Source organism: Lissotriton vulgaris, chromosome 5 (assembly GCF_964263255.1).
Source record: "Lissotriton vulgaris chromosome 5, aLisVul1.2, whole genome shotgun sequence".
Taxonomy (NCBI): Eukaryota; Metazoa; Chordata; class Amphibia; order Caudata; family Salamandridae; genus Lissotriton; species Lissotriton vulgaris.
The window spans coordinates 1,204,570,538-1,204,714,716 of NC_141693.1; the positions used below are offsets into that span (position 1 = coordinate 1,204,570,538).

General features: G+C 47.1%; 1 protein-coding gene across 3 annotated transcripts; it reads right to left on the bottom strand.

The window, feature by feature from the left end:
- Positions 1-36,385: 36,385 nt before the first annotated feature.
- Positions 36,386-117,776, bottom strand: OAT (ornithine aminotransferase). Of its 3 annotated transcripts, none has more exons than XM_086922997.1 (10): positions 117,733-117,776; positions 93,246-93,457; positions 92,415-92,639; positions 90,553-90,648; positions 86,570-86,697; positions 81,955-82,077; positions 79,372-79,500; positions 51,992-52,105; positions 47,905-48,049; positions 36,386-37,131 (listed from the first exon to the last, which is right to left on the bottom strand). In XM_086922997.1, exons 2-10 carry the CDS (start codon positions 93,442-93,444, stop codon positions 36,971-36,973), a joined length of 1,320 nt encoding a protein of 439 aa, XP_086779123.1. In that variant the 5' UTR covers positions 93,445-93,457; positions 117,733-117,776; the 3' UTR covers positions 36,386-36,970. The 3 variants fall into 3 exon arrangements, with proteins under 3 accessions (XP_086779123.1, XP_086779125.1, XP_086779124.1); XM_086922999.1 differs by lacking the exon at positions 117,733-117,776 and adding an exon at positions 115,135-115,351; XM_086922998.1 differs by lacking the exon at positions 117,733-117,776 and adding an exon at positions 106,238-106,375.
- Between the last annotated feature and the right edge of the window lie 26,403 nt (positions 117,777-144,179).

Consider the following 144,179-nt stretch of genomic DNA (forward strand, 5'->3'; position numbering starts at 1 on the left):
ATTTTAGAAGTGTTGTTGTTGTCCTCGTGTGCCCGCCCCGCCTCCCAGCTGAGACGCCCTCCCACGGCACTGAAATAGCGCTTCTCCCCCTCAGCGCGCTTTGACTCACTCCTCTCTTCGAGCCGAGTGGTCGCTCCCAGCGCCCCCCTGCTGGCTGTGGTATCGTAGCGCTGCTCTGTCTGTGCCTCTGCCGTATTGATTTGCCTGCTGCCTGCCGCTTTGCATAATATCACTGCTTGTACTATTGGAATAATTGTTTTTGTGATTTCACTGTGTTCAGCGCGTCTAAAGTGTAGCGCTCCGCCCTGCTCCCCCCTCCGCCTCCATTTTAGAAGTGTTGTTGTTGTCCTCGTGTGCCCGCCCCGCCTCCCAGCTGAGACGCCCTCCCACGGCACTGAAATAGCGCTTCTCCCCCTCAGCGCGCTGTGACTCACTCCTCTCTTCGAGCCGAGTGGTCGCTCCCAGCGCCCCCCTGCTGGCTGTGGTATCGTAGCGCTGCTCTGTCTGTGCCTCTGCCGTATTGATTTGCCTGCTGCCTGCCGCTTTGCATAATATCACTGCTTGTACTATTGGAATAATTGTTTTTGTGATTTCACTGTGTTCAGCGCGTCTAAAGTGTAGCGCTCCGCCCTGCTCCCCCCCTCCGCCTCCATTTTAGAAGTGTTGTTGTTGTCCTCGTGTGCCCGCCCCGCCTCCCAGCTGAGACGCCCTCCCACGGCACTGAAATAGCGCTTCTCCCCCTTAGCGCGCTGTGACTCACTCCTCTCTTCGAGCCGAGTGGTCGCTCCCAGCGCCCCCCTGCTGGCTGTGGTATCGTAGCGCTGCTCTGTCTGTGCCTCTGCCGTATTGATTTGCCTGCTGCCTGCCGCTTTGCATAATATCACTGCTTGTACTATTGGAATAATTGTTTTTGTGATTTCACTGTGTTCAGCGCGTCTAAAGTGTAGCGCTCCGCCCTGCTCCCCCCCTCCGCCTCCATTTTAGAAGTGTTGTTGTTGTCCTCGTGTGCCCGCCCCGCCTCCCAGCTGAGACGCCCTCCCACGGCACTGAAATAGCGCTTCTCCCCCTCAGCGCGCTGTGACTCACTCCTCTCTTCGAGCCGAGTGGTCGCTCCCAGCGCCCCCCTGCTGGCTGTGGTATCGTAGCGCTGCTCTGTCTGTGCCTCTGCCATATTGATTTGCCTGCTGCCTGCCGCTTTGCATAATATCACTGCTTGTACTATTGGAATAATTGTTTTTGTGATTTCACTGTGTTCAGCGCGTCTAAAGTGTAGCGCTCCGCCCTGCTCCCCCCTCCGCCTCCATTTTAGAAGTGTTGTTGTTGTCCTCGTGTGCCCGCCCCGCCTCCCAGCTGAGACGCCCTCGCCCCTCCCCTCCCACCATCCATATATGACAGGAGTTCCCGCGCGCAGCGTTTACGCGCAGCGACCGCGCCCAATCCGCGCCGAAGGTGCGCCAAAGGTAAGCCCGTCTACGCCCGTCCGCGCCTGGACCGCGCCCAGCGCCATACCCCCTGCCCCTCGCACTGCCCAGCCCCCCCGCATTTCCTACGATGCCGCCGCCCTCCTAGCCCTTAACCCCGGTCGCGTCCCCAACTGCGTCCAAGCCGCTCCTGGACACACTCATGGACCTTTCTCCTGCTACTCCTGCAAATTCAGCTGCACCGACAACATCTCCGCTACGACCACAACACAGATTCCCGACCCCAACCACCTACAATGCATCCTTCTCAACACCCGTTCAGTCCACAGACACGCCATCGACCTATGGAATCTACTAGACACCATCTCTCCAGACGTCGCCTTCCTAACGGAAACTTGGATGAACGCTTCCTCCGCCCCTGACATCGCCATCGCTATCCCTGATGACTATAAGATCACACGCAAGGACCGCACAGACCATACAGGAGGAGGAATCGCTATCGTCCATAAGAAATCAATCCGCATCACAACTAGCTCTGACGCCAACCTCACCAACTCCGAACACCTTCACTTCCAGATCCACATCGACCCCAAGACCACACTCAGAGGCACCCTCCTCTACAGACCACCAGGACCCCGCGCTAAATTCAGTGAAGACATCACGGACTTCATCACCCCACACGCGCTCCCCTCCAAAGACTACATCCTTCTAGGAGACCTCAACTTCCACATTGAAAAGATCAACGACCGCAACACCGCCACCCTCGTGGATAACCTCGCCAACCTCGGACTTCACCAACTGGTCACTTCCCCCACCCACATCGCAGGTCACACACTCGACCCCATCTTCACCTCCAGCAACCATGTCTCCTTCAGCCACACTACGGATCTCCTCTGGACTGACCACAGCTGCGTTCACTTCACCTACAACAAGCCGAAACCCATCATCCACCTCCAACCAACCCTACAAAGAAACTGGAACAAAATCACCTCGGATCAGATCTCCACATCGCTCCTTCGAACCTCCCCGGCCCTCTCTTCTAACGCCAACGAAGCCGCCTCCAACCTCACCGTTTGGTTATCCAACACCGCCGACACCTTAGCACCACTGAAAAAACGTCAACACAAACTTGGCAACAAGAAGGCCTCTTGGTTCAACGATGACCTCAAGAAGTCCAAGAAACTGTGCCGCTCCCTTGAAAAGGCCTGGAAAAAAGACCCATCCACCAACAACAAGGACACCTTCAAAAGCGCCACCCGCATCCACCACCAACTAATCCGAAAGGCCAAGAAAACAGCATTCAAGGATCGACTTGACAACAACGCCCACAACAGCAAGGAACTTTTCAACATCGTCAAGGAATTTTCCAACCCCTCGGCCAACTCCAACGACATCACCCCCTCTCAATCCCTCTGCGACTCCCTAGCCTCATTCTTCCACAACAAGATTGCTGACATCCACAACAGCTTTGACAACCAACCCGGAAGCCAACCCACCCTACCATCTGCTGACCATCTTCCCCCCGTTAACACCCTTAACGACTGGAAACCAATCTCCACTGAAGACACCATCCGCCTGATGAATTCCATCCACTCCGGATCCCCCACAGACCCATGCCCTCACCACATCTTCAACAAAGCAGACTCCGTCATAGCTCCGCACCTCCGAGACGTCATCAACTGCTCCTTCAACTCCGCTACCTTTCCAGAAGACTGGAAACACGCTGAACTCACCGCCCTTCTGAAAAAACCTACAGCGGACCCCACCGAACTCAAAAACTACCGCCCCATCTCGCTTCTTCCATTCCCGGCCAAAGTCATCGAGAAAGCCGTCAACAACCAACTCGCCGCCTTCCTCGAAGCCAACAAATCACTGGACCCCTCACAATCTGGCTTCCGAGCTAAACACAGCACTGAGACCGCCCTCATCGCAGCAACAGACGACATTCGAACTCTACTGGACAATGGAGACACAGTTGCCCTCATCCTCCTCGACCTCTCCGCAGCCTTCGATACGGTCTGCCACAGCACCCTTTTACAACGCCTCAGAGACATCGGAATCCAAGGAAAAGCACTGGAATGGATCACCTCGTTCCTCACCGGAAGAACCCAGAGAGTCCGCCTCCCACCATACAAGTCCGAGGCCTTCGAAATCATCTGCGGCGTACCACAAGGATCCTCTCTTAGTCCCACCCTCTTCAACGTATATATGAGCCCCCTTGCGGCCATCGCCCGCCAACACAACCTCAACATCATCTCTTACGCGGACGACACTCAACTGATCCTCTCTCTCACCAAGGACCCCAGCACCGCCAAAACTAACCTACACGAAGGAATGAAAGAAGTCGCCGAATGGATGAAACAAAGCCGTCTGAAACTGAACTCAGACAAAACAGAAGTCCTCATCTTAGGCACATCCCCCTCTGCATGGGACGACTCCTGGTGGCCAGAAGCCCTTGGAAAAGCACCCATCCCGACAAACCACGCACGGAACCTTGGCGTCATCCTGGACTCTTCACTCTCAATGAACAGACAAGTCAACGCCGTATCCTCCTCCTGCTTTAACATTCTTCGCATGCTCAGAAAAACATTTCGCTGGATCCCCTCCGAAACAAGGAAAACGGCCACCCACGCCCTGGTCACGAGCCGACTGGACTACGGAAACACTCTCTACGCAGGCACCACCGCTAAACTCCAGAGGAAACTACAACGAATCCAAAACGCCTCAGCCAGGCTCATATTAGACATCCCACGCAACGAACACATCTCTGGTCACCTTAAAGACCTCCACTGGCTACCCGTCAATAAGAGGATCACGTTCCGACTGCTTACCCACGCACACAAATCACTCTACGATATCGGACCAGATTGCCTCAACTCTCGACTGTCCTTCTACACCCCCTCCCGCCAACTTCGCTCTTCCAGCCAAGCCTTCGCCACTGTACCTCGCATCAACAAGACCACCATGGGAGGCAGATCCTTTTCATACCTGGCGGCCAAAACATGGAACTCACTCCCCGCCTACCTTCGCCTCACCCAGAATCACCTAGCGTTCAGAAAACAGCTTAAAACGTGGATATTTGACAAATAATCCCCCTCCCCTTCCTAAGCGCCTTGAAACCCTCTGGGTATGTAGTGCGCTATACAAATTTTATGACTTGACTTGACTTGACTATGATTTGCCTCGGATCTAGGCGCTGATGACAGGTGTTAATTACTACCCAACTCACTGATACTTAAGCTATGACCTCGGAAAAATGAACGGCTGAGTTGGCCGCCTTTGAACGAACAGGATCATTTCAGGCGCATTAGTCCACTGGGCTATGTTACATGCTTTACACCTGTTGTAATGGGGACTGCATTCAGGAAAGAGTGGGGTGGATTGCTGGTGACGGTTGGGGGTGGGTGAGCAGTCCTGGAGTGGCAATAACTAGAACAATACTTAAGGAGCGTAGCTTCTTTTTCTTGGATCCTATCACTAGACACAAGATAGAATGTTGCGTTGCCACTGTCCCACTCAGGTGTAGGATTGTTCACCCAAGTAAATCGGTGAAAATCACTGCAACCTTGTTGTGCTGTAGTTATCATGGGACAGCGAACGTGATCATTTGTAGCTCGTCCATGTATTTTAGGTAGTGTGAAGTCCGAGCTCCTGTGTTCTACTGGGTGCCACCAACTCGAAGAGTGCCACTGTGTTTTCAAGGTGAAACATTATAATAGAGGCGAAAGTAGAGCTTTACGGCGACAAGTGAAATGCATGTAAAGAATGCCAACATCTATTGCTGACATTTCTGCTTACCGGCATTAGGATATCAATTTGAACTGAAGTTCCATGGGTCTCTTAAACACAAGTGCATTCACATTTTAGCCTCTTGCACTCTTACATGTAGGCACATTTTCAGAACAAAGAAAGGGGCGTGGCAGTTATTTAATGAGGAGAAATGATAATGGGCCAGAAGGTGTGTGGGGGGGCTCAGTGTGGGTGGGTGTGTGTGGAGGGCTCTGTGTGGGTGTGTGTGGGGGGCTTTGTGTGGCTGTGTGTGTGGGGGGCTCTGTGTGGCTGTGTGTGGGGGGGCTCTGTGTGTGTTTGGGGGGGCTCTCTGTGGGTGTTTGTGTGTGTCATTTCTAGAGATAAAACTAGTGGCATTGTAAATGACAATGCCATTTATTTATGTTAAAAAACCCATAAATAAAAATAATGTCAAGAACAATGCCAATAGCTCTAACTTTAACAAAGGCAAAACCATTGCATTGTAAATGCTTGTTTTATGTGTATCAACTAAGTATTAGATTTTGGTGTAGAACGTGGCGGACATCTTTTAGTATGTTCTGATGTATGGACTTTATGGTTGCGTTATGGGTGTATGCTCTTATGCCGACTGATGGAACAGTTTCTGCTCATCTATATTTATAATCTTGATACTTCAGACAGCTCGTTGAGCCCAGTCAATGCGCTGTTGAATTTCAAGATTAAATACGCTTCTTTCTTTAACAATGTTTTTTCTATATCAGCAGGACTTTGTTGTTGATTGATACTAAACAGTATTGACCATCTAAAGTAATTTTCTCCATGTTGTTTTCCAATAAAATGTTCAACCATCGGTGCAGTTAAGACTTTATTCTTAATGCGTGATCGATGCTGGGTTATTCGTGTATTGACTTGCTGATTGGTTTTACCAATATACATTTTTGGACACGGGCACATAACTGTGCGCACGACATTGCGAAATTCGGCAATTTGAAAAGCCTGTTTTTATAAAATTTGGAATCACTCTAGATCGAAAAAGTCTCTGACAAATTTCTTGAAATTGCTTTTGTCCCCGAGTAACAGATACTATTTCTTTATTATGTTTCCTTTTCCTGGCAGTCAGAGCAGGACTTGTCGTCGTGGTCGGGGCCCAGACAGTGAAGGCACCGGCCATGAGGTCGGTAACCGGCATCAGTCGGTTGCAGTCGACGCAGGGTTTGAAACCGAGCATCCCTACCGGCAACGTTGAGTCGATAAACTTCGAGAAAAATGATCAAAAAGGATCGAAAAAGTTAGTCAAATATTTACTAGGGTACTACTTTTTCCGGATCGGCGCTTGCTGGCGTGGAAAAAAAGAACTGACGTCAGCACGCGAGGGCGGCGTCTAAGTACTCCGACGACATCATCACGGCGCCAACGACAGATGCGGAGCCGCAGACGATGCCTGCCGACGCGCAAGGGTACTGCTGCGCAAAAGTTTCCAGATCCAGTCTGACGCCTGGGGATATTCTAAGGTAAGGAATCTAATACTAATCTGTTTCTTTCAGATCCGCAGGTAGCGTCGGTGGGCCGGCAAGACGGGGATGTGAAAATAAGCATCCAGCAAGTGGAATGCCACCATCCAGTCTCCATGGTCGATAGCAGTCAGGACCCGAGTCAGAGTTAGCATTTTGAACTTCTCCTACTGGAGGAAGCGATTGACGTCCCGGAGGTCCAAGATGAGGTGAAGGCCCCCCTTGTCCTTCTTGGGGACCAGAAAGTAGGGGGAATAACCACTCCCTACTTCCTGCCCGGGAACGCGCTCGATGGCCCTATTGGCCAGTCGGGCCGTGAATTCCTGTCGGAGAAGGACCAAATGATCCCCGACATGCGGTGGCACCGAGGTGACATGGCTGGAGGGGAGAACTGAAAGGGAAGGGAGTAACTTGGTAGATTATCTGCAGCACCCACTTGTCCGATGTAATTTCGCACCAGTGGGGGAGGTGGTGGCGAATCCTGCCACCCACCAGTTTGGGGTACTCCCCGAAGCTCAGATTAGGAAGGTTTGGAGGTCGAAGCAGCAGGGGTGGAGGTGGACGGACCCGCATGCTGGTTCCCGGACCCGCCCCTGCAGAAACCATGACCACGGCCACACTGAGGCTGGTTCTGGACAGACTTGGTGGATGGGCGTGCCTGGGTGCCTCCACCTTGGCCACGAATGGAACGAAAACCAGGAGTGGACGAGTTCTTAGTAGAAAGACCCAAGGACTTGGCTGAAGCCCACGAGTCCTTAAAGTGCTCCAGGGCACTGTCAACCTGGTCGCCAAACAGGCGGGTGCCATCAAAAGGCATGTTCATGAGTGAGCTCTGGACATCGGTCGAGAACCCAGTCGAACGCAACCAGGCGTGGCGCCGTAATGCCACAGTCGTAGAAAGCACCCTGCCCAGTGAGTCAGCGGTGTCCAACCCACATCGAATGGCGAACTTAGCCACATCCTTGTCCTCAGCAATCGCCTGAGAAAGGATAGCCTGCACCTCCTCAGGACACGGAAGAAACACCTGAGCAACGGCATCCCAAACCGCGTGGGAGTAGCGGCCCAACAAGTAGGCAGTGTTCACCGACGGCAGGCCCAAGCTGGCCGAAGAGAACAACCGCTTCCCAAACTGGTCCAGTCTTTTAGAGTCCTTATCCAGCGGGCCGTAGAAAGGGGCACTCTGCGACGTCGAGGCCTGAATGACCAGGCTCTCAGGCGTAGGGTGAGTGCTCAGGAAGGCGGGGTCACCGGTCGGTGGCACCGTTTTTATCCACCGGGACCCCCGTGGCCGGCCTTGACCAAGTGCCCAAGAGGACCTCTGTAAGGGCATCATTGAATTGAAGCAACGGCTCCGACGAAGTAGACGCTGTCTGGAGCACCTCAGTGAGGAAGTTGGTTTTGAGGCCACTGTGAGAAGGTCATGGTTGAGGGCCTCAGCAGCCCGACAGAGTAACATCGTGCAGGAGGCATCCTCCTCCATCGTAGGTGGGAGAGATGCAAACCCCGGGTCAGAAGAGACATAGACGTCGCCTGCATCCTCCGAAGTAGTCCACTCAATCTTGCTCAGAGTTACATTGATGGGCAAGAGGGTCCTCGGACTCTTCCCAGTCTTTGTCCGCCTCTGGTGTAGAGGGGGCCAGTCCCGGCAGCAGAGCCAGAGCAGGGACGAACGGTGTAGGGAACGTTCTCGGTGCCGGTCAGGGCCAGACTGGCGCCACCTCCCAATACGGATCCCAGGTCAGAACAAAATGGTCCTATAACCAGGGCAAGGGAGGAATGAACTGCACCCAGTGCGGCGCCCGGGCCGGAGCAGGCAACGCTGCACCTCGATGCGCCGGGGCCAGATCCAACGGCGCAGGATCCAGTGGCGCCGGGCCAACAGGATGTGGACACGGGACCACGGGCCCGAAGGCGCGCTGGCGGGAGCCCGAGGACTAAAAAGGCGGTCCATGGCAGCAAGGAACTCTTGCACCTGTTCGGTAGTCGCTGATGGACCCCGGTATGGCGGGTAGGCCGCGGGACTCCTCGGATCCATAGGAGCTGCGAGGGCAATGCCCCTGACCCCCTCGTCCACCTCCAAGGAGCGACAGGGGGACGTCAGAGAGCAAACACGCTTCTTCAACTTCTTTTTATGGCGTCACTTTCCAGAATCCGAAAACGAAGACTTGGAGCCCGAAGAGCGGCGGCGGGGGGGGGGGGACGGGGGGGTCGAGACAAAAGTCTCAAAATAGCAGTCAAAAAGTGACTAAGGTACTGGCTCAATCCGGATCTGTGCTTACTGGTGCGGAAAAGGAAAGAACTGACGTCAGCGCGCATGGATGGCTCCTAAGTACTCTCCATGATGTCATCTCGGCACGGAGGACGCCAGTGACGGACGCGGAGCCACAGGACGAACAATAGTTACCTACCTGTAAACTGTGGTTCTCCAGTATTGGTGTCTTTCGTTTGAAATCTAAAGAATGTAGAGTGCGCTCAGCTGAAGACTGAGGGTTTGGAAAGAAAGTTTCTTAGGATGACTGGTTCATAAAGGTGAAAGTCAGATAGAACCTTTGGTATAAATAGTGGATTAGTGCCCAGCACCAGAGAGTCAATTGGAAGTTAAAGGTAAATAGGTTTGATGGTAAAAGCATGAATAGGACTCACACTACGAGAGGACGTGAGAGCGAGTAGGAGGGAAAGTTCCAAGTTAGAAATTTTGAATCCGTGAAATGGATTGGTTCAAAAGAAGCATTGAGAAGCTGGGCCAATACGACGTTGAGGCGCCAAGTAGGCGGGGAACGCCCGATGGGCGGGCACATCCAGTAGAAGCCCTAAAAGAACTTGCAAATGATCTGGGAGGAATAGAGAGACGTGAATCCGTCATGGCGAAAACGAGGAGTGCAGCCAGTACTTTTCAAGACGAAATGAGAAAAAGGGCTGACTTTGCCAGAAGGAGAAAGACAGGTAGGATTTGCTCTGGTGTAGCGAGCACGGAATTGATACTGACAGACTCGCAACAGATATCAAAGCGTTTACAGGTCTTAGTAGTGGAGGGGCTCTTGCGTTCGCGAGAAACCTCCCTTCAGTCTGAGGCAATGCACAAGTGAGCAAATTTAGAGTGCTCAGGTTGAAGCTGCAAGCTTGAGGTCTGAGGAATGCGGATTGTGAATGCGGCCGTACTTCACTGTCAGAAGGTGCAGCAGAGGGCGAAGCATGATAGGTTTGCAGCAAGGTAGTAGAAGCAGACCCGTGAACCACGGTCGGCGAGGCCATCTGAGCACATTAAGTGGGATGTGACATGGTTGTAACCTCATTTTCTGCAGGAGACGAGGCACAAACTGAATCTGCGGAAAAGCGAATGCAAATACTGTTGACTAGTTAATCGAATGCAGTTCCGCACGATCTTTTGTGTGGAAGGCAGATTGCATAGTATGGGCATTTGCGGTTGAGAGGCGTCACAAACAGATCCAGGTCAGGTTGGCCCCCCAGGCATAAGATGTGGTCCAGGGTCTGTTGGTGAAGATCCCACCCGTGGTAGGAGGAACCGCTGAGGAAGTCCGGCATGACGCTCGAGACTCTTGGAACATGTATTGCAGAAATATTAACGCGATGGTGAATGGCCTCTTAGCAAGTGTGTTGGGCTTGTTTGGGCGACAGTGATCGCGTACCTCCTTGCTTGTTGAGAAAGTGTATACTGATAGTATTGTCTGTACATGCTAACACAGATTCCTCTCACACTAGGCAGCGGAAGGCTTTCAGAGCCAGGAAACTGGATAACAGCTCCAAGAGGTTAGTGTGACTGTGCGTTGGAGAGGCGACCATCTACCTTTGATGGAAAAACCCTGAAGGTGCGCTCTCTAACCTTCCAGAGAGGCATTGGTGGTAAGGGTGAGCGTTGGAGCATCAGAGGAGGGAGAGGCCTGCTGCAACACTGGGAGCATGGGCCCACCAGCCCAGCAGTGTCCTCAATTGAAAGGTAAATAAGATGTGGTCGTTGAATGAACCAGATAGCTGTCTCCACTGCTTGTCTAGCTCCTCTAGCATTTTTCTCATGTGTAATCTGCAGTTGGGAACAAACGGGATGCAGGTGGAGGCCGTGGCCAGGAATGACTTTGAGGATCTACTGAAACTGACCTTTTTGTACGTAGAACCACCACCAAGTGGGAGATGCAGGCCTGTCGTTCGTGTGAGACAAACACCTTTGCTTGGTTTGTATTGATTGATGCTCCGAGAAAAGTTCATATCGGAGCTAGGACTAGTTGGGACTTGTAATGATTTATTGAAAACCAGGTAGTGATTGACCAGTATGGGTGTGCTGGACTGCTTGTTGATTAGAGCGAACCCTTATTATACACTTGTCTAAGTAATGATAAATTTGTATGCCTTGCAGACGTAGACAGGCTGCCACTCATGCCAGGATCTAGATAAAGACACGTGGAGCGGACCGAAGTCCAAAAAGGTTGGACCTTGAATTGAAAATGTTTTGTACCTATTGTAAAGCGTAGCCACTTCCTGTGCTTTGGAAGGATTGGCACATGAAAATAGACATCCTGGAGGTCGAGTGTAGTTATAAAGTCATTCTGGCATAAGAAACTTTAAGACCTTCTTGAGGTACAACATTTGAAAAGTTTGCGCAAAGAGTAAACCCTAACTCTGTTGTTGGATATTCGAAACCACTTCGACGGTCCCGGTTTGTATTAATATAGACACTTGTGCAAACGACTCGCGTAGATGTGGAGGTAGAGGTCCCCTTTGGTGGTGTAGCAAGCGGGAATGTGCCAAATTTTAGAGCGTGCCCTTTCGACACAACTATTAAAACCCCCAACAGACAAATGGCATCTTTGAGCAAATGGAATAAAAGAGAGAAATTCCACTTTAAGCCTTTTTGGGATGGATTAAGGGTGGGTTGTAAGGCAAGTCGTTGTTTCCTAGAAGAATCACCACTTGTATATGATTTGGAGTCTAATAATTCGGTTGGTTCTGATTGTAGGAGTGATACTGGGTGGAACCCCTTGGAAAAGAGGATGTGGAGCTGCATCCTCAGGCACGACGAAAGAACTGCTTTATATACTGGAGAGAACCGAAGGCGCGGTAGTGTCTGCTCAACATGTTGGCCAAAGAGGGATTACCCATAAAAGGTACGTCCATTTTAATCTGAACCTCTGGGCAAAAAACAGAGCGTTCTGCCAACCAGGTCTTTGCAATACTGCCGCTGCTGCAAGCTGTCTAAAAATATGTAGACGCAATGTGCACTGCACGGTCTATTGTTTCTGATGCACTTCTCCCTTTCTTCTGCAGGATCTTTGAAGCGTCAGCAGAGGAGAATTCATGAACAGGGGATACCTGCGCCAACATGGCACACTACCTCTGGCAGTGGTACCTGCCCAAAATGGCTAAAGAGTTGTCTGCTAAAACTGTGGTTGCAGCCATTGTGGAGAACTGTCTCCCCCAATAAAACGAGGCATCGACCTTCCCGGTCAGGAGAAAACATCAAAGGAGAAGCAGGATTGAGAGGACGTCGCTGGGCCGCCTGAGCAAAAAAATGAGTCGGGTTGTAGTTGAGAGAGCAGACAAGCAGGTGAATTGCCTGGAATTTTAAATTTGTGTTCGAGGCGTGAAAGAACCGCCAGCGCAGATCTTGGGCTCAGGAAGAGTCAAAGACCTCTTGTCAAATAAAAGGTATCATAGGAACTGAACAAACTTGTGTCCGTAGTTAATTGTAAAATCAAAGAGAAAAACTGTCTGCTTCTTTCCTCGTGACGAGGGGAAGAAGGAAGCGAGTCGCCGTTCTCTCCATGAGGAGGTATGATCCTCCAATATCCACCGGAGGGTAATGTAATGGAGATTCAGGTGTAAGAGAGGGTAGAATTTTACCATGGAACGGTCATGGCAGCCTCGTCGTCAGAAAAACATAATTCTGATCTTAAGGAACCAGAGGCAGAGAGTCTGGCTAAATTTTTAGCCAGCCCAAGAAATTATGGCGTGAGCAAGGAGCTATCACGCCATCACATTGATGTAGCAGAAAAGCAGTTTACGACTAACAAATAGGCTACAAGAGCACTGTGCATATAGCCAACTGTCAAACTGGGTTAACCGTTGACGAATCCAACCGTTGACTGGGACAACCGTCGACGAGGTCATCTGCGCCAACATAGCTAACTGTCGACAATGCCAAACCTCGACGAAGCCAACCGTCGACGAAGCTTTCCGTCACCGACAAAGTCCATTGTTGGATAAAGTTGATAGTCAACGAAATTATTGTTGAAGTTGAACGTCTACGGAGCTGACCGTCGACGAGGCCACAGTTGATGAGTCCACCATCGACGCAGCTCTCCGTCGTCAACGCGGCCAATCGTTGACGAAGCCAATGATCGACAAAGTTTAGTCGACAAGGATGACTGTCGACGAAGTACACCGTCGATTAAGTTTACCGTCGACGAGCCCACTGTCGACGAAGCTTACTGTCGTTGATGGGGCCGACCGTCGATGGGGCCAACCGTCGACGAGCCTACCGTTGATGAAGCTTACCATCGATGAAGCTTACCGTCGTCGAGCCAGCAGTCGACGAGAGGGCACTGTCCTCACTACCGTCGACAAGGCCACCATCGTCGACCGGCGACGGCAACTTAAAAGTTGAAGAAGGCCTTTAGTCTTCAACTTCGTCGACACACTCAACGTCGTCGCCGATGAAGTGACGACAACGGAGTCTTTCATCGTCGACGGGCGTGTCGAAGAGCTCGTCGACGGACTGGCACCTTTTTATAGTGTAATGGCAGCAGTAAGAGTCTGAAACGCCAGAGACCAGGGCCCGTGGGCGTGGAGGCCAGCAGACTCCGTGGGGGAACAATATCCAGAGGATCCTACTTCATCCTTTGAGGCCAAGGAGAAGGAATCTCAGTCCCACACCCACGCTTCGAGAGAACTTAACATGTCCAGAACAAACACTCCATGTCAGAGACAGGGGTGTCTGAAGTCTACAACCTCTGTAGCCACAGGAGGAGACAGGCCTCTCCGTTCTCAAAGGTGCTTTGCAAAAAAGGTTCCACAGAACCTGTGACCACTCACCTCAAGTTCTGGAAAAAAAACAGCACTATCGTGAGGGTCCCTAGAAAAAAGGCAAAGCTTTCCACAGGCAGAGCAGGGTTGAAAATAAAGACTTATTTGAAGAAATGTAAAAATACTTGCAGAATGTAGAAATTTTGAAGAAAAAACTGAGCAGAGCTCAGGGAGACTCCCTTCACACGACATGCGGTAGAAAATCTGAGGGCCTGAGCTTCTGAGGAGAAGGTTCTAGAGGGTGCGACAGCCTGATTGGCTGGAATTTGGACTATCATAATGACATGGATATGTCAGTAAAGTGATTCTCCCTCAATGCTTCCTTATGCGTTAATAATGTTCTATGGTACTTTCAAGCATTCTATTATTAAATTCTATTTTATTATTATTATTACTATGATATATATTTATGTGATATTTTACTACTATTTTATGTACCGGGACTCCCACTTCGATGACAGGTGATATTCAAGCATGTGAATCTATGAAAGACACCCCAATACTGGAGAAGCCACCTCCTGACACGCAGGGGTACTGCTAAGCAAAACGTTCCGGAACCAGTCTGACGCCTGGGGATATTCTAAGGTAAGGACTATCACTAATGTGTCTCTTTCAGATAACAATTTACACAGAACACATGCAGTTTAGCACTGATCAGCAGTGGTAAAGTGCCCAGAGTCTTTAAACCAACACCAGATCAGGAGAAGATAGGAGGCAGAAGCAAAAAGGACCAGTCCAACAGCATGGGTTTCATATCTTTGTGGAGCTCATACTTTTGTTGAAAAGAAACATTATTCACAATCAATTGCTAGTAATGTATGGCGTTCTTTGGATAATTATATGGATTTGTCTTCTTATGAGTTGGTAGCTCAATATCCTTTTAATAAGTTTGATTTTTTTTTCTTTTTTAAAAGGTGTATCAGATGTTCTTCCCACCATTCCACCCCCTTCCTTCCTTCCAGTACCCTTTCCTACTTCTCTTTCCTTCTATCTTCCCATTTTCGCTTATTTCCCCTCGCTGATGTATCTCATTTACCAAGCAATACAAACTCCCAAATGAATTTGCTGGGATTTATGTAGCTGTTCCATCTGTCCCATCTTCCTGGAGTTTATACTTAGTATTTGATGAATTTGTAATACCTGTTATCTGTCATGATAGTTATCTGATCATTTTTACATGATAACTTTTAGATCTGTTTATTCCAGTCCTGATGTTATTGGTTATATATTTCTTTAACTCTTCATTATTATATGTTTGACTTTTATGCATTGCTACGACCTTGCAAATTAATTTTTTTCTCTTAAGCAATAAAATATTTGAACACAAAATAAACATTTACTGACAAAAGCAGATTGGCTGTTGTGCCCATACCTGTGTAAGGAATCTGAGACCCTAACTTGCATTGCACACAAAATACACTTCAGCTATACAATCTGCCACATACATTTTCACTTTGTAACAGTTTCTTTATGGAGCTGTGTAGGATCTATGCTTGGGTGCTTGAATGAAATGATCTAGGAATAGATTGTGTGTGAGCAAAATCAAGCCTTCTTAAAGATTTATGGCGTGAGTGCATGTCTCAAAAATATGGAACCGTATGAAGAGGTGTTCAGGACAGGGCAAAACGAAAATAAATTAGAAGTTTATTTGCATGCGCTGTACATTTTTTTTCACATGACAATTTCTAGGAGTGTGTGCTCTTGAGTGAATGAGTCAATACATCTGCCTGGGTGATTATAGTTTGTGTAGCAATTTGTGGAAGTGTGTATATGCAAGTTGTATTCTTTTGTTTTGAGAATTACATTATGATGTGAGGATATCAAGGTGTGGGTGATGTGTAGAAAAAAGGTCACTTGGGTCAGTCTGAGTGTACACACCCGTCTCTTTAACCCCTTTGATGCTGATGACGGAGCGGTTCCGTCATCAGCATCAGTTGGGCTGTGCTGATGACGGAACCGCTCATTCATTGGCACAGCCCTGGGGAAAAGGGGGGAGCACTGGAGCTCCCCCCTTGGGTCATCGATCGTGTGCATTTCAGCAGGGGTGGCAGCGGAAGAGTTTCCGCTGCCACCCCCGGGCCCCCCACGCTTCCTGGTGACGTCAGGGTGCTAACTAAGCGTGCGCCGTCATCAGGAAGAGCTGGACGCGCTGGAAGCCATTTCTTTCCAGTGCTTCCAGGGGATAGGGGTGAGTTTGTGCCTCCGGTGGGGCGGGGGCCGTTTCTCTGTGCCTTGAGGCATCGGGGGGGTGGAGGAAGCACTGTTTCCTCTCCCTGATGTCCCAATGCAGGGCACCAGGAATGCCCCCAATAGACACCAGGGATTTTTTTTGCGCAAAAAGGAAGCGACCCCTTGGGCTTTTTTTCGCCGAATCTGTACCGGGGGGGGGGCAGAAAAGCCCACTAGACACCAGGGATTGTTCATGAAAAGGAAGAGGCCCCTTGGGCAAGGGTCGCTTCCTGGGGGCAAAAATATTATTTTAGACTTCTCTATCAGCCGTTTTTTTGGTTGAATATGGACCCGGGAGAGGGGGGTAGAAAAGCCCACTAGACACCAGGGTTTTTTTTTTTTTTGCAAACGAAGCAACCCGATGCGCAAGGGTCGCTTCCAGGGGGCGAAATAATTATTTTAGAATTTTCTTTTCCCCCCTGGGGGCACATCAGGCGTTTTCTTGCCGAATGTGGACCCATGGGGGCGGAAAAGCCCACTAGACACCAGGGATTATTTATTTTTTGAAAAGGAAGCGACCCCTTGGTCAAGGCGAAATAATTATTTTAGACTTTTCTGCCCCCCCTGGGGGCAGATCGGCTGTTTTTCTTTCGATTCTGGACCCAGGGGGGTAGAAAAGCCCACTAGACACTAGGGATTTTGTTGCTCTGCAAAATGGAAGTGACCCCTTGGCCAAGGGTCTCTTCCTTGGGCCCATAGTTTTTATTTAATATATTCTGCCCCTTAATTTGGCCTTTCTGCCCTCAGGAGGGAGCAAAAAACCCTACTAGACACCAGGGAAATCTTTTTTTTTTTTTTTTTTAAATGGAAGCGACCCCTTGGGCAAGGGTTGCTTCCAGGTGGCCCACATTTAAAAAGATTTATATTCTGTCCCCCATTGGGACAGACACCCCATTTGTGACATAACCTGTGATATAGCTTGTTGTAATGTGTATTTTTGTTTCGTAAAGTGTAATGTTTTATTTTCTCTTTAGACTGTTGCAGTGTGCGGTTTCGTTACTGGTGGTTCTGCTGTTTGTGTATTTGCATGCGTTTGGTAAGACATTTTTTGTAAAATTTAATGTAAATGTTTTTTTTGCAAAGTGTGTAGTAATACGAGTATGTTTAGTTTCTTTTTTTTGTTTTTGTGAAACATGTTTTGCATGTGTGCTTGATGTGTATTTTGCTTTCTGTAGATTTAAGCTTTTTTTTCTTCTTTCTAGTGGGATATTGTTGACTATTTGCTGTGTCTTTGCAGAGTAGTTGCTGGTGAGTGTGGCTGTATTTTGTAAGAGAATTGTATAGTTTTTCAGTTTATAGATCTTTGTGAACCCCCTGGCCCCCACCGCACCCAACTGAGATACAACTCCAACACCCTCAATGCCGGACGAACACCCGCCTGCTACAGAGCCACCCCGAAGCGAACCCACGGACCCTTCACCTGCCAAACCTGCAAATACACCTGCCGAACCTGCGTACCTCCCACCAGACCTCGCAACAACAACCACCTCAAGTGCATCCTCCTCAACACTCGCTCCATCCACTAGCACGCCGTCGAACTGTGGGACCTCCTCGACACAACAGCACCGGACGTCGCCTTCCTCACGGAAACTTGGATGAACGCCTCCTCGGACCCCGACATCGCCATAGCCATCCCGGACGGCTACAAGATCACCCGGAAGGACCGCGTCAACCAATCAGGAGGAGGAATCGCCATCATCTACAGGAACACCATCAACATAACAACCAACACCGAAGACACACTCTCCGCCGCCGAACACCTGCACTTCCAGATTCACACCAACCCCAAGACCACCCTCAGAGGAACACTCATCTACAGACCCCGGGGCCCACGCACACAATTCAGCGAAACCACTGCCGACTTAATCAGCCCGCACGGCCTAGCCTCACCAGAATACATCCTCCTTGGAGACCTGAACTTCCACCTGGAAAAAAACAGCGACAACTCCACCACCACACTGCTCGACAACCTTGGACTCAAACAACTGGTGAACAGCCCAACCCACATCGCTGGCCACATGCTCTACCCAATCTTCTCTGCCAGCAAACACGTATCCTTCAGCCGCTCCGCCAGACTACACTGGACCGACCACAGATGCACCCACTTCACCTTCAAAAAGAATACAGCCCACCACCGCACGCAACCAACCAACTCCCCGCAGATACTGGAGCAACATCACCACAGACCAGCTCCACTCATCCCTCAGCCAGAACCCGCCAGTCGACACCGCAGACACCAGCGACGCAGCCCGCAATCTCGAACAGTGGATCACCAACTGCGCCGACGACCTCGCACCACTGAAGAACCCCCCTAGCATGACCAGCAACAGGAAAACCTCATGGTTCACAGACGCCCTCAAAGAATCAAAGAAATCTCGCCGATCCCTCGAAAAAACCTGGCGCCACGAACGAACTACAGAAAACATGAAAGCACTCAAGATCGCCACCCGCGAACACCACCAGCTGATCCGCACCACCAAAAGGACATCTTTCAAAGAGCGACTGGACAACAACACTCACAACAGCAAGTAACTCTACAACATCGTCAAAGAGCTCTCCAACCCCAGCAACAACGATATCACACCATCACAAGAACACTGCAACTCCCTCGCCACATTCTTCCACCGAAAGATCGCATATATACACGACATTTTTGGACCCCAGACTCCGCCTCCAGTCACCTAACCAGCGACTCCTACCGCCACCCTCAGCACCTGGACCCCCACCAGCGCTGAAGACACCACCAACGTCAAACTCCATCCACTCCGGCTCCCCCTTGGACCCATGCCCCCATCATATCTTCAACAAAGCCGACACCATCATCGCACCCCATCTCCGGAACATCATAAACAGCTCGTTCGCGTCAGCTACCTTCCCAGAGAGCTGGAGGCACACAGAAATCAACGCCCTGCTGAAGAAACCCACAGCGGACCCCAAAGACCTCAAGAACTTCCGCCCCATCTCGCTTCTTCCCTTCCCGGCCAAAGTCATCGTGAAGACAGTCAATAAACAGCTGACTGCCTTCCTCGAGGCAAACAACTCACTCGGCCCATCCCAATCTGGATTTTGAGCCAACCACAGCACCAAGACGGCCCTCATCGCGGCCACCGACTACATCAGGACCCTGATGGACAACGGAGAAACCACCACCCTCATCCTCCTGGACCTCTCGGCAGCCTTCGATACCTTATGCCATCGCACCCTAACAACCCGCCTCTTCAACACTGGGATCCAAGGAAAGGCCCTGGACTGGATCACCTCGTTCCTCTCTGACAGAACCCAGAGAGTCCGCCTCCCTCCCTTCCGCTCAGAAGCCACCAAGATAATCTGCGGCATACCCCAAGGCTCCTCACTCAGCTCAACCCTCTTCAACATCTACATGAGCCCCCTTGCTGCCATCGCACGCAAACACAACATCAACATCATCTCCTACGCCGACGACACCCAACTGATACTTTCCTTCATCAAAGACCCAGCCACCGCCAAAACCAACCTACAGGAAGGAATGAAAGACGTCGCAGACTGGATGAAGCTCAACCGCCTGAAGCTGAACACAGACAAAATGGAGGTTCTCATCCTCTGACAATCCCCGTCCGCCTGGGATGACTCCTGGTGGCCCTCCGGTCTCGGATCCGCGCCAACACCCTCGGACCACGCATGCAACCTGGGATTCATCCTTGACTCCTCCCTTACGATGACCAAGCAAGTCAACCCCGTCTCGGCATCATGCTTCAACACCCTGCGCATGCTCCGATAGATCTTCCGATGGATCCCCACCGAAACCAGAAAGACTGTCACCCAGGCACTCGTCACCAGTGGACTGGACTACAGAATCACCCTATACGCAGGAACCACCGCCAAACTTCAGAAACGACTACAACTCATACAGAAGGCCTCCGCACGACGCATCCTCGATATCCCTCGCCACAGCCACATATCCGCCCACCTGAGAAACCTGCACTGGCTGCCAGTCAACAAGAGGATCACATTCAGGCTCCTCACCCATGCACACAAAGCGCCCCACGACATGGGCCCCGAATACCTCAACAACCGCCTCTCGTTCTACACTCCCACCCGCCAGCTCCGCTCCGCCAGCCTCGCCCTCGCCACCGTTCCACGAATCCACAGAACCACCACCGGAGGAAGATCGTTCGCCTACATGGCAGCCAAAACATGGAATGCCCTCCCCGCACACCAACGAATGACCCAGGACCATCTCACCTTCAAGAAAAACCTCAAGACCTGGCTTTTCGAGCAGTAGCAGCACCCCTCCCCCTTCAGCGCCTTGAGACCCTCACGGGTGAGTAGCGCGCTCTACAAATGTTCTGATTGATTAAGTCTTACATTTTTTTACCTACTTTGCACAGTGTTGGTGGAGTTGTTTGTGCAGTCTCCTTTCTTAGTGAGGATAATGGCTAGCCGCCGGATTACTGCTCAGAAAGTTGTTGGAATGCTTTTTGATTCTTACTCTGACCATGGTGCGGAGACGGACTGATTCTGAGGCAGAGGTGGGAGGTGAAGATTCTGGTAGTGAGCTCTCTCCACATGGCATCCTCTGATGAAGATACTCTGAGTGCTGATGAAGCTACTTTTGGTGTGGATGAAGTGCCTGTGTTAAAGGAGGACATTGCTGTGCAGATAGTGCGGCAAGAGGCATCTGGGGTGCAGCATGGGGCTGCTAGACTTCACGTTGGTATAGTGAGACGAGAGGCAGCTGGGCGGCAGCAAGACTTCCTGTTGGTACAGTGAGGCAAGAGGCAGCTGGGCAGCAGCAGAGGGTTGCAAGTCTTTCAGTTGAAAGTTCTGACCTCTGGGTTGCCCCTGGCATGGTGCAGCCAGCATTGCCAGACTTCACTGGTGTTCCAGGGTGTAGGGTGAATATTGGAAACTTTTTGCCGATTAATTTTTTTCAGTTGTTTATGGGTAATGTTTTTTTGGCAGAGATTGTTGAGCAGACTAATTTGTATGCAGAACAGTTTTTGAGGGAGAACAGTGCAAGCCTTAAGCCCCACGCTAGAGCTACCCGGTGGACTCCCACAAATTTGGAGGAGATGAAAAAGTTTTTGGGTTTAACTTTTTTGATGGGCTTGCTTAGAAAACCATCAATGGCTTCATATTGGTCTACTAGTCACTTGATGGCAACAGCTATATTTCCGGCAGTCAGGAGTCCTGATATTTGCTTCTGCTTCGGATCATGCATTTTGTTGATAATGGTTTAGCTTTGCCACAAGATCACCCTGATTGTGACCGTCTTTTCAAGATTCAGCCTGTCATTGATCACTTTGTTGATCGATTTCCTGAGATCTTTGCTCCTGGGAAAGAAATTGCAGTGGATGAGCCTTTGGTGTTGTTCAAGTGCCGCTTGGTATTTAGGTAATACATTCCTAGTAAGAGGGCACGCTAAGGAATTAAACTTTATATGCTGTGTGACAGTCGGACTGGATTTGTCTCTAATTTCAGGGTGTACACCAGTAAGGAATCCAGGATTAACTCCCCTGGTTGTCAGTCCACTTGGAGTGACGGAGAAAATTGTGTGGGAAGTTGATAGAGGATTTTTTAACAAAGGCCATCATTAATATGTAGATAACTTCTACACTGGTGTGCGGTTGTTCGGGGAAATGGCCAAAGTGGACACGGTTGCTTGTGGCACAATCCGCTATAACCGTAAAGGTTTCCCAAAATAACTGGTTTGTCGAAAGTTTTCTCAGGGACAGTGCAGTGCCTTGCGTTGTGAGGAGCTTCTAGCTGTGAAGTTTTCAGACAGGAGAGAAGTCTACATGTTGACTTCCATACATGATGAAAGCACTGAACCGGTGACTTTGGGGTCAGGTTGCAGAAGCGCGCAAACCTGTGTGCATTTTAGACTATAATAGGCACATGGGTGGTGTTGACAGTAGATCAGAGGTTGGAACCGTATGCTGCTCTTCGTAAGGCTTACATTTGGTACAAGAAGTTGGCTAACCATCTTTTCCACTTGGCAACCTTTAATGCTTTTGTTGTGTTCCAGCAATCTGGTCCTCAGTCAAAGATGACTTTTGTAAAGTTTCAGGAGTCTATAATAGGCAGCCTTGTTTTAGCGGAACAGGCAAGTGCTTCTAGAGTTGGAGTGGTGGAGGATGTTGCCAGATTGAAAGATCGCCACTTTCCTGATCAAATTCCTTCTACATCCTCAAAAGACTTTCCCAGTCGGAGATGTAGATTTTGTTGGCGAAGGGGTTTGCGGAAGGAGGTTTGTATGTACTGCCCCGACTGTCCTTCTAACCCTGGGCTGTGCGTACCTGCTTGTTTTAGAATGTACCACACACAAAATAATTTTTGGGAGCATCCACGAGTGGTAAAGTGAACTGCCTGGTCTCTATTCTTTAAAACTTTTTGTTCAGTTTCAAAGTTTGCATTTGTGTACTGTATTTTGTTTTAGTTGTTGTGTTAGTAGATTTGTATCTATTTGCAATTTGTTTTTGTTCTTTATTTATATTGAAAAAAAACTAAAGTATGATGTTGGTTTGCGTGTAGGGTCGATTGTCTGCCGGTGTGCATGGCCTGGCGCTTGACTGGCGGTGTCTGTCGACTGGTGCTTGGCTGGCGGTGTGCGTGGACTGGTGCTTGGCTGGCGGTGTGTGGACTGGTGCTTGGCTGGCGGTGTGCGTGGACTGGTGCTTGGCTGGCGGTGTGCGTGGACTGGTGCTTGGCTGGCGGTGTGCGTGGACTGGTGCTTGGCTGGCGGTGTGCGTGGACTGGTGCTTGGCTGGCGGTGTGCGGGGTCTGGTGCTTGGCTGGTGGTGTGCGGGGTCTGGTGCTTGGCTGGCGGTGTGCGTGGTCTGGTGCTTGGCTGGCAGTGTGCGTGGTCTTGCGTTTGCGTGGTGGTGGGTTGGGATTGGTGTTTGGCTGGTGGTGTGCCTAAGCTGGTGCTTGGCTGGCGGTGTGTGTGGAGTGGCGCTTGCCTGGTGGTGTGTGTGGACTGGTGCTTGGCTGGTGGTGTGCGTTGTCTGGTGTTTGGTTGGCGGGGTGCATGGTCTTGGGCTTGCCTGGTGGTGTGTTAGGATTGGTGCTTGGCTGGTGGTGTGTTTGGATTGGTGCTTGGCTGGCTGTGTGTGTGTGGACTGGTGCTTGGCTGGCGGTGTGCGTGGTCTGGTGCTTGGCTGGCGGTGTGCGTGGTCTGGTGTTTGGTTGGCGGTGTGCGTGGTCTGGTGTTTGGTTGGCGGTGTGCGTGGTCTGGTGTTTGGTTGGCGGTGTGCGTGGTCTTGCGCTTGCCTGGTGGTGTGCGTGGTCTTGCGCTTGCCTGGTGGTGTTTGGATTGCTGCTTGGCTGGTGGTGTGCCTTGACTGGTGCTTGGCTGGCGGTGTGTTTGGAGTGGTGCTTGCCTGGCAGTGTGTGTGGACTGGTGCTTGGCTGGCGGTGTGCGTGGTCTGGTGCATGACTGGCGGTGTGCCTGTTCTGGTCCATGGCTGGTGGTGTGCGTGGACTGGTGTTCAGCTGGCGGTCTGTGGGAAGTGACTTAATGCTGGTTACTACACACAGTGCTAGATGAGCGCCACTCCATGAGTTTGTGTAGTTGCTGTATCAGGAATGTGGACGTGTGAAAGTGATGGGGCTTTGATTGGCGTAGTCTGCTGGTGGAAGTGTAGTAATGTGATGGATCCGCGGCTGGCGGTGTGAATGTTTTGTATGGGTCACATGTATGAAAGGTGTATGAATGGCCTGTAAAGAAGTTGGTGCCTTGTCGTGGCTTTACAGCTCACGAGCTGAGAGTCAATGGTTCAGTTTCTCGTCCTTTCCATTATTAACAGTGTATTTAATTTTTTGTGAAATCACTTGCTAATACAATGGTATATACTGAACCATCACTCACCCTCGTGCCAAATCCAACCAGTATGTGTGTGTGTGTGTTTAAGGACTTTGTCGGAGTAGTATTTATTATTTTTATTTTTTAGGCAGGGCGCACCTGGTCACTTTTCTGTAAATGTTGTGATGTGTTGCTGGTGTGACTGGTTGTGTGAATGGTCTTCTGTGTGTCAGGTATGAAAGGTGTGTGAATGGCCTGTAAAGCGGTTGGTGCCTTGGAGTGGCTTTACAGCCCACGAGCTGAGAGTCATTGGTTCAGTTTTTTTGTCCATGTCATTGACAGTGCATTTCATTTTTGTGAAATCTTTGGTTAATAAAATTATATATACTGAACTATCACTCGCCCTCATGCCAAAACCAACCAGTATGTGTGTGTGTGTGTTTGAGGAATAGATGGCTGTGCAGGGATCTTGTTTTTTTTAGTCTCTCTGCCAAGGTGTACATTCCACCTACGAATAACCTACCAATTGTAGATATTGTTGAAAACCCATGGGAGTACATGGTGATGACTCTCTGGTGAAATCTAACAATTAATTTTTGTCCACAATATCCTGCAAAACTCACAATGACCGACATTTTCCTTGCCATATTGCGCACAAATTTTCACGCTGCACAAGTAAACAACTAATTTTGTCAAAACGAATTGGTTTACCTAGGGGGGGGGGGGGGGGGGGGGGGGGGTCACATGGGTTTTTCACTCCTTCCTCGGTCACCATCTAGGGAAACCTAGCAAACCCACACTATTCTGGAAAGTAGACACCCGGGGGCTTTCAAGGGGGTATGGCTTGCATGGATCCTCCAACGTTCCTTTTCCCAGAATCTCTAGCAAACCTTAAATGTAGCTGAAAAAATTAGTTTTTTCACACATTTGTGTGTAAAAGTGTGGCATCACTGGGCTCACACAAATTTCCTCCCACTCAGCGTTCCGCTAGGTCTCCCGATAAAAATGGTACCTCACTTGCGTGAGTAGGCATAGTGTCTGCAACAGGAAAAGGCCCAAATCGTACAGTGGAGACCTAAATATTACCTATAGCAAAACTACCTTATCTTGGGTGGGGAAGGGGGGGGGGGGGGGTAGTAAGCAAACCTCAGCTAGGCCTACTTAGTGCAAGGGTTCGCCCTTCTCTGCACAGAGTCCTCGGACCTTAGGAAGAAGTTGGCAATGAAACTGGAAATTTAAAAACAAAGTTTATTGAACCTTCAAAGGTGGTACTACAGTCCACACAACACTTCAGTATTGTATTGAGTAGTACAAAGAACTGAAGCACATGGCCCCTTTTATAAACAATGAGGGGGCTCAAGAAAAGGCGGTACAAGAGACAAGAGCAGATTTATGACCTTACAAGGACATTTTAGAAGGCACAATCAATAGATGGGCTGGGTTAACAGTCTCCGATCACAATCCTGTCTGGAACCAATTCAGTAACGGTCACTGATTCTACTGCGCATGTCTGGACATGTTAGAAGCGGAGACTGCTAAAAATAGCCTAGTGCCGGGCAGACTCCAGGCGCAATGAACAAGGAGGAAGGACCAAACGCATGGTGAGCACATGGCAATGTGTGTTACACAAAAATGACAGCTACAAATTCAAGATGAGTCGGCACATTTGTCACGCAAATGGTCAAACGAAACATGTCTTCTGCTAATGCTTAACCTAATCGCCGTTGATTTACAACAGACAACCCTTTCAGCATTAGCTGAAGACATCTGATTTCCTAGGAAAGGCCAGATATTCATCTCTTATATCAAATGGCCATCATACTAGCTATTTCCTTTTTCAGATCATTCCGCATTTTGACTTCCGTAATATTACTTTCCGTTGGTATACTAGCATTGACACACAGAGCAAATCATTGGGCTACATTGAATACAGACACAACAAGAAAAAAATTATCACAATAATCATACAGGTTAATACTTTCCAGCACCAAGCAGAGATCAAAGTCCAAAGCCATCCTGTAAAGGTCCATGTACCATTTTCTGTGTGAATGTCTGCAGCGATTTTATGAAGTTTATTAATCGCTTTATACACTGATAGGGTGTGGTCAGGAATAAACATGCAGCAACTACTACCAATAACACGGCATGCACCACCTCTATCTGCTAACATTACATCTAGAACCATTCGGTTCTGCAAAGCTACAATTCTAGCAATTTGTAGCTCCTCAGTAATGTTTCCTAAGGCGGCAGCGGTTTGAACAGTAACAGCCTGCAGCACTCTAGTCAATCGTCGTATTTTCCTGCTATTTAATGCAGCACCTACGAAAAAGCACAATCCTAATTGAAATCTACATACTGCTGTAGGCTAGTGTCAGTTTGATCAACGTCATCTGTAGTCAATGTCCTTTTATATCTGTTTACAGTAATATTATTGAATAATTTAAGATATCGGTGGTACATTGGAGGAGCCAAGAACACAGGGGCAACAGAAAAGAGACATAGCAAATTCCAGTCCAACCGGCCGGCAGTCGATAATATCCTCGATTCCCGCACACAAAGTATGTATTATGCGAAGCTAGAAAAGAACTATTATTCAAGCCATCAATATTTAATACATTCGCTGATCCCCACAGGGATATGTCCAATGCTCTGTACACAAAGTTCTGCTTGCGTTTGGGTAACAGAAATTACAAAACGTTCAGCCTCAAATGAGTCTCTTATATTAGCGAAGATATACGGTGTTGAAACATTGTCCGGTCGATATTCTTCCCACTCCTATAGTTCCATTCGCTTGAGGATACCCATCTTTGTCCTGATGGCACTCTTTGTTCAACCGGAAAAGCAGTCTGCCCACTGTAGGCTTCCTAGTCGCAAAAAGCAAAGTGTACCAGGCTCGACAAGAGCCATTATGCGAAAAAGGTAGAGGTATCAACGGTGTACCACCTTTTTTTTGGTGTGCAGGCATCATCCCACAAATCAAACAGTTTGTCGCATTAGTAGCAATGTGGGTGTGATGCAACATTTGAACAAATGTATTATTCAAATAAGATTGTCGATGTTTCAATTCCGGATATGGGAGCGTTAAGAAATAATGCTCCTCTGGTGCAGGTGTAGTAACAAACAACTCACAAGCAGGAGTTGTTTCTTCAACAGACCAGGTTATTGCTGCCACAATCATCAAGGCAAAAACAAACCCTATAACACAAAAAATCTTCTTCTCCATTCTCAGTCTCGATGCAAAACAAATCTTCCTAAAACTAAAGTAGTTGTCAGAGCTCTTACCCCTTGGGAAGCCGTTGATTTCTTCACCACAGGCCAAGACGGGTGTCACTACTCTAATGCAGGGCTGATCCCCCCCCCCCCCCCCCCCCCACCCCTCCTTGCCAAATCGGCTCTCCGTTTGACTGACCCAGGGAATGCTCTGACAACTTTCACAATGCTGCAGATCTCTTTCTCTCTCTCTCTCTCTCAGCCTCAGATTATAACTTGTTGCTCCAGGGACTGTCTGGCCCGGGAAGAACTACTTAGATCCGTCAGGCATCACAGCACGACCTCTTTCCGCTGTCAGAACCTCTTGGTGGTCAGTCAACACAGCAGGCTCCACCAAAGCCGGAAGGACTCGGCGACAGTGGGTCCCATGTATCCAGTTCTTCCGATTGGTGACCCGAACAGCAGTTCTTGTGGCAAGTAACACCTGCTACGGTCCATGCCACCTCGGTTCCAAAGTGCTCGACCTCTCAAAGGATTTTAGAAGGACGAAATCCCCAGGTCGGAGGTTGTGGCCTTCTCCTGTGGATCTGTCAGGAAGTGCTTCTCGAACCTGTTGATGAATAGAAACTAAGTTATCGGTTAATTGTGCCAAATAGTCATTCATTAAGACACAAGGTACATCATACACAGAACTTGGGTTAGGAATTCCCCAGATATTCATAGGACGGCCAAAATGAATCTCATAAGGTGTAAGGCCCGTCCGAGAATGAGGTACGGACCTAATTGACAAAAATGCCAGTGGTAACACATCTGGCCAAGTCAGATAAGTAGAAGCCTGTATTTTAGCTAATTTCAGTGTTGCATTGTATCTTTCCACCAGACCTGTTGATTGTGGGTGGAATACTGCATGAAACTTGTTTAATCCCCAATCCTTTCAGTACATACTTTATAACGCCCCCTACAAAATGAGGTCCGCTATCACTCCACAAAAATCTTCAAACTCCATACCGAGGAAAAAATTCCTTCAAAAGCACCTTTGCTGTAGTAATTGCAGTGTTGTCTTTTGTGGGGTAAGCCTCAATCCATTTACTGAAGGCACATACCACCACCAAGACAAACTTCAAATTATTGCAGCGTTCAAGCTGAATATAATCCATCTGCAAAACTTCAAACGGTGCAGTTGGTGTAACAAACCCTCCTGCTGGAGTTAGTGTCCCTTTTCCAGGATTAAATCGTAAACAAATTATACAGGACTGTACTACTCTCTTAGCTGTGCTACCAATCTCTGGATGCTCCCAAACTTGCGTAAGCAATTTCACTATTGCTGAAGCTCCAACATGTGCTAGCCCATGTGCCATCTGAACCATAGGTTGCACAAAAGCTATAGGCAACTTCAATCTGTCCATCTGCTTGTTTCTCCAACAACCTTCATCATCCAACTCTCCATCTATGGACCATTGCTCTCGTTCTTTGTCAGAAGCAGTCGTCTGTATCTCTAATACTTCTTTCCTAGCATCATGCCACCCCTCAGCTTGTGACTTCACTACATACATGGAAGTGGTGTCAGGCTGCATCACAGTTTCACATGCCACTCGATCTACAAAAGCATTTCCTTGTCCCACCTGGTCAGTCACTTTCTTATGCGCACTACACTTCACTATAGCCATCTTCTTTGGGTAGGTCAATGCGGTCAAAAGATTATGCACTAGTTCACCGTGCATTATCTGCATCCCGTGTGATGTCAGAAAGCCCCTTTCCTTCCAGAGCAGGCCAAAATCATGCGCCACTCCAAAAGCATAGTGGCTATCTGTGTAAATGTTCACACATTCCTTTACTAAGCTCACACGCTCGCGTCAAAGCTATCAATTCTGCTGCTTGAGCCGACTACTGTGGTATGCGAGCAGTCTCCAGTATCGTGTGAAGCGTAGGGATTGCATATGCAGCTGAAGTTGTACCATCTGGTAACTTCAGACAAGATCCATCCACCCACAATTCCCCATCCACATATGGAAGGGGTGTATCCTGCAAATCAATACGACCCTTTGTCTGTTCCTCAGTCAGAAAATTACAATCATGTGTTTCTTGTGCCTCAGGCGGAGTAGTTGGAAATGGCAACAACGTGGCTGGGTTTAGTGTTGCACATCTCTTCAGTGTAATGTGAGGAGCTAGCAATGTCAATTCATATCCTGTCAGATGCGCGCTAGTTAAATGCTGCGTCTTTGTTGGATTTAAAAGGGCATCAACAGCATGAGGTACCAACATTAACAGTTTATGTGACAAAACTATTCCCTCACTCTGCCGTATTGACACAGCTGTTGCTGCAACTGAGCGGAAACACCCAGGCAACGCTCGAGCAACAGGATCAAGTACTGCTGAAAAGTATGTGCAAGGACGTTGCTTATCGCCATGTAACTGGACTAAAACCGACAATGCACACCCATCTTTCTCATGTACATACAATGTAAAGAGCTTCGTGTAGTCTGGTGTGCCTAACACTGGTGCTGAACAAAGGGCTTGTCGTAACTGTCGGAAAGCATTCTCACATTCATCTGTCATGGGGAGGGGTACTGGAGTATCTTTTGTTAATAATGCTAAGAAAGGTTTAACGATGTGTGAAAATCCTAATATCCATTGCCTACAAAATGAATAAAGACCCAAAAATGCTCGAACCCCTTTCTGTGTAGTAGGTACTGGTGTGTCTTATATTGCTTGAATGCGATCTGATGTGAGTGCACGCCCCTCCTTAGACAAAAGGTGACCCAAGTAGGTTACCTTTGGTCTACAATGTTGCAATTTCTTTCTGGAGACTGTGTGGTGGTGCTAAGCAAGACAAGAAAGCAAAGACAGCGTACATGTCTCACATTGTTCGGGGGTATCAGCTGCTAACAGAATATCATCATCGTACTGAATGAGCGCCACACCCTCAGGTAAAACAAAAGAATAAAGTTGTCTTTTCAAAGCTTGACTGTAAATACTGGGACTCTCAGTATAGCCTTGAGGAACTCTACAAAAGCAATACGATCGATTATTCAAAGTGAAACCAAATATATATTGGCTATCAGGATGAATAGGGATCGAAAAGAAAGCGTTCTTCAAGTCTATAACAGAACGTAGTTGCAGTAGGAGGAACTAAAGTAAGAAGTGTTGTGATATCAGAAACCACGGGATATTGTGGTACCACTATCTTATTTACCTCCCGTAAATCAATAATGAATCGATAGATCCTGGTATCAGTGCCTTTCTTTAAAATTGGGACAATCTGACTGTTGCAAATGTTAAATGGCACTTCCTCAACAACCCCAACTTGAATAAGATCTTGTACAATTCGTGTAAGTGCTTCCTCGCCCTCCTGTGAAATTCGATATGCAGGCAGACGTGGCAACACAGCTCCCTCCTTTACACTAATATGCACTGGTGGGATAACCATCTGACCCACATCTGTATCTGAAGTGGCCCACAGGGTATTAGGTAGGGAAGCAAATGCAATATCTTCTTGAACAATGCAAACTCTATCCGTTATTGGGAGATTGTCATTCAAAATCACACGCACTCCTTCAGGAGAACATCTTATTGTGGCTCTAAAATACTTGAGCATATCAAGACCCACAATATTATCTGGTGTGTTCGGGGAAAGAAAAACGGGCATGGGGCAGCAAACTTATCAACATGAAACGAAAGTGGTTGTGATAATGGGCTAAGGGAAGGAGTTCCATCTAACCCTATCGATGTAATGGTTAAGCCAGACAGGGGAGCCCTTGGAACCAATTGTTTAGACAAAGCGCTACGAGTAGCTCCTGTATCAACCAGAAACTGATCAGTAGAACCCAAAACATGTGCTGTAACATAAGGACTCCTCTGATCTACCAGAACTTCAACTGATTCCTTACCCCATCCTACGCAATCCTATGCAAAAGTAGAATCATGTGACTAAGGCTGCGCATAATCAGACATCTGGTATTGATTACGCCTATCGAAAGCATTAGACCCATTTTGTACCCGCACATTAGAATCAAACCTAGCGCGATCATTCATAGCGCCGCGAAAACCTGAATTCCCCGAGCGGTTCCTCATGGATCCTCTGCCACGGACATAGCGCTGTGAGCGCAACAATGGGCACTCCTCTGCCCAGTCACCAAATTTCTTACAAAACGCGCATTGATCAATAGCCAAAGAGTAACGAGTAGAGGGGGAGTTAAAAGATCCTCGTCCACCTCTATTATTACCTCGAAAAGGTGGACCATAGGCCTGAGAGAACATGACTTGTTTTTAATTCTTTCGATTTCTTTTCCTCATTAGCCTTCGCTTCAAGTTCATAATATTGAGCCATTGTCAGGACGGATGCCAGAGAAGAGGTGGTCTAAGAGCTTTCGCTAGCTTTCAAGCTATTAGCCAGTCCTGGTAATAAGTTCGTAACATACTGGTCTACAAATAAGTGACGGCCCGTATCGTCCGTTAGCGACTGACCACTAAAATCATGAAAAGCCTCCTTAAAACGTGTGAAGAAATACGAAACCGATTTATCTGTCTTTTGTTTGCAAGATGCTAAAATAGTCCAATCAATTTTTTTAGGGGGAATAATTGTTTTTAATTTAGCTAATATTGCACCGGGGAGATTTAAAACCAATTGACATGGCTTTTGCGCTGGTTCCCCATCTGCATCTTCCACCTCCATCTCTTCCCATACCGCCCAATATGCTGCGCAGTCATCGACTTTACACACGGAGCGCCACATATCGGGCGGCAATAGGAGCCCGAAAAATAAATCGATATCAGCCAGCGTCATGGTACAAGAATTTAAGGCTCCCTCAACTTCTTCATAAAAGGCAGCAGGGTTTTTACACGGGTCAGGCAATGCAGCTTTAAGTGCCATTACATCTGCTCTATTCCAGGGAGTATACACCCAATTATAAATGAAATAGCCATTAGCATCTACAGAATATTTATCACCACTAGTACCCGCTCCTTTAGGAGGAACGTATAAAGGCGCGGCCTCTCGCATAGGCGTTGCATGCACTATCGCATTCTTATCTGTTTCAAAAATAGATTGTTTCACGTCAACCAATCCTGTCCGGTCATCTGGTTTAGCTTTCCGTTGCTCCTCTCGTAGCCGAAGCGCATCGTTTTGAAGTTTAACAAGTCGTCTGATGATATCAGTCACCTGGGAAGCAGGGAAAGAACCTTTACGTAATTGCTTACAATCAGTTGCCACATCATCAGGTTCAAGAACATCAGACACTTTGAAACAATCCAACAACTTCTTCTGCAAAATACTTAGTAAAATACAACTGCTCTTTATCATGCCACCCCTTAAGAGCTTCTATAATCTCTGAAACCATAACCGTATCCTTAAGTGACTTCCGAGCCATGTTCCTAAGTTCAGCCGCCCATTCGACCGAAATCATGGAGCGGGTACTCCGTTTCGTTTGATCCGCATCAGAATCCTCATCGTCGCCGGATGGGTCGGACGGGAAAATATACGGAGGCGGAGGGCGATCTAACAAAGAAAAATCATCTTGCAGTTTATTAAGGACAGGATAAAGAGGTTGTCGAACAGCATATTGGCCAGATATCTAATCTACGCTCCTTTTCCTGTCTTTCTTCCAAGTCTTTCACTTCTTTCTTTCTTAATTCTTGCGCTTTCATACACATTCTTCCGTTCTTTTTAAAATCAGCGCTTGCTCACGCTCATGTACTTCTTTCACCCACATTCGCACACTCTCAAACATATAGTCTAGATTTCCGCTTAAACATACACTGTTCCACATACTCAATCTTTCGCATATCAAACGACCCATACTTTGGCCAACATAACTCAGGATCCTTTTGTGTGTATTTCCTCCACAATGTGCTGTACATTATAGAAGAAAGACCGTATTTCAAGTACATATCTCTATGGGGCGTCCCCTCTGGGGGAGCAGGCTGAGATTCCTCAAGTCTTAACTGGTTATCTCCACAAAAGCAGCACAACCTACGAAGTGCGCTAAGAGCAGGCATGTCAAAACTAGTACAGAATATGCAGTATTATAATCAGAATAGCACGTAAGGTATCTGTATTACGTTGTGCCATTCAAATCCAAATCGCATTGCAGAGATAAAATCTCATTACCTGCCTATATATTGCAATATATATTACACATACACATAGACTAGTCATTCCAAAATTGCCACAGCAAGCGTATCCTTAAACTGCCTTGCCACTCACAGGCTGCACGGCAAGCCAACAGAAGAGATCTCAGTCTAGGACCTGCACCACCTGGATGGTCAGATAGGAAAGAAAGGAAAAGACGCCTTGGATGCCAAGACTCAGGACTCCTCTGGCATGCGTACGCTTCCGCAGCGAGATTCCAATCCTTCGTCACGACCGCTCCTTCGGGCATCCGAGTCGCCGATGAGCCCCACGTATCGGGCACCAATTTGTAGTAAGCAAACCTCAGCTAGGCCTACTTCATGCAAGGGTTCTCGGACCTTAGGAAGAAGTTTGCAATGAAACTGGAAATACAAAAACAACGTTAATTAAGCCTTTAAAGGTGGTACTACAGTCCACACAACACTCTTCAGTATTGTATCGAGTAGTACAAAGAACTGAAGCACATGGCCCGTTTATACACAATGAGGGGGCTCAAGAAAAGGAGGTACAAGAGACAAGAGCAGATTTATGACCTTGCAAGGACATTTTAGAAGGCACAATCAATAGATGGGCGGAGTTAATCCGATCACATTCCTGTCTGGAACCAATTAAGTAACGGTCACTGATTCTACTGCGCATGTCTGGACATGTTAGAAGCGGAGACTGCTAAAATAGCCTGTTGCCGGGCAGACTCCAGGCGCAATGAACAAGGAGGTAGGACCAAACACATGGAGAGCACATGGCAATGTATGGCACACAAAATGGCCGATACAAATTCAAGATGGAGTCGGCACATTTGTCACGATAATGGTCAAACGAAACATGTCTTCTGCCAATGCTTAACCTAATCACTGTTGATTTACAACAGGGGGCGGGGGGGCACCTAGTTTTTTGCCCCGTGCTCGGCGGCCATCTTTGGAAACTACCAAACCCAAACAGTTCTGAAAACTAGACACCCGGGGGAGTCCAGCCAGGTATGGCATACGTGGGTCTCCCAACGTTTTCCTACCCAGAATTCCCTGCAAACCTTAAAACCAAACAATTGTCCTACCACCCAGGGTCCCCTTTGTTCTCCAGAGTAAAATTATACATCACTTGTGTGAGTGGGCCAAAGCAGAACAGGCCAAAAAATGTATTTTTAAACAATTGTAGCGTTTGGTATTTACAAGAAATCACCGAGAATTCTACGGTTTTGGGCTCATCCTAGTCACAGGCCTTGGCCCACCCACACATGTGAGGTATCACTTTACTCGGGAGAACAAGGGGAATGCTGGGTGGTAGGACAATTGTGCCGGCACAGAGATCCCACGCAAGAATGTATGAAAAAGTGTTTAACCTAATTTTATGGTTTGCAGGGAATTTTGGGTAGGAAAACGTTGGGCGACCCACGCATGCCATACTTCGCTGGACTCCCCCGGGTGTCTAGTTTTCAGAACTGTTTGGGTTTGGTAGTTTACCAAGATGGCCGCCAAACCCCGGGCCAAAAACTCAGGTGACCCCCCCCCCCTCCCAAAAAAAGGTAGTTTTGCTATAGGTAATTTTTAAGTCTCCACCGTACGATTTGGGCCTTTTCCTGTTGCAGCCACTATGCCTACCCACGCAAGTGAGGTACCATTTTTATCGGGAGACCTGGGGGAACGCTGGGTGGGAGGAAATTTGAGGACCCACGCAGATTCCAGAACTTTCCACCACAGAAATGGGATGAAAATGCATTGTTTTTTTACACTTTTTTAGCTTTACAAAGGATTATGGGTAACAGAACCTGGTGGGAGGCAGTCGAGTCACCCCATCTTGAATTCCCCTGGGTGTCTAGTTTTCAAAAATGTATAGGTTTGCTAGGTTTCCCTAGGTGCCGGCAGAGCTAGGGTTCAAAAGCAACAGGTAGGCACTTTGCCAAAAAAGGCCCATTTTTCACTGCGAAATTGAGGTGCGACCACGTTGCATTTTGCCCAGTTTCCTGTCGCAGGTACAAGGCGACCCACACAAGTGAGGTACAGTTTTTATCGGGAGACTTAGGGTAATTGAGAATTGTAACTCAACTGTTATTACCTATTGAGTTTGCATGCATTTCTTCCTTCAAAATGAAAGACATTGTGTAAAAAAAAAAAAACATTTTTAAAAATGACCAATAATTCTCATGCTAGTATGAGTATTCCCAATTTTGAAAATGTGGAATTATATACTGTTTCTAAACTCTATAATTTGTACCCAATTCAGAAATACATAGGGGTCTTTCATACCGATGTTTCCATGTATACATTTTCCCAGAATAATTGCTCTATACCCGGTACATAATAAAAAACCATTGCAAGTTGCTGCTCAGTTTTTGGCTCTGGGTTCGTCGGGTTCTTGGCGAAACTACAAGTCCTGTATATCCCGACAATCAGGAAGGTCTAACAGATGTAACTGTATATTGCTTTTAAAGAGCTGACAAAATTGCAAGAAGTTACAGGTGAAAACGTGGAGACAAAAGTCTGTTTTTTCAAACTAATTCACATTTTTCCAATATTTAACTGTTCGTTTCTATAAAGAAACCTTCATGGATTTAGACAAATGACCCCTTTCTGAATTCAGAATTTTGTCTACTTTTCTAAACTTTATAGCTTTCCAGGATCCATTATTGCTTTCGAACTCATTTCTACCATTAACTGGAAGGAGGTTGAAATCACTAAAAAATAGGCTATGTCCCAGAAAAATGCCAAAACTGTTGGTTCTCTGACAAAAGACTGTCATTTCCTAAAAGCTGACAAAATGCTGATTTCAGCCCAAGAAACCCTTTTTTGATAAGATTTGCTGGGAAAAACCCAGAGACTTTAATTTGCAACCCGTTTTCCCCACGCTGGGTATCTTTAGAATCCCCATGATGTTGGAAGAAAAGGACGCAAATTTGGCGTGGATACCTTGTGGTCAAAAAGTTACAGGGGCCTAAGCGCGCACGGACCCAAATCCCCAAAAAATGGCTTAGCACAGGTGGGGAAAAGGCCTAGCAGTGAATGGGTTAAGGGTGGACATGAATGTCTGTACATGGCAACTATTAAGGCATACACGTGCGTTAGTGCCAACACAGCATGGAAATATCGATGTATTGCAAAGTACATGTTAGTGATACATTCATGAAGCGCTAGTGCATGGGTTTCAGGTGTTATTTGGTTACTTTATGTGGTACAGATCGTATGAGCACATAAATGAATGTACGTTCAGAGCTCAGATGTCCAGATAAGTACTCTCTGGACATTATATATTTTTTTACATAGGCGCTTATTCAAACTCCGTGTTGCTGAAGCCTATTGAGACCATCTGTTCAATCATTAAACAAATGTTGATTTCTGAACTGTATTTATTTCACAGAACTTAACTTAACAAATTCATCATATTAACAGAAAACAGTTTCTACAACTCATAAGTTTTATCTTCCATGGAACAGTTGCTTTGAAATTGAACCGCAAAATCAACGCAGCAATTCAAAGGGCAAATGGCGTTTAGGCACCATGTTGTAGGCACACACCTAGACCTATTCAATGAGTCAACTAGTAGGGTTCACTTTCAAACATTCATCAGTGAGGTGGGATATAAAGCTTGAGTATTGAGGCATTCTCCAGTGCAAATTTAATTGTGCCACCCAGGGCCCATAGTCCAGAACATCCTTGCTATCAGCTGAGAGCAGAAAAACCATGAAAATCCTGAATGGTGGGTGGTTGTTCAGACTGAGTCAACATCAAACTTTGAAACCGCTTGACCTACACCCTACAACCTAAAAACCATCTGCCCCAATTCTAAATGGAGTGAGCAGGAACAAGAATGGAGCAACAGTGCTCTGTATGAAGGTTCGATTTTAAGTCCTGTATGAACAGGAGAAACATGCCAGGAGTTAAATTGCGATGAGTTGGCAGCTGAACCGAGGAATTCAGAATGAAAGTAGAGTTTTATGGATAATGTCCGCACATTCCCGAACTTCATCTTCATTGATTACGAGGGGTGGTGCCAGGCGGATGATGTCCCCATGTGTAGGCTTGGCCAGAAGTCCGTTGTCACGCAGCCGCAGACAAACTTTCCATGCATCGTAATCTATAAATGAAAGCATACATGTTAGGTTATAAACTACCTTCAGACATCACGTGGAAATTAAGTCAGAGGGAAACTGTATTCATAAAGATGTGAGGAGACATAATGAAATGAACATCGAGGCACAAGTGTACAAATTTATTTAGAATACATTGAATTTCTAGTCGGAGGTTGATGGAGAATTACTGTTAAGGGGGTGTGTGGCCAGAGCCATATGTTAGACAGGTTTAACCAGGACCTCTGGGTATTTTGTAAACTCGCTGCCTCGTGTGACAGCACTTTGCTTGTTATTTGCACTACCTGCACCTTCAGGGAAGGTTGTAAGACCCAAACCACAAAATGAGAATTAGAAGTGACTTCCTTCTACAACAAAGGTTGGTTACATATTTTTCTATACATGGAGGTACAAAGTAGCTTCACACAGGAAAAAGTAGTGATACAACAAGAGGGGCCCTCTAGTGCATCAGAGCAGTCTGCAAGGAACTACTGCTTGCAAACAGATGCTTGTCAAAATATGTACATGGAACACCGTGTAGTTCCTTTTCAGCTTTTTAACAATAGCATACAGAGTAGCAGTTGGTGCCCTCGCTGAGGGCACATGCTTACTGGTTTCCAGGATGTGTTGGCCATATGCCAGCAATATGGAGACTCATGAAAATGAACAGATGATGTTGCCAAAGCATGACAAGACTGCAGCAAAGGAATGGGCTGACCTAATGGAAAATTGAAAATGACAAGAAAAAACACAAATACTCTGAATTACTACTTTCTGGTACACACTTGTGCTGCTTAGTCTATGACATGTGCTCATTTAGCACTAACTTTGCATAGTAAAGGAAAACTACACTGCAGGAATGCAAAGCATGGAATCAAAAGATGGAGTTAAAAGCATAGAAAATACAACATTTGGATTCCAAGAAGCAAGTCGTATGACACAACATTCCTTTCAATGCTGCATAAAAAGTATGGATAACTAAGTATACCCGGTTTACATAAAATAAGCCCTACTAGCCTCCAAGCGATAAATGGGCAAAACCTTTGCTAGGGAACACTACCTGCATTATCTAGTTGTCAAGGGCTCAACATCCCTTTTGAGTGCCCTGTAGATTGAGCTCCCTAGGACAGTGATCTAGACACGGATTAACTACTCAAGACAATGCTTGCTGCAGCTTTTTTGTTTTTTTTAAAGCCAAGATGCAGGATGAAGAGATCTCACACACCACTGCTCACGTCTCGCTTCCTTCTTGCCAACTTTACAATTAGGGAAGCCATGCCCACATCTTGACAATACGCCAAATCAAGTCAAACGAAAGAAATATTGAGGTAGCATGTGATTAGTTACTAGTAAAGGACCTCGTTCTCCTAAAAGAGACTATCACCGAGACACAGCAAAAATCTAATTTTTAAGGAAATATCAGGAGTATTTCTGGTCACGAATGTCAATTCACTAAAATAGCAAACCATGCTCCCTTCAACCATGAGGACATCACAAGGTAAGCCCTCAGCAGCGTCTTATTTTTTGCTAAGTGGCTGGGGTAAGGAAAAGGCATAAACTGCAAAAAGTACACCGGGCTCCCAGAGCTAGCATATTCTGTTCTTCTACTGCCGTCTTGGCCCTTGAAATCGGTGGTTGCAAGTGGTACCAGGAGAACCAAACTGGAGGCCAGGGATAGTACCTGCTAGCCCTTATTGAAATCCTGGTTTCTATCATTAAGATCACTGACTCCTCTTGAAAGTACTGGGTCCTACCATCCAAAATGCTTGTTCACCATAGGCAAGGATATTAGCTGAACCTAGACTTTTTTTTATGCATGCCAACGATATACAAAATTTACTATAGCATGTCACTTTAAGACTGCTCTTCCATGACTAAAGGACTAAACACTGGCTATTTTCCTCAATGGCTCTACATCAGACCTACGACAACTACAACCAGTTAGCAAAAGGGGGTGACAGTACACCTCTTTATTTTGACCAACAACAAATACATCAATTTAGTAGCAGTGGAGTTTCACCCAAAGTACTGAACTGCTGAAGATTTGATGTCTCTACATAAGTCAATCATATAATTGCAAAACCACACAACTTTGAATACACGGAATTTAGCTTCCGTGATGAGCTGTGTATTTGCCCAGGTCTAGAAAGCCATCCTTGTGCATCATTCTTCATTTAGTCTTATTAAAAGGACCGTTGCTAAATTGGAGTCAGTGAGGGTGCAATGGCACTTATTTCCAGAGTCAGATATTTACAGAGCACACGAGAGGTAGAAACACAGATCGGAAACACTTCTAACAATAACAAAGAAAGCAGGAACCTGCAAGAGAAAAAATGGACAGGGAGTGTCTGAAAGTGGATTAAAGACTACCAGCCTTGAATTTGCAGAGTCAACATTTAATTGCACCAGCTGACAGCCCCCGAGCAAGGAATGGTGGCGTCAGATGCCCATTAACCTAGCAGTTCCTTCCTGGAATAGTCTCCCTTACATTTGTCACCTGCCTGCAGGAAAATACAAATAAAAAATGTCAACTTCCTTCCGAGTACAATTGTTCAACTACACAGATTGTTAATGGCCCAGCTTTTGGTGGACTGAAGTTGCGTCCATGGATATCTTTGTTACAGAGGAGATCAAACCCGACATCAGAAAACAAATGGCAGCCAGTACTCAAGGTCGAACTATTTCGCTCCATTAACCAGGTTCCCAGTTCAGTTGACTTGCATCACTAGTCACTATTCTTGTTTCGTAAGACAAGATTGCACAAAAAAAATACCAAAAAAAAAAAGCACAGCAGAATTAATACATCCATCACCTACTTATGAAGTGATTATGTTCAGAGATCCAGACTTTCGTCAGGAAGGGTTCAATACCTGCTGTGGAAGTTATAAATTCTACTAACCAGTACTGGAGTTTCCTATTCTGTCCGCTAGAGAGCAGCAGAGAGCTACGGCAGCAGTAGAGAGAGTAACAGAGCAACCGTGGTGAAAACGCCGAGAACAGCCGCATCACCGTACTACGTTTGGAGACGCCGACAGCAGGGAGTGTAGAGCCTGCCTGAGGGGGCCTACCTGAGGGACCGGGGACCTGCCTGGCTGGGTGGCAGATAGCTACAGCGCGCTGTTGGGCTGTGCAAGCAGCAGGAGGAGCAGAGAAGCAGGCAGTGAGCAGGGTGCGGTGAGCGGAGCAGCAGAGGGAAACCTGAGCCTGCACAGGAGCCCCGAATTTGAGCCTGAGCGAGGGAGCACCCGATCAAGAGCACCTGAGCGAGGTGAGGCGCAGCAAGTGGTAAGGGCAAAGGGGCGGAGGCGGACAGCAATAGCAGCGAGGAGCCCAAGGCTTTTAGCCAGTCTGTGGCTTACCTGCTACAAAACTCTACCGTCATTGCTGCGGCCCCTACCTTGCTCCCTCTCGTGTGTGCAGGGCCAGTGACAGCTTTGCTCTCAGCTTTTGTCTCCCATGCTGTTTGGTAGCTACATGCCCTGGCTGCCTACGCTGTTAACACGGTCTGCTGCCTCTTGCCAGTGCCTGGCCAACAACATTAATATCCACCATCATTACTACTGCATACCTGCTTGACCACTGACCGGCTGTTTGCTGTACCAAAAAAATATATATATACTAAAGGAAAGTACGGCAAGTGCAGTTGCCCTTTAGTTTGTGGTGTGGGAGCAGCAAGTGGGTGGACTGACAGCGCTGCAACCCAGTTAGACTTGGTACAACCTGGTACAGCCAGCGATTCCCCTCGATCAGGCCAAGCGGCTTCTAACTGGGCTTTTGGGCCGTACGACTGGGAGATCTGGAGCGTTACTGCAGTTATTAAATTCCAGTAAATAAAGCCTGTTGGGATCAAATCAAACACCCCCAAAAAAAAATTACTTAGGTGCTATAAAACAACAAAATACCATGAGGTCAGGGTGGGTACGCAGGGCAGTAAAAAACGCCAAAAGCACAAGTAAAAGCTCAAGCTCGCAAGTACCACAAGCAAGCAGAAAAGGAAGTTTAAAATATCCGCTGAGCTGGAGGGGGAACCTCATGCAAAAACACGACCTGCATTACAGGACGAAGGCACTTATTTGTAATAACTCTTGAACCAAGTAATACAACACAAGGGAGCACAAAGGAAAAGTATAGTCTTTTTCAGCCCAAAATCGATATAAAAAAAAAAAAACGTTCACCCCGGGTGACACCCTGCTCTCATGTCCTACCCCAGTTGCAGGGCTTCAGTCTCCACTCCACTACACGACAAGAGGTCAGCAGCAAGGGAGAGAGGTCTGAGGTGATGGAGGGCAAAAGAGGCAGGGGGGGGTTTTGCCTGGATCTGATAGCATCAAATCAGCCACATACGGCCAAGACGCCCCTAAAACTCGAATTCTAAAGGCCCTGGAGACCCCTGAGAAAAGTCTTGAGGAACGATATACAGGGGCAGTTCAAGAGGCAACACAGGTAAGAGAAAAAAAACCTGAGACAAAAAGGGACCATGGGAACACTTCACAAAAATATCAAGTGAAAAGGGCAAGCCGGAGATTAATCCGTGGGCCTTCAATGTCACAATGCCTAAACTCACTGGCCAATACAAACACAATCTGGGAAACTGTCAACAGACCCATTAGATATACATAAGCTTGAAAAGCCAACAGGAGACGCACTGATGAGAACCAAATTTAACCTAACAATGGCCGGCTCAGAGGAATGGAAGACCACAGGTGGAGCGCTGGAAGGAAGTTCGGTCCGATCCATCTCAAAACAAAAAAATAACTAATTAAAGATTGGCAGAAGAAATGGATGTGTCAGAGCAAGACTCATCTCAAAAAGGACGAATGGGAGGCCCTCCTGGCAACCTATCAGGAGGAGCCGCGCAGGTGGGAATTCCCTAGAAATTCTCATTTAAAAACAGAGGGAAGCATGGAAAATGAGATGCACAACCCAGTTGAGGGGTTGCTTGCACCACTAACTAGCATTTCTGAATGCACAAGGGGTTCACAAAAAAATCCAATGTGACATAGAAAAGCTATTGTATAGCAGTGACTTTGGCAAAGATGCGGACCAAAAGTCATACCACGGGGACGCCTGTGCAAGTCTGCTTAAAACGGTGCAGCTTCTATTAGAGGCGCTGCAATATCAGACCGACAAAATGGACTTACAACTAACCCTACTGAATACCCTGGCAGTTTTTGTGGTAGCAATTGATGGCAAATTGAGCACGCTAAACACCACACTGCAAAGTTTCAAGGAGCATGTGTCTGCGGTTGCGGCCCAATTGTGGACAAACTAGCAACCCTACCATCAATGCGGACAGATTTATGTACAGAACTGAAAAAAGGATCAAATCAAGCACAACTACAGCCCAGCGGAGGGCACAGCCCGAAGGGGTCTAGGAACGATACAGCGATTCATCGGAAAGTGTCTGCACAAATGGGTCATTCAATGGCAACGAACCAGAATCTAACTATTGCTAAAAATTAAGTCAGCAAGCAAACAATCCCTGAAATGTAACCAAAATCATATCCCGGAGCTTGACAACGCAAATAGAGGGGAAATGAAATTAAATGCAAAGCAAAGACGGGCACTAAAATGGAAGGGTAGGAATCAAAAACAAAGCCTCAATTTGGACGGATTTCAACGACTGTTTGGGGTAACTGCGGTACAAAAAGGGCCAATGTACCAAAATATTCTAACTTTAGAAACATCAAACGCAGTGTGTGTTATCAACAGGCCAAGCACGTCGCAAAATCCTCCAAGTGGGAAACAAGAAAGCATTGCGCTTAAGCCGGTGTGTGAGACAAAGAAAGTCAATTCACCCCAGCTTCACCCAAATGGATTAACCCCCGGAAATTCCGCTGAAGGTGATTTCAGAAACAGAATCGTGACAAAAACAACAAAATGCTCCCAATTGAATGAGACAAAGCAAGACTCCATGCCCTATGAAAATCCTCAGAATTTAAATACCCTTGAACATATCCCTGAAGGCAGGAACATCACTTCGGCGATTTCGATCAACCCCGAAAGTAGACATACCATCAACAAGGAAGAAGAGAAAGCATGGAATAGGCAACTCTTGAATAAAGGCACAACCAGCGAGTCATCCAAAGTGCTCAACCATATTGGGCCAGGCATGAAACTTCAAGGAAGTATGGAACATGGGACAGATATCGTTCCTCATGCGCAAGCCACCCACATGAACTGGGAGCGAGAGGGAAAAGAATGTCCCCAAATAGAGGCTGGACCACCTTCCACAGGAGGTCAATACAATGAACTCAAAGGGGTAGGAGGGACTGAAACAAATGCCATCTGGCTCATCCCTGAATACAGCTCTAACGGAAGGCACAAAGTCTTGAACCGAGGCAATATTTTGCGGCTCCTACCCAACATACCATCTCTGTCAGATCAACAGCTTACAAGGGGACTGGTAATAAACAAGTCATCTCGGTACTAAAAGGAGCAATAGGGCGTTGCAACATGGACATAGCACAACAGTAGGAGGGACTGAATTTGCTGTAATCCCCTTACATTTCAGGAACGGGAAATTGATAAAAGCTGGATCTCGAGAACCATAAATAATAATAAAAAGGATTAACGAGATCTCTGCTCCTATCAGAGGGCCAACGTAAATGGGTTAGTGTGGCTTTGCTCCTGGAATGTAAATGGGCTCCTTAATAAAATAGCAGATCTGGAATTTGTTACCTATGTCAGGGCCTTCGATACAATAGCTCTGCAAGAAACCTGGGCATTGGAGCCGCCACATCTCCAAGGTTTTCTACGGTTCTACAAAGGAGCAACGAAGAAGGCAAAATTTGGTCGCCTGCAGGGAGGTTTAGTCATACATATCGCAAATACAATCACTCATACTGCTGGCACTTGTGGTCCTAAAACTCAATCATTAGCTGTAACTGTATCCTTTTCATCAAAAATAAACACAAGGAACAGCAATATCACGATAATAAACATGTACATCCAACCAAAAAATAAAACTAAACTAACTAAGGAAATGTGCAGTTTCGTGGAAAGGCCATAATGCGGACCTCATCCTCACTGGGTACTTAAACCATAATTTAATGGGTTCCTCCATGGACGAAGAAATACTCCAGCAAAATACAATTTGGAACATCCCGCCGCAAGGAGAAGTGTACCTAGGCAAACAAACAAAGCCTGGGCAATCAACTTTGGAGGAGCCCTAAATGGTAGAACAGCTGAAGATAACCCTCCAGTTACTTCGTTTAGCTGTAGAAGAAAATGCTCAATACTGGACTTTACCTTTGTTTCCCCATGTTAGTTTCAACAAATAGTATCATTTCGGTTAGGCAATAAAGGTGACAGCGATCATCGGCCGCAGGAAGTAGAGCAAAGAAAGATTACGCCAGCATTTGAATGTTGCCGAGCGCCACTGGGGGAAGATACCACTATTGACTTAAAAAGAATAAAATTCAAGTTAGCTGCTGGAAAATGCGAAACAGCCCTTTAATGCCAGAACTGGAAACAGCACTTTAATGCTAGAACTGGAAAAAGGGGAAGTTCAGAAATGGCTAAACTTCCTAACAATGATGGAAGTACACACATCTAAGATCAAACCATTTAACCAGCAAAGGTTCAGCAGCACGAAACCTATAACGATTTCTTCAAAGCAAGAAATCAAGACTGCAAAAAAAAAAAAAAGATACCTATCGATCTTTGAGACCCCTCCGGCAAAGGCCCAATGATAAAAATCAATTGGAATTACTACGGAGACAAAGGGCAGATCTGAAAAAACTGAAAAGGAATGTCAGAGCTATGGAGGACGAATTCTGGGCAAAAATATTTGCCGACGTTAAACATAATAGCGCCAGACTCTGGTGCACTATAAATCAATTAATCAACCATAATCATGACGGCATCTGCTCTAACATCGCAGAGGAAGATTGGGTCAAATATCTAAGTTCCCACTTCCAACAAAACTGAGCTCAGTGAACAGGACCAAATTAGTAAAAAAGGAACTAGACCGCCACATAACCAACAAGGACGGGGCACAAAGCAACACAATTGACTTTGGGGACAGAAGGGGAAGCTTATCACCTGAGGAATTGCAAAAATCTAACGCAACAGCAATTAAACAGCAGATAGGCAAGGGTAGAAGGGAAGGTGCGCCTGGCCCAAATGGAATACCACCAGCTTTATACAAACAGGAGGCAACCTTCTGGGCAGAAGCACTGGAACCACTGTTTAGTGAAATTAGGACACTAAACACCCTGCCTAATTCTTGGAAAAGGTCAATAATTTCCCCAATTTTCAAATCTGGTGAAAAGTCGGCCCCACAAAATTATCGACTAGTGGCTTTATTAGACAAGGAAGCAAAATATTTTGCTGGGACGTTATTAGAGGATCTCCAGGCATGGGCCACAGACAAATCCGCAATCCCTTTACAACCAACTGGATTTGTAAAATCAGTCTGGACCAAAACCAACATTCTAAGCATGGCAATGCTCATGGACAAGGCTGAAAACACACGGACACCTCTCTATGTATGTTTTATTGATTATAAGGCTGCATTTGACCATGTCAATTGCACTAAATTGTAATCCAAGCTGCACAGTTGGGGGCTGCCACAGCCATTATTAAATTTGGTAATAAACTTGCACACTTGTGGAGAAGTATGGCTCACTGGTTAGAGGAGGCATACACTGAAGCAGAGGTCAGACCCGGGACCAGGGTTCAATTCCCGACGCGGCAGGGTCTGAGCCCAAGTGTCCACGGACTCGATAATTCTCACTTCCGTGCCTACTCTAATCATGGGTTCACACTCTGCAGCTCTGGGCAATAGCTTGCTTAATCTCCACTACGGCCCCCACCGCGGCGGGATGCCTGGCTTTCACCTTGGGGATGCCCAGTACGGGTTCTCACAGGGAAAAAGCCAGGACAGGTTCCCAATGCAAGTGCCGAGATGCCCAAGGGTAAGTCGAGCGCTATATAAGAACACACATACATACATACATAAATACATACACACCGACACATGGCTGCAGGTGAAGTTGGGTGAAGGGAACTTTGTCGAGAAGCATCTCAACGGTTAAAGGGTTGAAACAAGGCTGCGTCTTAGCACCGACTCTCTTCAACTTATATAGCTGACTTAGTACCACTCCTGATCAGCTATAACTCACATGCCACAAAACTAGGAGATATTTTGATACCCTGCCTCTTGTATGCGGACGACAGTCCTGATTAGTAAAACAAAATTAGGGATACAACGTCTTATAAATGCAACTCGGAACTTCTCCAAAGCAAATGACCTAACAATCAACATGGCTAAAACAAGAACCATGATAATCAGGAAAAAAAGGAGACAAACTGGAGCCTGGTTTTGGAGGGAAACTAAAATTGAGGATACAGCGGAATATAAAGATCTGGCCGTGAAGTTGGACAGTGGGGATCGTTTCGCATCACAGAAAAACAGCATTAGGCGCAAAGACCCAACACTGGCTTCCACTTTAAAAACACTAAATTCAAGGTTGATGGGGCCATCGATCCTCCCGTTGATTGAGGTGGTTCGGGCAAAACTGCTGCCAACAATCACCTATGGCGGGGAAGCTCAGAAAGACCGAGACGCTAAAATACTTGATCCTGTATACAGTTGTTACTACGGCGTCATCTTTGTGCTGCCCAAACATACCTCACGGGCACAAATTAGGCTGGAATTCGGTGTTCAAAAACAAACAGTTGCAAGGCAAGGAGCATTCATCATTTCATGGGACAAAATACGAACAGCTCCACATGGTACACTAAACGAACAGCTATGGAAGGAGATAGAACAACATTCCAAATCACCTACTGCGGAATATCTTTATAGCAGTTTAAATGGGTTGGGCCTTTGTCAGCTTTGGGAAACAACAACTACCACCATTTTCAAAAAACTAGTGTGGAAAACAGTGAAACATTTTTCCTAGTTGGAAAGGCCACATTGACAAAAAGGGCCCATGGCTGGATGACATTAAAGCCATATACGGACTCGCCCTCCCAAGCCTATTTCAATCTGCTGTATGAGAAGAACATAAAAATTGCTTTCATGAAGTACAGACTGGGGCTGTTACCCTGCAGTCAACATCTTCCTCCCTGGTTGAGAGAAAGCAGGCACTGTGTGCCGCTTATGCGGTTTAGCATCGGAAGATCTTCTGCATTTACTGTGCTCCTGTAAAAAACTGCTTAAAGAACGTAAACAACTGTTGAGGCGACACTTTAATCAGCTGGGGATTCACACCAGGAGGCAAGCTCTACTGACATGCTTTGCACCGAACGATCCACAACTGAATTGCAGCCTGGTGAAGTATCTGAAATTGTGCGATAGTAAAATGCCTGAAATAGAGACCTAAGGAATTTTTGTAGGGGAAGACACGGGCAAATGTTCTGAGGCGTACTCAAGAAAATTCCACTCAAAGAAATCAACATCTACATCTGCAGTACGCGGAGATCGGACAGTACAGTACCGGAGGGCATGGTATAAGGAAAAGAAAGATTAGTTCGCCAAGGTCAGAAGGGCTTGTTAATGGTCGGTAAAAGTTTTGCTGGATAGTGTGGACTGCGGTGGCAGCAACTGGACTGAAATTATACATTTTGCAGTTAAAGCTGCTTCATATTGGAAATTTCAGTTTTATTTTTAAGAAGCTTTTAAAATTAATAATTATGAAGGAATGGGTTGTAAATGTATATAAATTGTGTATTTTTGCAACGGTTTTAATTAACTAAGCAAATAAACTTATAACTACCTATACCATACCTACTAACCAGCACTGAAATGATAGTATGTGGCAGTTCCATACCTTTGGTTTCTTTGATGACTATTGCATTCAGCAGCCCTTTTCCTCTCACACATGTCACAATATCAGATGGGGTTTTCATGAGCTCTGCTCTCAGCACATCTCCCATTCTTTCTGCATTCTCAGACAGTTTCTCCTCTTCTAGAACCTAATGAAGAAAAGAAAATGTTAAATGAAGGGACAAGCTTGTGCCACAAACCCTTGCCCCACCATCGTAAAGTAAATACAGTAGTCTAAAGTGCCTGACAATTTTTCCCTTATTACTATCCCATCTCATTTATAAAAGAGCACTGGACCCAGATCAATAATGATTTGCACTACTACATCTACTGTAAAAGCACAGGAAATCCAAATTCCAATCCTGTACAGCAGCACTCCACTGCCTTTTGGCTAGGTTCCCATTAAACAGAGATAGCATACACATAAAATTTAACTAATCTGTCAATAACTTATCTTCACAAATGTGTACATATTAACAGGTGGCAGAATGCTCCCAGTATGTACAATGACCTGCAGCAATCTATATTTCTGGTAGAAAGCAACCTGCCAGCGTAAGTGAATACCCTAAACCCGATTCTTTTGCAAACAGACCTACTTTTTTTGACATCAGTTTCATACTCTGGACACTTCACCTTTTCTTTCAAAGGTAAGGATACACTTATAAGGTTCAAAGCTGCGTGCAATGGTAGGTGACCGCTCACAAACACAATTTTTGGGGTTTTACAAACGTCTATCCACTTGCCAACGATCTTGGGGGGCGGGGGGGAGCTAGTGTAGTATCAGCTCTTCTCTTAGCGTAAAAAACGGTGACTTATTTCGAAAGGTTCTATGGTGAGCAGGAGTACCGAGCAGGGGCGTTGGGACAGGGGAATCTGTGGAACCTGCAGCTCTCAACTACAAATGGAACTGGACACATGTTTGCATAACGCATCCACCCTTCGATTTACATTATGTAGGGAACCTATAAATGTCGATATGTAAGCCTCCCAGTTTTTTACGTACATAAATAAGACAAGATAAGTAAGGGTAAGTTACTTATCTGTAATCCTAGTTCTCTTCCAGTGATATCCTCAAAGTCATAAGCACTGAATATTCCCGCCCAAGTGCGGGGACCCCATTATTTTACCATATCTGCTTAATTTAGCCAAGGCAGGCCTTTGCTTCCATTAAGGTGCAGCTAGCTGCCATTACGGCATACAGGCGTTCTTCTCAACCGTCTTTTCATCTACAGGTAGTGAAGGATTTTTTTACAAGGTCTAAAGAAGGTCTACCCTCCTGTTCGGCCTCCTTCTCTTCCCTGGGAATTGAACTTGGTTCTATCTAAATTGATGGGTGCCCCTTTTCACTCCCAAGGCTCAATCCACTAGAGCAGTGTTTCCCAAACTGGGGTCCGCGGACCCCCAGGGGTCCGTGACACATTCCCAGGGGGTCCGCAGGAAGCAGTTTTAAAAACACAGAAAAATTTCTTGAATAATTAGCAGCTTTCGAGCAACAATAAAAGTGTCAAGATTATGCCAGTGATTTATGTAACTGCTGGAAAGAGAGGAGAGTTTTCAGTGGCAGCTCTGACTTAACTGATGTAGCACAGAGGGTTAATGTGCCTACTGCAAAGAAAGTGTAACCTGCATTTTAAAAAGCAGTATTTTATGTGCATAAGTCTGTGGTTACTGCTTTTGTCACAGAGATTATGTTGTTACTGTGCACTTCACAAGTGACAATCGAAATCTAGCAGAGGGACCTATATACTATCAAAGAGCTGCTTGCAAACTGCATGGTACCAGTTAGTAGCTTATGTTTTTCCGCCCAGTCATTCATTATCCTGATGTTGCTAAAAAGGTTTATTTGGGTGGAAATACATTGTTAATGCTAAAGTCAGTGCTAGCCACTATGTTATGTTCTGAATCCTGAGTTTGTGCTTTTCCAGACCAAGCACTACTTAAAAATGACTACCAGTGTGAAGGACATGTAAATACTACACCTTGTAGTCCCCTTTACCTTTTGTAACATTTTCTATACACTGATTTACATGTATGATTCATTGTCTCTATATGTGTGTGATGTAAAGTGCTCTGACATCCTACAATGGTATGAGAGATGCTATAAAACAAATGAAATACATGTGACAAAGGGGCTATTCCTTCAATATAAAATACTAAGGGCCAGATGTACGACCCGTTTTTATATGCGCAAACGGATTCGCAAACCCGCTTAAGCATGCAAAAACCTATTGGGCCATGTACATAGCCTATTTCGCGAGTCGCACTTTTTTTGAGACTCGCTAAATAGGTTTTGCAACTTGCTATTTGGAAGGGGCATTCCCTTCCAAATAGCGAGTCTCAAAACCATGTACACATTTTTTGCAACTGCAATTGCGGACGCAAAACACTCGCAATTACCACCTACTTCAAGTAGATGGTAATACATTCGCAAATGGGAAGGGGTCCCCAGGGACCCCCTTCCCAAATGCATGTAAAATTATTTTTTAAGGGCAGGCATTGGTCCCAGGGACCACTGCCTGCTCTTAAAAAATGAAACGAAAAAGTTTCATTTTCTTTTAAATGCATGGAAAACGAGCTGCATTTTTAATAAGAAAACTGCTTTATTTAAAAGCAGTCCCAGCCATGGTGGTCTGCTGAGCCTAGCAGGCCACAATCCCTGGGAGGGATGGCATTCCCAATGGGCTCGCAAATTGCGAGAGGCTCATTAATATTCATGAGCCTCGCAATTTGCGACCCCATTGGGAATCCCAAACAGTGCTTAACACACTGTTGTACATTTCATTTAGCGACTCAATTAGCCACTCGCAATGTGTCACCAATTGCGAGTTGCTAAATTAAATGGTCGTACAACTGGCCCCAACATCCTTAGTAGTTTGAATATTTGTTTTTGTGTGCTCACATGTTTTTTTAAATTACTGTTTTAATATTTGAAATTTAACTCTTACAAATTGCTTGGGGGTACCAGACTTCCAGTGGTGACTCAATGGGGTCCTCAGGAGTCAAAAGTTTGGGAACCACTGCGCTAGAGGAAAAGCAGCTACATCGGCTTTCCTTAATAATGTACCCATTTCTGAGATCTGTAAAGCAGCTACTTGGAGATCTATACATACATTTACAAGACACTATTGTCTTGATTCAGATACAAGAGCAGAAACCCAAGTAGGCCAAGCCTCCTTGAGGAATATGTTCAAACACTGATAATTATGGTTGTCTGTTGGGTCATTCCGTCTCATTTACCAACAGGTGGAAGATGGGCTTGCTATTCTATTCAGTTCTTAGGACTATTGATGAGGATCCCCTGGAAGAGAAGGATAAGTTACTTACCTGTAATCCTAATGCTCTTCCAGGGGTATCCCCATCAAAGCCATCAGCAACCCACCCTTCCCCCCCAGGCAAATGAGACAGTTTGCTCTTGTTTGGTTAAGCTCCATCTTTGTGTCCTAAACTTTGGGCTCCGCAAAGAACAACTGACGTGACTGTCACGCCTGAGGCATGATGGGAAGCTAGGGGTCATGGCTGCCTAAAAATGCACTGCGCCAGTTTTTGTACAATTTCTTGCATTTGCTATGCTATTGGCTTACAATGCAGACTGTAAGCTAATGCCTGCTCTTTTGCAGTTCATGAGTTGTACTCCAATTAATCCAACTGCAAACCGTGTATGGACGCTCGCCCAAAAAGCAGGACTTCCTACTTTCAAAGTGCCATGTGTGGGTGCCAGCAAAAGAACTAGCTCAGAGGATATAGCACAATTCAAGCCTACTGTATGGGCCACCAGTAAAGAGAAAGAAAATGGAGGGAGGACAATGAGGAAATTGAAAAGAAAGTCTTTCTAATGGAATGGTATGCCAGAGCTGATCACGCTGGAAGGATAGGGCTATTAACTGATACGGACAAGACAATGTCCTCATCTTAACTATTCAGCAGTTGACTCCTGAATTTTCCCACATAGGTGGTCCTCCACCCGAATTCATACGGATTTGCCACAAACCTTTTCACCAAAGAGGGCGCTGTAACAGCACAGCATTATTCCCAGAAATACTATGGTCAATTAACTTGAGTAAACTCTAAAAGACCCATATGCCTACACTTACCTCCAGAGCAGCTAGAGCCACACGGCAGGCTAGTGGATTTCCTCCATATGTGGATCCGTGCTCCCCGGGTTTGATGGTTAGCATGATTTCATCATTACATAGTACTCCTGAAACCTAGGTTTAGAAGAAGAAAGCTTTTACAAAACAATTAAAGAAAAACACTGAGACAGTACCAAACATATTGCAGGAAGACACTCTGAATCATGGCAGTGGAAGACACTTGGGAAATACAAGTTAAATAACAATACAGTGGGAAGCAGGTAAATCTATGGCACATCCAATACCAGTAACAAGTGGAGGAAAGAGGTAAAAGTGAAACCACCCTTTAACAGGGCCTCCTTGGCAACTTGCCTTCGAATGACCTGGGCAGACACGCACTTCCCATGATCAGCGATAAACCTGTTAGTAACTTTAAAATCCAATCATGGCAAGTCAATGCCTAGGAGATCAAATTAAAAGAGGGGTGGTATTGCAATATCTGAAACGCCAAGGGCCTGACAGTGTTGTTACAGGAAACACATACAGTGAGAATCCTACTGTGCGCTCAGTAGATGGGGCTATAAGTTAGTGGCCCACTCGGGCTACACCAGGGGCTCAAGGTGAGTGGGTATCCTACTTCGCCAATCATTCCCATTTACAATACAAACAAGCATTTGCAATGCAATAGGTCTCGCATTTGCAAAAATTTGAGCTATTGGCATTTCCATGCCTGTATGAATGAAATGAAAAACTGGTTGAGAGACAACTCACTACAATTCAACAATGATAAAACGGAGATCTTGCATTGTGGAGTGGGTAGAGTGCCGCCAGCTCTTCCTACCAATTTCTGGCCTATTCCACGGAAACTCCTTTGGTACCCGTGGGAACGGTGTGAAACCTGGGGGTCCTTCAGTGTTGATCCTAGAGTCTCATGTTAACAAGCTGGTGGGGCGCTGCTACATTCTCATTAGAGAACTAAGGAAGATACAGCCAGTACTGCAGACTCAGGCCAGAGCTTTAGTAGTAAGGAGTATCATCATGAGCCGCCTGATCTATTGTAACGCCTTGCTACTGGAGTCCCCTAAATATCTGCTTGAGAGACTCCAGAGAATTCAGACGGCAGTAGCAAAACTTGCACTTATGAGACTACGGCAGTCATCTTCAACGCAGGCTCTGGCAGAGCTGCACTGACACATTTAGTTGGTATGTTCCTACACGTAACCTCCGCTCCTCATCAGCCAATCTTGCGATCATTACAAAAACAAAGAGTAACTTTGGGGGGTAGAGCGTTTGGCACAGCAGCTGCGCACCTTTCGAACAACCTCCCCCTTGATTTAAGACAGACACAGGATCTATTGCTGTTCCGCAAAAAAAACAAGACTTGGCTATTTCCCAGGTTACAATCTCCACCCTGATGACGGCAACATCCCTAGTCACAAACTTTAGATGTCACAGCACCAGGATGCCCGTAGGGTTACAGTGCACTGTACAAATGTTCATACATACATAGTGAATGACAAACCTTATCGATGTGTTGTTTTGAAAACAGATAAATAAATGGCATTGTCAATTGCAATGCCAATAGCTTAAACTCGCATTGTAAATTACAATACTTTTTTTAAATGTTTTTCATAATAAAAATATATAAAACCCAGTCATTGATCATACCAATAGCTGAAGCACGTGTACATGCGAGACCTATTGCAAGAGAGGAGAGAGCAAGGACCTGGGCAGAGCAGGGGAGTGGGTACTGGGAGTAGGGAATGAACAGTAGGCAAGAGAGAGCATAGAAAAGAAGGTGGGTGGGGGGAGCTGCAGGAAGCGGTTTTTGCTGCCAGTGTTAGGACAAACACAAATCAGTAACAAGCATTAGAAATGCAATCGGGCTCAGATTTATTTGAGTTTGAGCTAATGGCATTGTAAATGGCAATGTATTGTTGCTATGTGTTATGGAGTGTGTTCATGTGGTGTGTACTGCCAGTGATTTCATTGTGAGTGTGAGAATATTGCACCGTTACTGCCTGTGTTGTCCTTCTTGTGAGTGGGAGAAGCTGGCACCTCTACTGCCTGTGGTCTCCTTGTGAGTGTAAGAAGCTTGCACTGCTGCTGCCTGTGGTCTCCTTGTGAGTGTAAGAAGCTTGCACTGCTGCTGCCTGTGGTCTCCTTGTGAGTGTAACAAGCTTGCACTGCTGCTGCCTGTGATGTCGTTCTTGTGAGTGTGAGAAGCTTGTTGCATTGCGCATCTCTGTGCTGTGCCTGTTCTTTATAAGGGACTCTTGCTCTGTTGCTGCTACTGCCTTGGCACAGTACCTGCTGTGAGTGTGTGAGGGAATTTTGCACCGCTGCTGCTTGTGATGTCCTTCTTGTGAGTGGGAGAAGCTTGCACCTCAGCTGCCTGTGGTATCCTTGTGAGTGTAACAAGCTTGCACAGCACTCAACAGCAATCTGCCCTCAACAGCACACAGCACTCTGCCCTCAACAGCACACAGCACTCTGCCCTCAACAGCACTCTGCCCTCAACAGCACACAGCACTCTGCCCTCAACAGCACACAGCACTCTGCCCTCAACAGCACACAGCACTCTGCCCTCAACAGCACACAGCACTCTGCCCTCAACAGCACACAGCACTCTGCCCTCAACAGCACTCTGCACTCTGCCCACAACAGCATTCTGCACTCTGCACACAACAGCATTCTGCACTCTGCACACAACAGCATTCTGCACTCTGCACACAACAGCATTCTGCACTCTGCACACAACAGCATTCTGCACTCTGCACACAACAGCATTCTGCACTCTGCACACAACAGCATTCTGCACTCTGCACACAACAGCATTCTGCACTCTGCACACAACAGCACTCTGCCCTCAACAGCACACAGCACTCTGCCCTCAACAGCACACAGCACTCTGCCCTCAACAGCACTCTGCCCACAACAGCATTCTGCACTCTGCACACAACAGCATTCTGCACTCTGCACACAACAGCATTCTGCACTCTGCACACAACAGCATTCTGCACTCTGCACACAACAGCATTCTGCACTCTGCACACAACAGCATTCTGCACTCAACAGCACTCTGCACTCAACAGCACTCTGCACTCAACAGCACTCTGCACTCAACAGCACTCTGCACTCAACAGCACTCTGCACTCAACAGCACTCTGCACTCAACAGCACTCTGCACTCAACAGCACTCTGCACTCAACAGCACTCTGCACTCAACAGCACTCTGCACTCAACAGCACTCTGCACTCAACAGCACTCTGCACTCAACAGCACTCTGCACTCAACAGCACTCTGCACTCAACAGCACTCTGCACTCAACAGCACTCTGCACTCAACAGCACTCTGCACTCAACAGCATTCTGCACTCAACAGCATTCTGCACTCAACAGCATTCTGCACTCAACAGCATTCAGCACTCAACAGCATTCAGCACTCAACAGCATTCAGCACTCTGCAATCAACAGCTGTTGGACAGGCCACGTGAAGGGCCGCTCCCCCTCTGCCCGACCAGGCCCGAGCCCGGTCCCTCAAGTGTCACACACCACCACTTCACGCTTTCCGTCCCCTCCGGGACCCTTGCCTCTGAACATATCGACCTCGTGGGCCCGATCCCTCACTGGCCCGCGCGCCCAGCCTGGGCGCCATCTTGGACACTCCGCCACGAGGCCGCGTGGCCCCCGAACGACCCCAACCCTGGGCCTGGCCAGGACTCAGACATCCCGGCACCATCATCCACCCAGGAGGTGAGCGGACTACTTGGCAGGTCAATGGGAGAAAGAGGTGTCGATGGTTCTCCCTCGCCAGGTGCCGCTCGCCCACCATCTCCCCGGGCGCTGGCTCCACCCTCCTGCTGGGTGTCTGGACCCTTCATCCCGGACCCCCCCAACCTCCAAGGGCGAGGGTCCGGACATCAAAGAGGATCAGCCCTATAACTGGGGCAGCTCCAGAACAGGAAGGCAGTTGTATCCTGGAGTCGAGAGACGCAGAGAAGAACTCATCCTTGACGGACTACTGGCGCTGCCGTAGCCCTGCCTTGCGAACCATCGTCCTGCCTGTTGGCGCTGCCGAAACCTTCGTAATCATCATCGTCGTCGGGACCTGCTGGCGTGGCCGCGGACCGCTTGTAACCACCATCTTCATCGGGACCAGCTGGCTCCGCCGCGGACCGTCGCTTCCTTCATCCGTCTCGGGACCTGCTGGCTCCGCCGCGGCCCGATCATCTAGAACGCCGAGCTCGAGGATTGAGAGCTATTTTCATCTATTGGTAACAAGACTGTCCCGCTACCCTTTTCCCAACCCAGAGACCAGAATCGAGGGGACCCCTGAGTCCAGACCTCCTTGTATAATTTTACCGTAACTAAAGAATTGCTGATAAAGTATCGTTGAACCTTATCCTGGTGTGGTGTCCGTCTGTGGGGGGGAAGTTACTTGTCTGTACGATCGCTGGAGACGGCTCTCCCCGGAGACCTCTCCCCTTGTCCTCGGCCGACCCTCCCGGTCCTTCTAACATTGGTGGCCAGCGGCGCGATCCGAATCACTGCATAATCGTACAGAGAGTAGCTCACCCCACGACGAAATCACGATGACAACTAAAGAAAGCGGATCCACCGAGAAATTTCAAATGGAGAAATTGAACGAGTACAGCCATCGTGAACTAAAACAATTCTGCATCGAGCTAGGTATCGCTACCACCGGTCTAAGTACCAAAGACGATTTTAAGCAGGCCTTAGAGTCCTGGGCAGAAACCGGGGCCGTGGAAACCACCGACCAAAATATCGAAGCAGTAAAAAAAAACACCACGGCACCGAGGAGCAAAGAACGGGTCTCTCGCAAGACGAGATCCAGGAACGAGAGAAAACACGACTACACGAACTAGAAATGGCCCGGCTTAAAATGGAGGTTGAACTTAAACTGGCCGAACAAAAAATAAGCTTAGAGCACCTGCGTCTCCGAGAAGAAAGAGAGGAAAAACAGAGACAAAGGGAGCTCGAGGAAAAGAGGCTGGCGTATGAACATGAGCGCAAACTAGCGGAGATAGACTTACGCAAGCAGAACAGAGAATTAGGGGTGCCCGAGCAACCCCGCGACCCAGGGGCAACAGAGAAAAAGGTACACATCCCCAAGGATGTCGTCCGAGAATACTTCCGAGAGGACGACATCCAGCAATGGTTCAAGGCCTACGAAATCGCTATGACCGCCCACCGGATCGATCGAAGCGATTGGGGAGCCGGTCTCTGGGGGAGATTCCTCAATGAGGGCCGCGATGCCCTGCTACAGCTCCCGGACCATCAGATGACCTCCTATGACCACATGAAAGCTGCCCTCCTCACCCGCTATGGGCTCACACCCGAGATGTACCGTCAGAGGTTCCGAGACTGCACCCGCATCCCGGGTACAACTTGGGTGGACTACGTGAACTATTTTAGCCGAGCCTTCGAGGGCTGGATCAAAGGAAGCAATGTCACAACGTACGAACAACTCTTCAACCTCATGGTGTGGGAGCATCTATCAAACAATTGCTTCATTGAGCTCCGGCAGCACCTCCTCGACAGCAAATTGACTGATCCACGGCAGCTCGCAGCCGAGGCTGACCGGTGGGAAATCACCAGAGTGGGCCGAAATGGATCCTATGAACAGAACCGGAACAACAACGGTCAGCACCGTCCCCGAGGAGGAGGAGGGGGCCAAGGGCGAGGAAGAGACAACGCTCCGGTCGCCCCCGCTACCAGCTCCACCCCCCCGGCCAACCGGGGCAGCACCCCGGCGCGACCGGGATACAGAGCCAATGTCACGTGTCACCGGTGCCAACGAGTCGGCCACTATGCAAACGACCCAAATTGCCCGCAGTACCAGAGCCCAAGACCCCGCCAAGTGGCCGCTGCTGCCCTAGGGGAAGAACAGATCTCCGAGGAGCAGGAAGAATACGAACAAGAGCATCAAGAATGGGAGCCAGCCGCCATGACTTTAGCATGCTTAGGGGGGGAAAGACATGGTCCCGCGGGTCCCCCTACCCGCTAATACCCGGAAGTACAGCCAATGGGTGAGCATCAATGGACGCCGGGCCGAAGCCCTCCGTGACACCGGTGCCAGTGTAACAGCCGTCCGCTGTCACCTGGTGACCCCAGAACAGTTCATACCAAACATTCTCTGCCCTGTCCGTTCAGCCGATAACTCAGAAAGTCTGTGTCGGATGGCCTGCGTCCCTTTCGAATGGGGAGGGGTCTCCGGCATGTTGAAAGTAACGGTCCGAGATGATGCTCCCGTAGACTGTCTCCTGGGAAATGACCTTGAAAGCTCGCCCTGGGCAGCCGTAGAACGAAGAGAACACCTGGGGATGTTGGGCGTCCCGGACTGGGCGTGCGTCACCACTCGGTCCATGGCCGCCCGTGCCAATCCCCGACAAGAGGAACCCGAATGGCCGGCACCTCCTCCCCCGGTCGCCCCAGTCGAAGACACCGACCGTGCCGTCCCCCCAGAACCAGCTCAACCTCCGGACGTCGACCAGTGGCATCAAGAGGGGGGACCCACACAGGAACAGTTTCGCCAAGAGCAAAAGACCTGTCCCTCCCTCGAGGGACTCCGCCAACAAGCCCTCGCCCAGAGCACAGGGGATACCTCCGGAACACATTGGGTCTACTGGGACAATGATCTGCTATACAGTGAACAAAGGATCGCGGAGTTGGGGGCCAGCCGAGTGCTAGTGGTACCCCTCCGTTTTAGAGACTTCTTGCTAAACCTAGCCCACGATGTCCCCCTGGCGGGACACCTGGGTCAGGATAAAACCTACAGCCGCCTAGTAACCCACTTCTTCTGGCCCAAAATGAGGAATGATGTTCTCCAGCATTGCCGATCTTGCCCCATGTGCCAAGCCAGTGGAAAGAGCGGCCGCAAACTAAAAGCCCCCCTGCAACCATTTCCCGTGGTCACCACCCCGTTCGAGAGGGTCGGGATAGACATTGTGGGGCCCCTGGACCCCCGTACAAAACAAGGACATCGGTTCATCCTGGTACTAGTGGACCACGCCACCCGCTACCCCGAGGCTATTCCCCTGCGAACTGTGACAGCCCCGGTGGTCGGTCGGGCCCTGATGGGGATCTTCTCCCGTGTGGGCTTCCCCAGAGAAGTCGTCAGCGACAGGGGCACAAACTTTATTTCCAAATATATGAAGTCCCTCTGGCAACAGTGTGGGGTCACCTACCGATTCACGACCCCCTATCACCCTCAAGGAAACGGACTCGTTGAGCGGTTCAACCGCACGCTCAAAGGAATGATTGGGGGGTTGGAAGAGCCCCTCCGTCGCCAGTGGGATGTGCTGCTGCCGTGCCTCCTCTTCGCATATCGAGAGGTCCCCCAGAAGTCCCTCGGCTTCAGCCCGTTTGAGTTGTTGTATGGACACCCCGTACGGGGGCCTCTCAGTCTAGTCAAGGAAGGCTGGGAAATGCCCCCTCTAAAGAACCCCCCGGATGTCTTCAAATACCTCCTGACCCTCCGCAACCAGACCCGACGGTTCAGAGAACTGGCAAAAGCAAACCTGGAGGCCAGTCAAGAGGACATGAAAAAGTGGTATGACCAAAATGCCTCCTCCATCGAATTTGAACCCGGACAACAGGTATGGGTGATGTCCCCCACCGAGCCCTGCGCCCTGCAAGACAAGTGGACGGGGCCCTTCAAAGTAGTCGAACGTAAGGGTCCTGTCACCTATCTCATCGACATGGAATCTTCACGGAACCCCCTCCGAGTCCTCCACGCTAATAGGCTGAAACCCCACTTTGTGCGTTCAGAACTCAGCCTCCTGATGGCCACAGACAATGGAGCCGAAGAAGACTCCGAACCCCTTCCTGACCTCCTACGGACTCGGGAGAAAGATGGCTCCGTGGATGGGGTCCGACTCTCGGGAGCCCTCACCCTGGACCAACGCCAGGAATGTCGGGACCTTCTGTTGCAGTTCACCGACCTGTTTTCCCTCACCCCAGGTGTCACTTCCTGGTGTGTGCACGATGTGGACACGGGGGACAGCCCCCCTATCCGCCACCGGGCCTACCGCGTACCAGATCGGGTACGGGCTTGCATCCAGGAAGAAATGACCAAAATGCTCACCCTCGGGGTCATTGAGCCCTCAGACAGCCCCTGGGCCAGCCCAGTAGTACTGGTCCCCAAAGCAGCCGCTCCCGGCACCACACCGGAACTCCGGTTCTGCGTCGACTACCGGGGCTTGAATGCGGTCACCAGGACGGACGCACACCCCATCCCCCGGGCAGATGAACTAATCGACCGCATGGGAGCTGCCCGCTACCTCAGCATTTTCGACCTGACGGCGGGCTACTGGCAGATCGGCCTCACACCCCGGGCCCAAGAACGATCTGCATTTTCCACTCCTGATGGCCATTATCATTTCAAGGTCATGCCCTTCGGCATGAAGAATGCCCCCGCAACATTTCAGCGGCTAGTCAACCAGGTCTTGGCCGGGCTCGAAGGATTCAGCGCCGCCTACCTAGACGACATCGCTGTGTACAGCCACCACTGGTCCGACCACCTCCACCACCTCCGAGCGGTGCTACAGGCCCTTCAGCAAGCTGGCCTCACGATCAAGGCCAGCAAATGCCAAATTGGTCAGGGGTCCGTAACCTACCTCGGACACCAGGTGGGAAGCGGCCTGGTGGCCCCCCTGCAGCTTAAGATTGCCGCCATCCAGTCCTGGCAGCCCCCCATCACCCAGACCGAGGTCCGCGCCTTTTTGGGACTCACTGGCTATTACAGACGGTTCGTGAAAGACTATGGTACCATAGTGGGGCCCCTCACGGAGCTCACGTCCAAAAATCAACCCAAGAAGGTCAACTGGACCCCAGATTGTCAAACAGCCTTCGAACAACTGAAGGCCGCCATGTGCTCCGCCCCTGTGCTCCAGGCCCCCGACTACAGCCGGGAATTCGTCGTACAGACGGATGCCTCCGACCACGGCATTGGGGCGGTCCTGTCTCAATTGAACACCGAAGGCCTTGATCAGCCAGTGGCCTTCATCAGCAGGCGACTCCTACCTCGAGAGCAACGATGGAGCACCATCGAGAGGGAGGCCTTCGCCGTGGTATGGGCCCTCAAAAAGCTCCGGCCCTACCTCTTTGGCACACACTTCCGGGTGCAAACCGACCATCGACCCCTGCAGTGGCTGATGCAGATGCGGGGGGAAAACCCAAAGCTACTACGTTGGTCCATCTCCCTACAAGGGATGGACTTCACTGTTGAACACCGGCCTGGGCCAGACCACGCCAACGCAGATGGCCTGTCCCGGTTTTTCCGCCTCGACGAGGAGAGTCCCCAAGAGGATGGGTGACTCTCCCCGCCTTCAGCTGGGGGGGGACGCATGTTGGACAGGCCACGTGAAGGGCCGCTCCCCCTCTGCCCGACCAGGCCCGAGCCCGGTCCCTCAAGTGTCACACACCACCACTTCACGCTTTCCGTCCCCTCCGGGACCCTTGCCTCTGAACATATCGACCTCGTGGGCCCGATTCCTCACTGGCCCGCGCACCCAGCCTGGGCGCCATCTTGGACACTCCGCCACGAGGCCGCGTGGCCCCCGAACGACCCCAACCCTGGGCCTGGCCAGGCCTCAGACATCCCGGCACCATCATCCACCCAGGAGGTGAGCGGACTACTTGGCAGGTCAATGGGAGAAAGAGGTGTCGATGGTTCTCCCTCGCCAGGTGCCGCTCGCCCACCATCTCCCCGGGCGCTGGCTCCACCCTCCTGCTGGGTGTCTGGACCCTTCATCCCGGACCCCCCCAACCTCCAAGGGCGAGGGTCCGGACATCAAAGAGGATCAGCCCTATAACTGGGGCAGCTCCAGAACAGGAAGGCAGTTGTATCCTGGAGTCGAGAGACGCAGAGAAGAACTCATCCTTGACGGACTACTGGCGCTGCCGTAGCCCTGCCTTGCGAACCATCGTCCTGCCTGTTGGCGCTGCCGAAACCTTCGTAATCATCATCGTCGTCGGGACCTGCTGGCGTGGCCGCGGACCGCTTGTAACCACCATCTTCATCGGGACCAGCTGGCTCCGCCGCGGACCGTCGCTTCCTTCATCCGTCTCGGGACCTGCTGGCTCCGCCGCGGCCCGATCATCTAGAACGCCGAGCTCGAGGATTGAGAGCTATTTTCATCTATTGGTAACAAGACTGTCCCGCTACCCTTTTCCCAACCCAGAGACCAGAATCGAGGGGACCCCTGAGTCCAGACCTCCTTGTATAATTTTACCGTAACTAAAGAATTGCTGATAAAGTATCGTTGAACCTTATCCTGGTGTGGTGTCCGTCTGTGGGGGGGAAGTTACTTGTCTGTACGATCGCTGGAGACGGCTCTCCCCGGAGACCTCTCCCCTTGTCCTCGGCCGACCCTCCCGGTCCGTCTAACAACAGCACTCTGCACTCAACAGCACTCTGCACTCAACAGCATTCTGCACTCAACAGCATTCTGCACTCAACAGCATTCTGCACTCAACAGCATTCTGCACTCAACAGCATTCTGCACTCAACAGCATTCTGCACTCAACAGCATTCTGCACTCTGCACACAACAGCATTCTGCACTCTGCACACAACAGCATTCTGCACTCTGCACACAACAGCATTCTGCACTCTGCACACAACAGCATTCTGCACTCTGCACACAACAGCATTCTGCACTCTGCACACAACAGCATTCTGCACTCTGCACACAACAGCACTCTGCACTCTGCACACAACAGCACTCTGCACTCTGCACACAACAGCACTCTGCACTCTGCACACAACAGCACTCTGCACTCTGCACACAACAGCACTCTGCACTCTGCACACAACAGCACTCTGCACTCTGCACACAACAGCACTCTGCCCTCAACAGCACTCTGCCCTCAACAGCACTCTGCCCTCAACAGCACTCTGCCCTCAACAGCACTCTGCCCTCAACAGCACTCTGCCCTCAACAGCACTCTGCCCTCAACAGCACTCTGCCCTCAACAGCACTCTGCCCTCAACAGCACTCTGCCCTCAACAGCACTCTGCCCTCAACAGCACTCTGCCCTCAACAGCACTCTGCCCTCAACAGCACTCTGCCCTCAACAGCACTCTGCCCTCAACAGCACTCTGCCCTCAACAGCACTCTGCCCTCAACAGCACTCTGCCCTCAACAGCACTCTGCACTCAACAGCACTCTGCACTCAACAGCACTCTGCACTCAACAGCACTCTGCACTCAACAGCATTCTGCACTCAACAGCATTCTGCACTCAACAGCATTCTGCACTCAACAGCATTCTGCACTCAACAGCATTCTGCACTCAACAGCATTCTGCACTCAACAGCATTCTGCACTCTGCACACAACAGCATTCTGCACTCTGCACACAACAGCATTCTGCACTCTGCACACAACAGCATTCTGCACTCTGCACACAACAGCATTCTGCACTCTGCACACAACAGCATTCTGCACTCTGCACACAACAGCATTCTGCACTCTGCACACAACAGCATTCTGCACTCTGCACACAACAGCATTCTGCACTCTGCACACAACAGCATTCTGCACTCTGCACACAACAGCATTCTGCACTCTGCACACAACAGCATTCTGCACTCTGCACACAACAGCATTCTGCACTCTGCACACAACAGCATTCTGCACTCTGCACACAACAGCATTCTGCACTCTGCACACAACAGCATTCTGCACTCTGCACACAACAGCATTCTGCACTCTGCACACAACAGCATTCTGCACTCTGCACACAACAGCATTCTGCACTCTGCACACAACAGCATTCTGCACTCTGCACACAACAGCATTCTGCACTCTGCACACAACAGCATTCTGCACTCTACACACAACAGCATTCTGCACTCTGCACACAACAGCATTCTGCACTCTGCACACAACAGCATTCTGCACTCTGCACACAACAGCATTCTGCACTCTGCACACAACAGCATTCTGCACTCTGCACTCAACAGCACTCTGCACTCAACAGCACTCTGCAATCGACAGCACTCTGCAATCGACAGCACTCTGCAATCGACAGCACTCTGCAATCGACAGCACTCTGCAATCGACAGCACTCTGCAATCGACAGCACTCTGCAATCGACAGCACTCTGCAATCGACAGCACTCTGCAATCGACAGCACTCTGCAATCGACAGCACTCTGCAATCGACAGCACTCTGCGCTCAACAGCATTCTGCGCTCAACAGCATTCTGCGCTCAACAGCATTCTGCGCTCAACAGCATTCTGCGCTCAACAGCATTCTGCGCTCAACAGCATTCTGCGCTCAACAGCATTCTGCACTCTGCCCCCAACAGCACTCTGCCCCCAACAGCACTCTGCCCCCAACAGCACACGGCACTCACCAGCACACCACACTCACCAGCACACCACACTCACCAGCACTCACCAGCACACAGCACTCACCAGCACACCGCACACAGCACTCAGCACTCAACAGCAGTGTTTCATGCGTTTTTGCCTGTCTACAATGGAGGCGGCAGTCCCAACTGCAGGTTTGTAATCCTGGAGGGGCCTGTTGCTGGTGAATGCACAGGCTGCTGAGGTGTTGAATCATCAAGAATCAAAAATTCAAAGCAGTCGCTGGGGAATCACCGGGCCGTATGTGGCCAGGAAACCTCCCTTCCGATCCTGGCTGCTCTCTTGAATAAACAGTTTGATCCTGTGCACACCCTCATTCTTTGTTGAACACACCGGCACAGCCTCACTCAGCGGCTCACCCCCTGGAGCTTGCCTCACCCCTGTCCGGAACCGGTTGCTCTGGAGCACTCTCGCCAAGGAGACTGAAAACCGCTTTATTTACATAAGAGACTTTAACAATATGTATATAGAGATACATAGAGTGACTTTACAACTTGTACATTTGCATTTTTTTATATTTGTATCTCTTCCCTGTGTGACTTTACAACTTGTTTTCATGTGTAAACACAGCATTCACGAAGGAAAGTCCACCAAATTAAACTCGCGGACAAGATACTCAAAAAAGTTCCTGCTTTCACGCAAAAGCGCCACTCGCATAACATTTAGGGAGTTTCTAATATTATTCATAGTTTTTGCAAGAAAATGCAAATTGCATCAGAATAAAACCGCGTGACTTGAAACACCCTTCTTTCTTACTGAAGCCAGTGTGCGCACAATCCTCATACTATCAAGGCATAGATAGATGGTGTAAAGATGACTTCTGGAGAAGATGCGGTCTAGGCCATACCTTTTATCCTGGATTGAATTATTGTACCGTGCTCCCACTGGCCAGCACAAGGTTTAGACGAACCCAGTCCGGACATTTCGATAAATTCGGGACCAGACATGGTTGGCCGCTTTCCATGTCCTGTGGGAAAGTGCTTTTGGGAATGCGTTTTGGAATGCGTTAAGTATCTTGCCGAGGTGTTCGGAGCAGGCGCCTCGCCCGCTCAGCTGCCTTCCACCTCCGCTCAGGGATGACTGGCACGCGTCACTGGCGGGGTGAAATTAGCAGCTGGAGCCGTAATTCACATCCCTGTGTGAGCCAAGTACCTGGAATCCTAAATCCTTATGTAGCGCAACTGGTTCTTTTGTAAAGCGCTCTAACACCTTCGGGTAATATTCGCGCTATAGAAAATCGCATTAAATATATAAATAAATAAATAAATGAATAAAGAATTGTAAATCGCATTCCAACTTTAGCATTGCAGTGCTGCAGGAAACGGGCCACTGGGCGGCCTCAGGCCTCGAAGGCACGTCCTTGCAGGCATGGCCTGCCGAGGACGGACAGACAGCGCCTTGAGGTGGCCAACTGCAGGCATGTTGCAATAACGGGCAGCTGTCAGGCTCGTCCCAGCGCCCGGCCCGGACAAGAACCGGCAGCGCTAGCACGGCTCGCCTGGTAGGCTTCGAAGCACTTCATTATCTGTATTTTATTTAACTTTTCGTTGTGATTTATGAGTTGCGAACACGGCCTTTATTAAGAGCGCTTTACTTTTCAAACAAAGTTACAGAAGTGAGTGGCAAAAGTACAAATGTAAAGGTATTTTAAAATAAAATCAGCACAAACGTACCGGAAAACTAGGGAGAACACAACAGGAAGCTGTTACTGGCGGAGAGGAGGGCCTTTCATATAATTTTAAAGCCGGTCTAAATGGCAATGCATTAAGGCAGAACATAAACGACTACGAAATAAACAAGAACTACAGTGTGGACGAGCATGTATGAGTCATCTTCTGTGAGCCTCGCCTGCTGCCTCTCGTCATTTAACATTGAACGCGCTCACCGCTCTGAACGCGTTCGCATCATCTGGCTTGCATTACACGGGCACTCTGACAGCTCGTAATTAAGATTAATCACTCTGCCATGCTCGTTCTCGCACACAAAATGCCACATCGGGCACGCGTACATTACTTACAGCCTATCACTTCAAGGCTACTACATACACAGCACAGGGAAGACGAATCACTGACCAGATGCCAGAAAACGCTAAGGAATGTGTGGAATTCCTCTCACCAAGGCCCTAGGAGATACTTCTTTTTTTTCTCCTTTAACATTAGTTCTCGAAACTCCTCCCAGTTTCACTGGGAAGGAGTCCGAGCCCTAAAAAGGAAAGCTACTGTTAATTTGAAAGCCTAAAACGGTATGGGCTAGAAGGGAATTAATCCCTCAATGAAATAATATTAAAAAAAAGGCAGGCAGCTTTAAAGACAACCTCCTTTCCAGACCAGCCCAGTAAACAAATTAACATTATGATTTATTTCGATTTTTTTGAGACTTTGGTTATTTTGTGAAATTTAGATCCTTCTAAATTGCCTTTTTCGTATCCCAGAGTATTATGGCGGCTAATGCAACATAACTCAGCAAATAAAATAGCATAACACCATACAAACAAACATAACCTCATGCATTGATCCTGGAACCATGAAAGCTATGGTGGATTACCTAAACTATATACAATTGTCTGTTTTGCAGTTTTGTATAGCGCTAACTTGACCCAAAGGGTTTGGAGTGCTCTACATAAGCACCAGTTACATTACACAAGGACCCATTCACACACATTCTTACAATCATTACGTTCACTTGGAAACGTTAAATATTATTTCATCCCCAATCTTAACCCCAATCTTTCCTAAGCAGTCATACACTTGTGCGGCTGAACGGAAGTTACTTACCAGACCCAGGACATGGTGGTCACTCCTTAACCCCTTCGATGCTGATGGAGCGGTTCCGTCATCAGCATCGGTTGGGCTGTGCTGATGACGGAACCGCTCCGTCATCGGCCCCCCCCCCCCCCCCGGGGCATCGATCGTGAGCTTTTTAGAAGCGGTGGCAGCGGAAGACTTTCTGCTGTCACCCCCGGGCCCCCTCCACACTCTTCGACATCATCAGGAAGTGCTGGACACGCTGGAAGCAATTTCTTTCCAGTGCGTCCAGCGAGCAGGTAAGGTTTCTGCTCTCCGGTGGGGCAGTTTCTTGCTGCCTTGAGGCATCGGGCGGGGGAGGGGGGGGGGGGGGAGGAGGAGGTGGGGCGGGGGGACGAACACTGTTTCCTCTCCCCCGATGTCCTAATGCAGGGCATTCCTGGTTCAGGATCGCGCAGTGTCGCGATCCTGCACCAGGAATGCCCCCACTAGACACCAGGGATTTTTTTGGGGAAAAAGGAAGCTACCCCTTGGGCCTTTCTGCCCTCAGGAGGGAGCCAAAAACCCTACTCGACACCAGGGATTTTTTTTTTTTTTTTTTTTTTTTTTAAATGGAAGCGACCTCTTGGGCAAGGGTTGCTTCCAGGGAGTCCAAATTTTAAAAAGATTTATATTCTGTCCCCCATTGGGACAGACACCCCATTTGTGACATAACCTGTGACATAGACTGTTGTAATATGTATTTTTTGTTTTCTAAAGTGTAATGTTTTCTTTTCTCTTACTGTTGCAGTGTGCGGTTTCATTACTAGTGGTTCTGCTGTTAGTGTAGTTGCATGTGTTTGGTAAGAGACTTTTTTTGTACAATTTTAATGTAAATGTTTTTTTGAAAAGTGTGTAGCAATAAGAGTAGGTTTGGTTTCTGTTTTTGTGATTGTGAAACATGTTTTGCATTTGTGCTTGATGTGTATTTTGCTTTTTGTAGATTTACTTTTTTACTTCTTTCTAGTGGTATATTATTGACTATTTGCGGTGTCTTTGCAGAGTAGGTGCTGGTGAGTGTGGCTGTATTTTGTAAGTGAATTGTATAGTTATTCAGTTTATAGATCTTTGTGATAAAGGCTTGCATTTTTTTACCTACTTTGCACAGTGTTGGTTGTTGAGTTGTTTGTGCAGTCTCCTTTCTTAGTGAGCATAATGGCTAGCCGCCGGATTACTGCTCAGCAAGTTGTTGGAATTCTTTTTGATTCTTACTTTGACCATGGTGCTGAGAGTGACTGATTCTGAGGCAGAGGTGGGAGGTGAAGATTCTGGTAGTGAGTTCTCTCCACATGGCATCGTCTGATGATGAAGATACCCTGAGTGCTGATGAAGATACTTTTGATGTGGATGAAATGCCTGTGTTAGAGGAGGACATTGCTGTGCAGATAGTGCGGCAAGAGGCAGCTGGGCGGCAGCCTGAGGCTGCAAGGCTTGTCGTTGAAAGTTCTAGCCTCTGGGTTGCCCCAGGCATGGTGCAGCCGGCATTGCCTGAATTTACTGGTGTTCCAGGGTGTAGGGTGAACACTGACATTTTTTTGCCAATTGATTTTTTCAAGTTGTTTATGGATGATGTGTTTTTGGTAGAGATTGTAGAGCAGACTAATTTGTATGCAGAACAGTTTTTGAGGGAGAACAGTGCCAGCCTTAAGCCCCACGCTAGAGCTACCCGGTGGACTCCCACAAATTTGGAGGAGATTAAAAACTTTGAGTTTAACTTTTTGATGGGCTTGCTTAGGAAACCATCAATGGCTTCATATTGGTATACTAGTCCCTTGATGGCAACAGCTATATTTCCAGCAGTCATGATAGGTATTTGCTTCTGCTTCGGATGATGCATTTTGTTGACAATGGTTTAGCTTTGCCACGAGATCACCCTGATTGTGACCGTCTTTTCAAGATTCGGCCTGTCATTGATCATTTTGTTGATCGATTTCCTGAGATCTTTGCTCCTGGGAAAGAAATTGCAGTGGATGAGTCTTTGGTGTTGTTCAAGGGCCGCATGGTATTTAGGCAATACATTCCTAGTAAGAGGGCACGCTATGGAATTAAGTTTTTTATGCTGTGTGACAGTCGGACTGAATAGGTCTCTAATTTAAGGGTGTACACCGGTAAGGAATCCCGGATTAACCCCCCTGGTTGTCAGTCGACTTTTGGAGTGACTGAGAAAATTGTGTGGGAACTTGGTAGAGGATTTTTTAACAAAGGTAATCATTTATATGTAGATAACTTCTACACTGGTGTGCGGTTGTTCAGGGAATTGGCCAAAGTGGACACTGTTGCTTGTGGCACAATCCACTCTAACCGTAAAGGTTTCCCAAAAGAACTGGTTTGTCAAAAGCTTGCTCGGGGACAGTGCAGTGCATTGCGTTGTGAGGAACTTCTAGCTGTGAAGTTTTCAGACAGGAGAGAGGTCTACATGTTTACTTACATACATGATGAAAGCACTGAACTGGTGACCATTTGGGGTCAGGTTGCAGAAGCGCGCAAACCTGTGTGCATTTTAGACTAGAATAGGCACATGGGTGGTGTTGACAGAGTAGATCAGAGGTTGTAACTGTATGCTGCTCTTCGTAAGGCTTACATTTGGTAAAAGAAGTTGGCTGTCCATCTTTTCCACTTGGCAACCTTTAATGCTTTTGTTGTGTTCCAGCAATCTTGTCCTCAGTCAAAGATGACTTTTGTAAAGTTTCAGGAGTCTGTAACAGGCAGCCTTGTTTAAGTGGAACATGCAAGTGTTCCTAGGGTTGGAGTGGTGGAGGATGTTGACAGATTGAAAGATCGCCACTTTCCTGATCAAATTCCTCCTACAACCTCGAAAGACTTTCCCAGTCAGAGATGTAGAGTCTGTTGGCGAAGAGGTTTGCGGAAAGAGGTTAGTTTGTTTTGCCCCTACTGTCCTTCTAACCCTGGACTGTGTGTACCTGCTTGTTTTAGAATGTACTGCACGCAAAATAATTTTTGGGAGCATCCATGAGTGGTGAAGTGAACTGCCTGGTCTCTATTCTTTAAAACTTATTGTTAAGTTTCAAAGTTGACATTTGTGTAGTGTATTTAGATGTATTTGTTGTGTTAGTAGATTTGTGTAGATTTGTATCAATTTGCAGTTTTTTTTGTTTTTTATTTATATTGGAAAAAAAACTAAAGTATGATGTTGGTTTGCGTGTAGTGTCCATTGTCCGACAGTGTGCATGGTTTGGCGCTTGGCTGGCGGTGTCTGTGGACTGGTGCTTGCCTGGCGGTGTGTCTGTGGACTGGTGCTTGCCTGGCGGTGTGTCTGTGGACTGGTGCTTGCCTGGCGGTGTGTCTGTGGACTGGTGCTTGCCTGGCGGTGTGTCTGTGGACTGGTGCTTGCCTGGCGGTGTGTTGTCTGTGGACTGGTGCTTGCCTGGCGGTGTGTCTGTGGACTGGTGCTTGCCTGGCGGTGTGTCTGTGGACTGGTGCTTGCCTGGCGGTGTGTCTGTGGACTGGTGCTTGCCTGGCGGTGTGTCTGTGGACTGGTGCTTGCCTGGCGGTGTGTCTGTGGACTGGTGCTTGCCTGGTGGTGTGTCTGTGGACTGGTGCTTGCCTGGCGGTGTGTCTGTGGACTGGTGCTTGCCTGGCGGTGTGTGGGAAGTGACTTAATGCTAGTTACTACACAGTGCTAGTTGAGGGCCACTCCCTGTAATCCATGAGTTTGTGTAGTTGCTGTGTCAGGAATGTGGGTGTGTGAAAGTGATGGGCCCTTGATTGGCGTGCAAGTGTAGTAATGTGATGGGTCCGCGGCTGGCCGTGTGAATGTTTTGTATGCGTCACATGTATGAAAGTGGTATGAATGGCCTGTAAAGAGGTTGTTGCCTTGTCGTGGCTTTACAGCTCACGAGCTGTGTGAGTCAATGGTTCAGTTTCTTGTCCTTTCCATTATTAACAGTGTATTTCATGGTTTGTGAAATCACTCGCTAATACAATGGTATATACTGAACCATCACTCCCCCTCGTGCCAAGTCCAACCAGTGTGCGTGTGCGTGAAAACTTGATGTCTGTAGTTTTTTTTCTTCTTTTTTATGAAGCACGACGCACCTTGTCACTTTTTTGTAAATGTTGTGATGCGTTGCTTTTGTGCATGGTGGCGTGAATGGTCTTCTGTGTGTCAGGTATGAAAGGTGTGTGAATGGCCTGTAAAGCGGTTGGTGCCTTGAAGTGGCTACAGCTCACGAGCTGCGAGTCATTGGTTCAGTTTTTTTGTCCATGTAATTGACAGTGCATTTCATTTTTGTGAAATCTTGTTAATAAAATGATATATACACTGAACCATCACTCGCCCTCGTGCCAAATCCAACCAGTGTGTGTGAGGAATAGATGGCTGTGCAGGGAACTTGTTCTTTTTCAGTATCTCTGCCAAGGTGTACATTCCGCCTACGAATAACCTGCCAATTGTAGATATTGTTGAAAACCCAAGGGACTACATGGTGATGTCTCTCTGGTGAAATCTAACAATTAGTTTTATCCACAATATCCTGCAAAACTCACAATGTCCGTCATATTTTCCTTGCAATATTGCGCCCTAATTGTCACGCTGCACAAGTAAACAACTAATTTTGTCAAAAGTAATTGGTTTAGCTAGGGGGGTCACATGGGTGTTTCACTCCTTCCTCGGTTGCCATCTAGGGAAACCTAGCAAACCCACACATTTCTGGAAAGTAGACACACAGGGGCTTTCAAGGGGGTATGGCTTGCGTGGATCCTCCAACGTTCCTTTTCTCAGAATCCCAGGCAAACTTTAAATGTACTTGAAAAAATGTGTTTTATCAAACATGCGTGTAAAAGTGTGGCATCACTGGGCTCACCCAAATTTCCACCCACCCAGCGTTCCCCCAGGTCTCCTGAAAAAATGGTACCTCAGTTGCCTAGGTCTGCCTAGTGCCTGCGACAGGCAACAGCGCAAAACGCAACAAGGTCGCACCTCAATTTCGCAGTGAAAACTGGCCGTTTTTTGGCAAAGTGCCTACCTTTCGTTTTTGAACCCTAGCTCTGCCGGCACCTGGAGAAACCGATCAAACCTATACATTTTTGAAAACTAGACACCCAGCGGAATTCTGGATGGGGTGACTCGACTGCCTCCCACCAGGTTCTGTTACCCAGAATCCCTTGCAAAGCTAAACAAAAATGACAACAACAAAAAAAAAAACACATTTTCCCTCACATTTCTGTGGTGGAAAGTTCTGGAATCTGCATGGATCAACAAATTTCCACCCACCCAGCGTTCCCGAAAAAAAATGGGGGGCACCTGAGTTTTTGGCCCAGGGCTCAGCGGCAAACTTGGGAAACTCCCAACCCCAAACAGCTCTGAAAACTAGACACCCGGGGGAGTCCAGGGAGGTATGGCATGCGTGGGTCCCCCAACATTTTCCTACCCAGAATTCCCTGCAAACCTTGAAATTAGGTAAAAAAACAATTTTCCATACATTTTTGCGTGGGATCTCCATGCAGGCACAAATGTCCTACCACCCAGTGTTCCCCTTGTTCCCCAGAGTAAAATGCTACCTCACTTGTGTGGGTGGACCAAAGGCCTGCGACTAGGATGACCCCAAAACAGTAGAATTATCTGTGCTTAATTTGTCAATCCTGAACGCTACAATTTCTTAAGAATACATTTTTGGCCTGTTCTGCTTTGGCCCACCCACATAATAGGAAGATGCCAGGATATGGCATAACAGACTGGTCACAAAAAAAAACAAGCATTTACAATGCAACGGTTTCGCCTTTGGAGAAGTTAGAGCTATTGGCATTGTAAATGACAAAATTTGTATTTATGTGTTGGTTTTGAAAACAGATAAATGGCATTGTCATTTACATTGCCAATAGCTTAATTTCTCGCAAATGAGAGAACTATTGTACCCTACGGACGAGCTCAGCAGGTAGCAATTACTACCACCCACATACACACCCAGAGCCACACACACACACCCAGAGCCAGCCACACACACCCAGAGCCAGCCACACACACCCAGAGCCAGCCACACACACCCAGAGCCAGCCACACACACCCAGAGCCAGCCACACACACACCCAGAGCCAGCCACACACACACACACACAACCAGAGCAGTCACATACACACACCCACTGGAGCAGTCACATACACACACCCACTGGAGCAGTCAGTCACACACACACACACACTGGAGCAGTCACATACACACACACACACTCTGGAGCAGTCACATACACACACACACACACACTGGAGCAGTCACATACACACACACTGGAGCAGTCACATACACACACACTGGAGCAGTCACATACACACACACACACACTGGAGCAGTCACATACACACACACACACACTGGAGCAGTCACATACACACACACACACACACTGGAGCAGTCACATACACACACACACACACTGGAGCAGTCACATACGCACACACACACACTGGAGCAGTCACACACGCACACACTCGGGATCCCTCATGTGTAGACAGCGTGTGAGATCGTTGGTGTTTTCAAATATAGAAGAACGGGCAAAATGGAAGACTTCACTAAATGTGAATCTTTCCTAGTACTGATAAGCCTGGCATGTGCTAAGCTCTCAAAATTATGTTTTGAGGAATGAGGGCAGGACATGGGCCCCCCAGGGTCTTAATCACATCGGTCACAACATGAGGCCCTCAGCAGTCTGCTGTAACACCGCCCGCCATTATTGGCTGTTAGCAAACAGCCTTCTGGGACTCGTAGTTTTCTCTGCACAACTAGAAGTATGACACAAGAATCACACATAAGCACTCCTGAGTCATGGGGTCATTGGTCTTTCCGTCCTGAGCTTTTCCCTATCCCACAACTCATATTACTCTGCGCATAGCACTTTAGCACAAGAGTGCAGACAGTCCTGGGCAGTGGGACCCCCTCCTATGTCCTGGTATGCCAGTGTCCACAACTGCTTGACCTCATATGTCAAAGCTCTTGGTAACACTGCACCCCCTGCTAGTCACACGCTTGCCCTGAGATCACTCGATTCTCTGCCCTGCCATGCTTGAGCATCTGATGGATTGCTACTCTCCCATGCGTTTTACTTTCTGCCCTGTATCTCCTATGCTTTATGATGCAACATTCCTGTACTCTCCCGAGCCCTCCACTCTCTGCTCTTTCCTGCCAAAACTCGATGTATGCCACTCTACCCGCATTCAGCACCCTCCGTGGCACTTCGTGCCCCCCCCCCCCCCGAGAACCCTTTGCTCTCTGCCCTCCAATGCCCAGAGCTCTTTCACGTCATATGCCCATATCACTCCGTCTTCTATTGGCACAGCTCTATGCCATGCCCCTTGTTCTGCATGCTGTCCTCTCTGCTTGTCACTCACTTGATCCGGCAGTCCATGGTCATCACATCGCGCCTCAGACCCGGCAGATGGAGAAGCCCGTTCAGCCGGCGCCGAAAGCCTCTCAGTTAAGCCGGCGCCCCGCCATGCCCGTCCGAATGCCCGGTGTGCCCAGCTGGCGGGCGGGGTTACGGGAGAAGCGACCGCTGTGACGCTCCCGCTCCAGCTGCTGCCCTGGCTCGCACCCAGTCTCTCTCCCTCCTCCACCTTCCTCAAACCCGGAAGTGCCGCTGCCTGAGCGGCGCGTGACATCACTCCCGGGCTGCTACACCTGGGCCTGGCCCAGCACAGCAGCACAGACAGACGGACGTGGGAGTCACTCGGGAGAGCGATGCGCCCGGGGGCTAGCTGTCTGTTAAGAGTGTCCAATCGCCTATGCTTTGCATTCTACGCTTTGCATTCTGCGCCCTCCATCTTCCATGCGAACGTAAGGAACCGGAAAACGGTTTCTAAACGGGCAGATCAAATGTCCAAGTGAATAGTTAACACATCAGGGACATAAAAAGAATGTACAGCTGTCCCAAACAGCCGCGGCAAATAAACCGGAAGTACCCGTCCAGATGCACCGGAAGAAAATACCAGCCATCTATGAACCGGTAAAATTGACTCAGTGCTGAGTTCTGCACTTAGCCTTATGGTCGTCACCCATTGGTTACCGAAACAGCGGGGCGGGCTAGATGGCACTGAGTGAGAAGGTTTTGAAGTTTAGAGTAGAGGGTTCATGTACCATCCTTCGAATCTCAGACGCTTTTAAGAGCCAAGTGATGGGCTGCCTTTCTCCACCCCGCCCCAAACGGCTGATCAGAGTACTCGGTAGCGGTCTTTACCTAGTGTGACCGTAGGTTCATCACAACTTCTGGGAATGGGAGAGAGTCTCTTTAATGAAAACATTGTTCATACTATTCTTGTTTGGGATAGCAACTCTAATGCTATCTCGCCTTCAAAAAGAAACCCTGTATGTTTTAATTTTCGTTCCATGTTTTAGCAAAGGCAAATATATGTTTTTTATGGATCCCTTGCATCTCTCCATGTTATATGTTCATACATGCCAACATTTTAGGAGAGCAAAGTGGGAGATTAAACAAGTCAGGTCCCGGGCCGCGCTGTGATTGGCTGACGTCACGGGGGTGTCCCGGGCCGGCAGCCAATCACAGTGCGGCCCGGGAATGACGTCACGGGGGTGTCCCGGGCCGGCAGCCAATCGCAGCGCGGCCCGGGACAAAGGGGCGGGGCTTAAAAAAAGCACCAGAAATGCCCCCGAATCGCGTTTTCTGGAGAAAGCGCGATTGACAGCCTCTGTCTCCCAATGGCTAGCCTCCATTTATGGAGCTAGCCAATGATAGACAGAGGCGGTCCAAACATCCCTACTGTAGACAATAGTTTTCGATCTGGGAGGGGCTTTGCCCCTCGCCAGGTCGAAACCTAAAAACATACTGCATTGTGACAGCACCAGGAGGTTATTCTAAATGTTTTAGGGATACTATAAGCACCTTACTCAAGAACGGAATACAAAGCTCATAAATATTAAATGGCACAACACTAAACACAATGGAAAACTCACTTTCGAATCATACACTTAACTTCAACCACCTTGGGCGATTCAAGCTTCTGATGGAAGGAGACAATGGTAGTAGACCTGATCCCAGTTTTAAAAGCTACACCGGTGGTGGTGGTTAAGATGACAAATGATCCAAAAATGAGAACAAATTGTTAATACACCAGTGATCAAGGGTTACAAATGATTGGGACACTGAACTGTATTTAAGGCAACAAGTATTTCAGGACAGCAAATACAGGACAAGGTTTATAAAAACTCATGAAATTCTGCCTGTTGCTAACAACTCAAGTGGGAAATACCAACCCTCTAACTGTTCTTTTTCGAATTACATAGTTAAATATTCCATTTCCTTCCATGCATGCTCTTATTTACAAACAAAAAGGAAATCATACTACTCTACAAGTTTGCTCGTAGTTTGCATCTTTTGCTATAACAAAATACATACCATATGCATGAAAAAAATAGTGCAGCACTCACTATAGAGTGACTCCACAGTAGGCTGGTTCAGATAACTGGCTGCATTTCTCACACTGATGGCATCTTACTTTTCTAATAGAAAGGGTTTTAGGAAATAGTCACTTGCATTGCACTTTTAGTGTGTGTTTATACAAGGATGTATAGCAAATCTTGCTCCTCTTTAACAATAAATATCTTTAGAAGTGAAAACATTGGTTATGTGGGAATAACGTTTGTGTACAATGCTTTTAAGAGAAATTCCAGAATAAAGTGACACAGACTGCAGTAAAACCACAGTGTGCCTATTGTGAGGATCCCAGAGGGCATAGTCTGCAGGTCAGGGCCTCAGGAAAAAAAATGCGCAGGCCCAACAGTCACCAGACGTGCCATATCTAGAAAAATAAATATGTGGAGAATCCTTTTGAGCTTCTAGAGTACAGCCTAGGTGAATTTCTACTTCATGTGGACGTAAGCATGTAGCCAGGAACAACTGGCCTTGTAATAAATAAACTGTTTAGCTTGGAAGACCCCATAATGCACTGTAACGAAAGGAAGGTTCAGGTTATAGGCAATCGAGGCGCACTTGGAACTGGGAATCACATACACATGGACCTCACACGTCTCTCCTCCCATGGGTAAAGTTAATCACTCAAAGTGAGTAACTTCGTTATTTAATCTGAGTGAAATAGGATTGTGGACGCCGGACACTAATGGCAAATGAAAGCATCCAACTACTAACTACTGACTACTGACTGGCCCGCGAATATGAAGCAAGGCCTCATGCAGAGTTAAGTGGAAATCTAGACCGGTATCGGTGGCCTTGGTTTATGTAGCATGACAACTGTTGCAAATCCAACAACTTATGGAATTTGGCAGAGGAAGCCATCAACATTTCTGTCACTGTTCATTTCCATCACTGCTCTAAACTCCCCACTAAGACAGGATTATTTCTTTATTTGGGCGCACTATGCTAGATTGTGACGGCGCGAGGTGGTTTGGAGTTGGCAAAGTGACTGGCAAAGGTAAGCATTACAGTAAATGATGGCTGCTCCTACTACTAATAACACTGATCAGCGATGCTGCCAACCAAGAGCTCTGTATCATTTTAACTCTACATGCCAGAATTCAAGCTGGGGTGAAGGAAGCCAATTAGAAACATCTTACTGCTGTGTACCTACAACCCAGTCTACATCTGTGTAAATGCCAGGTCTGAATCAGAGCAACGCTATTCTGGTAGTGCGTCAAGCCTATTAACACAAAGCCTCTGAAATCTCATGAACTTTCCATTACCTTCCCCAGGTGCGGACTAAAGTGAATATTAAAGCGAAACTCATACAATAGCAATGCAGCAGTTCCCCTCAGCACAGCTTACCAAGCTAAATAATAAAAAATAAGAAAACGGGCACATCTCCCAATAAAAGTGCTAGTAGACCGAGCACAGGTATAAAGACTAGGGAAAAAACAAGCACTTGCAAAGCCAATGCTAACATGCAAACATGCACAAATGGTGTTTAGCAGGTCAAAGCTAGACTTCCTCAATTTGGTAACAATGGGGGGGCAAAGAAGAAAAAAAAAAACTTGCTTTCTGTGCACAATAAATACAAAAGACAAAGAACTGAATTTTGCAAACAGTGCAACGATTGAGTGTACTGTACAGAGGTAAATCCGTGCTCATGGTCTTTAACCACATGGCTGCTGCGGGGATTTTTGCGCTGTGCTGAATTACTCTGATTCCCACTCTTCATGACGAGCTCAGCTCGTCATCAGCACACGACACCCGTGGGTGATGACGAGCTGAGCTCGTCATCAGCAGCGAAAGGGTTAATTGTTGCGTGTTCTAAAAACCGAATGAGAAGAGCACGTGGCCAATAGCATTGAGCAGAAGAAATGCTAATCTGGGTGGAGCCCAAGTCTACTACTTGTATATTTTATAGAATTGAGGACAATAGATAAACATATTCACTGTGAAGATACATACATATATATTATACACACATGCATAAATAAATACACACATATACATATACACATACACCCACCCAACTATTACAGAAAAGGCATCTGAACAATATCTTGTCCTTTGGAGCAAAAAAAAAAAACCTCTGTTAGAGGATCTGTTAAGCCAACTTAAACATTAAAAAAAACGGTGAAAACTACAGGGAAAACCCAATGACAAAGTGTAGGTACTGCAACAGGATTTACAGGTCAAAATATATCAGGCCTGGAAACCTTACTTGGAACGTGAAATGCCACAGCTCTCACTTGGTTTGAATGGCAAACACTTTATTGGGCATCAGTACAAATCCACTGGAAGACTAGTTTAAGAACTAAGACGGTGAAGCTTCACAGAAATGGAATGAGATTTGCATGACACAAACCAAACATACTCTCTCCTCACCCATTCCAACCACAGGAGAGATCCTTGGACGATGCCACAACTGCTCCCCACACATCTTGTATGCACTTCACTTGAACCCATGTGTCAGTTGCTTTCTACATTCAAATTCACACTTCTAGTCCCAAACTCTAGCTAAATTCAATGATTTTCAAATTAAGAGGGGTTCTTTCTCCCTCTCCCAGCTGTTTTCCACACATTCAAAACACAGCAGGGCTCCTTGTTGCATACACAGTCACTCCGCAAACATCCATATACAGCTTCTTCTAGACTTATTCCTGGCACCTGCTGTGCTCTATGCATCCTACCACATACTGCAAGGTGTGTGTGCGCCTTCAGAGAGGGTACAGTATTTGAGTAAATAAGGTACATTGTCCCAGAATCTAGTAGTTAAGTCAGTGAAGCCATTAACCCAAAGACATGAATCTAAAGACATGAATCTACTTACAGGATAAAAACCTCCAGACAATGCTTTCCCCAATATCACAAGGTCAGGACGGACATTTTCATGGTCCACAGCCAGCATCTTCCCTGTCCTGCATAATCCAGTCTGTACCTCATCTGCGATAAACAGAACCTGACCACAGGAAACAAAAAGAACAAATGGAAGCATGACAAGGTAAATTTGTGCCACCAATCCTCTAGAGTCAGCTAAGAACACTTGTCATGAGAAACTAAGTAAGGTAGCCTCAGCCTTGAGGCGACAAAGGGGATCATTTTGCCCAAAGGAGGCTCAAGAGGAGTCGTATATGTGCAAAATGGGGTAAACAGGCTTGTGAAATATAGGAGGTGGTTACGGTCTGTAGCCTCAGAGTGCTGATATGCAGGTCATGAACAGGAATGGGGATTTGGTCTGGAGCCTCTGGGTGAACAGGATCAAGAAACATATAGAAAAGTATTTAGGACCGCCTTTTCAAGCAAATGAGCTTCTGGTAGCATTTGTAAAAGTAGATGTGACTGTTGTGCTGTGGTAGTGCAACCATGGGGAAAAGCCGGTAACCTTGTGACTGTACGAGGAAATCCAGTCTAAGATTAGAAAGAATTTCATAGCAGGGGAACGGAAGTGTGGAATTGGAAGTTGGGCAATACGGAGGAAGTCGGGAGGTGTGGGAGGGGAGATTAAGCAATGCTGGATGGTAGGTAGGAAAGGTCATGTTGGTATGTGCCAAGAAATCAGTACATAGCAGGGACAAAGCTGGGGGCGCGGGGGGGGGGCTGGTGTATGGAAGTCCGAGGGTTTCCAGATATTTTAATTTTTTCGGACAGGAGGGGGGGGGGAGAAATACCTGGGGTGGCTAGTTTGCCAGAACTAATCAATAAACAAGAAAAGAGTGTTCAGTGGTAGTAGTAAACCTCCGTCAGGAGCAATTAAACAGCTTCACTTAAGGCGTTGAAGAAAGCCCTCACTCACCACCTAGTGATGACATGCTTTATCATTGGGCCCCACAACAGAGACCGAATGTCTCTATTGTGTGCTACGACGCCAGAGGTGTACCTGCATCTACCCTCGACTGGACCCCATCTTCGGGGTCCAGTTGAGGGTAGATGCAGGTACACAGCGGGTGCCGAGCGTCGAGGGCGGTGTGCCAATTACGTTCCCACCCCCCTCCTGTGACCCATGGTGTGAATCCTGAACACCACAAAAGTGCAGAAACCGAAAAGCCGGAATCCACCTAAACCAGAAGTAATTAGGAAGACAATATTTTCTCCTAATTTTTTTGCACTTTACACTTTTTTGTTAAATTTTTACTTTCACGTCCCTAGGTAAGGGTGGGCCTTAGAGAGTCCATTCCACCAGGGTTTAGTACACGCTGAAGTCCTGATGAATGCCAGGTAAATTTATACCGTTTCGTTGCTGAAACATGTCGACTGATAACTAGGAAACTACCACTTAAGTGTGGACGCATTTCCTACACATAATTTTTAATTAACCTGTCCCTAGTGATCACCAGAATAAAATTAATTTTGATACACTACGGACTATTTTTAACCATCCATCACTCACTAGTTTTCTTTACACAACACTGCCTGAACTCACCAACCCGCTCCGCAGTAACATCTGGCGTCGTAGCACACAATAGAGACATTCGGTCTCTGTTGTGGGGCCCAATGATGAAACATATCACTAGGTGGTGAGTGAGGGCTTTCTTTAACGCCTTAAGTGAAGCCGTTTACTTGCTCCTGACGGTGGTTTACTACTACCATTGGACACTCTTTTCTTGTATATTGATTAGTACCGGGGAATAAGAGTGTCACACTACTCTCCCTGCCTCTCTTTGTTTGGACAAGTTTGCCAGAACCACAATTCCACAAACCCAAAATGTGATCTAAAGAGGGGAATAAATTAGAAATATCTACTCAAAGGGAAGAGCAGAAAAGGAACGGGTTGCGGAGGGTATGTAGGAACTAGCCACAAATCATGATAACTTTAAGGGAGAGCCATAGTATACTATTGGGCACGGTGGTGAGGAGAGAGGGAGACCTGCCAAAGAAAAACCAGGTCTACTTTGTTAGAAAAAAAATGGCGACAGGGTGTATGGAATGTGCTTAAAATAAAGCAAATAATCCATGCTCTGTGAAGCTGAATAAGCATAGTCCATACAGCCAAGCCTCTCACTGCACCTGCTCAAAAGGCAATACATTCCCAGCCTGGACATTTCACCAAATCCCTCCTGAAAACTCAGCCAATCACTGAAGAACAAAGGAAAGCGAAGGAAATTTGAGTATTTGAAGTCAGACCATGCATTTATTGCACTAGTTTCTGCCCATTAAACAAACTAAAAATCGTTTCATTGGAAACCTGAACTATCTTGACTAAGCACCTGTTTAAGTTTGTGGGATTAAGGTGGGGAGCTTGAAACTAAAATCCATTTTAAATTCTATCTGTAGCTTGGCTGATTTTACAGAGGACGCTATATATAGAAGCATGGTGAAATGGGAAACCAGCCCACAGCAGCTCTCCACTTAGAACATCCTGCTCCTTCTCAGCCCCCAGTATATAGTTACACCAACAAGAAGGTAATACACTTACATTGTGTGCTGTGCACAGATCGCGCACACCAGTCAAGTAACCTTTATCTGGAACTACTACGCCAGCCTCACCCTGTATGGGTTCCACCATGAATGCTGCCACGTGAGGGTCCTGTAGTGCACGCTGGAAAGATGAATGAAAACACTGTACTACTTGAACACTTAAAACATCCCCCTCAAAGTTATTGGCACAAAAACATCTCAATGAAGACATAGGGCGAATTTGCAATCTATACCATTGATAAACATATTGAAGTAAAATAAGATTTGCCAAAGAAGCCCCATCTCAGGAGACCAGGTTACTAACCTGTAAATGGTTCCCAATCCCTACATCAATGGCCGACTGAACAGCTTATTTGCTCGCTCTAGGTGGGGCCCCATTTTGTTTACTGGTTTGCTCTTGCTGGTGACTCGAGCACATTCAAAACTTAAATTTGGCCGAGGAATGCCAACTAGTGCAGGTGTCAACGTACACTTGGCCCTGCCCGCAAGAGTGCAGGCAGGGGCAAGTGTACGTTGACACTTGCACTAGTGTCTACTTTAGTTTGAGGCTGGCCATCTCATTCCCACCCAGCATGATCTATAGCGGTTAAACTAGAGAAATTGGTTTACACACAAATAGGAGCGTGTGGTTACACCCCCACTTTTCTTGAGCGAAATGCCAACACCATATAAAGTACTGGCCCTTCATGCCATTTTCAGTTATTACATAAGCACGGATTTCCAGTTTATAATTCCTATTTCACTAGAGCTCTGCAGAAAAGTAGGTTTTTCACGGTTCTGAAATGTAGGGTGTTTTTTTGCAGACTAGATGAAATATAAAATCATCAAAAGTCATTGCAACCTCTTGGAACAAAAATGCAACAGGTTACATTTGTAGCCATTGATGCAACAACTCATGAGCTGGCCAGCGTGTGGTGTCAATATGCTCTGTTGATTAGGAAGCCAAGAACAATATAGCTTGTGCCCCAATCGCAAGGTCTTAAACGTTACCTAATTCACCGAGCTAATGTAATGGAGGCAGGGCTAGTGTTACCTTACTTTAGCAATGGGGCCAATCTCGGACCACTTCTTGTAACCAATTGTAATTGCAGGCAAGACTGATTTGCATATGGCTGGGTCCAAACTGGAATGGTGTGGTGAGCAAAAAACAATGAATTTAAGCCCAGTTCACTGTAGTGGGGTGAGTGTTTGAAATTGTTCAGCATTAAGTCAATCATTTGTTCTTTTGGCATGTGTATCCTTCAGGAGCGGCGGCTGGAATTCATTACAAGTCAAGTCAAAAAGCTTTATTTCGATAAAAGTCATTATCATAAAAGCAGCTCAATGTATAAAAAAGTTACAATTAAGAACAACAATATTTAAATCTAAAAGGATTTTGTGTCTCTGTACCAATCATTTGGAAAAAGACAATAGTTTCAAAGAGTACTTATTCAGTTAAACTAGCCAACAAGTTGGTTAAGTTTTTAGAGATTAAACAATTTTAACAGCATTTTTATTTTAATACATTTTTCTAAAAAAGAATTAAACAAATTGTTTTAGATTTTTGGCTCGGATAGCCCAGGCCCAGGATAGAAATTTGGCTAGGGCACAAGCATAGGGTACACTACTGTCCGAGATAAGTATCCTGATTGCCACATCATGACTCCTTGTCCCCAGCTGGCGGCATAGGTTTTTAAGCCAAACCCTCCTTGGAGTGGCGTATTCGCCGCAAACAAACATGAAGTGTGCTAGTGTTTCCAGTTTGTCAAGGCACGATGGGCATAGTTCAGACGTTTCCGTACAGGGTTTCCAACTTTTAGTGAAGGTATTAAGTGGTAGGGTTCCCATTCTAAATCTGGAATACAAGGCCCTGTCAAAGTGTTTTCCAATTGCATCCAGGTACAGTTCCCGCCTGGGACAGTCTTTGAACCTCAAAAAGACCTCTGTTAGCCTGCCCATATTGGTACTAGAGTTTCTTTGAGAACAAATCCAGTCCCAATAAAGCTTTTTAAGAGTTTGCTTTGGGGGTGAAGTTCTATTTAGCCATGATTCTAGTTGACCCAGCTTAATTAATAAGCTTTTCATGTCTTTTAACCATTTGATTTTATGCCAGCTTGGTGATGACATAATTTCCTTGAGACCTCTGGCATATCCGCTTAGTTCTTCTACCCGCCAAATACGGGCCCATAGTAATAGAGGGCGAAATTTCGCGATTTCGCCAATCTGGGTACAGCCAAGGTCCAAAAATAGAGGAAGTGTCGGGGTGCCTTGTGGAAGGGACATTATTTCTCTGCAGAATTTGTTCTCAGATCTCTGCAGAGCATCAGTAGACGAGGAACCCCAAAGTTCCGCACCATAAAGGGCAGAGCTAACACCTTTAGCTGTGTATATCTCAAGGACTGTTCCTATAGGTCTTGTTGTACTGGAGCGTTGCTCTCTCAAAAGGGCACCTGTAATCCTTTTGTGGCTCAGCAGCATTTTATCTAGGTGAGGCGTCCAGTCCATTTTGTCCGAAAGGCGTATCCCGAGGTAATCGAAGACCTTTACCCTTTCCAAGAGCTCAGCGTTCAGGGTGGGAGAACGCACATGCTGTTTCGGTGGATTGAGGACAAGGTACTTCGTTTTGTTTGTATTTATTACCAGGCCTCGTTTGGTACAAAAGGATTGGAAGTTGTCCAGAAGTCTCTGTAGTCCCATTGGGGTTTTGGAGATTAAAAGCGTATCATCCGCGAAGAGGAGGGTCGGTATGCGTTCTCCAGCCAGGGATGGCTCGTCAGATGGATACTTGAGGAGATGCTCAATTCATTACAGTAAATCCTGAATGCTAGTCTTTACTGGTGTAAACACGTAGGCATGGATTTTCAATACTAGGGATATTCATTACATGGTATATTGGAAGATTTATAAAGAACGGACATCCAACAAAGTCTCACATTATTTCTTTTGCAACAAAACGTTTCCAGTTGCTTCTCAAAATGTGCATAGTGTAGTATTTTGAAAAGTTAAGGAATTGGGTAATGCTTTCAAAACAAAGTGGTAGCTCATTTGACCAAATCTAATGCTTCCACTGCCTGCACTCTGAGGCTAAAGGTAAGAGCGGGATTGTAGGTGATCTTTTCTCCTGCTTGGTAGAAATGATGGAGTGGCTGCACTACAACAAAAGTCTGAACTGTTTTTGTTCTACTTTTAAATCAGGGCATAAAGGTAGCAAGGGAAAACATGATATATGATAATTATGGTGCATTGTTATGCATGTACATGCATTTATACGTTGTGGGGAGGTCACTCACCCTACTGGCATTTTAAAAATGAAGTTACGTCCCAGAATATTTTTATACTTAAGGTAATTGCAAACTAAAATAAAGATATGTCCCAAAAATGTCAGGTCTGAGGTATTTTCAATCAAGCAACTGATCTATTGTTTGACAGGAGGCAAAAAACAAATATTCGTAATGAAAAGCCAAATGCATTTAAAAAGCACAGTCCAATCTTGTGACTTGGCAAACAATGTTCAAGTCGGATGCAAATTAAATGTTTTCTACTTCGCTTGCTTCCCCTAATAGAGGTTTGCATTTACAAACTTTTATATCATATTTAATTGGCTTGAAAACGTATCGAGTTGCAATAAATTTCTCAACAGCCGCCTGTGATATTACCTATTTAATAGGTTTACATAAACCCGGTTAAAGTGAAGTTAAACAGTGCTCTGCTTACAAATTGCTTGTGTTTAATCTTTTAGTAGTTTTAGAAGTTATCAGAAAGTACACCAAACACATACAAAAAGGATAGGCAGAATGCTAGTGGTACAGCGGGTGTAAATCGATGGGTAGGAATAGTACCTAGAGTAACTGCCAGTGGTTTGGACTACAAGCATGTCGCCCATTGCCTTCAGTGTGTTGATGTAATAGAAGAACAGGTGTATGCCAAGCCGTCAGTCCTTTGCTCGCAGTGCCAAAGGATCCAAGCTATACCTCCAGGTTTAACAAGGCCGAAACTGATCTCAGTTTCCTCATATTAAATTCTGGAAGGGGTCTTGCAAGGCTGTTTGGGATGGACTAGGGTTTTAGAGTTCCCTACCATCACCTTGTGTTTATTAAAATGCCACTCGCTTTTCAGATCTTATGGAATTCCAGGCCTACGGCTAGCAGAAAGTTTGTCAGCCACTCTCACCCTTCAACACCCCATCCCCATGCATTTTGAAAAGATGGGCGAATACTCCAGCAATCAGGCTTGGTTTACTGTTCGGTCCTTAATAAGGGAGTTCCTACAGCAGTTTAGAGCGGTATGATAACTGCTCTCTACTGGTATCTGTGAATGAACCTCCTACCTGAACCATTCTAGTTAATTACTTGCCACTTTTAACACAATTGAAATCTGAAAACGCATCACTCTTACATCCAAGCTTTGGAAGTGTCCCTCGTTTTACACATGGCTCCCTCTGAATCAGTCGTAAAAAAAAAAAATTGACTAACTGATTTTGCACCTTCCAACCCTCTCTCCCTTGTAGTGCCTGAAGTCCTTCATGCCGCTAGCGCTGGGACGCTTGTTTGGAAGCATATGAGCACTGAATAAATGGATGACTACATCATATCTGCAGTTACTAACTAAGACAGGAAGATGAAAACAGGTCTTACCTCCAAGGCTGGGAGGTCGTTGTATGGGATGATTTCAAATCCTGGCATAAACGGTCCAAAACCATCATAGCTTGAAGGATCTGTTGAACTAGAAATGGCAGCGAGAGTTCGACCCCAGAAATTGCCAGCTAGAAAGAGAAAATGCAGAATTTAACAGTTGTGTCTTCATCTCTAGTCCGATGATCAAAAAATACTGCTGATAAGCACCGGTTCCAAGTTACAATCTAAGGGAGCCAACCAACAACCTCAGTGGACGCCAAAGCAAAAATATCCTGAAATGCATGGCAGGAGAAAACAACAAGGTTAATGTCACTCAAATGTTTTTTTTTTTTGAAGCATTAAACAAAAGTAAACGTCATATCAAAACCTGTAGCAGAGGACCAGAGGCCAATGGAATAATGGATGAAGCATGGATAAATGCAAGATCACTAGACGCCTCGTCAATCAAATGATCATCCAACCAGTAGCTCACAACAAATATGGGTTGCATTGCAGCGTTGTGATTAGTCAGGGGAGCCGGGCTGTGCTTCCTGTGCCTCAGTCTGATAAGGAGAGCAGGAGCACAGACGTAAGACCCGGGGAGGCAAGTTTATTTTTTATTATAATTTATTTTCTTTAATTGCGCCCCATCTCCCACCCTTTCGTTCCCCCACCACCAGCCACGCATGTATGCACGAACCCACACGCCCCCTCTGAGCCATGCCGGCAGCAACGGAGTAAAATGCACCCCACCAGCACACAGCAGTGATGAGCAAACACTAACAAAAAATGCCTTTTATTCAGGAACCAAGTTACCCACTTGAACAAAACAAAAATGTTAAAAGTTAAAATAATTACTTTTCAATTCATCACATTTCCCGTTGAATAAAATCCTGATTTGCAATATTTCAGATGTGCTCAGTCCAGCTTATACATACATTGGCTGGACTTCCAAAGTATACCCCTCCTCTGCACCCTATTATCACAAGAGTCTATTACTCTTCAAACCATACCCTCACTTAAAGGTGTCCATTTTCCAGCCATTACACATTTACTGCTATCTTGAGCCTTGAAAGCCTTGCTCTGCACTATGGGTGAAGCTTCATGGGGAGGGGAGCGGTTGGGGTGTTACACCCTCCCTAATAAATGTATTTTCTGCTTAATAGTTGGATACAGGTCCTTTCAGTCATGTATGGTGAGGTGTCTGATTTCACCAACATTTTTGTACAAACAGACAAACACACACACACACACACACACACACACCTTCACCCTTTCGGTTTTGAAAGACACAAAAAATTCTTGTTAACCCTTTCCGTGCGTCAGGAACGGCTCCCGGCCGTAGTAGCACCCACCCATGGGGGAAGCGTGCCACCCCATGGGCCTCCCTTTAAAGGTGCCCCCACCGGGAAAGCCCTTTCCCTGTCTCCCCCGACTCCACGTCATTTAATGACACCAGCACGAGGTGTGCTGACGTCATTCGAGACTTCCCAACACGCTGGAAGCCATTTGCTTCCAGCGCCTTAGCAGGAGAATAGGTAAGTTTCTCCTTGGGGGAGGGTGGCATTTAAACGAAAGAGGCATCGGGGGAAAGGAAAGGTTTTTCTTTTTCCCGGATGGCTCTTTTGAGCATTACTGCTGCAGCAGGAATGCTCACTGACACCAGGGATTTTTTTTTTATTGGAAATGCAATTGGCGGGCAGCGGCACCTTAGGCAAGGATCGCTGATTTTTTTGGGGTACGATCACTAGGGATTGTGTTTTTACGTTGGGGAGCAGCCCCTTCGACAAGGTAATTTTGAAGTCTTCAACGTACGATTTGGGCCACGTACAATTTGGGCCATTTCCTGTTGCAGCCACTATGCCTACCCACACAAGTGAGGTACCATTTTTTAATCGGGTGACCTGGGAGAACGCTGGGTGGTAGGAAATTTGTGTCTGCCGGGTGATCCTACAACTTTCCCACACCGAAATGTGTGAAAAGTGATTTTTTTTTCAGCAAGATGGGGTTTGCAGGGGATTCTGGGTTTGGAAACGTTGGGGGATCCATGCAAGCCATATTTCTCTGGACTCCTCCGGGTGTCTGGTTTTCAAATGTGTGAGTGGTAGGTTTCCCTAGATGGCTGCCAAGCCCGGGGCCGAAATTCCAGGGGACCCCCACCTTTGCAAAACCAGGCTATTTTGTGATGGGTAATTTTGATGTTGCCTCAATAGGTTTTGGGCCCTTGCCTGACGTGGGTACTTGACCCACCCACGCAAGTGAGGTACCATTTTTCTCAGAAGACTTTGGGAAATTAGGGGTGGGTGGAATTTTGTGGTTCCACACAGATTCCAGAACTTTCCACCACAGAAAATGTGAGGAATTTTCTCTTTTTTTTTTAAAACAAAAACAAATTGAGGTTTGCAATGGGTTCTGAGTAACAGAAACTGGTGAGAGCCAGACATGTCACCACATCCTGGATTCCCCTTGGTGTCTAGTTTTAAAAAATGTATAGGTTTGCTAGGTATCCTTAGGTACTGGTAGATCTAGGGTTCAAAATCTACAGCTAGGCACTTTGCAAAAAAAAGGGTCAGTTTTCACTGTGAAAACGTGGTGTGTCCACGTTGCGTTTTGGGCCGTTTACGGTTGCGGGTACTAGGCCTACCCACACAAGTGAGGTACCATTTTTCTCGGAGACTTAGGACAACACAGAATTGTAGAGCAATTGTTATTACCGGTTGATTTCATGAATTTCATCTTCTAAATAAAAGACAATGTGTAAACAAGAAGTCACTTTAGATGTCCTATAATTCTCATGCTAGTATGGTTACTCAAAATTTCAGAAATGTGCAAGTTCTACTGTTTCTAAACTCTATTTTGTTCCAATTTCAGAAATACATAGGTATCTTTCATACCGATTTATCCATGTATATATTTTCCCAAATTAATTGCTATATACCAGGTACATAATAAAAAACCAATGCAAGACGCTACTCAGGTTTTGGCTCTGGGTGAACCTACAAGTCCTATATATCCCAACAACCTGAAAGGTCCATCGTATGTAACAATATATTGCTTTCAAACAGCGGTCATAATTAGAAGTTACAGGTGGAAATGTTGTCACAAATGGCTTTTTTCAACTAATTTTTCCTATATTCAACGGTTAGTTTCTATAAAAAAAAACTTGAAAGATCTACACAAATGACCCCTAGCTGAATTCAGAAATTGTTCTACATTTCTAAACTGTATAGCTATCCAGGATCCATTAGTGCTATCATACCCATTTCTACCATTAACTGGAAGAAGGTTGAAAGCACAAAAATAGGCTATATCCCATTAAAATGCCAAAACAGTGTACAATGTTTTCTGACAAAAGTCAGTCAGTCCCTAAAAGATGGTAAAATTAAGATTTCAGCCCCTCAAACCCTTTGTTGATACCGTTTGCAGGGGGAAAAAAACCCAGACGTTTTCATTTGCAGCACATTTTTCCCATTTTTCCACCCCAAAAAAGTTAAGCTGTATTTTGGCTAATTTCTGGGTTCGCTCCAGGGGAATCCACAAACACTTTGTACCTTTAGAATCTGCATGATGGATACCTTATTTGGTCAAAAAGTTGCAGAGGCTAAGCGCGAACCACCCCAAATATTCAAAAAACGGCTAAGCAGTGGGGGGGACGGGGGGGAGCTGGGGGAGGCCTAGCAGTGGAGGGGTTCATTTACAAAATATTGTTTTTCTCATTTGGTGCCCCTACCAATCGGTATTGGTCTACATTCCCACTGCCCCTTTAATGCAGCCTCTAATTTCACAATGAAATTTCATTAACTGAGGGACTTAGTCCTTCAGGTGACCCAATCCAGGATTACCCAGTTGACTAAAGGGCTAAGTGCGCATAACTTTCCTAGTGGGAAATAAGTCATTAGATGGGCATGGCAAAGACCCATAATGAAAAAATGCAGCTAAATTCCAGTAAATATCGAGCCAAATGTGAAAAAATATTAATGTAGAGATAGAAGAGATTAGCGTACCTGCAAAGATGATCTTGGCCTTGTACTTTGGAATCCCCTTCACTGTGTAGGCCCACTTTCTTGCAAGTTTGCACGCCGTCTCACAGGCTTCTACACCTGTGAGAGGAGCAATAATTAAAAAGGTCAGTGACAAATGAACAAAAGTGTCCGCATACCACCAATGAAACCACTGTACAGAAAGAAAAGAAAACACAATTTAAAACCCCACATGAGCCACTCACGAGTAAGGAAACGCTAGAGCCTCGAATTACATTAACAAACCAAAATAAAAAAAGGTGACACTCCAGTAAAGATTAGTGGCCAGACACAGAAAGGGCACAGCACTCTTCTATCCAAACCCCCACCCGATCTAAAACCGACATGGTGCCTCTGCCCATGCCTCTTACACAGTGCTATTGCTCACGAGGAGTAAGCCAGGAATACCACAGTGGCCCTCACTATAGCAGAGATACAGGTTCTCACTTCTGCCAACATAAAAGGACCACAGCTACTTCACTATCCCAAACATGGAGATCACAAACACAAGTTCCATTCTCGCTTGCTTATCTCAAAGCACAAAGATCAGTGAGGTCCTATGCGCAGCTAACTGTTTATTTTGACCACCCTTCTGTATAGAAGCATTGGTTTCTTAACATGCAATACGTAACTAAGGCACATTTCTCATCACCATTAGACGGAGATCACTTTATATATTTGTTTAATGGCACGTTGTCTAATGGCAGGCATTGGTTGACGCAGAATAAAGGATTAACAGTAATACTGAATATTGAAGGTCAGAGTGCCACCTTCTGGTTACTACAAAACCTAGAAACACAGCACTCCTCAAAAGCAGTGGTCATAGTTTTACAGCAGTTATACATGAACACACTTTCTAAATGTTTTCAAATCTGGCTGTTAAGGAACAGAAATAGGAACAACTGAATGATCCTACAAATAGACACTTTTGACAAAAGAAGATTACAACTCTGGTACCAAAGTTAAAATCAAGCACGTCAATCAGTAGACCAGATAGACTCTCCAAAAAAACACCAACTCATGTAATCCACAATACAATTATACATCATTCCCCTCCGCCCCACACGGACCACTGTGCTTTCCATTAATGCCTCAGGCACACAATATTAAAAAAACAATAAACCAGTAATATGTTTGTATAGTTTTCGTGCAATATTTAACTTCATAACAAAACATGAACACAGCACCAGCTGCTAGAAGGTGATCAGATTTTTTAAAAAAGTGAATCCCATACAGATTTCTGGCTACATAAGCAAATAAATGTCGTGTATTCCACATATTTGGCGAATATCACTAAACCTACTGACTCCCATCAGGGGCACATTCCAGTCCTGGAGATTTATTAAAGAATCATGTTTATTAGCAAACGTTTACATTTTAGTATCGGATCGTAATGGTTTTGAAAGAAATTTCCGGACCAGACAATGGTGTATTCAGTGACAAGGAGATGTGGTAAGCCAGCCTCCAATGGACAACCGTTTCTTCCCCCGGGCCTCCAGAGGACACTCAGCTCAAAAGTTTATTAATTGATGCTTTCATAACAGGATTTCCACAAATAAAACAGCTAAACAGGGATAGAACAATATTATGTCAGTGGTTCTAGAAATGCGTAGTCGTTATATGTACCGCCTTGGGGAAACTGGTCATATGGTGATCATTTCATTCGCTGAGTCTAGACATTTAAAATCGTCTCCAACTACTTGGTAGTCACTAGAGAACCTCAACTTACTGAACCATTGTGGCCCTCAAAACAGCCTTCAAACTGAGCAGAGATCACGTGACCATGCCCCTCGCACACGCCTTCTCCCACACACAAATATATTACCCTTCGGGACAAAAATCCACACCTGTATTCATTGGCAGCACTTTGTCATAGCCAAAGAGTTTCGAGATGTACTCTTCGTACTCTCCTAGAACGTCATTGTAAAATGCACGCGACGTGAGAGTCAGCTTCTCAGCTTGAGATTTCAGCGCATTCAGGATCTTTGGATGGCAGTGGCCCTGATTCACAGCACTGTATGCACTCAGGAAATCGAAATACCTCCGCCCTTCCACATCCCATACATAGACACCTAAAGAAAAAGTAAACATTTGTGAAAGTAAATACGAACAGTCTTGGTAAAATTCCCATACTTGGAACTGACAGATTATGATAACTGGTGCTATTCTTATGGAGGTGTTGGAATAAGGTCAGATCACAAGTTAAACCCAAAAGGTCCAGTCCACTAGTAAGGCAAGAAGAGTTGGCCATGACACAGACGCAAACAATAAGGTTGGCATATTAAACTAAACTGTGTTGTATGGGCATTAGTATCACATTACTGATTTGAGAAAAGACCAACACATAGGTGCCAACTTCACACCGTTTTGCTGTGACAAGTGCTCTAGTAATACATTGATTTGTTTCATCCCCCGTTTAAATCAGGCTATTCATCTCAGTTTCTTCTACGAAGGTCATTGCGCTCATTTTCTTGACATCAATTCCCTAAACCCTTCCCTGGGTCTTCATAAAGACCCTCCTCTGTATCTCCAGCTGTTTCCTCTACCTTGCTATGGCCACCGGACCATCCGCACATTACAAACCGCATCCTGGTTAGTTGTACAAGCCATACAAGAAAACCACATAGCTCCACCAGTCTTCCAGCAGGACATGACATGCAGAGATACCAAAGACGCACCTTTTCCTCTCTCGAGAGCCACAGGCAATGGGTGGTAGTTGTGGGCCCCATACTTTGATTCCCGGTCAAAGACATAGTCTGAGGTAAGAGGCTCTTCCAAAGGTTTCTGACTTGCTGCCATGGTTGCAGAGCTCACAGAGGAGTGAATGCTGCGATACAGGGCTCCCACAGCCCGCCGCTTAACAAGTTTGGAGAACATGTTGAGAAGAGTACTGTATGGAAGACAAAAGACAAGAGATAAGCGCCACATAGCTGTACAGAAAGACACTACATCAAACACCAGCCAACATCAGAGCTAGAGATAACTGTGCCACTGTACGAAAGAAAAAAAGACACACAATTACGAGTAGTGGCTACATCTAATTGCTTACAAACTGCCATAATTGTTGAAAATAACGACGAATGCCCCCCTTAAGACGCTGGGGGTCATGCTAGGAGGTGGGAGAGGTAAAATGCACTGCTTAAAGTAGTCAAAGAAAGAAAAATCGGTCAGCCAGCATGTGAGAAGTTGGCCCGATATGCAGTGTTCACTATTCTAGTGATCACTATGCATCAGTCCAAACAACCCTTATGGTGATTGGTTGTAAGTCAACCTTAGACCAGCTATCCTAGTAGCGTGGATACGAGCAGTCTTCGGGCTAAACTCTAGAGGGCGTGTTAAGTCAGCTGTTATACCATCACATACCCCTGCCTTGAACACCAAGTGAAAGGACACCACACAAGTGTTATGAAAATAAACAGTGTATTTATTTAAAGTCACAACAGCCCTGTACTCTTTATGAGGCCAGGGTACTAAGCACACAACAAAACTCTTAGGAAAATACTTCAAGTGCACAATCAATACAAGTGCCCGAGGGCACGGAAAGTTAGTGGTCTCGGGCGGACCCGATAAGGTAAGTCGAAAGCGATAAGGACTCGGGACCCTTAGATACTGAGGCTATGCGGGCACCGAAATGCCGAAGTTACCTAGCCCGGGGGGCTGCGGCTGCACAAGTCTTTACAGACGTCGGGAGTCCTCGCTGACGAACCAGGAGCCGGAAGGAAGCAGCTGCTGGCCGGCGACCAGTGGAGATAGTTCGTAGAGATCCAAGCCTGGATCAGAGATGGATGACACCTGAAAGCAGAGGGGACCAAGTTCGTACTACTGGCCAGTAGTCAGAGGGTATCAGGAGGGCACCGGATGATCGTCACCTCGACTAGGTGAGTGGGCGACGCTAGGCTCTGCAGTCTCACGGACCAGGATGAAGGTGCGAGCTGTCCCACGAAGGTTGATGCTGTCGGCGTCGCTGGGCCCAGGATTGGGGCAACAAGCCTTGGCAAATTTCAGGGCCACGTGGTTGGCCTAAAATGGCGTCTAGAGTGGACCAGGAGGGTCCGGGGTGCTCCTCTCTCAGAAGGGAGAAAAAGCCGGTCTGGAGCAACCAGACCAACAGCGTTGGTTGTCGGGCGTCGTCAAGAAGGTCACGGCCAGCGGCTAGTAACCAGACAACGTGCTGAACAGCAAAGAGCAGAAGGGCCCCACGCAGATCGTGGAGATGCTGGGAGGCTGCACTTCGGTGCTGGAGCTGCTCAGGGTCGGGGCTTCTCGGACCCCAGAGCACTCACCAGAGGATTCTTCGGTGGTCGTGCTGGTTTAAGAAGTCGTGCAGGTTTTGAAGATGGCCGGTCCCTCGAGGTCTCGTCGCACCCACAGATCTCAGCTGAGCTGACGATGTGGGTAGAGGTCAGAGGTGCCAGGAAAGCCGGTTCTCGTCGAGCTGGGCAGTCGGATTCCTGAGGAAGGACTTGCAGCAAACCGCAGAGTTCTTAGATGGTGCCTGCGGATGCAGGGTGACTACTCCTTAGCCGCAAGGGAGAATTCTTGAGAAGAGTCAAGAGTTCCTTTCGTAGAAAGTATTCTTGATTCAAAGATGATCTAATTTGGAAGGGTCCCCGCTCCTGCCTTTATCCTAAAGAAAGGGGTGGGTACGTGACTAGGTCCTGCCCTAGGGGTGGGACCAGGAAGGGGGGGTAGTTACACTCCTCTCCCATGCCGGACTTTCCCCAGGTCAGGGGCTGGTGTGCCCCTGGAACTGGTTCTAGCCGGCAGATGCGTAGTGAGCAGCGGGGTGCCACTCCGCAGTCACCTTCCTGTAAAGCCCTGCCTACCCAGGATACACAAAACCCTGTCTGGGATGGTGCGAGCACCGCCCCGGACAGGAAACCCTTTGTCCAAGCTCTCCTCGCTGGAAGGACTCCCAGCAGCAGGAGGTCAGACTCGTGTCTGTGGTGGCAGCATCCATTTTGTGGAGCTGAGGCTTCAGTTAACTTTAACCGGGGTTCACAGTTACGTACATGTCGTGTCCCTCTAGAAGGGTGGAATGCAAACCCCGTCGCCAGCATTGGTGAGGGGTCAGTATCCCGATTCGTATGACACCTTACTCGACATGTCTTGATAATGCGATACCGAAGTTACCAATATGGTACGCGTTATCATGGAACAGCCATTGGGTCTTTGTTCCGCAAGCTGCAACCGGGCTCGGCTCGTGCCAGAGCCCAATTCACACGATTCCACGCACTCTGCCTTCAGGATTGTCAAGGCCTGCCATAGGAGTGGCTCATAGGAATTCGGGTGTCCATTTGAGGGTTAGATATAGGTATACTATACCTAAAGCAACGGGCGAGTACGCCACGTTGCCCCAGCTGTCGCGCAGCCAGTTGTGTCAGATTTAGATGGCCATCCAGGGGTGGCATAATACATGCTTCAGCCCCTGGTAGGCCCTGGGTACACCGATGCCCTGAGTTACAGGGTCTGACAAGGTGGCCCAGTTCCAATTGGGTAATGCACCTAAGGTACACATATCAATTTAGCGAGAGAACAGCTAGGCTGTGGGTCTGATTGGCAGGCCCACAGCCCGAGAAAGTCGTAAACCAGTGAAACAAAAGCAAAAAAATCTGGGTGATCATAGGATTGCAGACCCTACTCTCCTACACAGCCTTGATAGCTTGCCCTAAAAACTGCTGGGTGAGAAGTGTTGATTTCTTTAAGGGAGTCACAGCAGCATCACCTTTTGGAAGAGTTACGTAACAGAACCAGTGCATGCAGCAAATGTGAAAAACCTTTACCCATTAATAAATCCGATCTATTTTAGCTGTGCGTGTACACAAAAGTAAATGTTTATTAAATGTGTTTTGTGCCAATACTTCAAAAACTTGCCTCCTCCCCACAGTCTACCATTAACAGGCTCAAACGAAAATTAGCTCAATTTTTTAATTTGACACTTTTTAAAGAAGCACTTTTTACACGGAGGTCTTTCAAATTAATGTGCCTCATTCGCCATTGCACTAAATCAAATCATGTGCCTCATTCATTGTACCCAATCAAATCATGTGCCTCATTCTCCATTGTACCCAATCAAATGAGTGACAACGTTTGTCATATTTTTGAAGCGAAATCTAAGCTTCAACATACATGACGTACATATGCTTAGTCATTTGTTAAGTTACCCTCTGTGCTCTCCTGAATTACCCTTGACCTTTCATGCCTGGAGTAAACCGCTCATGCTGCATTGAAAGAAACAGATTGAAGGGCTTCCTTGTTTTCCATCACATTTCAATTCTGCCACCAGGTCGGAGGGTGGTGCTGCCCTCCTAGCTCCAGCGCCCCAGACGAAATGGCGGGGAAAGAGGCGGGGGAACGGATGAGGTGCAAGGTAGGGTAGACAGGAGATGCGAGCTGCACAAAGTAGAGTAACCGATCACAAGCAAGAGAAGTCTCACTGGTTTTGTTTGAATGTGGCTAACCTGTACCCTTAGTTGCAATAAGAGGGTCTTCAGCACTAATGCTGCACACCCAACACAAACACTAAATGTTTGTATGGATACAGAGTAGTGGGAAACACCACAGCTGCACACAGTTGTACAGGGAGAGATTACAACAAGAAAAAAACATTAGTAGGTCCCTGGGTCTAATTATATGTAAAACTGCATGCAGAATGCATGCAAAATGTTTTTTTAAGGGCAGACAGTGGCCCCAGGGACCACTGTGTACCCTTAAAAAAATCAAGGGTTTCATTTTTTTTAATGCATCTCGGTTTCCTTTCAGGAAAACTGGTTGCATATATAAAAAAAAAAAAATTAAAAGCTGCTTTCTTTAACAGCAGTCCCAGACATGGTAGTCTGCGGAGCCTAGCAGGCCGCCATCCCTGGGAGGGCCAGCCATTCCAAATGGGGTCGCAAAATGCGAGTGGCTCATTAATATTCATGTGCCTCACATTTTGCGACTCTTGGGAATCGCAAACAGTGTCCAAGACACTGTTGTACATGTCACATAGCGACTCGCAAATTGAGAGTCGCTAAAGCGACGTAATTTGCAAGTCGCTATTTGGCAGGTCGTACATCTGGCCATAAGTGTGTTGTGGGAAGCTTCTTACGAACATTAGGGTACCCATTAAACACCAAGAACCAGAGCACAGCTTTTTCACATGGTCTTAAGGAGAATGTTCTGGTTTAGGTAGCAATCCTTTCGACTAGATTCAATGCAGTTCCAGGTTTTGCAGTCTGCCGTGTTTAAATACAGAGTGCATATGGTACTAATTGTGAAGGGAGCCTTAATTATGTACATGTTCTGTACAGATCAAGATTCCCCTATATATCTGCTAGAGCGGATTTCCTGCAGCGTTAGCCCAAGTCCAACGTCAGTAGCTGAATTACCTGCTGCATCATGGATCTAAATCTGCCTCTAGAGGCAGCATTCGGGGCCAGCTTTCAGTAGCTGAATTACCTGCTGCATCATGGATCTAAGTCTGCCTCTAGAGGCAGCATTCGGGGCCAGCTTTGCAGGGTGCCCTCCAACACTGTGGCAGTACGACCCCCCCCCCCCCCCCCCCCCCCCCCCCCCAAGTACACAGGCTCTGCTGTTGTACGCACATGCAGGGTTTGGAACCAAGCCTCGGAGGGATTGCAGAATCCTGCTGACTTGGCTGGCAAATAGACCTGTTGTATCAATAAGCGCAGTGCGAACAATCTGACCGGAGGTGCTCTGGCGAGGTCAGTCACCTACCTAGACTGCAATCGTATTGAACTGAATCATTGCATCACAAGTGACAGGTTTGGCCCGCTCGGAGCCTGGAAAGCCTGACGTGTGATTTCTTCACATATACTGCGTCAGCAGCAAAGTTGACTCTGGCTCCAAGTAAGCGAATTCTGCAGGTTATGCTTAATCTGGCTTTTAAAGCAAACATCTAATAGATGTGTTGCATTTTAAGTCCAAGCCACACGCTCAGAGAAAGCCCTCTAGTTAGTACCCCTTTCGAGTCCTATTTAAGAAGAGCTTCTCTTGCCCCTACCGTGATTCTGTAGAAACACTTTGCTTAATTAAACCATGCTGTCTATCTGGGGGCAGGCCGCATAAAAACAATGAAATGAAAGTTGCAAAAATGAATGTTTGTTAAACTATGATAAGAACTAGATGCTTTTACCTTGGAGTAGAAAATGTACATGCACTGTATCTTAAAGATCAAGATAGGTAACTGAGTTAAGTACTTAATTCTTAGGTGTCTCTCTCTTCCTGGTCCAAGATTCGAATCCTGATGCAGCATAATCCATTATGTACACATTTAGTTATGATCTGTTGCATTAGAACCCAACATCTCGACTCTTCTTGTGGAGGAACGGAACGAGGGTTGGTCACACAGAAGGAGGGTTCCTTCACTGTAACCCCTCTTCCCTTGGCTCACTTCCAGACTTCTCTCTTAAGACTCATTATAGTAGTGTGTATTGTAGAATTTATTTTTTCATATCCTTGATATTTCGGCATTATTATTTTGAACAGTAGCTCAAGGTGTCCCTTGACTATCTGCGTTATGTTTAGCTGCTCATAAAAGACTATTGTCTGGCATATGATATGATGCAAACGTTTAGCAGAAGCCAATTCACTGTCTGGGCTCATTCCAATGAATGTTGTAAACTCTAAACTCTCTTCCAAAAACGGATTACGGAAAGGCCCGAGAACCACATCTTCCGACAAACGTTTGGGGCTTATCTTTATTGTATTGCCATTGTGTTACTTGTACACTACGCCTTCCCTCCTCCCCGCTCCCTTCTTTGAAGGTACTCTGCTGCAGAGAGTCAGAGTGTAGGTGTGAGGGTTATACAAAACAACCGTAATGTAAAAATATAAAAAAATAAAAATTTCAGGTTTTGGGCAGGAGTCAAGGAACTAGAGAATTATTGCTCATGACCTTATAATAGACCCTTGGTTCCGGTTCCTCAATCGATTGCTGATAGTTCGGCTTCAAATGAAGCAGGCTGCCTCGTGTACTTGCCGCTGACCTGGAAGTACATGAAACTGAACAGTGATTGAGAAGTAGATGCTAAAGCCATTTCAGCCTTTTCTTGAATCAAGAACAAGATGGAGGAAAAAACCTCTAGGCACGAGGAAGAAACCGCTCTAGGCACAAGGAAGGCAGATTGTTTTTTATTTTTATTTATTTAATTTAATTTATATAGCGCAAATCAGCTACCCACCAAAGGGTTTCCCGGCGCTTGATAATTCAGAAGTGTGTTCTAGTGCCAAGCAATATTAGATGTTAAATAGCCAGGTTTTTAAGGCCTTTCTAAATTTCACGTGGCTCATCTCCGTACGTAATGCATATGGCATCGCATTCCAGAGAGATGGACCCAGGAAAACAAAAGATTTCCCACCCATCCGTGACAGTTTAATTTTAGGGATCACGAAGTTATTGGCTGTTGCGGACCTAAGGGTCCTAGATGGTTGGTAAGGACGGACAAGTTTCTGCAAGTATTTTGGGGCAGTGCCAGTTGAGATTTTATGCATGAAGCACAAGGATTTAAACGTAATCCTATTTTCGACTTTCAGACAATGTAGGTCACAAATGTATTTAGAAGTAGAGCAAGACATAGGAATTTTGAATAAGAGTCTCGCCGCCGCATTTTGCACCATTTGCATCCTTCTGATCGTAGTTTTCTTTGCCCTTAAATATAGCACATTGCTGTAATCAAGCCTTGAAGTTACTAAAGCATTAATAACTTTTTTTTGTACAATCAGGTAGCATCCAACAGATTTTTTTAAGCCATTTTAAGACTGCAAAACAGGTGGCTGAAGTTTTAACGGCTTGCTGGTGCATATTCAAAGATTCATCAATGATGACACCTAAATTTCAAGCCTGTAGGACTGGCATCGGAAGAGGGCCCATTTCAGATGGCCAGTGCTGGGGTCCCCATAGTTCTTCATTTCTTCCTTAGCTCTGTTTTCTCGCCGTTTAATTTTAGAAAATTAGCTTGCATCCATCCCGCGATCTTACCCAGTCCTAGTTTTAACGTGGAAGGATGATTGCTTTCTGCTGAAGAGAGAGAGAAAAGGAGCTGAGAATCGTCAGCATAGGAAAAAATATTTAAACCTGCCTCTTCTACTATTCTGGCAAGTGGACTCATATATATGTTAAAAAGCAATGGGCTTCGAATTGAACCTTGCGGTACTCCATGCTTAAGAGTTAAAGTCTCTGAGCCGGCAGAATGGGAGAAGACTTGAAACGTACGATTGCTTAGCAGGGACTTAATCCAGTTTATAGCATAGTTTATAGATTGGAGGACCTTATCCTAGAACAAACTCAAACCTGTGTTACGTTAATATTGCTGAGAGGTCAGCGATATTGAAACGGGAACCCCTGCTTAGCTTCTCGTTCCACGGGGCTGAGCAAAAACTATCATTACACAACCACTGTATCTTAACCCTTGCTGGGTTTTCAGATGCAGGGTCTTTTCATGCAGTAATGGCAACTGCTTATATAACCAAAGAACAACTAGAAAAGTTGGAGACACCATCTGTATCTTCCCACATTTGCAGGATGCTTTTTTTAAAGCTATTTTGTGGGAGCATTATTGCCCTGGAAGCTTACATATATGTCAGATATCGTGGTGGCTCATGTAAAGATATGTTGTCCACGTAGACTGGATCTTTGAAAGTCACTTAATTTATCATTATTTCCTAGTATACAAATGAATCTCGCCTGACACCATGCTGCCCCTTCTTAAAAGGGACGCTGCCAAATAGACGGACACACTGAAGAGACAGAAGTCCGGATCCAGCTGATATAGACCGTTCAGATAGAATACATTCTGCATAACAACAATATCCTGATAAGTGGAGGATTGATCCCAATAATATTTTGGTATATTGATTCTTTCTTGACCTGTATCCTTGGTGTTGGATACATTGTTGAGCAAAGTGTCGTCATTCCCAAAGGCTTCAGGAAGAATGACGGGGCCCATGGTTGGCAAACCCCTAACCAGTACTAGTGGGAAAAGAACCCCATAGGGTCTACCCAGGCACTACAGGGGGCGACATGGGTGACACTTCTTTACTTGCAGGATGAGTTCAAACTAACCCTCTTGGGGATAAGGTCATGCAGGCATTACTTAATTTGTAAAATATGAAGTCCAGGTGCTAGAGAAAAAAAAAATAGGTCACGCCCACTTTCCTGGCTCCACACACTCCTCCCAATGGCTCCACCCACATCCTCAGCTGCCACTGCTGATGGCCAGATGTAAAACCTGATCTGAATTTCAGCACGAGAGCCTTCCTCAAGTACGGTTTTGCTAGGAGGTTACCCCTGCCCCAAGAAAACTTTGAATGAGATATATTTACAAGGCTATAGGGATCTTATAAGACTTAGGGAGCCCAACCATAAGAAAAGAAATGTGCCACCAGACAGGTTCTTAGTCTGGTGACGTCACAGCTTCTGGAGCACTATCTGTGTAGGGTACCACCGTCAACCAGGGCCTCATGTGTTACTACACTCCAAGTGGATACCCAAGTCACTCTTTATAGCTCTTGACTCTGTGTCTTACTCTAGCAGTGGTTTGTAGATTTGAACTCCGATACTGGCTGACAAAAAAAAAACAGATAAACTAAATTCAAACTTTGAGTCAAGATCTGTGTTACATAATTTTGTTTTTATAAATTACGCATGTATGGCATTGTAAAGAAAATAGCAAAACAAATGGCCTTATTGCTAAAAAGCCTTGAAAAAACCCTGCAAAGACGAGAGGGTATGCATCTGATGCAGTTTGTTCCATACTTTTGCAATTGCCAGAGGCAATCCTATCCCCAGCTGGCACCTTTCTAGTTTTCAGAACAGTAAGAAAACAATAGCGTGAGCAGCTTGCTGTGGAACATGAACATTGATTGTTATGGCGATAAAGGTTTAGTAAGCACCTTAAATTGGTCTGCTACAGATCCAGGATGTGCGAGGAACAATGGGTGTGTGTCATATCACAGATAGAGACTCACTTAGCACAGTGCTTTGAGGCTGGTCTCTAGAACAATAGGTGAACTGTCAGTGTCACCACAGTCGCCAGTCTGTCTGATGCACAATAACACTTCACAACACTCTAAACACGCTTTTACCAAGTGGGACCTTTTATCTACAGAAAGATTTACCACATGGAAGGAAATATGCATCACACAAGACATTTTTAATACACGCCCCAGTAATCAGCCATTTTGACCAGTTTGGCCCAACGTGCCTGCAGTACTTCCGGCTACCCAGTGATTTAATCCCCGAATCCAGCTACTCATGCAGCACAGCAGTCATGGTGCAGGCAGTTTTTTTTTATACAATACAGTGCTGTGCACACCGAGGCCAGGTGTGACAAGGACTGCATTGTGTTTTGGTGGGCAGGCCCATGCCATGAGCAATAGCACGCAAAAGTAAAAATGAATCATTTTTGTCCTGCTTCAGCTCGATTCAGTTCAGTGAGTCATGCGAGCTGGTAAAACAGTAAGCTTCGCACTCTTTAATTACTCCGACCGTAGCACCATTTATTGAACACTCATAACAGTTGTCCGATTTTTCACAAGCATCTATCATCTAATCCCATTTCCTTCACTCGTTTTTTGACCTCACAAGAACCAGTGACCTGCAGCCAGAGCTGAGAAAAAATTAAGCTATTCCATTTGCAAATTAGAATTTATTTTATGTAAAGTAGTTTACTAATTTCATAACTCTAATTACCATTACAAAACTGAATGAATCTGTCTTGATAGAATGAAAGATGAGCTAACCCTAACAGAATTGCAAATCGTGATAAGATTGTGGTCGACTACCACCTACATTAAATTATTGGTAGGCAACTAAGTGCTTATGTTTTTGTTAACTGTGGTCAAGCAACCCCAGCCCTCAAACCCATGTGTGCCATAATAAATAGCCTATTACAATACCTGTTGCAATTCAAAACGCCTGACATTTTGAATTGCAGCAGGTAAGTACATTTATTTTTAGGAATTACTTGCCCATCGCACAGGGGAAAAAAATTCAATAGCCTCGTCCCTGTTAAGTAGGTGCAGGTGCTAAGAACCCGAAACCACTGGCACAAATTAAGCACTGCATGAGGGTCCCTAGACCAAGTTACAACAGTCGTTACTTCATTACCTTGCCCAGGGAGTCTAGGTGCAGAGGTGACTTGGCTGTCCTTGGTACAGAAAGGGATCCACAGCATCTGTCAAACTTGCAGTACTGGACAAAACCACACTTGGAAATGGAGTTCCACTTTACCCACGGGGAGTAAAGGCCTTTGGGGTCCTAGAACTCTGGTTCAACAGCTGGATTTCTTCTACCTTGCTCAGCAGCTACAGGTGCAGAGGTATCCGACAGTTTTCAATCACCAGGTGAGGTCGCACCAAAGATGCTTTACCACATACTCGCCACCCTCTTCAGGATGCAAGAACACAGCAGCGAGGTTGTTGACTTAATCGGTAACTGAGAGTTGCTCTCGGGCTGGGTATGACACTAAAGTGGTCCATCACCAGACTGGGGATCACTAAGCTTTAGCAAATTTAGTCCACAGTTTATGTGACTGGAAGTCAACAGGAGTAGAGTAGCAGTTTGAAACTAGGTGGAAAGCTTAGCTACCACTCTGGGCTTGCAGGACACCACTTGTCTTTGGGCTCACTCAACAGGCCCAGCGGTTCGCAATTCTTGTCATGCAGGACCTTGATTTTCCTGCAGCTTTGCAAGGGACTGGTCCGACCAAGCCAAGGGAGTCTGTTTGGTGTCTGGTGTCTACTGTAGTCCATCTTTCTGGGAGCAAAGAGCTTTTGTCACGGACACATGATTATGCAGTTCCAGTATATGGTCTTTTAAGGGCAATTAAGTGCCCTCTCTTTGCGCTACGGCAGAGTCCAAAGTCCTATTGGTCAGTGACTGAATCCGAGAAGAGACACAAAGACGCAAAGTCAAAAATTAGGCTCTGGTGTCTGGGGATACCCTTAAAATCAGTTTAAGGGAAGTAAAGGGATTGAGGGACAGTGGCCAATGGTCCCTACGGGTAACCCGCCCGAGGTGACAACATCATGTCGGTGTACGTCACCTTTCTACCCAGAGTCTTCTAATTTAGGGTCTTCCAACATGACAGAAGCCTTCCTTGGCTGTACAGAGCTCTTAGCTCACCCTAAAGGTGTGGTTAGCCTTTTGGAGGTGTATGCCTCCTAAAGAAGTAATGTTACTGCCCATCATGTTGTCAGGAAGAAAGGGCTTTGTCCTTTGTCCTAAAAAATTACACATCAAGGGCAGTGAAAACCTTTGAGGCTCACTGCCTTGATGACTAAACACTAGCCATCATGGGAGGGAGGATGTGTGACCTACTTCTGGCCCAGGCCTTTTGCTCCATTCCCCACTCCATCCTGGGGAAGTAATAGCACAACCCATCATGAAGGCAGACTTTTCTCGGGGGCAAATTGCTCAGGGATGCCCACCAAGGCACTGGGTCAAAGTATCTTGGAGGGGGGGGGGGCACCCACTCAGTGTGGCACCCTTGTGCATGCCAGCTCGCCCTCAACATGAGAATCTTGTTGGGGGTGAAAATGCATGGTGTTTGACACCAAGCAAGACAATTTGGTTGTCCCATAAGGGAGCTGACCATCTTTAGTTTCCTCTATAGCCAGCACATGATACTCTATGGAAAACCGGTCACTTACAATAAAACTTTGCTTTACAGGGTTACTGTAGGGGCCATACATGTATAAACATATACATCTAAAATGAGGTCTCAGTACAAGATATCAAGTGAAATCAAAATCTGACTTAAGGACTAAAGGCTTCAGAGCAGGAAACAATGACCTTCTTGAAAACAAATAATCGTAATGCGCTGTTTTTGGGACTTCGATCCAAACAGCAACACACAACCTAAGAAAGCACTTCTTTGCCGACCTCCCCTCTCAAATTTGATAACACATTCCCTTTTGAACAACTAAAAGATCCACTTTGCAAAAATATTTCATGCTGTTTCTTTACCCTATCGTCTTCACTCAGGCTCTTCTCTAAACACTACGAGTGCCAAGCCAGAACAGGCTATAGAATAAAGCCACAAACAATCGCGCAAGTACTGCCAGACAAGCACCTCTGAGCCTGAAGGAGAAAAGATCACTCCTTCAAGCTTTGCTCTGATACCACAGTGCACACACTACTCTTCAAAAGAGAAAGAAGGTTTCCATTCTCCCAAAGGCTGCACCCTTCCCGGAAAGCAGAACCCAAGGCTCACAGTTTCATAAAGAACGTCTCTAGCCAACAAGTACGAGACTTGGCTAAAGATTTCTGCTGTTTTAGAATGGCTTTCAGATGAGATATTCGAGTGCATGTCATAAATTAACTAATTCCGGAACACACAGACATTCCGTCAGAATTTACTCCCAACGCCACCATCCTAGCGAGTCCATTGAACACCAGCGCATCGTGCAATACTAGCAGGTGCCCCGTGCGCAGGCCAGTCACCCTGGAGCATACTGCAAACAAGGATTCCTCACAAACACAGGATTCATCACAGGAAATACTCTGTCCACGGGTGTGCTCATTTAACATGGCTATTCCTACCTTCAAGCCGAATCTCACATATCAAACTCTGACTGCTGAACACTAAACCTTCTACAGCTTCTTAAACACTGAAACGAGCACATCATGAGCTCATACCATTGAGCCAGAGGCTTTTGGACTCACCGACTACGATCTTTTATGTATCAAAGACAGGGCCCAGAGAGACGCTAGAGGCTGAAGTCTAGAGCGTGGCCGCGTCTTCTCAACAAGTCGTGTATCCTACGATGTCGACACTGCCACTTTTATGGTCACTCCGCCCTGGAAAGGGATGTAGGCGCACAACACGCAGGGGGGCAGTCACCAGCAAGACACACCCCCATCAAAAAACACGCAAACATATGACCGTCACTGCAAGCGGCCAAGCTATCAGCCAACACGGATTTACAAACCGCTCCCAAAAAAAAACAAAAAAAAACTCTTTCTCCTGATGCCTTGGCCCAGCATCACGGTGCATGTGCGACAATCGCATTTATTTCTGCCAAATAACCTATTGCATCAGCACAGATAGAGGAGAATCATTGGATGAGCCGGCGTTGGCCTCTCACACACCCATCGCTGTAGGCAGCCAAACTAAATATAAATCCAGCGACAAACAGACAAGAGTTAGTTGCGTAGGAGCTATATCCCCTGTAGGAGGGAGAGGGTGTAGAGAAGAGATAGGAGGGAGTCGTACGGTCAAAGGTCAATGTGTGAGGGGCCTCCCGCAGCAAGGAGAATGAGACACTGGCTGACCGGATACAGGGAAGAGAAACCTGCGTCAGTCACCAGAAGAGGGATAAGGGGGGTGAAAGAAGACAGCCTCATGGTACGGGGTGTGCTTGCATGAGGAGTCCGAGCAAGGCCTAGTGCTTAAGATGGTGCGGGGGGATGTAACTACATATCCCACCAGGTAAATCTGGAGATATGGTTGAAGAAAGGGGCACGGGCGGAGTCGGAAAACTGCCACATTTTGACGGTTTATTTATAATATACTTTACATCGGACGGTACCAACACTTCTTTGGGTTATGACCTGCCCTTCACTGCAGCGCCGTAATACCCCAGTGCCACAGTTCATAAAACGTTTGAGCAGGAATCAAATGTTTTAATGTGACATTTTCAGACTAGCCATCAGGACAGCGGCAATTTTTATGCAAAGGTGTTCCTAACACCACACTGCAGTGCTGCTATAATGTGAATGGAACCGTACGGGACCTTTCAAAGGGCACGTTAGTTATGCTAAGTGACACTATCAGAACTTCTATATAAGGTTTCTATGTTTTAATTGCCGGTGGCAGAACCTCTAAACAGAGATTATGTATTTTAATTATACATATCAGAACGGCTCAGGTGGACCGTTATTCTTTTAATGAGCGTCAGAGCAGGGCTGCGACACTTGTAATGCAATGCAGAAAGTTTGCAGTGTCAGTAAAAAAAAAACATTGAATGGACATGCAGTATGGACAACCAGAGTACATTATAAAGCTAGTTTGATTAACAAGGGTGCAGTGTGTGCAAGCTTTTCTAACACCGACAAGGATTACAGCATGGGAAGCCGAGCAAGATTCCCACAGAAAGGAAGAGCAGAAATCACAGCAGTGTATGCTTCGCTCAAACAAGCAGGTTCGGTACAAGGAGCAGCAATGCTTCATTCAAAAGTACGAGCTACAGTATAGACAACAGCAATATCATCTTATCTCGAATGACAGATTTGAGTAGCTCACTCTGGCTATTTCCCGATAGTTCCAGTGCGGCCTTTAGCCTTTAAAGAATAACTACAGGTACCAGACATACATAAAAAATAAAGATTACATGAGCTCATGTTATATGCAAGCTACTGCAAGGGTATGTAAATAAAAGTATTCTTTTATTATGTTCGTGTACCTTTGTAAAGCAATATAAAAAGGGAAAAACATGCCCTTGACATGGGCTTACATTTATGGATTCCAAATAGTGCAGCTATTCTCAGTAGGCAGAGTTAAAAAAAAAAATTAAAAAGCACCATTAACAGGTTTAGTGTTCGTCTCTCAGCTTCATTTAGAAACAAGCATTTGCAATGCAATAGGTCTCGCAATTGCAAGATTTTGAGCTATTGGCGATGTAAATGACAATACCTTTTATTTATGTGTTTAAAACACCTGCAATAATAAAAGGCATTGCAATTTACAAAACAAACACCTGCAATAATAAAAGGCATTGCAATTTACAAAACAAATAGGTCAAGGGCTGATCGGTGTAAATGTATATGTATATACACATATGCATATACATACATACGTGCTAGACTCAGTTCATCTATCTATCCGCAGAGTCACGCTCGCTGGCCCGGGACATAAAAGCCACACGCAATTATACTGTGCCATTTAAAGAATCTTAGGATTTGTGGTCACAGTAACCAATGGCAGGCATCATTCAGCATCTGGTTGTTGTCGCTCTGTTCTCCCCCTGAACAGCTGACTGAGGGATGCCAGGAAAAGATAACCTTTGGAGGCATTGGGGATTTAAAAAAATATTTTAATGAATCTATTTCCAGGGAAACTTAAGCAACCTGCCGAAGATCACAGTTGATGCAGGGACTCAAACATTGTTACCCGGTTTAAGAGCAGGCTGTTATACCACTTCTGCCCTGGAACTGAAGGAGGTGCTCTGTGCCACATCAACCGTCGGCAAGGATATATCTCATGGCATAAATAATCATTGGAATGTATGGATCTGTGTAGTAATTGCACTGGTAAATCTAAAAGTGCTCTTTATCATCAATGTAATCATTTTACATTCCTCATAGCACGGGAAACTTATTTTAATTGACAACATTGGAGCAGCCAACGTGCATCTCTTTCCCCTCGAAACAAGCCCAGCCCCACCACTCACAAACCTCACCAGTCACCACTGCATCTCCGCCACTCAAATGTCACCTTCTCCTTCCCAGTCTTCATCTGATCCACCCCCTTCTGCCACCCTGTGTTATAGTGAACCCGGGAGAACCAAAACATTGAAACCATTAATTAGAGCTGCAAAAAGTTGGCAGCATGCGCGATGCAATGCAATACACGCAGTGCCAGGACCGACTAGAACCTTCTCAGAGGAAGACTAGAGAAGTCATGAGGACCAGTTTCCTCCTGAACAGAATTAGTTATTTATATAAATATAGGTTTACAATAAAAAAAAAGCTCAAAAGAGGAATTCATGCTCTTAAATCTCCGACGAGTAGCAGGCAGAACGGTGGGACTTCAGGGAGGTTTCGACTGCTTTCCTCGACAAGAGCAATAAACAAGATTCCGGATTTTGAACTGCAGGAACCCCTTTGGGTCTACCTTTAAAATATATGGTAGTGTTCTGTCCAGGGTTCATTTTTATGACAACCTGGGTATTTGATGGCAAGCTATCATGGTTCGAGCAAGAAAAAAAAATGCGAAGGTACTCTGCGCCCAATGGAGTAGTCTGGTGGTCCAGCTTACTGTCGACAGCACAGGCCTCCCTCAAAAACACATGAACATTCCTGTGTTCTCAGAATATCGTCTATAAGGAAAGTTAAGACCACGTTTCATACCCACTCCCATACACCTAACATACCAGCTCCACCCCTCGCCCAGCTGGACATCTATTTTACTGTTTAGAAGAGCGAGTCACGGAAAGGCGAGTCACGGAAAGGAGTCTCACTGTACAACCAGGTATCCGGAATAGAAAACGGTGATCCCAACTTCAAACTGGCTGCAGAGGCAATCCACTGGAAATACTTCGAACAAATGTACATTCCGAGCAGATAGGAGCGCTAGTTTTTAGATAAAAAAACCCTCAAAAGAATAGGGGCCACAGCTATGACACCTGACCACATGCGGCGTTGTTATGGTGGCCCCAGCTGGCGGACCATTATCTCTGTACACTAAACCACCACCTCGCGAACATAGTTCCTTAAATACCACAGAAAAGCTACTGTGCTATGCTCATTTTTTATCAGCCTTCAACACATTCTCCTGCAACCGAGACTATGGCTGCAGGCATGGGGCACAGGGGCAGTGTCCTATAACACCGGTATGACAGCCACGCCTAGCTACTACTCCTAGAATCGGGAACAGGTTGTGGCTCCATTCAGACAGCTGTACTCGGGCTCTTATATAAACTCATGTAAATGCATTCTGAAACCCACCCCTATCCAAACGGTTAAGCTACCCAGCAGCCTTTAAAATTAATATGTACTCACAGGTATGCTTAAGCACAGTTGGTCCGATCGGCATGCCCCGAAGTCAGGCGCTCCGTCACTAATCGTGCCTGATCAGAGGATGTGGAGGGCAGACAAACACACAACTTACCACTGGCAGGACTATAACGACTCTAGTCGAATTAAGTCTCAGCCTCGCCAGTTTTCAATACCTAGCCCGGCCTAGCCGGCACGGTGAGTCAGCAGCGTGTGACAGTGAAGCCCTTCACCCTCGCTAACCACTCACAAGATAGTCCCAGCATAAGCCCATCATGGCCTCTCATCGATAGAATGCAGGATGTCGATGCTCGCGTCCCGGTCCGTGCTGAGCAGGGTCTGCGCCCGCTGAAACTCCACTACCGCCGAGGCCGCCATCTTCCACTCAACTCAGCAGCACCAGCCTCCGCACAGCCAGGCGACCGGAAATGCGTGCCGGAAGTACCGACGCCGGTTTGTCAAGCGCTGCGCGCGGGGAATCATAGTCCTGCAGCAATCTAAGGGTGCACAAAGATCTAAAACAAAACAATTAGACCGCCCAATCGACGGGCATCTCCCATGGTCGGCATGCCAGAGTGGTGTCCTCATTCCTTCCACAAGGGTGGAAATCAGAAACTTAGAGCTTTTTTTCACGCACACTCTTATTGGTTTTCGATCTAGTCTTTGAAATGGTTTGAAAACCGATACAGTAAAATAGGACTACCACACCAAAGCTTCCGAGTACGAGTGAATAATTCTATGGCCGAGGCGAGGATTATGCATTTTTTTTTTTTATTATTTAAAGCGATTTATATAGCACGAACTTTACCCGAAGCTGTCAGATCGCTTTACATAAAAAAACAAGTCTTAAAACCAGCACCCCCTCTCCCCTACCTCCTCCACCGCCGAGGAACGTGCTGGAATGACGGCACAAACGAAAACTAAAAAAAAACAAAAAACGGGGCGGGAACAGCTACCGAATCCCTCCCCTCCAGGACTCCGTGACCTGCCTCATGGTTGCCAAGGCAATATTTCTGAAAATATTGTCGTGCTACCGTAAGGCAGGTCACGGAGTCCTCGAGAGGAGGGATCCAGAGCAGACAAATCTGCTAAACAGGAGCTTTTTCCAATGGCAGGCCTCCGTTTCGAGAGGCCTGCCAATGGAAAAAGGGGGCGTGGTTTCACGCAGTACTGAAATTCTCCTGTTCACAATAAGTCTTTGCCTCCAGCAGGGCCACGCCCTGCATTGGAGGCTTCGACCTAAAAATAAAAAAAATAAAAGGATCATGACTTATGGGTTTAGTCTTGGTCTCTTGGGACTGCCAATAGTTGACCAGTTGACTTCAGTGCAGAGCTTTTAGCTTGCCTCTGGACACTGCTCATATCTTATTGACAACCTTTAGATTAAGTCTCATGCACATCTTTAACCAACAGCAGGTTAAGCTAAGCAGTTATGCCCGATAATCTAGACCAACGTGTCCAACGATCCCCATCTTTACAGCTTATCAGAACCATAATGGTTAGGGATACGGGGAAACAAAGTAAGCGCTGAGAGCATTAGGAAGCAGGCTATCATCACTGCCCATGCGGCAGTGAAAGGGAAACAAAGCACTAATTTCTCATGCCTGGTATCAAACAGTTGTGCCAGGAGCTCAGGGCACCCCAAGCAGCCACCAGGCCCACCTGTGTAGAGGCCTGGGACTTGAGCCTGGATTCTGGAGTCAGGGGAACCAGGCCCACTCGCACTGGCATGATCCGGGGGCACAGGTTCCATATTATTGTAAATAGTGTTCAAATAATAAAGCTCTAGGGTGATTCATATGCACGGGGTTGTTAGCCCAACTTCTGGAGCAGACTTCTCGGCTTCAGATACCCACAAACCAAGTAGAGCATGTATGCGTAAGGGTTGATGACTAGTACTAAAGGGGAAGACTAATGAACTGTAGACAAGAGTGGTTGGACTGGTAAAGGAATTAAAGCAGTCTCCGCAAACTGAATTATTTGGTCAACAATTCTGGTGAACCAGTTGCATATAACTCTAGGTAATGGGGTAACTTGGAACTGGATTTTTTTGTTGGGAAAAATATCTAGCAGATCTGAATGTTTGGATCTTTTTGGCATTGATTTGCCAGAGATGGACATGTCATTCCTCGAGGCCACGACAATGTCTGAAAAAAGTTAAATAGAAAGCTTGGTGGTTAGAGAGGAAATGCATTTCTGTCAGAAGCAAGGGGCCTTATGTCAAGTGCCCTCTTGTTGTGCGACATCTACTGACCTTCCAGGTTTTTAAGCCTGTTGACTAATTGTACTTCTGAGGAAAGCAAATCTTCATGTCTCAGGATTTAATGTTCTCTTGGCAGCCATGAAAGCAGGGTGAGAGGAGATAGGCAATGACCCTTCTCAGAATACACAGCCGGTTGGGCTGCCATTCTGCGGACCACGATTACAGCATTTGTTGACAAGGCACATGTGATGTCACCAACAACCCGGTTATGCAATATGATGACACCACCCTCGGCATCTATTTGAGGAGACCTGTGTTCATGATCACCAGAAACACACCGGTCTCATTCAGGGTAAACATAGAAATAGCGAGTATTTCAATAGGCTAACTGTAAACCATTAACATTCAAACCTTGAAATCTTAAAATAATATTTACTCTGAAACTGCCCACTTTCAGATGTGTGACAGTGCAAGCTCCGAGTCTGTCAGCAGCCAAGTTCGGATCTTCACTTGTGCTAGTGTGAAGACCTATAATTCTGTGGAATCTCCAAGGTCTCATATTTTGTTAATATGTGGAATTACCTAAACTGAGATTATAAACCAAGCCGGAAGTCTGTCTCTTTTTAAAGACCAGGGATAGTAGCAGATTATAATTTCTTGCCTTCCTTCAGCTCTGCACTTTTTTGTTCCTAGAAAGACTTCTTTTGTCAGGTTCCTTATAGGAGTATTTATTTACACGGTGTACTTATTTACTTACTTGAAGAATTAAACACCAAACACTGATCTTTGGTTAGGAGGTAGAACGAGCTAACCATACCGTTGCAGAATGTCACAATGTTTAACTTAGAAACCTGGGCCAATGTCGGCTTTCCTGGGTAAATGGTGGTGTAATGCGAGGGAAGTACTTCACTTCAATTCCCATGCCCCCTATTCCGTGATCACAACATTGTAGAGCACCTTCAAATACAACAGGTCAATATGTAGTCCGAAATACATTTCTTGCATATATAGTTTTAATTCTCTGCAATGTAGCTTCCTCCATGTATAACAACATAAAAGCTGAATAAGGCATCATCGCAACAGCAGGTTCTTACGTTGTTTGGAAACTATCACTTCTAACGTCACTTCATCCAATTACATAGACTAATACGCTAAACTGAAATGCTGCCACTTGTTAATACAGGAATAGACTTTTCTAGATTTTAAAGTATTATATTTTTAACATGATGTTTGTTGTATGATTTACACACTAAATATTTTGATGGCTCACGCTCTGGTTCTTACGCAGGTTTGCCTTCTAACCAGTATTTCTCCATTACGACCATTATTTCACCAGTGAAGCTGGTGCTAAAATCTAGATAACACAAGGGCATAGTATTTGATTTAGTCACCAGATTAGAAGCATGCTTCCATACTAGCTGGTGGCTGTCCTGGTTTCCATGATCAGAAAGTCACAACTCTTGGCCTCTCTTACATTTTCTTATGAAAATAAAACAGGTACTCTGGCATCTTCCTGCCAGCAGATGCTTGTGCCTAATCAATCAGGTGTTTGTTAAGCGCGACTACTCACCCGTAAGGGTCTCAAGGCGCTGGGGGTAGCCGGTTCCAGTCCATCAAGGAGGGTGTCTGTCAAAGAGTCAGGTTTTGAGATTTCGTGCAAAGATGGGGAGCGAAGTTATCTGTCTGAGGCAGAGCATAAGGTCGTTCCAGGCTCTGGCCGTGCGGAAAGAGAAGTAGTGGCCTCTCGATCTGGTCTGTAGCTTGCGGTTGAGGTTTTTGCTTTTTCCGGCATAGAGTGCTTTGCCGTAGTCGAACCTGCTGGTGACCAGGCCTTATGATTTTAATAATTCTGCTTAAACTCTGATGAGTGTGAATCTCAGTTTGCAAATGCCTAGGTATTACTGTATGTGCACTTGTATGTATTTGATCACTGGTAAACAGACTTATCTTTGTAACCCATTTGTGACATTTTTGGGTAGAGGCATTTTACTATCTTTATTGATAAAGTTTATATAATGGTATCAGCGACACTGACTGAGCCAGGAGCATGTAAAAGTGATGCTATTTGTTTGTTGTCTGATCATGGAATTTATTTGTAACAGAACAGTTGCACTACTTTGTGAGCTTGTAAGAATATGTAGCTGTTTTACCTATGGAATTTCATTGCGAGCTTTGAATACCCTTTTCCTTCATCACCCTATATACCCTTTAAAGTAGAATCTCAGCCACAACATATGGCAGAGAACCTGCTTTGATAGTACTGGATGGGAAAATATAGTGAAGAAAAATACTTTTGAAAAATCGATAGGCATGTGTGACTACGCATACCCTGTTTTTCCTAACTGCATGGAATGAACATTGCTGTAACCTACTTTTAAAGCAAACGACATTCCAAAGTTCATGGTTTTGCCTCCATTTTGTGATGCTTTTATTAGGAAGTGTCAAGACCACGTATTGAGGGTAAAGCTTACTTGGCAGAACTCAAAGGAGTCCATTGTGAACCAATGGGTTTTCTTTTAATAACTGTGTGTGTAAAGGATGTTGCAAATATCGCATATTTTTTTCCTTCAAATATCAAGGCAGAACTACAACCACCTCCAAACATTCTACAAGGACTTCAAGCTTGCGCACTCCACTAGCTTACCTGTTCCAGTTTGAAGTAAGATTTTAAGCCCATCACCACATTCACAGTTCACCAGCGCCACTGCTTCCTACACCAACCTCTTCCCAAGAGACCGTCAGCCCTGCTGATCCTCTCCCTGACCAACGACCCCGCCGCCAGAGCCAACCTGCACGAAGGGATGAAAGAGGTAGCCGACTGGATGACGACCAGCCGCCTGAAACTGAACTCGGACAAGACTGAGGTCCTCATCCTGGGCTCCTCACCCTCCGCCTGGGACGACTCCTGGTGGCCTCCCGCCCTGGGCACCGCACCCAAACCGACAGACCATGCACGAAACCTGGGCTTCATCCTGGACTCCTCCCTCTCCATGACCAGGTGGGTCAACGTCTCCTCGGCGTGCTTCAACATCCTACGCATGCTACGGAAGATCTTCTGGTGGATCCCCACCGAGACCAGGAAGACAGTCACCCAGGCCCTCGTCACCAGCCGACTGGACTACGGCAACGCCCTCTACGCCGATACCACCGCCAAGCTCCAGAAGAGACTCCAGCGGATCCAGAACGCCTCAGCCAGACCCATCCTCGACATCCCACGAACCAGCCACATCTCCGGACATCTGAGAGACCTTCACTGGCTCCCCGTCAACAAAAGAATCACCTTCCGCCTCCTCACCCACGCACACAAAGCCCTACACGACCAAGGCCCGAGCTACCTCAACAGCCGAGTCAACTTCTACGCTCCCAAACGCCACCTCCGATCAGCCAACCACGCCCTCGCCGCCGTCCCCCGCATCCGAAGAGCGACTACAGGAGGAAGGTCCTTCTCCTACCTGGCCGCCAAGACCTGGAACTCCCTCCCTCCCGACCTGCGCCTGACCCAAGACCACCTCTCCTTCAGGAAGAAGCTGAAGACCTGGCTGTTCGAGCAGTAGCGGCAACCCCCCCCCCCCCCCCCCCCAGCACCTTGAGACCCTACGGGTATGTAGCTCGCTTTATAAGTGTCACTGATTGATTGATTGATTGACTTCGTTGGCTACCAAGTAATGCCCCTATTACTCACTGATAAGGACATTCACATACAAAAAAAATCATTGTGAAGGGCAAATCATGAAGAGATTCTGCCCCTCACATTTCTAACATACCTATGCAAAGGCATACACAGGGAATACAAAGCCACAAACAAACATTACAGTGTATGGTTGTGATTAAGGAGGCGGGGCTATCCTGGCTTGTTGCTGCCTACCCTTGCATCTCGCAGTCGGCTCCGGTCAGCACAAGAACAGTGTGCAAACTGTTCGCACCTCACCCTTTATGAGGCTTAGACTACTGACACCCCGACAGTTGATGCGAGTCCAGCTTCACATTATCAGCAAAGTACGATCTCCGTAAAGCAGGCAAAAGGGAACCACCCATTAGCTCAGTCTGTTCATACACCAACATGTTTCTATGTACATGATTTGTGGCTGAAAATGAGAAATGCTTATCCTATTAATGAATACAAATAGGACGGCATGCTTAACGGCCATCAAGCGTCTTCAGGTAGGTACACTTCTGTTCCAGATGTGCAGGCAACATACAACTTAGCATCTGCCATGGCACCAAGCTAGATAAAGCATAACATAAAACGGACTAAAGATCCGAGAAGAGGCAACCGAACACTAACAAATTGAATAATACATGGAGCAGAACTTGTGTCAATACAAAAAAAGGGGGGGTGGGGGGGGGCATGGTTATAAGCCACTTCCTACCTCAGTTTCGTAATGTATGTGAAATTGATTTATATAGCACGATATATGCAGCAGTGGACTTTTCGGCGCCACATAGGGAGGTGTAGCAAAAGCTTTGGGAGTCTCCTCATCAGGCTGCCCAGACACTCAGGGAGGGATTTGTGCTAGTTTAGCTTAATTGTGCCCTGCAGACACACTTAACAACTCACAACACACTCCGCCGCCCCAGAGACCTGAAGGGTAGGGAGACGTTGAACTGGGTATTTGCGAACTTTCCATCAGTATAGCCGGTATGGCAAGAACCAGGCCCTTGACGGAGGGTTTTCCCTTTTAATTTCTTGACTTGTCAACCTGTAGTGCAGGATAGTGAGCAGCATATGCGAAGGTAGTCTTGTGGGAATTAAGGTAATCACTGTGTGCGGGGGAGACCATACCGGATTAGAGGAACAAGCTGCGAAGTGGGCCATGCTATATTTAATACCTTCAACAGGTCGTACTTTTGGTAGGTTACTTGAAAATTTGCTTTCAATGATGACAATCCAGGCTAACTAGTTTAAGAAATGTTGGGGGGGGCGGCTCACTCATTTATACCAAAATAAATTAAATGATTCTCTAAGGTAAAAATACAAAAAACGAGGGAGATCAAGAAGAAACAGCTGAACTAAATCATGAGACATGATCGCCCTAGAAATTAAGACACTGCGACAGGCTAGTTGCTGACAGGTGGGTGTCCTGTGGTAACTGCGTTCCACTCGACAGTAGGCCCAGAGTGTTGTGCCGTTAAGCAGGAGTAAGGCACTCATTGTTAACCCAGGTTCAAGGCAGTCGCGCGCCCATTAACCCCCCTCCAGTCCCCTCCCGGTCACGTCACGTGGTCCAGCCCCGCCTCTCACCTCCCGCAAGTCTGACCTCTTCCTCTCTCCTCGCCGCGTAGAAGAAGGCTCTCGGCAGCGTTCTCTTCATATAACAACCGACGTCATAGAGAGAGAACGCGACTGTTCAGGCCATTGGCTGCACCACTCCTTCATCAGCCAATCAAACAGCAGTTGTCTTTAACCGCCGCCCTCTCCAGTGTTACGTCAGCCCTCCGGTATTATTCGGAGGCCGGGTTACCTAAGCCACGTCAAGCCCTTTGCCGGTTGCGATGAAAGGCGAGTTAAGAAGGGTGGGGCTGCCAGGGGGACCGCTATTTTAAGAGGCAAATCAAACCTGCATTGAGTGATAATAATAATATTTATTGTAGAGTTAGTAAAAACCATTACAAAATGTAAATGCAGCAATATTAAAACACACAAAAATTTACACTGCTGAGTGAATAAAAAATGTTATAAAATAAGAACGTCTTTCGGGTTAGAAAAGTAAATGTGTTCAGGGCTCAAGACTTTGCCAGTGTTTTTTGCTTTTTCTCGAAATTGTCAATGAATTTGATTGCCCTGCAAATGAGTTGCGGATCTACTGAGCACAGGATTAGCATGATCGCAGACCGGCAGGTGCGTGTTCCATATTCCTACATTGAGTGGCATTTTGTAGGCGGGGGCGAGTTGTCTGATGAGAATGTACCAAATTGGAGGATATTCTACTGAAGACAGAAAGACATACACACGCTGTTTCTCTCACCTTCTTAGATACAAGTACAGGCCACGTTTACCGGCTTTGGGATTCTGGAACCTTCAGAAGCTGGTACTTATGTTTTTTGCAGTTTCATATAGCACAAATTAAACCCCGAAGGTATTGTGGTACTTTGCTCGAGAAAGTTACATTACACATTTATGTTTTTGCGGGCACAAGAGGATTAAGTGATTTGTCCAGAATCCAAGGATCTTGAGCTGACACTGATGTTCTACCATGTTTCCTTATAAAGACGCAGATAGGTGTATTTAAACGTATGATTTATTCTGTGTCAGTAGGAACTCAAGCCACCTTCTCAACATGAAGTTTCACCTGCACCTGGCTACGCGCACACCACCAGTTGACTGCAAGGAAGTGGTGCCACACGAGCCCGGCATTTTGGCGCTGCTGTGCGGCCGCTGGGCGGGCTGGACTACATGCTGATGGAGCTCCTCTACTGAATGCCTATTGTACGCACCCAGGTTTGCCCTGCTGCAATACCCCACCTTATTAAGGTCATGGTTGCGTGGAGGTGAGGGTGAACTGGAGGTTGAAGCGGAGCTGTTTAGGCAGCTATAGAGGAGTTTGGCTCTGGTTCGCCTCTTGGCCGTCACCTACCCAGCCGGACATTGTTTTTCACGGTTTTTGTCTGCCTTTCATTTTAACTGCTTTGTTACCCCTGAAGTACTTTCTCCCTGCCAGTCTGCTTGACTCTATCTGCCCTAAGATGGCCGCCATGAGCGGGCTCTTCGCCAAAGCTCCCCTTCTCCCCTCGTTTGGGAGAGATCCAGCATCTGTGCTCTGGAGTTTCAGAGACCCCTTAGAGAGACCACAGCGACAAGGGAGTCACAAACAGCAGAGGATTGGGAATGATCCTACTACCGCTCACACTGGTCCGGCGCTCACAATGGAACTTTTTGATGAGCCCCCCCCCCCCCCCCCCCCCCCCCCAGGTGGAATCAAGAACCTTCTGTATGCACTGCGGTGCCTGAGCAACCTTTGGCTGATGACTGGTGGAGCTGTCGGAGCTGTCCTGTGCAGCTATGGAGGAGTTTGGCTCTGGTTCACCCCTCGGCCATCACCTACCCAGCCGGACACAGTTTTTCCTCGTCTCCAGTTGTATTTCCTACCCCCTCCCTCCTATGTTTATGCTATGCTTTTGTAACTCATGTAACTATGCTCCAGCAACTGATGTAACTTTGTAACTATGTTCTGAAACTATGTTCTTCCTCATGTAAAACCCTCTAATACCTTCAGGTCTAGCCAGCGCTATATAAAACTTTTCAAATAAAAATAAGATGAAACACCAACTCCTGTCCCCCCTACTCTAGAATCTCCTCACCACAACATTCTGTGCATTCGAGACAGCAGAAGAATGCAACCAAACACATTTTTCCCCTAAACAATAAATAAACAAAGTTCTTAAAATAAATGTTTGGCATAAGTGAAATCTCCAATTAACAAGTCTAAGCAAAATGTACATTGAGGAACATAAAAGAAAAGCATACGTATAGGCAAGAAATGTATTGTAAAATGACTTAATAGAATTGGTAACAGTATCATATTTTAACTGTAAAACATAATCCCGGAACGTGCATGGCAATCTGGTAGTTCTAGCAGACACAGAGTGTCCCATTTTAGCAGGTACACCATGACCTTTCACCAGCACATGTTCCTCAGACTTATTCGCCTCATGCACCCGAGACACTGCTATTTTTCCATTGTTCCACTATCTGCCTTTCTGCAATTTCACAGCACTCTCATTCACTTTCACTACTTTATTGAGGTCAGAGATCCTTGATTCCTTTCGGTAAAATCCAGTAACATCTCATCCTCACCAAATCACCTACATCCACTTTCAGTTCCCTGGACCCTTACTTGAGGTAAGTTTGAACATATTTGTTCTGTGCCTGAATGCGCTTTTTACTTTGTTGGACTTGGCCCTTTTTCCCTAAAATTGTTCGCTTTCCCCCCTAGCCTGGTACCGGGTGTGGGAAATGGCGTGTGCCAATTTATTTGTACTGTTGTGGAGGAATGCTACTTTTAAAATGGATGCCAAGGCTGTGTGTTTGTGCCGCCTGACTGAGGTGGGTTGCCAGTCTAGTTGTTTGTTTCCCAGCAACCCCCACTTTTGGAGGGAAGCCTGGCACCCAGGGTGCTCTACACCTCCCCCTAAACCAGTTAGGACCAGTTTCCCCAGACACTTCTAGAAGCTTCTGGCACTGTCTGGTAGGTGGAGTGAGGGGCGTATAAATAGCAGAGCTAGGATGCTATTTGCTCAGACTGAGCGTGGACTTGAATGAGAGGAGCCCTACAGCCAGGAGGTACTGCCGCATGGGCCTGTGTGCAGGCCCCTGTGCCCCACTGTACCCCTCTGCTGTCCACAGGGCTAGTGAGAGCCCTGCTGCTGGAGTAAAGATGGCTGTACCAGGAGGAGTGCCACGTTACAGAGGATGACAGTTCCTAGGAATTGCGTCCCTGTTCTGATGAGTGCCCACTGACTGCTGATCTTGCCAAGTAGTGCCTGCTGCTCTCCTGCCTAGCGCCTCTTGAGCGCTACAACCCTGCTGGTGGAACCTTGCGCCTCGTAAGTGCTACATCTAAAGGGGAGCGTCTGTCCTCTGTAACTCTGGGCTGTGAAGGCACTATATTTCCATGGACTATGTTAGCTAAGCGATATACTGAAAGGACTTGCCATCAGCGCCAAGACTGGAAAGCGCTGGGTGCTTGACACCTGAAATCTCTCCCTGGGGCAGCGACGCGCTGTGGCCCTGAAAGTGCTTTTGCTGTTGAGGAACCTGCGAGCGCTGCTGCTGGGGAACTGCCAGGTAAAGCGCTGTGTCCCCTCAAGCGCTACCTTGCCAGAATTTTGCCTCTTTCTGCGAGCGCTGTGCTGGCGCCGCTGTGGGCCAGGACCAGATGGTGCTGCAATTGGGAGCGGGTGCCCACCCCACGTGACAGCCTAATTAGAAACCCGATTTACAAAAAGGGGGGTGGTGATGAACAGAGTGTCTGAGTTAAACAGACCACTCTTACCCAGTCCAAAGATCAGGGCTTGATCCATCACCGTTGTTTATCTCACTGCCCCATCCCAGTTCAGAACCTGGCTATATGCAAATCAGTCTGTCCCTGGCCCAGTGCATCATGGGAACAGGGCAGACTAAACTACCAAGCCAATTCTTCACCAGAAAGGAGACAAGCTACCGGGGACCGGTTTCTGGCATTTCAGCCTTCTTCGGCCCGGCTTGCTTGAATCCTGATGGAGCAGTGAGAAAGGGACTCATGTCTGAGTATACCCTGCCACACCTATAGTGGCCAAAAACGATTTACAAAAAGGGGGTGGTGATGAACAGACTGGGTGAGAGTATTCTGTTTAATTCAGAGACTCTGTCCCTCACCACCCCTTGTTGTAAATATTTTTGTCCACCCTAAGCGTGGAAGGGTATGCTCAGATGTGAGTCCCTTGCTCATTGCACCATCAGGATTCAAGCAAGCCGGGCCGAAGAGGCTGAAATGCCAGAAACCGGTCCCCGGTAGCTTGTTTCCTTCCCAGTGTAAGAATTGGCTTTTGTAGTTTGGTTTGCCCTGTTCCCATCATGCACTGGGACAGGAACAGACTAATTTGCATACAGCCAGGTTCTGAAACTGGGATGGTGCAGTGAGCTAAAAAACGGTGTTGGATCTAGCCCTGATCTCTTGACTGGGTGAGAGTATTCTGTTTAATTCAGAGACTCTGTCCCTCACCACCCCTTGTTGTAAATAATTAGAAACCCAGCGCGTGCCCACCCTGCGGGTTTATTGCCAGTGGAAGCGGGTGCCCACCCCGTATGCCGGCGCCTTGAAAATTGCGAGCAGGAGCCTACCCCGCTTGTGCCCTGGAGGAGTGGGTGAACACCCCGCACAAAACTGCCAAAATCACCGCTGTGGCCCGGGCCGCCGTGCGCACCAAGAGTGGTTACCCACCTGCAATTGTCCTTAACTGAAGGCGGGAGCCCACCCCGCACTTCAGAATCGCCCATGATCACTGCCGCTGCCAGGAGCCGCTGGGAGCCCTGTTCGGCCTCCCCGGTGAAGACAGAAGTACGTCATCGGGGGCGGGTCCGGAACCAGGAAGACGCCGCGCCTGCAGACTGCAGGGAAGAGTCCAGAGCATCGCGCGGGACCTCCATTCGAGTCCCGGGTCCCAGGAGGGGGCCCGGGTGAAGCCAGTTGAGGCGTTGTCGGTGGCGGGCTCCCGTGAGCAGGGGAGAGCCCTGCCTGCTGAGCCCGCTGGAAGGAGACGGCGGGGGAGAAGACCGGAGCCTCGGGGGCCCCTCGTGGTGACCCCAAGGACTGCCGGTGAGTGGGGCTGTGTGTTGAGTTAATAGGGGCACAGCGGGTGCCTCTTCTTAGCTCCGAGGAGCCCCGCGAGCCACAGAGACAGCGGAGGGCGAGACCGGCTGCGGATTTCCCCGCCCAACCCCCAAGGAGTGGTGAGTGGGGCTGGCCTCTGACTGTTGAGAGGTGGGGCCTCTCTTGTTTAGAGCGCCGGAGGAGGACTCTCCTAACCCTGCAAGGCCCACTTGGTCTGCCCCTACCTTGGCTGAACCGCAGAAGCGGGCAGTGGCCACATGGGCAGTTCTGTCGTGGAGAGTCCCAGAGAGAGAGAGGGGCTCTCACTGGGTCAGTGACTTGGGCCCCCTTCATTATTGCAACGTCTTGGGCAGTTTTGTACCTTCTGAGCCCCAGAGAGGTGGCTCCAATGGGCCAGTACTCTGTGGGCCACAGCATTGGTGATTTGAGAGTCCCAGAGGAAGGGCTCTCCCGGCGCAGTGGCGCCCAGGCTGATCTGTGACAAGGAGCAGGACATGCTGGTGATGCCCTATTGATGCCTAACGTTATTGCCCTGATGTTGTAGGATTATGCCGGCAGGGAATGTTATTCCTGTTAATGAGATCTATGCAAATGTCCCCTTGCCTAAGGTTATGCCTCCAGGCTCATATCTGATAGGCCTAATGTTACGCATGAGGAGTTTTTTTTCATGCCTAGTGCTTCACGCTAATGTGACTTGGCCTGTGCCTAACCTGACGTTTCAGTTTATGCCTAATATTGCCTTTATGCTTATGTGTAATCTAAAGGGACTTAGGCCTACGGCAGATGTTTACCTTTCATGCCTAATGCTTAAGGTTTCTTTTCCCCTAAGGTTACAGCGTTGGTATTCTGTATACTATGCCTAACCTGATGTTTCCCTTCCAGGCCTATGGCAACGGTGATTTATGCCTGAAGCTATGCATAATGTGTTCTCATGACTAATGCCTTTATGCTAATGTTGCCTAATGCTCTTTTTTTGGGCTCACAGGTCAGGCCTACAGCCTTTATGCTAATGAGGTTGTATTTAGCCCTGGATGAGGCTTCACGGTTATGCCTAATGATTCCTAGGTTCGGTGCTTCACGTTAATGTGATTTATGCCCACAGGTCTATGCCTAACGATAATGCTTTTATGTGTATGGCAATGTTGCCCAGGCTAGGCATAATGGACTTATGCTATAATTGTTGTTGCTAATGAGATGCTCTTATGCTAAGGGGAAGTTCTATGTTCAGGGTTTTGGTAGAACTACTGGCCGTCATACCTTCCTTGCTGATGGACTTTACATTTCCCCTAATTGTACCTTGTGATGGTTCTGGCAGCGGCCTGATTGGCCCTGCCTGGTAAATAATCCCATGTGAATCATTACCCAGTGCCAGCTGGCACAGTTTATCTGCACCTGTGATTCCCTTCTGATGTGTTTATTTTACAATACACATACTGTTTTTCATGCAACCTGGTGTGGAGTCTTTTTTTGTAGTGTGCCTTTTGTGTCGCCTGTGTGTGCTGCGTGGATGCTTTACACATGTCCTCCGATGTTTGGCCCACCCACTCTGCACCACGCTACCCGTTTCTAACATACTTACATAACATACTTACATTACTTATTTTCTTTTCAGGTAACACAAACTCACCCATCCACCTCCGCAACATTTTGAAGTGGGCACATGCCCCATGTAAGACTTGCCCTTTGTGGCTAAAGTTCCCTAAACTCTTTGCTTTCCCCCTAGACCGTTTACCTGACATAGAGTTGCCAATTTAGATGCTTTGGGTACTTTGCCACTGCTGATCAGTGTCAAAGTACAAGTGTTCCCTATGTAAAGTGTAATGGTAATTGGTTGGCCATGATTGGTATGTTTGCCTTACTAGTAAAGTCCCTAGTGATGTGCACGATGTGTGCCAGGGCTAGTAATGCAAAGGCGCGCGGAGAAGGGAACTCAGGCCTGCAGTGTAGGGCTGGCGCGCAGTTTTCTAAGTTAGCATGCTGTCAGGACAAGTACCACCACTTATGTTGTAATCAAAAAGAGAGAGGAGAACTAGAGAGGCTAGTCCGTTTCCCCAGTTTATATGTCAGCAATCAATGAGAACTAGCTCTGGTTTAAATTGTTTGTATGTCTGCGGGTGGAGGAAAACCATTTGGTTTTATGAAGGCCCTCACCCACCAACCTAGTTGGTGGCATGCATCATCATCGGTCCCCACCGGAGGTACTGAGTATGCCTCAGGTGTGCTTCGACACCAGATTACTGCGGAGCGGGTTTTTTCGGTTCGTGAGGGTGCTGTGAGTGTGCTCTGAGTGAGGTTTAAAATTCTGTCCTGGGTGTCCCAAAGACTGTTTTAATGGTGGGCCCCAGGCAGTCAATAAAAACAAAGGCTTTCGGACGTGCACGGTAGGCTTATGGCCTCCGACTTCCTGTGCAGTCAACTAGTATCAGCCAGGCCTTTTCTTCTACTGGCTTTCGTCAGGACCTTATATGTGTAGGGTGTTACAGGGGTTTGTATGAGTTTGTCAGTGCCCTGTGTGTAAAGCACACGCTACGGTGCTTATATGTGCAAGAGGTGTTTCCTCTCGCGTTGTACCTGTGGGGGGTAAAAAAGGACAGACATAACATTTAAGTAAAGGCTCCTTGTAGCGGGCTAAAAGCATTCAGTGAGGCCGCGCTGGGTGCCTAGAGGTGACCACGGACAAAGCGGTAGTGTTGGCGTCAGTGGCGGGCAGTGAAAGTGTGGCCGGTCTCACAATATGCGTAATTATATGTGAAATTAGGCCTAAGTACCGTAACCGGAGTTGGCGTAAACAGTGGTGAAGGAATAGACATTAAAATGGAGTTGCTTACACCTGATTTTAGCGAACAACTCAGCATGGAGCTCAGTCGGTGGCCAGGACCATGTGCACTCTAAATTGGGGGAAGAAAAGGAAAAAGGCTGTTGGGGGAGGGGGGTAGTCTGGACCCAACAAGGTAACGGTAAAAGGATGCACACACAAACCCAACCTGGGGCAACATGAATGGTGGCTGTACCGTACAAAGTCGAGTTCAGGTACTTAGTGCGCAATGTCGCTGGGCCAGCAATTAACCTGTTGTCCGGGCAGAGGCTCCGTGAGAAGTGAGCTTCATTGTAGAGAGCTCTTAAATACCAGTAGAAAGCGCTAGGTGTTGCTTGTTAGCTGGGTCAGGTGTTCTGGCCTGGGCACGTGTAACGGGCGTGTTCAGCTTCCTGTTGTCTCGGGGAAATGCCTGTAGTAGAGGAAATAGAAGAAGGACTTGCATGCAGGTGTATGTTCAGCTTCCTGTTGACTCGAGGAGATGCCGGTAGAGGAGGAAGTAGAAGAAAGACTCGCATGCAGGTGTATGTAGCGCTCTCTCTATTTATTTTCATTGCGCAGTTGAATGTCTAGATCGCTTACATGCGCGTGCAAATGTGCGGTCATCTAGAAGAGTGTTAAACCATATAGGGGAGTCGCGCTCCATCTGTGAACTATAATGGAAGGGCACCCTCTCTATTTGTGTATAAAGCGGCAACTAGACGGGGCTAAGGTGGTAACGTACGCTAATGTGCCGTGATGTTGCTGCATATTGGCAATGCCATGAGTGGAGGTGATGAACCCACTGTGTGGGGGGCTCATGAGAATGTGCAGGGGGATTACACATGGGGGGTCCACGTGCTCTTCAGGGAAGGGACATCGCGGGGTCGTAATGGTCTTGTTTGGGTGTTTACCATGGCATAGTGTAGTGGGTCCAGGCGGGCCGTGGAGATTAAGTGCCCTGCCGAGTGGAGTAAGGTTCAGGGGGAAGCAGAATCCGACAATTTCAACTACAGTGACAATCAGGTCGGGCAGATCACTGCCAGCGCTCTTTTGTTTTTAAAATTTCTATTTGCACAAGTCTGTGTTTTAAACTTCATATTTGCATTCTCTCAGCATTTCCGGTGTACCCCTGGTCCGTCACGGCGTGTGTGCCGATTGAGCGGAGGGGCAAAACACTGTTTGGGCTAAATTCACTCACTTCCTGAGCCCAGGGTCAGCGCTCCATGCTCTTTGCCCCCTTGTCACGGTCCCGCCCACTTGCTGCACATCAGCCAGTGCGCCGAGCGGACGCGAGAAGCAGAATCTGACAATTTCAACTACAGTGACGATCAGGTCGGGCATATCACTACGAGCGCTCTTTTATTTTTAAAATTTCTATTTGCCTAATTTGCACAAGTCTGTGTTTTAAACTTCATATTTGCATTCTCTCAGAATTTCCGGTGTACCCCTGGTCCGTCACGGCGTGTGCCGATTGAGCGGAGGGGCAAAACACAGTTTGGGCTACAATTCACTCACTTCCTGAGCCCAGGGTCAGCGCTCCATACTCTTTGCCCCCTTGTCGCGGTCCTGCCCACTTGCTGCATATCAGCCAGCGCACCGAGCGGACGCGAGAAGCAGAATCCGACAATTTCAACTACAGTGACGATCAGGTCGGGCAGATCACTGCCAGCGCTCTTTTGTTTTTAAAATTTCTATTTGCCTAATTTGCACAAGTCTGTGTTTTAAACTTCATATTTGCATTCCCTCAGCATTTCCGGTGTACCCCTGGTCCGTCACGGCGTGTGCCGATTGAGCGGAGGGGCAAAACACAGTTTGGGCTACAATTCACTCACTTCCTGAGCCCAGGGTCCTTGTCGCGGTCCCGCCCACTTGCTGCATATCAGCCAGTGCGCCGAGCGGACGCGAGAAGCAGAATCCGACAATTTCAACTACAGTGACGATCAGGTTGGGCAGATCACTGCCAGAGCTCTATTGTTTTTAAAATTCTATTTGCCTAATTTGCACAATTCTGTGTTTTAAACTTCATAATTGCATTCTCTCAGCATTTCCGGTGTACCCCTGGTCCATCATGGCGTGTGCTGATTGAGCGGAGGGGCAAAACACCGTTTGGGCTACAATTCACTTACTTCCTGAGCCCAGGGTCAGCGCTCCATGCTCTTTGCCCCCTTGTCGCAGACCCGCCCACTTGCTGCATATCAGCCAGTGCGCCAAGCGGACGCGCGCAGCGGCGTGCCTAAGGCAAGCCCGTCTGCGCCCGTCTGCGCTTGGACGCCACCAGTCGCCAGGGTACTCTGGATGCTTTATATTAATCCCTTTATGAAAGTCTTGTTTTCGCGGTAACATCCCTTCTCTCGCCCACAAGCCACCAGCTATATGATGGCTCGATTTCAATATACGAGCCACGAGCTACGATCCTTAAACCCAGCCCCCTGCCCTGCACCCATTGAATACCTACCATCTCAGCAAGATAAGAGTGACTCCATGTTTCAAACCTCACATGGACTCATTTGCCTGTACTGCAATGCCCGGTCTCTTTCCAAACATGCTCTTGAAGTCTGGTCGTTATTTGACTCCCAGAAACCAGACCTACTTTTTATTAGGGAGACCTGGCTACAAGAGTCCTCGACCCCGGACATTCTGATAGCACTACTAGAGAACTACAAGATACATAGGCTTGACCGCACCGGAAGAAAGGGTGGAGGCACTGCAATTGTCTATAAGGCCTATATCAATGTCCATGTACTTGATTCTTATCTAGAAAAATGGGGAGAATTGTCTATTACTTCCATAACGACTAGTAACAATGAAGCTTTTAAGGTCGCCCTTGTCTATAGACTCCCAGGTGTGAAAACTCAGTTCGCTGATAACCTCACGGAAGCCATAGCACCACATGTTCTTACTTCAGACAAGTTTCTATTACTTGGTGACTTTAATTACCATATGGAACATTCTTTTGACCCACACACCAGGGACCTCACTTCTAGACTTTATTTCATGGGCTTGAATCAATTGATAGCTGGTCCTACTCATAGTGCAGGACACACATTAGATCTAATATGTAACAACTCATCTAGGATTGGGATTAGCCAAGTTTTTCCAGTCCTATGGTCGGATCATTTGTCATTGAGTTCCACATTACGGGAACCCCATCTAAAGTCGAAAGCATTAAAGAAGCACGACTGAGTAGACCTTGGAGCAAGATTAATCTTGAAATCCTTCACTGCTCACTTTCTGCCCCCCTCTATTACTATGTCTACTGATCCGAACAAAGCAGCCTTTGATCTCGAATGTGCGATCTCATTGGCCTTAGATCGCATTGCACCGTTGAAGGAATCCAAGTCGCTCTCTAAAACTTCTCCATGGTTCACTCCGCACCTGGACAAAATAAAACTCTCTGTTAGGTCAGTCGAAAGGAAATGGCGCATAACTAAAGCCCAGCTTGATAAACAACAATACAAAGGCTTACACAGGCTCTACATGACTGAAATAGCCAAAGCTAAAAAGGAATACTGGGGGCATAGGATCCATCAGGCAGCAAACTCCCAGAAAGAGCTGTTTAAAATATTAAAAGAATTCACTAATCCCCCGGCCTGTCAACCCTCTCCTGTGGCCTCACAGGAATGGGTTGATTCTGTATCCTCCTACTTCCAAGATAAAATCAAGGAGATTCATAAATCTTTCCCTCAACCACCTCCTCCTGCCCAGACAATACCCCCACTAGCTGAAATCAACATGGAATCTGATTTCCAAGATAAGGGTCTTAGAGAATTTCTACCTTGCTCAGAAACGGACGTAGACTCCGCCTTACACAAGATAAAGTAAGGTTCCCCGAGCGACCCAGCATCCTCCCAGATCCTTAAAAAAATTGCTCCCGTTCTTATCCCTGTGCTGACAAAAATCCTGAACCTCTCTCTGTCCCACGCCTTGGATCCTCTGCACTGGAAGGAGGCGATAATTAGACTGATCTTGAAAAAGCCTTCAGCCGATGCAAAACAACTTTCAAATTATCGTCCCATTTCCCTCCTGCCACTATTTGGTAAAATAATAGAAATCTTGGTAAATAAACAACTAGGCACTTACCTGTAGAAAAACAAGCTTTTGGATCCTACTCAGTCCGGCTTTAGGGCAGCCCACAGTACCGAGACTGCCCTGCTTAACATAGTAGACAAAGCCAAGATGTCATTGGACGCAGGACAGTCTGCTATACTGGTCCTGCTAGATTTGTCGGCGGCCTTCGACACCATCTTGCATCATATATTGATACAACGACTGGCTGAGATAGGTGTCGGAGGCCACGCATTACTCTGGCTTAAGAGCTATTTGTCAAACAGGCGCTCGAGGGTCCAAGTGGGAAAGCATTTCTCAGACTACCAAGGGAATGATAAAGGCGTATCTCAGGTCTCTATACTGAGCCCTATGCTCTTTAATTTATATGTATCCCCTCTGGCCAAAGTTATCCAAGCCTTTGGATTTGGTACAGTATCATACGCTTATGATGCTCAGCTCTTGGTAACCATTGGTCCAGATCCTAGTGAGACCAAATTGAGGTTTCAAAAATGTATGATTGCAGTACATGATTGGATGACTAGAAATTTTCTAATGTTGAACACCAGTAAAACCGAGATTGTACTCTTTGGAAAGGCCAATAGAATTTGGTCAGATGAATGGTGGCCAACTACTCTGGGCACTTGTCCCGCTCCTAAGACATCAGTCAGGAACTTAGGGGTGATTGTGGACAATAAGTTATCCATGGCTGAACACGTTAACAAAGTAACTGGCACCTGCTTTGGAATAATACGCAGCCTAAAGAAAATATTTAAATGGATTCCTCTATCATCCCGAATGCCACTGGTTCAAGGTCCTATCGTTAGTCGGATTGACTACGGCAATGCCCTGCTAGCCTCCATTATAAAAACCTTCTGGCAAAACTCCAGGTGGTACAGAATACGGCAGCTAGATTGGTGCTTAATCTTCCTTCCTGGACACCTTCCTTGCCGTGCTTAAATACCCTGCACTGGCTTCCTATTAAACAGCGCATAAAATTTAAACTATGCTGCTTGGTTCACAAAAGTATCAATGGACTAGGACCATCATATCTGGGTAACAAACTCAAATTCCAGAACAAGGCTCGAACGCTCAGATCATCGAACCAACAACTTTTAATAGTTCCCAAAGTCTGTACCGTCAGAAATGGCGATAGAGCCTTCTGTAAAACTGCTCCAGCGGCTTGGAATGCCCTCCCGCTCTGTCTTAGGATCGAACTCAACCATTTGAGATTCTGGAAAAAATGTATAACCTGGCTGTATTAATCTCTGCTTGATGCCTCTGTCATTAGACCTGCTAGCGCTCTGAGACCTTCGGGTGACTTATGGTCTATATAAGTTTTAATTTACATTACATTACATCAGTGGGCGGGATCTGGTGTCGTCCCACAGAGTGATGGTTTAGCACATTTTGGGAAGGAACTGTGAGTGAGTTGGTCACAACCTGGGTGTTAGAGTCAGTACATCACACTGAGGACGTTTGGTGTTGGGACATGTAACATCGCAGGGTCATCCTTGGCCCTGCGAGGGCGCTGTTGGTGAGATGGCACTGGGAGAGTGGAAATGATGTGTCAGGTGTTGACAGAAGGGGGGCCTCATCTGCTGAGGCTGTTCCACGGAATATTGTCATTCAGTCCCTCCGAGTGGGTTGACAATCTGTAGATCCAGCGTTGTTCTTTAGACAGTAGCTGCTTCTCGTTGTCTGTAGGGTGAGCAGGGATCTGTTAGATGACTGTCCATCTGAGGTCATTGGTGGTATCTCCAAGCCTAAGGAAGTGGCCTGTGAGTTTGCTGATAGTCTTCTTGCATCGAATCATACTTCTGTGTTCAGTGATTCTGGTGCGTACTTTTCTCGTGGTCATCCCCGCGTATCGGAGCTGGCATGGGCACTCAATCAAGTACACTAGGTTGGTTGAATTGCAGTTCGTGTGCTTGCGTGGGTGGCATGTTTTACCCATTTCCAGATTGAGGGTTTTGATATGTGTTGTGAGATGGCAAATGCTGCAATGGCCACAGGGGTAGTGACCTGTGACTTTGGGGAGGTTCCACACTTGATGTAGTGTAGGATCGATGGTGGTTTCCGTGGTTCTAGGCAGTGTAGAGATGAGTTGATCCCGTAGGCTGTTCGATTTTTTATAGGCGAAGAGGGGCAGGTCCCAGTCTCGTTTGCCCGTGTTGATGATTCTCCAATTTTTCTTAATGATTTTAGCCACTGTATTGGAGATAGGGTTGTACGTGGTGAAACAGGTCAATGGTGTTGTTGTTTCTTGACGGTCGGTGTTTCCAGCAGGGTGTCTCTATTTTGTTTTTTTGCCCGTTTCTTGGTCCTGTCGAGGATCCTTGTTGGATAGCCCCATTGTTGTAGTCTGTGGGAAAGGTCTGTGGCCTGTGTGTTGTAGTCCTCCTTATTGCTGCAATTGCGCCTTATGCTAGAAATTGGCCATAGGGCAGGTTCTCCCTTAGTGGTCGTGGCTGGAAACTTTCAAAGGCCAGTAGTGAATTTCTTGCCGTGGGTTTGTAATACGTGGTGGTTGTCAGTTTACCATTGGTGGCCTTGATCAGTAGGTCCAGGATAGGTAACTGGTCTTTGCTGCTGGTGCACGTGAAGCGCAGGTAGGGATCACGTGTGCACGTAATGCAAAGGCGAGCGGGGAAGGGAAATCAGGCCTGCAGTGTAGGGCTGGCGCGCAGTTTTCTAAGTTAGCATGCTGTCCTGACAAGTACCACCACTTATGTTGTAATCAAAAAGAGAGAGGAGAACTAGAGAGGCTAGTCCGTTTCCCCAGTTTATATGTTAGCAATCAATGATAAATAGCTCTGGTTTAAATTGTTTGTATGTCTGCGGGTGGAGGAAAACCATTAGATTTTATGAAGGCCCTCACCCACCAACCTAGTTGGTGGCATGCTTCATCATCGGGCCCCATCCGAGATACTGAGGTGCCTCAGGTGTGCTTCGATGTCAGATTACTGCGGAGCAGGTTTTTTTGGTTCGTGAGGGTGCTGTGAGTGTGCTCTGAGTGAGGTTTAAAATACTGTCTTGGGTGTCCCAAAGACTGTTTTAATGGTGGGCCCCAGGCAGTCAATAAAAACAAAGGCTTTTGGACGTGCACGGTAGGCTTATGGCCTCCGACGTCCTGTGCGCTCAACTAGTTTCAGCCAGGCCTACTGGCTTTCGTCAGGACCTTATATGTGTAGGGTGTTACAGGGGTTTGTATGAGTTTGCTAACAAGTACCACCACTTGTCAGGCCTGACTTTCTCTTTTGCATACACTTTGGGCACCCCTGTGGTATATCCCAGGTAATCCCTGGGCAGGGTGCAGTGTAGGTAAAAGGTGTGTGTTATGTCCTGGCAGTGAAAAATACTTCATTTCATTTTTCACTGCTGAAAGGCCATCCTGCCCTAGGACAGATGTGGGGGGGAGGATGGGTATTGTGTTTGTTAGCCTAGTTTCCTATAAGTTTAAAATGGAGAGGTGAAGTTTAGTATGTATGAACTCACAATGTCATAACACATCTTTCTGTGAAGGTGGTTAAGTCAAGGTGTGTTCAGAAACCACTCTTTTAGAAAGTGACTGGGTTTTGTGCTTCAAGCATTTCTGTGTGTCTCTGCCGAAATGTGGATTGATTGTCTGTATCTGAGAGGTGAGAGGAGCTGGGAGAGGTCTTGACCCAGGGAGGGGTTGAGATGTCACCAGGCTGCCCTGCATCTAGAGAGTAGGGGGAGGAGAAGCCCGGGAGGTAAAAAGGCCTGGGCTGGTGCTATAAACCAATTGACTCATCTCTTGCTGAGTGATTAGGGATCCAGACCCCCAGTATCAAAGGGAGAAATGTGACACTGGGAGGGAGACACCCAGAACTGCTTTAGGGAGGATTCAGGGACCCCTGAGCACATACAAACTTCAAAGACATTAAGGGATATAACTGTGAGAGCTAAAACCCCTGAACGTTGGAATAAAACAGAAATGGATTGAGACTGAAAATGCTTGGACCCATTCTGTGGTCAAGAGGAACCTCTGCTAAAGAGCAAGCAACTGAAGAGACTGCTGTGGAAAGACCAACTATTGCTTTGTGATCTGGGGCTGGTCTGCAGTTTGCTGTTCTAACCAAGGGAGAGGCTGTTGGGGCTGTGCTTGGAGGCGCTGGGTCCCCCTGCTAGAAGAAGACTGTGCTTTGTGCTGTGCCTTGTTACCCCAAGGGCCCGAGGTGAGCTGGCTCCCTGTTTGGAAATACAGGAGCATAAAAGTTTCCAGAGACGTTCCAAGGTGTGTGCGTGCTTTTGCAGATTGAGACCCTCAGAAGTTGTACCTTGTGATCATGGGCACGCAGGAGTAAGCTGAATCTCAGACGCGCAGGGTGCGTGTTGTGGTGCAGACCAAGGCGTTGGTGAGGAGCGCTTGGTCGTTGTGTGCACGCAGAAATGAGATGAGGCTCGGACGCGCAGAGTGTGTGTCGTGATGCAGGCCAGGGAGTTGGTGAGGAGCGCCTTGTAGTTGTGTGCACAGAACGAAGAAGTGAGTCTCAGACGCGCAGATTGCGTGTCGTGGTGCAGGCAGGACGTTGGTGAAGAGCGCCTGGTCATCGTGTGCACCGGGAGAAGAGGTGAGGCTCAGACACTCAGGGTGCGCGTTGTGGTCCAAGCCAGGGCGTTGGTGAAGAGCCAGGGCGTTGGTGAAGAGCGCCTGGTCATCGTGTGCACCGGTAGAAGAGGTGAGTCTCGGAACCGCAAAGTGCGTTTTGAGGTGCAACCAGAGGCGCTGGTGAGGAGGGCCTGAGGAGTGTGTGCACCGAATCCAAAGTAAGTCTCCACAGTGCTGAGAATGGGTCTCGGTGTTCACTGAGACAGCCAGAAGGAGGGACAGGTCATTGAGCCCTCGAAGTGAAACACCAGCTGCCCGGACCGGCAGCCCCGGAGGAGCTGAGGGGCCGGCCCGAGCTCGCCGTACCCATTGATGGAGTTCTGGATCAAGGCCCAAGTCACTGAAGTAGGAGAGGAGAGTGGGGTCGCGCCCCCCTGGTAACGTGGATCACCACCTGGGGTGGGGTGCGGGCCTGGAGGGACACTCTCTCTGCCTCTCGCTTCTGTCAGCTGTGTGAACCTATTGCTTCGGCTTGGATCTAGGCCTGTGCTGGGCCAAGGAGGGGCACTACTGGGTCGGAGTGAGAAGCGGTACTTTTGTGTCATCATTGATCCATATTGGGTGCACTGCTAACGGAGCACCTAAACTGTCGTATTTCACTTTGCATTATTGCTGCTAATGAACGATCGCACTGTCGTATGACACCAGACCTTATTTGTACCTGACAAACTACATGCTACGTATGTTATGTTATGTTATGTTATGTTATGTTATGTTATGTTATGTTAAATAAAATTTATTGAGCGCACGTACACCCGTAGGCTTCATGGCGCTGTTGGAAGATTTGCAGAGACATAACATATCAACAGAAAGAGGCAGAAGTTAACTATGGGTAGGCTTGCCTAAAGAGCCAAGTTTTGAAAGCCTGTCTGAAAGCCAACAGGTCTTCATGAAGTCTCAGTGTCAGTGGCAGAGAGTTCCACAGGGAGGAGGCCAGAAAGTGAAAAGAACCGCCTCCCTGGCGTTGTTTCCTAATACGAGGCACCACTAACAAGTTCTTGTGACCTGAGCGAAGAGCACGTGAGGGGATGTACCTAACAAGCAGGCTGCTAATGAATCCAGGGCCCTTGCCTTGTAGAGCCCTAAAGATAATGCATCCAGCTTTAAATGTTGCTCTCTGCGCTACTGGCAACCAGTGGAGACCGGCCAGACCCGGCCTGATGGACTGCCATTTGGGTATCTTACAAATCAGCCTGGCCGCTTGGTTCTGAACCAGTTGTAGTCTCTTGAGCTGCCCAGCTCGAAGACCCAAATACAAACTGTTGGAGTAGTCCAGGCGGGACAGCACAAGGGCGATGATGACTTGGATCAGAGCAGGGTAAGTTAATAGGTGGGCAATCTTCCTGATCTTACGAAGTTGAAAAAAACTTGAAGATACCACCGTCCCTACCTGACTTTTAAGAGAAAGATCTTCGTTAAAAGTAACCCCTAGGCTTTTTACTGTTTGGGACTTGGCTGGAAGATTTCCCCATAGTTAAAAATTAAAGCTTTAAACTTTCTTAATGAAAACAACAGGGGTCGTAAATACAAATTAAATAAAAGTGGGGACAGGGACGATCCCTGAGGGACTCCGCATTCACTTTTACTTTTAGGGGCTGTAAAGGTTCCTAATCTCACTGCCTGGGTGCGATCCGAGATAAATGACTTCAGCCATCTCAAGGCTGAGCCTCTAAGGCCCGCCTGTTCGACACGGTCGACCAAGATGGTGAGGTCGACCGTGTCGAACGCGGCCGACAGGTCAAGAAGTACTAGTGCTTGATGAATGTCCTTGTCCGCATTGCATCTAAGTACATTCTGGACCGCCAGTGTCACCATCTCGGTAGAATGCCCCGGTCGAAACCCAGCTTGATTAGGTTCTAGATATCCATTGTTTTCAACGAAGCTAGAGAGACAGCTAACAGCATGTGCCTCCAGGATCTTTGAAAGGAATGGCAACAAGGATATCGGACGATAATTTGAAGGATCATGAGGATCCAGGCCAGGTTTTTTAATCAAGGGAATGAGTAGAGCGTGTTTAAACCCTACAGGTACCTTTCCCTGATCACGTGAATCATTAAGCAGAGGAAGGATCCCCTGAGGGATGGATTGCCCTATTTCTGTGAAAATGTGGGGTGGGCAGATGTCGTCGGGTGAACCAGACTTGACACGTGCCAGGAGAGCAGAAAATGTTTTAGAGTCTATGGCAGGGAAGGCATCTAATGTAGCGGGATTATTAAAAATATCATCCAAAGGAGATGATATAGGAGAGCTTGGCATTGTTTCTCTATTGCACAGGAGAATATTGTTACGCATTGCAGTATTTGTTTCCTTTTGCAACGTGTGTGATTCTAGCAATACGACTTGCCTAACCTTTTGGAAATGGTTAGAAGTAAGCTTAACTGCTAGTTAGAAGCGATCATTGGGATTAGAACCTACCAACCCACTGGAAGGAATACTACCCATGCTTATATGTTGGTTTTGTATCGTGTGGTTATATTGTATAACTTCTTATATAAAGATCATACTCATTTTATAAAAACTCGTGTGGAGTCTATTTGTCGTGTAATCATTGGGTTGCTGTGAGTGTGGTTGCACACATCGTATACTCGTGCCTTGGAGAAAAGCCTGGCTGCTCATGCCAAACTACTAAGGGGGTGAGCAGGGCTACCTCGGAAGGTGTCCTTACTTAGCCTAACGTTGAAATGAGGGGTCAGGGACTCCTGCCTCCAGCATATGGTGGCGGCGGTGAGGGATTAGTACCCCCACTTCCAACACCCCATAAATAAAATGAATGGTGACACACCAGTAGTGCAGTGGTGTGCACTGCCCGTAACGTTTTTTTGAGTACTAGCTTGTAGTTTAACCCGTTGACCTTAGACAATTATACGTTCTCCTTGATGACCCTGTTAAATCTCTCTACGAGACCATTACTTCTAGGATGACAAAGGGATGTTTTAGTGTTCTCAATGCCCATGAACCTCAAAAACTCCTCAAATTGTGCTGAAGTACATTGACATCTGTTGTCGGAAAGCACTTCATCAGCCACCCTTCATCTGGCAAACAGATTCAAGAAACTCAAAAACTCATGCAGAATTGGAAACTTTTACAAATGTGACTTCTGGCCGACAACTATAGTAGTTCATGAGGACAATGCTATACTCAGGTACACCACCTGATACAGTGATTGGACCTATAATATCCATCGGAGTGCCTTTGTATACTACAAATTATCTCAGAATCTCAATCTTTACCTTAATCATCAGTGCCATTATCTTCACTACTGGACAATCTGGACAGACAGTCCGCTAACAAATTCTTCTTATCAGGCACATACTCAACACTATAGTTGTGTTCCATAAGTCTATATTGCCATTTGGCAATCCTGGGAGTAGCTTTCTCTCCCCCTTTTGATTTAAAGAGCTGGACCAATGGTTTGTGATCCACTCGTACAAAAAAAACTTGATCCCCATAAGTATTTTATTTATTTGAAAAGTTTTAAATAGCGCTGGCTAGACCCGAAGGTTATCAGAGTGCTTTACATGACGAAGAACTTAGTTTCAGAACATAGTTACAAAGTTACATCAGTTGCTGGAGCATAGTTGCATGAGTTACAAAAGCATAGGATAAACATAGGCGGGAGGGGGTAGGAAATACAATGGACAGACGAGGAAAAACAGTGTCTGATGTCCGGCTGGGTAGGTGACAGCTGAGGGGTGAACCAGAGCCAAACACCTCTATAGCTGCATAGGACAGCTCCACCTGTCATCGGCCAAAGGTTGCTTGTGCACCGCAGTACATACAGAAGGTTCTTCATTCTGCCTAGGGGGGGCATCGTCAAAAAGTTCCATCGTGAGCGCCGGACACGGTGTGCGGAGCTGGGCTCCGAGGGGTAGTAGGATCAGTCCCAATCCTCTGCTGTGTGTGACTCCCTTCTCGCTGTGGTCTCTCTCAGAGGGGTCTCTGAAACTCCAGAGCACCGATGCTGTATCCCTCCCCAATAAGGGGAGAAGGAAAGCTTTGGCGAAGGCCCACTCATGGCAGCCATCTTAGGGAAGATAGAGTCAAACAGACTGGCAGGGAGAAAGTACTTCAGGGGTAACAAAGCAGACAAAGCAGTTAGAGTGAAAGGCAGACAAAAAATGTGAAAAGCAATGTCCAATGTCCGGCTGGGTAGGTGACGGCCGAGGGGTGAACCTGAGCCAAACTCCACTATAGCTGCCTAAACAGCTCCATCGGCCATGATTGTTCGTGCTCCACTGTAAGTACAACATTTATGGTTTTAGCCCAGGGGGCATCATCGTAGTTCCATCGGCAGCACCTGTCCTGGTGTTATTGGGCTTCCTCAACCTCCAGCTCACCCTCATTTCGGCCCGGTGCATCAGCCCATTTCTACACAGTTTTTCAAATAAAAATAAACCCTGACCTTAATAAGGTGGGGTATTGCAGCACTGCTATATCCGCTATGCTTTGCCTCCAGACACGTTGATCCCTCGCAGACTGTGCTGACTCTGCCCCTCCTGATTCTGAAACTGACCAACGCAGTCACCACGCAGACTCTTTTCTCTGTCTTATGATGTCTGCCCTGCCACCATTTACTTCAGACCCTCACCCTCACCCTCACACCTCCTCACCCTCACACCCCCTCACCCTCACACCCCCTCACCCCCACACACCCTCACCCTCACCCCCCCATCACCATCACCCCATCACCCCCGTCACCCTCACCCTCCCTCACCCTCACACCACCTCATACTCACACACCCTCACTCACCCTCACACCCTCACCCACCCTCACACACCCTCACTCACCCTCACAACCTCACACCCTCACCCTCACAACCCTCTCACCCCCTCACACCCCCACACACTATCATACAACACATCACTCAGGAACACCACCACATCACTCAGGGACACCACCACATCACTCAGGGGCACCACCACATCACTCAGGAACACCACCACATCACTCAGGGACACCACCACTTCACTCAGGAACACCACCACATTACTCAGGAACACCACCATATCACTCAGGGACACCAGCACATCACTCAGGGGCACCACCACATGACTCACGGACACCAGCACATCACTCAGGGACACCACCACAGCACTCAGGGATACCGTCACATCACTCGGGGACACCCCCACATCACTCTGGGACACCACCACATCACTAAGGGTCACCACCACATCACTAAGGGTCACCACCACATCACTCAGGAACACCACCACATCACTCAGGGACACCACCACATCACTCAGGGGAACCACTCAGGGGCACCATCACATCACTCAGGGGCACCACCACATCACTCAGGGACACCACCACTTCACTCAGGAACACCACCACATCACTCAGGAACACCACCACATCACTCAGGAACACCACCACATTACTCAGGAACTGTCAGGATTCACCGAGTAGCCACTGTAGCTTCCTCAAGACTGTTGGTCAGCTCCCTGTCCTGGCCCCGTTCTGCACGATCTAATGTGTGGTTTCCTTGTTCCTCTGGCAGACTGAGAGATTCCAGAGGTAATCCGAGTCATTGAACTAAAGAACTGTTAAGACTGTAAATAGTTCCCCTTCCTAAGATGGCCGCTCAATGTGCCATTTACTGTACTCGATAGATGCGCCCTCTAGTGGACTTCAGGAAGGCGCGCGCTCCTAACTGCGCACTTCAACGAAGATTCTGTTCGAGAAGCTTGTTCTTGTCGCTGCTCCGCGTCAACAATTCATGACGGGAGAATAACAGCAATTATCAAAGACGTTCTAAGTATCATAGTACTAGAGTTTTCAGAGACTTTTATGAGAGAAACCCTTGTTGTGCGCTCTCACTGCTCAGAGAGGCACCTCGGTCAGACGAAGTTTCCCAGCCGCTGTCCCCGAGCTTTGACAGCTGTCATCCAAATATCCTACGGATTCTGCAGGAGAAGACGAGTGTCGAGGAGGACTTGTTCTGACACGACGTAGTTGAGTATTCCGCTGAAGAGAATCTTGAACTCTACAAGTAAGGCGTTACATCTCCTCGTTAAGTCAGCAAATATCCAAACTGTATTGCTTCCACTCGCATTTCCCCACTGGACATTCCCCCTTGCGTTTTTTCCTTGCCTTTCCTCCCTCTTGTACCTTCCTTTATCCTTTTTGCGTGCTTCAGAGGTTCAGTGAACTTTTGCTCGCACTTCAGACCCGAGGATATCTCTGCACAGAACCCCAAGACAAAGTCTGACGAAGAACTTCACAGGTACAATTCAGGTTGATAGAGAGAGGGAGGGCAAGAGTAGGAATATCTGGGGGAGAAATACTAATGTTCGTATATGTCTTCACTGCAGGAAGTTCAGTCAGATAACATTCCTAAATATAGAAGAGAGGCAAATACCTGGGCAGAAACTGGTAGGACAAGTTTCATTTATCATTTACGAATAGTCAGCACAGTGTAAGAAGGTTTGTGGTATATTCTCTCTCTCTCCCCCTTCTGTGTATTAGGCACCTACAGAAAAGACGGCGAGACGAATAGCAGTCGCTGGAAGTAGGGTGCCAGTCGAAGTACAGGTATTCTCTTCTCTGTCCACTTCCCCTTTCCCTGCTGCTGGTGGTCTTGCTCTTGAAGCGAGGGTACTGGTGGAAGGGTGATCGGGACATTCGTCAGTACTGCCCCTGCGAAGCGTTGGAGCACCTGGATATCGTGACAGTTTGAAGTGCCCACGTATTTTACCTTCGCCCGGGCAGTATGGCTGAGGGAATGGACTTGAAGGAATTAGGCGCAATCTTAGTAGGGATTAAGAGAGATTTGGGAGCCGTTCGAGATGAAAACCAAAGTTTAATGTCAGAGTTAGTGGCTTCCCGTCAAGAAGCTAGGTTGTTAGCACAAAAGGTAGACGGTTTAGCTATGGGGAATCCCGTACAGAGTTCAGCGGTACCAGTCACTAGTGGTGCCGCTGTGGATCCAAAATCTGTAGCTCAGGTAATTCATTCGGTATCCCCGTTGATCCCATTGGCAACTCCTGAAAGGTTTTCGGGAGATCCTCAAAAGGCTCAATATTTTTTGACCCAATGTTCCCTTCATTTCATGTGTCGACCCACATTGTTCCCAGACGCCCAATCTCGAGTAGCATTTATCCTGTCATATTTAAGTGGAGATGCTGCCAATTGGGCCATGCCTTTAGTTAGTGAGGATGATCCTTTGCTTAGTGACTTCACTAAATTCAAGGCTGAGTTTCTTAGAATTTTTGATCGGAGAAGGATATCTCAGGCCACCGATAACGAATTATTGGAGCTGCGTCAGGGATCTAAAGATTTGATTACTTACCTCACACAGTTTAATAAACTGATCCTAGAGACTAACTGGCCCGAAGAAAAGAGAGCTGCCTTGTTTTATCGTGGCTTAAGAGATGAAATCAAGGACACCCTGGCTCAGATTCCCAATCGACCCACCGAGTTGTCAGCTTTGGTAGATTTGGTTTTGGAATTGGATTTTCGGAACTCAGAACGCAAAGGTGAGAAGAAGAAAGATTGGAAGATAAATTTCCCGCGCTTTGACAGAGCGAAGAGCGAAAAAGGACCCGGAGGGAATTCAGAGTCGGAACCCATGCAAATTGGGACAGTTCGAGGCCCTTTGAGCAACGAAGAAAAAGAACAACGGAGACAAAAGAAGTTATGTTTGTATTGTGGTACGGCCGGCCATTTTGTAAAGGATTGTTTGAAGCGTCCCAAGACTCCGTTTAAGGGAAACGAGGTGAACCGCCAGTAGACGGGGTCGCTCTGGTGGTGAAAGAAGATAAGACGACTCCAAAGTCACATTTGATTTTAAATACGCTACAGACCATGACTCCTCATGTAATCCTTCATGTAACCATGCAATTCCGTGAACATCGGATTTGTGGAGTGGCCATTATGCTCGATTCCGGTGCTACTGGAAACTTCTGTGATATCCGTTATGCTAAACAGATGGGTATTAAGGCAATCGCAAAGGATCATCCCGAGCCTGTACGTGCCGTAGATGGGACCAATTTGACCTCCGGACCAATTACTAGTCACACCGAAGAATTGGAAATTACTCAAGGAGAGGGACATCGGGAAGTGTTGCAGTTCAATTTAATCGATGCCCCCCAATTTCAATTGATCCTGGGACTGCCCTGGTTAACCCTCCACAACCCGACTATAGATTGGGAAAACCGGACAGTCAGTCTGCATTCAGAGTTTTGCCTGTCCCACTGCTACGGTACCAAGAATATTGAGAAGGAACCTACGCCATCTATGCTGTTGTCGTTTGGCGGACAGTCCATTGGAGCGATAGTGACGGAAGAAATTCCTCCTGAGTACCGAGATCTCCAGACGGTGTTCAGTGAACAGGAAGCTGAAGTATTGCCACCCCACCGTGCTTATGATTGCACCATCGACTTGGAACCGGGAGCCGCTCTTCCTTGTAGTCGAGTTTATGCGTTGACTGAAGCTGAAAATGTGCATTTAAAAGAATACCTGGATCGATATCTTGCGAATGGATTTATCCGGCCATCTCAGTCCCCAGTTTCCTCACCCCTGTTCTTCATACCGAAGAAGCAAGAAGGTAGTCTCCGAACTTGCATAGACTATCGTGCATTAAATCAGGTCACCATTAAAAATAGGTACCCATTGCCGTTGATTTCTGTTCTTTTGGATCAGATTAAGGAAGCACAAATTTTCACCAAACTGGATTTACGAGGAGCTTATCACTTGGTTCGAATGAAAGAAGGGCATGAGTGGAAGACCGCCTTTCGAACCAAGTTCGGTCTTTTCGAGTATTGTGTCATGCCATTCGGCCTTTGTAATGCTCCTGCAGTGTTTCAACACTTTATCAACGACATAATGAGCGATTTAATGGATAAGATTGCCATCATCTACCTGGATGATATCTTGATTTACTCGCAGAATCCTCAGGAACACACCCAGCATGTACGTTTGGTCCTAGAACGACTGCAAGCAAACCAGCTATTTGTTAAATTGGAAAAGTGTGTTTTTCATGTGTCACAAGTGGAGTTTTTGGGATTCGTTATTTCACCTCAAGGAGTGACCATGGACCCAGGAAAAGTACAAGCAGTGGAAGATTGGCCAGCCCCCAAGAATGTGAAAGAAATTCAAAGATTTCTGGGATTTGCCAATTTCTATCGGCGATTTATTCAAGGATTTTCGCAATTGATAACTCCCATCACAGGTCTCTTAAAGAAAGGAGTAAAGTTTGAATGGACAGATGAGTCAAACTCCGCTTTCCTGAATCTGAAGAAACAATTCACCTCTGCCCCCATCTTACTGCATGCGGATCCTGCCGAACCGTTTTACGTGGAAGCTGATGCTTCAGATCAGGCCATCGGGGGAGTTCTCTCTCAACGCCATCCAAAGACTGGACAGTTGCATCCCGTGGCATACCGCTCCAGAAAATTGAACTCTGCTGAAATAAATTATACCATCACAGAGAAAGAGCTATTGGCAGTAAAGGATGCTTTTGAGGACTGGAGGCACTATCTGTTGGGGGCACGACACACAGTCACCGTCTATTCCGATCACAAGAATCTGCAGTTTTTAAAGACGGCTAAGACCTTGACTCCTCGTCAGTTGCGCTGGTCCCTTTACTTTGCTGACTTCGACTTCGTGATTACATACCGACCTGGCCCCAAGAACGGGAAAGCAGATGCGCTGTCTCGATTACAGACCGAAGAATCTGAGCATATTGTAGAAGCGAAACCAATCATTCCAGAAACAAAGATCGTGGGGGCGCTTACATTGGACAATTTCAAAGAAGAGGTCCGTAAGAGTTTAACCTCAGAAGAAGTTCAACAGTGGGTGCTACTAGGAGAAGAGCGTCAGTGTCGACAGCAGTTACCATATGTCAAAGAAGCCTTATACCTTCCAACCCTTGAGCTCCAAGAGAAGGCTTTGCGAAACT

Bases quoted from the DNA above. Each gene is read 5' to 3' on its own strand.
- OAT (XM_086922997.1), bottom strand. From the start codon at position 93,444: ATGTTCTCCAAACTTGTTAAGCGGCGGGCTGTGGGAGCCCTGTATCGC. The intron at 79,501-81,954 runs GTAAGTGTATTA...TCCTGTGGTCAG, and splicing joins ATCTGTGCACAGCACACAAT to GTTCTGTTTATCGCAGATGA. The intron at 48,050-51,991 runs GTAAGTGTAGGC...TTTCTTCATTAG, and splicing joins TGGCTCTAGCTGCTCTGGAG to GTTCTAGAAGAGGAGAAACT.